General features: G+C 40.8%; 2 protein-coding genes across 7 annotated transcripts; one reads left to right on the top strand and one right to left on the bottom strand.

Annotated features, from left to right (window-relative positions):
- Nucleotides 1-66,164: 66,164 nt before the first annotated feature.
- On the bottom strand, nt 66,165-132,636 carry IFTAP (intraflagellar transport associated protein). 6 transcript variants are annotated; one of them, XM_047824197.1, is made up of 7 exons: nt 132,500-132,636; nt 114,957-115,112; nt 89,366-89,439; nt 87,591-87,662; nt 86,153-86,219; nt 74,857-74,996; nt 66,165-66,409 (listed from the first exon to the last, which is right to left on the bottom strand). In XM_047824197.1, the coding sequence occupies exons 2-7, from the start codon at nt 115,087-115,089 to the stop codon at nt 66,245-66,247; spliced, it is 651 nt and encodes a 216-aa protein (XP_047680153.1). In that variant the 5' UTR covers nt 115,090-115,112; nt 132,500-132,636; the 3' UTR covers nt 66,165-66,244. The 6 variants fall into 6 exon arrangements, with proteins under 6 accessions (XP_047680153.1, XP_047680155.1, XP_047680152.1 ...); XM_047824199.1 differs by lacking the exon at nt 132,500-132,636 and adding an exon at nt 132,232-132,456; XM_047824196.1 differs by lacking the exon at nt 132,500-132,636 and adding an exon at nt 132,259-132,456.
- RAG2 (recombination activating 2) lies at nt 132,062-134,589 on the top strand. Its single transcript, XM_047824195.1, has 2 exons — nt 132,062-132,112; nt 132,978-134,589. Exon 2 carries the CDS (start codon nt 133,006-133,008, stop codon nt 134,587-134,589), a length of 1,584 nt encoding a protein of 527 aa, XP_047680151.1. The 5' UTR covers nt 132,062-132,112; nt 132,978-133,005.
- The last annotated feature ends 9,590 nt before the right edge of the window (nt 134,590-144,179 follow it).

Genomic DNA, 144,179 nt, shown 5'->3' with positions numbered 1-144,179 from the left:
GAGCAAGGGAAGCAGACAAGAGTGTTGGCAATAGAACTTTAAAGACCCAGAGCAGCAAAGAAGTCCACAGAGTAAAGAGAGAACCCGGGGCCAGGAAATAAGCAAGTGAGCAGTGCCAAACTGACAGCATCAACATTCAAAGCACCAGAGTCCCGGGAGGACTAACACTTGAAACACTTTGCAATATCACGTGTACAGCTACCTGTGGCTTGGAAGAACAAGGTAGGGATTGAGAAGCAACTTGCTAAGGACAGGAAGTGGACCAAGTGCCCAACTGAGGCTGTGCTGAGGGCTTCCTAGGGTTTCTCATTCTGCTTCGATCTCTTTACCAGGAATGGCAGGTACTTGACTTTCATGCCATCATTTCCTCTCTTCCAATGACGGTTCCTAAAGGACGAATATTCATGTGCTGTGTGTAGGGACCTAACAGTAAATGCAACAGACATAAACAAATCCCTGCCCTAATAGATGCCATAATCTAGTCTCAAGGCAGAATTCACTAATCAGTAAATGGCATACTGCCCTTGTGAGCCCCAAAGCCCCTTCAAGTCCTCAATGCAATCCAGTTCTCCAAAAAGCCACTGCGAATCAATTAGAGTTGGTACTTAAGACAAAAACTCACTCACTTTCCCATTTCTTAGCTTCTGTGATTGCTGAATAGACACACTGATCCCTTCATAGAAGTACATCATCGCCTCACAGCCTGGTGCTAACAGGGAAATGAGACTCCAGAAACAACAACAACCAGGGTAGACATTTTGAATCTGCTGGATTGAGTGTTTTGACTACTAGCACTAAAATGGTCTTGAATATTTCATTGGTTTTTATGCTGATTTAGGCTGAATTGATGAGGGCTTTATATGTCATAATCCCAATTTCATTCATTATATTGATCACTCATTTTATAGCTCCAAACCCAGCCTGCATCCACTACTTTGCATTCTCCCCAAATACACACACACACACACACACACACACACACACACACACACAGGAGCCTCAGCAATAAGAGAGATAGAATGGTGTACACATGCACAGCATGTGGCCACATGATGTGGTGGGAAATCATCCATGATATGGCGGAGTGAGTGGGGCCAGCTTCTAGGCTCAGCTCTTCCACTGACTCACCATGTGGCTTCTAGATATTTTCTCACCTGAAAAAATGGGAATAACAAAATTCATACCGTAATAACTTTGCCGTTTATCTCACATAGTTCCTTCAAGACTCCAATATGATAATATGTTACAAATCAAGACTTCTAATGGCCCTGATGACACAAGGGCGCAAGGAGGAAGTATGTCCCCTCCAACCCCTCACTAAGCCAGAGAAACCAACTGCATTTCAACAGTCACTGTCCAGGTAGATGCCAGCGCATTCCCCCAAAAAGCCCGTTAAGGATTTGTCTTATGGCATCAGAGAGAAGGGATGGGGCCAAAGTGCATTTTAACATCCCTCTCAATCTAGGAAGAGGGCAGTCCACTATTAAACCATGGAAAAGTAAAAGAGCAACGAGGTCACTGGACAGTGGATCACAAGAAGTAAATTTGCGACCCCATGATTCCACTTCCTAGTGAAACCAGCTCTTAAGCCAAGCCTCTCTGACACCAAAATATGTATGTGCCCCGACCTCCATGAGAGGATGTAATTCCGTTTCAGCGAGAAGGGGTAGGGTGAGGAGTCTGGCCTGGGACCAGGGTTTCCTTACACTCCCTGAGCGTCCTGCTCTGACCTTGCTCCTCTGTCTTATCTATTTCTTCTCAGGCTTAATAAGAAACTGTTTCCCAGTTAAGCCAGAAGGCAAAATAGAATAATATAAAAATACAGTGGCCATTAGCCATGAGTGGCTATTTAAATTGAATAAAATTAGCTATTTTCTCAGTGGTACAGCTCAACAGCCATATGTGGTTAGTCCCTGGGCAGTGCTGATCTAGACCATCGAGTAGAGGTGAATGTGCCACATATATCATTCCACTGCTTTACAATGAGCTACATTATGTTTTTATTAGAAAAATCAGTAGGAGCGCCTGGGTGGCTCAGTCAGTTAAGTGTCCGACTTCAGCTCAGGCCATGATGTCGGGGTTTGTGGGTTCGAGCCTCATGTCAGGCTCAGTGCTGACAGCTCAGAGCCTGAAGCCTGCTTCAGATTCTGTGTCTCCCTCTCTTGCTCTCTCTCTGCCCCTCCCCCACTCATGTTCTGTCTTTCTCTCTCAAAAATAAACATTAAAAATTTTAAAAAATAAAGAAATATCGGTAGAAAATAAGGAAGGCACTCCCAAGACAAAACATGAAATGTTATTAAAAGGGAAGCGAGGGGCGCCTGGGTGGCTCAGTCGGTTAAGCGTCTGACTTTGGCTCAGGTCATGATCTCGCGGTCCGTGAGTTCGAGCCCCGCATCGGGCTCTGTGCTGACTGCTCAGAGCCTGGAGCCTGTTTCAGATTCTGTGTCTCCCTCTCTCTCTGACCCTCCCTCGTTCATTCTCTGTCTCTCTCTGTCTCAAAAATAAATAAACGTTAAAAAAAATTTTTTTTTAAAAAAAGGGAAGCGAAATTTTAGGAGAAAATATCTACAAAGTACATTACCAAAAAATTGTTATTATGCTTCATAAATTAACCTAAGTACTAGACAAAGCATAACAATAGATAATTGAAGTAAAGAAATTAAAATGACAGCAAAATTCATGAGACAATCATCAGCATATCAATGCTTTAAAACATGAAAAGCAATGAGACAAATTAAATGAAACCAACAAGTTACAGAAGGTGTTTTACCAGGTGCTGACATTTTTACAAGTCATATATATTTATATGTGATCATAAACAAAAAATTGGAGATAGATTTAGAAACTGACATTTTTTCCCAAAAACAAAGGTTTCAAGTGTTTTACAAATTTTCTTATCATGCTTTCAAATGATGACCATGCTTTATTTTCCTTTATCATCAATATTATTTCTGTATGAAATCTCTTCTCTAAAGCCAACAAAATCAGAAGGAACCAGTCTGCCATGCTCTTTAAAGAACCTCTTAAAGTTTCTTAAAGAGAATGTGAGACAGTTAACATGTATGAATGTTCAGCTATGTTGGTTTTTTTTCTTTTTCTCTGGACATCCACATCCCATCCAGGCTGCACATACCCACTTGTCTATGAGAACATAGTATTAATCAGTACTTGAACTTGGTTGAGAAAAATAGTACATTTTTGGACTCATGGAGTTGATGAGTCCAAAAATGGGTCTCACTTCAGGTTCATTTGGATCCAGAGGCTCAAACCATGTCCTCAAGGCTTTTCTTACCAATCTTTCGTCTGTTTCCTGCTGCACATATTGGATCACTTTCTCCAACACTGATCTTCCTATACGTAGTCAAGAGGATGATCGCCAGATCCAGCTTCCCTGTTTAGCAATCCCAGTGGAAAGAGAGGTTTTTCTCTCCTAATTTCCATAGATTAATTCTAGGTATAAAGTCTGATTGGTCCTATGATCTCATGCCCCCACACTAGGACCACTTAATTTCCAGGGCATGGCTGTCCTATCACACAACACCAGGGGGCACCATTCACATCCAAGTTCACGGCAGGGGTGGCATTTGGAGTTACTACAGTTGTGCTACATGGTGACCCTGTTCCCAAAGACAGGATATTCAGAACAGACAGGCCTGTAGCATACAGTACCCCTGTATCCAGGAGGGCAGTGTATGTTTCCAAAAGAAAGCAAATGATGGGAAAATATCTGGAGAGCCAAAATAAACCGAAAATCCACCTCAATAAATAACCCCAGAGTAAGAAGAAATAAAAAGAAAATTCCACACCAAGCCTCCCTATGCCTTCTCTGTGTATGTGAGTAGAATGGGGGAACCAGAGGTAAATACAGAACTCTTTCAACCCTCAGAAGAAATCACTGTGTCTGCAAGATATTGCAGTGAGGAGTCTCCTCTCCTTTAAGGAAACAAGAACACCAACACATGTGTGCAGGCGCACGTGCACACACGCACACGCACACACACGGGAAAAAACGCTGATTTATGATACAAACAACAAAGTCCAGCCCACCTCTTAAAATATAGCTAGTGTCTGCTTAAGAAGCCACTTTTGGTCCTGAGAAACCCCCCCCTCTTTTTTTGTAAAGAGCTAAAACTCTAGAAGCAAGGCACAAGGACCAGCTCATGTTTGCAACATCTCATCTCTTCCAACTCTCAACTCTGATGGATTCCTGGATTCATGATGTGCCCCTGAGAACCTATGAATTACCCCATGCCACTAGCTCCAGGGACTCGCTGGCAGGCCACTGGGGAGGCAGCCAAGTGAGTACGGGCCACCTTGGTGCATGTCGCTCCCTCTGACCTGAACAACCAGCCCCTCCTGCACCACCACCCCCTCCCAGTCCACCCACAGAGCTGCCAGGAAGAGGTCAGTAGTCAGGCAGGGGGCAGGCACCCTCATTTGCTTCTCATCTGCAGCCCATCTCTTTGCAGCTAAATGGTGCCTGGTCTTTGCTCCTCTTGGCAAGTTGTGTAGAGAAATACTTAAAGCACTTTTTAAAACATACAGATTCCTGGGGCTCTTCTCAGACCTCATCATACAAACAACTAGGGGCAGAGGACTGGGAATCTGTATTTACGTTTAGTCCTGTAAGTTGATGTTGATGCCAAGGCTGAGAACCACTGTGATCACACCTTTGGCCCTTGTTTGAAACTCAGGCATCATGAACAGAAAATAAAACCTCAGAGCAACTTGACACCAGGTCTCCCTCCAGGAACTCTTTGCTGATTTATATTACTATTTTCTGCTCAGGACCACTTATATCCTTGCAACCTACTGAAAACAACAGTAACTAAGTAACAGTGCTTTTGTTTATGTGGGTTATATCTACTGATGTGTAACATGTTAGCAATTAATATGGAGAAGCTTTAAAATATCTAATAAACTCTTTACATGTTAACATAATATACTTTTATTTAAAAAAAAACTGCACTTAAATAATCCAGTGAAGAAATGGGCAAAAGATATGAATAGACACTTCTCCAAAGAAGACATCCAGATGGCTAACAGACACATGAAAAAATGTTCAACATCACTCATCATTAGGGAAATACAAATTAAAATCACAATGAGATACTACCTCACACCAGTCAGAGTGGCTAAAATTAACAACTCAGGCAACAACAGATATTGGCGAGGATAAGGAGAAAGAGGGTCTCTTTTGCACTGCTGGTGGGAATGCAAACTGGTGCATCCATTCTGGAAAACAGTATGGAGGTTCCTCAAAAAATTAAAAATAGAACTACCCTACAACCCAGCAATTGCACTACTAGGTATTTATCCAAAGGATGCAGGTATGCTGTTTTGAAGGAGCACATGCACCCCCCTGTCTATAGCAGCCCTATCAACAATAACCAAAGTAGGGAAAGTGCCCAAATGTCCATTGATGGATGAATGGATGAAGAAGATGTGGTATATATATACAATGGAGTATTACTCAGCAATCAAAAAGAATGAAATCTTGCCATTTGCAACTACGTGGATGGAAATAGAGGGTATTATACTAAGTGAAATTAGTCAGTCAGAGAAAGACAAATGTCATATGACTTCATTCATATGAGGACTTTAAGATAAAAAACAGATGAACATAAGGGAAGGGAAGCAAAAATAATACAAAAACAGGGAGGGGAATGAAAACATAAGAGACTCTTAAATATGGAGAACAAACAGAGGGTTGCTAGAGGGTTGGGGGATGGAGATGGGCTAAATGGGCAAATGGGGCATTAGGGAGGACACTTGTTGGGATGAGCACTGGGTGTTCTACGTAGGGGATGAATCACTGGAATCTACTCCTGAAATCATTTTTGCACTATACTAAATAACTTGGATGTAAATTTTTAAATAAATAAAAATACAAAATTAAAAAACTGTACTTTTCATAATTTAAAAAAAAACAGTGAGAAGAGTGATGCTGTTTGACATTTTTAGGTATCTCTTTAACATGTGGCTTAATAGAATACAGCCAGCTTCTGAGATTTGCTTTTACATTTAATCTGTGGCTGTATCACACATCATGCTGCCCCTGGAAAACTACACTGGACGCTCATGAGAAAATGAGAGCAAGAAAAGCAAATAATGGTTTAGTATTATTAGGAAAATAAGTTTGACCTTATGGAGACCCTTTGGAAAGGTCTTCAGCATCCCCCGGTAGTCCCCACATCACACCGTGAGGACCCCCTGTTCTAGTCCATCCCTCACACTACATCCTCTCTGCCTTCACACACACGCTCACTTTTCTAATTTCAGCGATTGCACATTCTGATCCCTTTTTAATTTTTACAAATGTTTGACTTGTTTCCCTAATCGTGTGTGTGTGTGTGTATGTGTGTGTGTGTGTATGTGTGTGTGTGTGTGTGTGTGTGCGCGCGCAATCATTAGCTTTAAGGAATAGAAATCCACTCAAGCTAGGTTAAACCAAGGAAGATTTATGGTGAAGAAACAGGGAAATTTTACAAAACTCCACATGGGAGGTGCAGCAAGGTCCCCACTGTGTTTCTTCCCAGACTTCATGGCTCTGGGCTCACTCTCCATAGAGGTCCTCAGCGAGGCTCTCACCCTCTCAGGGAAGGCTTTGGCTTACCACGAAGGTATCTCTGATGAACCTTAGAGTTCCATGTCCAACAACATAATAGCAAGTCTGTGTTTTAAAATCCTAGCTGAGAAAATCTGGTTAGTCCAGCATGAAGAAGTTCCCAGGAGGGGTGGTAGAGCATTTCTGATGTTTTATTTATATCCACAGAGGCAAAGCCCCCATCAGGGACCGCACAAGTCACCAAATATTATGTAACACTGGTTCTCCATCCTGTTGTTCAAAGGTGGTCTAATTACAGAAGATCATAGACCATAGATCATAGACCATAGACTGGGCTGTCCTGTTCAGGTTGTAGGGTCTCACACAGAACAGAGTATGTGTGGTGGAGAGGTAGTGGGTATCCCCAGCACAGACCGCCAGTGCCGTTCAGTAGAAATATCACATGATATCATGTTTAGAAATTTTTAACAGTCACATTTAAAAAGTAAAAATAAACTAGCGAAATTAACTTGAACATATTTTAACCCAACATATCCAAAATATTATCTCAACATGTAATCAGTACAAAAAAAACAATAATGAGAAATTGTTTTACATCCTTTTGTACTACAGTCCTCAAAATCAGTGTGTATAAAATATGTCTTCAGCGGTACACTAAAATTTTCGTCAGAAATACCTGACCTGCATTTAAGAGCTCACAAAATTTATAACTGAAAAAGCAAACCCGTATACCCAAGCTGTTCCCAACACACTCAGAACTTCCCAGGGAGTGGAATCAAATATCAGTTTGAAATGCTTAATTAATTGTAACAAAATTAAATTAAATTAAAATTTCAGTTTTTCAGCTGCATTAGCCACATCTCAAGTGTTCAGTAGCCACACATGAGTGGGAGCTGCATTTCAGACACAGCAGGTGTAGACTGAGAGCCAGACCCAGGTCTCTCACGTTCTTTGCGCCCCCCACAGCCCGCACGGAAGTTCCTGGCAGGTATGCTCAACAAGCTTTGGGGATGGGAACTGTCCAAGTTAGGACTGCTCAAGGCTAATTGCGGAAGGACTCTTGGAAGCTGCATGTCAATGCTTTCTTTAACAGATCCTATCATTTTAAATTCATTAAAGAACCTTGTTAGTTAAAGGTATCCTACTGTGATTTAACTCATTTATCAAATAAATCACCTTTCAGTCATTTGTGTAAAAAAAAAAAATTCTTCTATCAGGTTAAGGCAAAGCACAGACCTCAAAAACCAATTGAAGGCCATCTGGCAAGTGAGTAACCTGGGTCCTCCACCCTCCTGAAGCTGAAGTGAGTTTTACAAAAGTCCTAGACCACCTGAAGCAAAAAGGTGTGATTTCTGGTTCTCTTTGGCTGCTACTGGCGGCAATGAAGTGGGCTGGTCCTCCGGCGTGCTGCGAGTGGTGATGGAAATCACGAACAAAGGTTGGTAAGAGAGCTAACAGCCTTAAGCTCTTTTCCAACAGATGGGACTGTAATCAAAAGGACTGCTCCGTAATGCCACAAATCAGATTTCCACAAGGATTTCTGAAATCTGATGCCTTTACATCTGTCCATTATATTCTAAAGCTGGTCTATAGGTACATCGCCTATTTTGACCGAAGTGAATTATTTAAAGCCTCCCTTTGTTCAATCAAATAAGCATTTGAATGTTTGGTGTTGGCCAAACAAGCTGTCCCTTTGTTCCTTCATTCATTCATTTATTCATCAAACCCTCACTGGGTGCTATCAAATGTCAGGTGCCAAGCTAGGGAGCTAGAAACATGAGGAAAAATAAGAATAGATCTTCCCACAGGAGCTCACAACCAGTTAGGAAAGTCAGATGTACACATAAATTACTGCCAGTGAGATTCAGTGCAAGACAATTCTGTCAGGAAGATGGAGAAGAGAACTGAGAAAGGTTTTTGCATAAAGATACCCTCGAGATGGGTGTAGAAAGCTGGAGAGCTGTGGCCAGAAAAAAGTGAAGAAGGGGGTAGAGAATGGACACCGCTGCTATCATTACAAGAGACAAAGTCTCCTATGTGGTCTCGCCACTTCCACTTTGGCCCCACTGTGGTTTGTTTGCCAGTCACACAGCTGTTGGCATGATCCTTGTAAAATGTCAATCAGAGTCCATCACTCCCTGATCTCAAACTTCCAATAGCTTCTGAACACACCTGGAATAAAATCCAAAGTCCTCAACCTTACATGATGGCACATTGTTATACTAGAGACCTCCTCCCTTCCTTCCACACTCCCCTGGCTCACCATTGCAACCACAGTGGCCTCCTTGATGGTCTTCAACCATTCCACGCAAGCTCCTATCTCAGGGTCTTTGCTACGCCTCCTTTGGCAATCCTACATAAAGCAGAACTCTCCTATCATTCTGTCCCCTGGTCCTGCTTGATTTCTCTGCACAACAATCAGGACTATGATATCACATCACGTATTTAGCTAGTCACTTGTGTACTATCTGATTTCTCCCTTAGAATTTAAGCACCATGAGGGCAGGAGCTTGGTCTGTTTTGTCCACAGTTATGTCACCGGTGCCTAGAAGAGGGCTGTCACAAGGCAGGCTCCCCAAAACGATTTGTAGAATGAATAAACAATTGAATGAGGCTAGGGAAAATGTGTATATTTCAAGAGGTTGCAAGTATCCAGCATGACTAGCATAGGGGCGGGGAAAGCGGCAGATAGGAGCAGCCAGAAATGGATAGGTGCTCAGTGACCAGATCATGAAAAGCCCTGTACTCCTGGCCAAGGGTGAGGGCTGTATTCTGAGAACGACATAATCACATCTGCATGGTTAAAAGAGAAGTCAGGCTGCCGTGTGGTGGGGAGGGATTGCGGGTAAAGAGGCATCTAGTTTGCTCATCTGTAAATGGACATAACAACATCATCCTGGTCAGCAGCTAAGCTACGGTGATGACTAAGGAAGTTAATGTATGCAAAACACGGTGCACAGTACCTAGCAAAAGGAAGTTATCAATACTAGTATCATAATACCACCAATACGAGGGAAGCTCGGACGGTGATGTCCACACTTCTGCTCAAGAGACTGACTGCTTGGAGGCTGGTGCCTTTGATCCTGATAGGATCTACAGAAGGAGAAATTCATTTCTGGAAACTGAGAATAAATCCTATTTTGGGCAACTGCAGTTTGAAATAACTGTGGGATATCCAGGTGCGATCAGGTAAGAAGTCTGATATAAAGGTCTCCAGCTCAAAAGGGAAGTGTTTTTTTTATGTTTTTTAAGTTTACTTATTTATTTTCGAGAGAGGGAGAGTAAGAGAAAGCACAAGCCTGGGAGAGGCAGAGAGAGGAGACAGAATCCGAAGCAGGTTCTAGGCTCCATGCCATCAGCACTGAGCCTGATGCAGGGCTTGAGCCCCAAACCATAAGAACATGACCTGAGTTGAAGTCGGATGTTTAACTGACTGAGCCACCCAGGTGCCCCTCAAAAGGGAAGTTTAAACCAAAGATAAACAGGAATCCCTTACCTTAAAAGCAATTGTCCTGGTCACTTACAAGCAAACCCTGAATCCAAAGTCCTCAAAGTAAACTCACCAGAGTAAAAAGCCCCAACAAGAAATCATCTTATTGAGTCGAAAAGCAAACCACCATTGCAGAATTGACTCCAATGCTGAGCCACTCAGTAACTCCTGCAAATGTTCCCATAGTCCTCCTTTGCATTTCCTCCAGGCACAGGGAAAAGAGTTTCACGCTCTTAGGCTTTTCTACATCTTTCTCGAAGGCTTTCTCCAATTTCCTATTTTCCAATGTGCTCCTGTAAGAAAGCTGAATAAGCTCCAGGAGTCTAAATATTACCGCTGAGAGACCTCTTAGCTTTGAAGGTAGTTTTTTTTTTTTCTGAGCTGAGTGAATTTTAAAACTCACAATGTTCCACTCCTACTCCTGCTTCAAGAATCTGAGAATACATGCATGAAGGAGGCTGGTTATAAGGTGCTGAGGATGTGAGTGCATATCAAGTCCCCCAGGGGCTACAGTTTGAAGAACACCAGGCAGGGCAGAGATGGGGGTGGCTCTGTAACCGGTGCAGAAAAAAGAGGCTTGACTTCATGCCATTTAAAGTACAGTGGAACTAGGCTCATACATGCATGCATGCCTTCACTCATTCATTCAATAAATAGCTATTTAGTACCTAAAATATGTGCCAGGTTCTATGCCTCCTGTAGCAGAAGCAACAGTAAACAAGACAGACATGGTCTCTCCTGGAGCTTCGTGTCTTGTTTCCTATTTCCCAGACCCACAGGGATACCTAAAGTACAGAAAATTCTTGTTCCTTCCTCATTTTCATTCATTCATTCAGCAAAGATTTATTGAGGGTGCTGTGCTGGTCTCTAGGGTTACAATGTTGACTAGAATTGGGTAGTTATAATTAAGCTTAAATGTAATGGTGAAGTAAACACAGTGTGCCAGTAGTGGTTGTAGGAAGGGCCCTGTGATAGAATTAGTTTGTCCACAAACTTTTTGATATTGCAAACCCCCTCAGTGTGTGGGGGGGGGGGGTAGTTATGTCCCTTCTCCTTGAATCTGGCCTGGTTCTGGGATTCTGTTGACCACTAGAATATGGAAGAAGTGATGTTTCACTGAGGCTTTAAAGTAGTGGCAGGATCCTCTCTTGCAACGCTTGCTCTAGGGGAAGCCAGTAACGGGCCAATGTAATGTAATGCCATTGTAATGGCAATGCCAATGTAATGGGCCTGAAGCTAGCTTCCATGTATGAAGCCCAAGCTAGCTGTGTAGAGAGGCTGTGGGGAGAGAGGCTGTGGGGAGAGAGGCCCAGCGAGTCCTGATTCGTCAGCTATTCCAGCCAGGTGGCAACACTTAGGTGAAGAAGCCATCTTGGATATTTCATGTTGGATGGCGCTTTGGTCTGAATGTTTGTCTCTCCCTAAAATTCATGTTTTGAAATCCTCATGCCCAATGTGATGCATTAGGTAGTGGGCCTTTGGGTGGTGCTTAGGTTATAAGGGTGGAGCCCTCATACATGAAATTAGCATTCTTATCAAAAAGAATTCACAAAGCTCCCTAGCTCTTTCCACCAAGTCAGGACACAGCAAGAAGGAACCAGCTATGACCCCGGAGGAAGACCTTTCTCTGGACCATGCTAGCACCCTGATCTTGGACCTCCAGCCTCCAGAACTATGAAAAATGAATCTGTTTATAAGCTAACCAGTCTGTGGCATTTTGTTATACAATCCAAAATCGACTCAAACAGATGTAAAGGGCCTCTCTGAAGACATGGCATTTAGTTTGAGACCCAAGGGATGAGAAGGATTTTGACACACGAGCACCAAGAGGAACAGCATTACAGGCAGTGGAAAGAAATGTCTGAGATCCAGAGATAGAGTTCTTGAGATGTTCAAGGAGCTGAGATTCACCCAGTGGGGCAGAAGCATCAGGAGCAAGGTCAAGAGCTAAAGATTAGACTGGCAAGAGGACAAGGACAGATCAAGAAGGCCTTGTCAGCCAAGGCAACATATCTGAGCTGTGTTCTAAGTAGAAAGGGTACACCTTCAACAATTCTAAAAACAAAAGCAACATGATCTGTATTAAGTCACTGCTGTTGCTCAGCACTGAGAAAAGTACCTGGCATATTGAGAAGGTATTCAAAAAACAATAAGAATGGATTGGAGGGGGGCCTGGCTCAGTCATTTAAGTATCTGACTCTTGATTTTGGCTCAGGTCATGATCTCATGGTTCATGAGATGGAACCCCACATCTGGTTCTATGCTGACAGCATGGAGCCTGCTTGGGATTCTCCCTTTCTTCCCTTCTCCACATTCATGTGCTCTCTCGCTCTCTCTCTCTTGCGCTCTCTCTCTAAAAATAAATAAACTTTAAAAAATAATAATAATGCATTATTTTCCAATAATGGATTGGAGAGGGTTATAAGAGTAAATGAAAGGAGACCAGTTGGGAAGCCATGCAATGGCTTGGCTGGAGGTGGAGAGAAGAGGGAAGTGTTGAGAAATAGCCAGAGGTAGAAGAAGTAAGACTCAAGTTCACACTCCAAGATGTATCAGTTGCATGACCTTGAGCAAATCAAATTCCCTGAGCTTCCAATTCTTCACCTGTGAAAACGTCTCAATATAAATTCTCTAATTCACACTGGTAGTAAAAGAATCTCATGAAAAAATATTTTAAAAAGCACCTTGTCAAACTCTGTGTTGCAAACTCAACGTGAAGAGGCATGACTGTTACGATTGCATTTTTCCCAAATGGCCTGATGGGTTCTCAGAAACACAGTCACTGGTTTTCACCGCGTCTCCTAGGTTTCTAGGGTAGTGAGTATGTGAGCGCAATCCCTCTGGTCTCTGAGACTCGCACCATGATGTCATGAGCCATTCTACCTCTTGAAGCTCCTCGCTAGAATCATGAGAAGCCCCTTTCCATTTAGAGCAACAGTTCTCAAATTTGAACACACATCAGAAGCTCCTGGAAGGCTTGTTAAAATGCAGACTGTTGAGCTCCAAATCTAGAGCTTCTGATTCAGTCAGCCTGGAAAAAGAAGCAAGAATTTGCATTTCTAACAAGGTGCTCAGTGCTACTAATGTGCAGTCAACTTTGAGAACTGCCTTAGGTGAGCATACATTCAACTGCCTTTTCTGATTGGAGGGTCTCCTATACTTCTCAGATACGATCCCCAGGAAAATTCAAGAACCAAAAGAAAAAATGTCATCCAAAGCTTCCTCCATATCTTTTTATATGAGATCTAGTTGTTCGTGTTTAAAACAACTGGTATACTTTAAAAGCATGAAGCCAACATACTTGGTTTCAAAACTGTGTACCAGCTGCATGACCTTGGCCCACTCCTACCTCCTAGGATCAATGCAAGGACTAAGAGTTAATACATGCAAAGCACTTGGAGTCAAAGCTGGCACCGAGTAAGCACTTGATAGATGCTAGCTGTTAGCATTATTATTCCAATGTTATGACTCATGTAATTGGTTGTTTTATGGTTTTCACACAAAAACCAATAGAAAACTCTGTTTCAAATGTGTGATCCACCTCTGAAAAATGCATAGGACTGGACGGCAAGCATTTCAGGGACCAAACCTCACTCCCAGCTCCATCTTGCTTTTAACCTACATTTTCCTTAGGACTCTGTTCCCTCTCTTCAGTCTGTCTTATTGAATTACTATATGATTCTCTCTATGCCACTTTCTTTTTTTTTTTTCAACGTTTATTTATTTTTGGGACAGAGAGAGACAGAGCATGAACGGGGGAGGGGCAGAGAGAGAGGGAGACACAGAATCGGAAACAGGCTCCAGGCTCTGAGCCATCAGCCCAGAGCCTGACGCGGGGCTCGAACTCACGGACCGCGAGATCATGACCTGGCTGAAGTCGGACGCTTAACCGACTGCACCACCCAGGCGCCCCTCTATGCCACTTTCTTAAACAAAGTGAGTCCTATGCAAAAACAAATGGTTCTCCATTCATTTATGCAGCTTCTTCATGAATGGTCAAGGTGTTTCAGGTTCAAGATCCCTATACCCCAACTTCTTCAGGAACCTGGTCATTACTGCTTTACATGTTCCAGCGCCTTAAGCACACAGTAATAAAACATATACAACAAGTGCACATAGGAATACAGTCGTGTTTACACTTATCCTCCCGACCAACTTTCTGTCATTTTGATTCTTAGAATGATGGAGAGTATGCTATCCAGCATTTGCTGCCTTTCTCTTATGAAGACATGATTGACCTACCATTGATAGAACACAGTCTTCCAGTTGTTTTTGTGACACTCATTCAAGAAGCAGTGGAGCATCTAATACGTGTCACACATTGCACAGGGCATGAGGCAGGTAACAGTGCTTAAGACCCTATCTGTCCTCAAGGAATTCAGAATCTAATGAACAGACCCATAAACGGGTAGGCTATTACCATACCGCAAGGTACCTGCTATGAATATAAACGTCAGCAACACTTAATGAACGCTTGCTACATGCCAGGCACTATTCTGTGCATTTTCCATGAATGCTCTCTTTTATCCTCACACTGACCCTTGAAGCAAGCACTGCCATTTCCCTCACTTTGTAGCTGAGGAAATGGAAGCCTGGAGACTACAAGGTTGTAGTGTAACAGGCAGAGGGAGGCAGAGGCAGACTTCGCACTCAGGGAGGCTAACCTCAAGGTCTGCACCCTGAATCTCTCCCTATTATGCTGCTTTTCTGCAGGGTAACATGAACGACAGTTGGAGCGATAAAGGTTTGAGGGATCTTTGGACCCAGTAACGCAAAAAAGTAACACTAGACAGGGAAATATAATTAGTGAGAAGAGAGAGGGCAGGGCTGCTGGGGAGGCAGGTTAGGTGGCAGAACTAGGCAGCATTCCTTCCATGGAAGCATGGGTTGAGGAAAGGCTGAGTAAGCAGCCTGCGATAATGACCCGTAGAGCCTTTGGAGGCTGACAACTGTAGCAAATTACAGTACTGGCCCTCAGGAGACCAGTGGGCCCCACACAGCTAGCAGTTTTATGTAAGGTTCAAAATCAGCACTTTCCATGGAGTTCATCAAGAGAGCAAGGACTGTTAAGACCTAAGGCCTAAAGAGGCACTTGCCTCGAGCCCTCACACATGAAAAAAAAGAATGGATTTGATTTTGCAGAGAGGCATTGTCTGAGACTTTGGTGTCTACTGTGGTCTGTGCTTTAATGTTGGATTTATGATATATATTATCTTCCCAGTCTAGATCAACAAGCCTTCCAGGAGCTTCTGATGTGTGTTCAAATTTGACAACTGTTGCTCTAAACGGAAAGGGGCTTCTCATGACCCTAGCAAGGAGCTTCAAGAGGTAGAATGGCTCATGACATCATGGTGCCAGTCTCAGAGACCAGAGGGATTGCGCTCACATACACACTACCCTAGAAACCTAGGAGACGCGGTGAAAACCAGTGACTGTGTTTCTGAGAACCCATCAGGCCATTGGGGAAAAATGCAATCGTAACAGTCATGCCTCTTCACGTTGAGTTTGCAACACAGAGTTTGACAAGGTGCTTTTAAAAATATTTTTTCATGAGATTCTTTTACTACCAGTGTGAATTAGAGAATTTATATTGAGACATTTTCACAGGTGAAGAATTGGAAGCTCAGGGAGTTTGATTTGCTCAAGGTCATGCAACTGATACACTGATACATCTTGGAGTGTGAACTTGAGTCTTACTTCTTCTACCTCTGGCTATTTCTCAACACTTCCCTCTTCTCTCCACCTCCAGCCAAGCCATTGCATGGCTTCCCAACTGGTCTCCCTTCATTTACTCTTATAACCCTCTCCAATCCATTATTGGATAATAATGCATCATTATCATTTTTTAAAGTTTATTTATTTATGGGGTGCCTGGGTGGCTCAGTCGGTTGAGCATCTGACTTCAGCTCAGGTCACGATCTTGCGGTCCGTGAGTTCGAGCCCCACGTCAGGCTCTGGGCTGATGGCCCACAGCCTGGAGCCTGCTTCCAATTCTGTGTCTCCCTCTCTCTCTGCCCCTCCCCCGTTCATGCTCTGTCTCTCTCTGTCTCAAAAATAAATAAATGTTAAAAAAAAATTTTTTTTAAGTTTATTTATTTTGAGAAAGAGCAAGAGAGAGAGAGAGTGAAAGCACATGAAAGAAGAGAGGAGCAGAAAGAGAGGGGGAGAGAGAATCCCAAGCAGGTTCTGTGCTGTCAGCATGACAGCTTGATCTCATGAACCATGAGATCACAACCTGAGCCGAAATCAAGAATCAGACACTTAACTGACTGAGCCAGGTGCCGGGCACCAGAGCTAAAGATTAGAGGGGCAAGAGGGCAGGGACAGATCAGGAAGGCCTTGCCAACCATGGCAAGATATCTGAGTTGTTTTCTAAGTAGAAAGGGAACATCTTCAACAAGTCGAAACAGGTCCAGAGCAGTAGCCAACACATACAGGTTGTGCGATTTCCTGCAAGCTGTGACCTGCTCATCTGACTCTATGTCTCATGACTGTTTATCTGGCTCTCCAACCCCCATTTCAACACTCACTTCCTTAGCTCCTCCAACACTGTGTGAGCTCCAATTGCTATGGTCAAGCCCTGCTCCCACAACACTTTTAGTGGCCCAACTGATCTACAGGAGATGACTTTTCCCAAGTACAATTCAGTCTGTAAGGTAATGAACCAACTAATATTTTTGAAAATTCAAAATGTCATCAGAAATACCTGAAGAGCTTTTTAAAAATTTGTATTTTGGGGGTGCCTGGGTGGCTCAGTCAGTTGAGTGTCCGGCTTTGGCTCAGGTCATGATCTCACGGACTGTAAGTTCAAGCCCTGCTTCGGGCTCTGTGCTGACAGCTCAGAGCCTGGAGCCTGCTTTGGATTCTGTGTGCCCCCTCTCTCTCTTCCCCTCCCCCACTCATGCTCTGTCTCTCTCTGTCTCAGAAATAAATAAACATTAAAAAAATTTCTTTTAATTTGTATTTTCAAAAATTTCTATTTTCCTGGGCTCTCCTTTAGACCTATGATTCAAAATCGCAGTAATGGGGCCCAGGATTCTGCATTTTAACAAGGATGCCCCGTGGCTCTTGAACACCTACAACTTAAAACAATTATTATTGGGGTTAAGCATCCGACTCTTGATTTTGGCTCAAGTTATGATCTCACAGTCATGGGATCAAGCCCCACATCAGGCTCCATGCTGAGCAAGGAACCTGCTTGGGATTCTCTCTCTCCCTGTCTCTGCCCCTCTCCCCTGCTAGCTCTCTCTCTCTCTCTCTCTCTCTCTCTCTCAAAACAGATAAACATTAAAAAAAGAAACATAAGGGGCGCCTGGGTGGCGCAGTCGGTAAAGCGTCCGACTTCAGCCAGGTCACGATCTCGCAGTCCGTGAGTTCGAGCCCTGCGTCAGGCTCTGGGCTGATGGCTCAGAGCCTGGAGCCTGTTTCCGATTCTGTGTCTCCCTCTCTCTCTGCCCCTCCCCCGTTCATGCTCTGTCTCTCTCTGTCCCAAAAATAAATTAAAAACGTTGAAAAAAAAATTTTTTTTAAAAAAATAAAAAAAAAAGAAACATAAAACAATTATATTATTGCTCAGACTAAAAATGTTTGAGATCACTGAAAACAGCATTTCAGTGCACACAGACTAGTAGTACATGCAAAGAAATATTATGTTGGTACTAAGATTTTAGGTTGCATTTTCACAACTTATAAGATATTTTATAAGGCATATTATTGTCATTGATGAGAGGCCCCCGAATCTCCACCTTTTCACGGAGCTAAGGGACAGGTGTGGCCTGATGTGGTTCAGATAGCTGCAATTATTTATTTCCTTATGCACCGAACTACCACTGGCCACTGGTCATGTGCTACCGACTGTGTGAAGATCTGGAGATAATTAAGAGCATCTCTTACATGGAGTATAAGCTCCAGGAAATGTAAATGTGAGAAGAGCTCCCATTTATTGGATGCTTACTATGTGGCCATCTACATGCAGTGTTTCATTAACAATCTTATAAGAGACAGACTCTTATTAAACTCATTCTCCAGGCAAGAAAGTTAAGGCTTAACAAGCTGATGCCCCAGTGTCAATAACCCAAGACTCCTAACCTCTGTACTGTCCCACATCCTGAAGAATAATGAAAGCTGGTCACAATTTACAGGCACCTTGGGCGTGAGGCCTGAAGAGTAAATCGAATGGCAGAAACCGTAAAGTGAGAAGGAACAATTTAAACCATAAAATGATTTTGGAACAATCTTGAAATCATCCATATCTCTTCCACTGCTTGGGATTTGGTAGTTAGAAGGTAGAATTATTTCCTTTCCCTACAAATCTGCAGATAAATGCTTGATTCCTTTTGTTAGGAAAGACAGCTCTGTTAAGACATCCTGACAATCCTCCGTGTTCCCCTATGTATCTAAAAGTTAGACAATTTGGATATGCAGAAACCTGATACAGGCCTTGACTACAGAAGGCTTGAGGCAGTAGGAATCTGGAGGAACTATTTGCTTTGGTTATAGTACGTTTTCATCTCAAAACTCTTCCCTCCTATCACGGTAGAAAGGTTTCTCCTGGGGAGAAGATACTTCTGTGATTGCTATAAACCTGGGTCCAAAGCTCAAAACATTACACTGCTCTCTCCCCTGAAGGCTCTTGACATTCTGATAATGAAATTGCCAGTTATTATGAAATGGCTTTTTCTTTGTATGTTTGAGGTTACTCTGAAACTCCAGCAGGCCATGACTGTGAGAAGACGGCTCTTGGGACTACGGGAATCATCATGAGACATTAACTAAGGTTTCCAATCTGGGGATCCAGGATCTAGTCATAGCTGCTACACTCCTTCGGAGCCCCTTGAGACTCCCACACTGCCAAATCCCCAGGAGTGCCCTCAGAACCCCGAAATACCCCTGGGCCCCTCCCAGCTGAGCTCCCCTATGCCCCATTACCAAACCAAGTACCTTTGGAACAAAATAATTGGTACACAACACCCAGATTCCCTGTTTCCCCACCAAACCCTTTAGTATAAGGTTGGTTACACAGTCCTGATCCCCACCCGGTTCAAGCCTCTGAGGGTTGGACCTTATGCCTCCTTGCAGATCTCCAGTACTGGTCTTGTTCATCTGTTCATTTTTAATTGATGGCATCCTGGAATATCACTGATCTATACTGGTCTCCCCATTACCAAACACTGCCTGAAACGTGCCAAAGATGGCTACAGCCTTCACACAGTGAGGATAAGGAGCCTTATCCTCACTCAGTGTGGCCTTGGTGGAGAGTCCCATAGGACTCCAGCATTCCAGTGGGCACATATGCCCAGACTCTCCTCTTTCTCCCCTGGGTTCCTGATAATTCAGTTTCATCTTTCTTCCCCATTTCATTCTCACTGTCCTTTGCCAGAAATATTTATATTAATCCCTATCCAATAAATGTTTGACATTTTACTAACAGAATTCAAAGTAGGATCTTTGTTATGAACAGAACGGCGCCCCCCCCCCACCCCAACAAAGTCTGTATGTTGAAGCTCTAACCTCCAATGTGACTGTATTTGGAGATAAGGCTTTTAGGAGGTTAAAGGTTAAACTTCCTAAGGTTTAAGGTTAATATTCCTAAGGTTAAATAAGGTCATAGGGTGACATCCTAATCCAGTAAGATTGGTGGCCTTATAAGAGGAAGATATGTCTCTTCTCTGTCTCTCCAGGCACACGCAGCTAGGAAAGGCCATGTAAGTGCACAGAGGGTAGGCAGCCAACTGCGAGCCAGGAAGACAGCTCTCACCAGAACTCAGCCAGGAGGGCACCCTGATCTCACACTTCCAGCCTGCAGAACTGTGCAAAATAAATTTCTATGGTTTAAACCACCCAGTCTTCTATTATGGTAGCCCAAGCTGCCTAAGACAGTCTTTTCCTAAATTATAATAAATTAGGCTAACAAATTACACCATGATATGTGCTATGATGCAGGTGAATATCATGCAACAGTGGACTAACCCAGCCTTGAGGGTAGGAAATCTTCTCAAAAGAAATGATATCTAAAGCTAAATCCTAAAGGACGAAAGGAACAGAAAGTATCTTCAAAGGAGAAGCGGGCATGTGCAAAACTCAGAGGGTAAGAAAGACCATGGCTTCACTGGGCACTGCACCTGCTTCAATATGGAAGAAGAACAGAGTAGAAAGAATTGAATGGCCAAAGGTGGGACTCAAGATATTAGCAGGGATCACCTTAGAAGGCCTTTCAGGTCATGTAAAGAAATGTGAAATTTATTTTGAAAGCAAAAAGAAACCACCTGAGGAGTTCTAAACAAAGGACTAACAAAATACGAAGTATATTTTACAAAGTTCATGGGAATAAGCAGAGTGTCCACATCAGGGGTGCCTTCAGCAACAGCAAACATATTAATTCAACTAATGTTTATTAAGGGCTTATTATAGGCCAGGAACTGTTCTAGGTACCAGGGATATAGAAGTGAACAAAACAGACAAAGAAAAAACAAAAAACAAACAAATGAACAAAAAACCCCACCCTGTTCTCACAGCACCTGTATTTTAATGGGGAAATGCAGTCCTTAAATCAAGAAATATATAATACGTCAGATGGCAACTAGAGTCCAGGATGAGTGTGGGTGGGTAGGTTATACAGAGAACTTGCTAATAAAATGACATTTGAACAGAGACATAAAGGAAGTGAGGAATGGACTGGCAGAATCTGAGGCCAGACCACCCCAGGAAAGAGAACTGCAAGTGCAAAGGTCCTGAGGTAGGAACAGGCCTGTCCCAGAAACAGTTAGGAGACTAGTACAGTTGGAGCAGTGGGAGAGAGGGAGAAGGTGCAGAGCTTATGCCAGAGAGGCCAGCTCATGTGACTTCTTGGGAAATACTCAAAACTCTCAATTCTTAGGGTGTCAGAGCATTGCTAACGCCCATGAAGAAGTTACCAGAAGATAAACTCTTCCCCATCTCTATGCCACACTTTGGACCCCAAAGCAGCTCTTCCTGGATCCAAAGTTTCTCTTGAACAGTTCTGCCAGCTGCTGACCACAGACCCTCCACCTAACTCCCCACAACAGACAAGTCAGTTTTCATTCATACTCCACTAATCAGAGGAATTTAAACCCAGTCCAAGGAGTTCAAAGGAAACAGGTACTAAACCATCATTTCATTTTCCATTCTCCCTGTTTTTCCCAGCCCCAACCAAAATTCTTCCTTCCTTTCCCACACCCACACAGTAAACGCAGGAGTCTATAAATGTCTGAATACACAAACAAATACTTAGAAGAAAGGGTGGAATTATCTGCACCATTGGTTTTCACACACCTCCCCATGAACAGTGCCAGGAGGTGAATTTTCACTAAATCCTTAGAAAAATAAAGGGGAAAAAAGTGAAGTATAATAGGTTTTCATGAAATTACATGTATTCAATCTAAGTTAAGTTTGGGGATTTGTTTTGACTAGCTATTGTAACAAATACCAAATATCTTGGTGATTTAATACAATAAAAATATATTTCCTACTCTGCTGGCAATTAAACTATTGTTTTTCTTCTTAAAACTCGCCTTTCCATGCTCAGCTTTAGGATGCCGTGGTTGGAATTCAGCAAACCACATTCCCCTTTTTACAGCTGTTTCCTGGAGGTTTTGCCAGTAGGAAGGGCCAAAGGTGATTACAAGACTGGAGGAGGGATAAGGGACATGCTCTCTCCTAGGTTTGTTTTGATTTTTTGTGTTTTTGTGGGTTGTTTTGGTTTTTTGCTATCTATACCTGTCGATGTCATTTGAGCACCAATTGCTTACCTGGAGGCGGCAGTTGATTCTGGAAGCAGCTGGTTCCGGTCTCCAGTTTTTTTTCCTGTTTCCCAGAATGAGCTTCATCAAGCTCCCAGAGATGTGCGCACCGCACCGCCGGGCAATGTCCCCTCCTTAGAGGCTGAGGTTCAGCTCTGCACTTGCTCGCTTGGAGTCCGGGGAAGATGTTCTGCGTTGGCAGTGGCCTCTTGGGCACACGGGCTCCCACCATCCTGAGACTCAGCCACTACTAGGGCGTCGGGGCCTCTGTGGGACGCTCAGCATCTGCCCCACACGTGCAGAGGACGGCGGGGGGGTTTCTGGGCCAGGACAGCAAGTGCTGAACCTCACTTCCGCCTCACGCCGTGGTCTACCTGCAGGGCAGCTGGGAAATGTAGTCCGGCTTTTGTGGACTGCGCGGCAATCCCTGCGGCAATGTCCTTCCTACACTTGGTGTTAAAACCTCCTTTCGTGAATTAGGATGATAGTAGATGATAAGTTTCCATATTAGCAAAATAAAAGGTTGCTTGTCCCGCAAACCCCAGGACTCAGTAGGTCAGTGAAATCGAAAAGGTTGAGAACTACCCTTCTGTGAAAACAGCTGCTCTCAGATGACTTCTCTATGCTCACATAGAGTGAGGTCCTGGATCCGTTAACGTTGGTTTCCAAGTTGTCCTCTTTCTTCCTGAACACAGTGATGCATAAAACTTCTCTCCACTCTTGTATGGAAAGACTACAATCATACATCATCCTTGGTTCCTAACATCAGGGTAATAATTGTTCTTTAGTGAACTAGCATATTAGAGGTTCCAGGTGAGTATTGAACCTGGGGCAGCATTGGCCAAATTCTTTGAGCTCCATAGAAGAAACTTTCTATTTAAAAAAAAAGAAGAATACAGAGTTTAGAACAGTCTCTAAGTTAGTTTTGATATTATACTCATCTCTACCTTTTGTTAAACTTGCTTTCCAGATAGTTGGTTAAGTTAATGTATTTACACTTGACTCTTTATTTAATCTTTACAAGCTATGGAATGTTTTGCATAAATCTCCACCTACCCATCAATTACTATAGAATCCATATTAGGTAAGATCACTGTAAAGATATAGGTCATCTGGCCTTTAGAAGGCAACACTGATTATGAGGCCCTCTTAGGATATCATCCTCTCGCCTGCAACATAAAAGCAAATTTCGCCTTCAGTGCTATTTCTAATTTTTTTAAATAATTGAACCAGAAGTTTTCAGGGTGAATAACAGAACCCTTAATTAATGCAGGAAGAATTTTTTAAACCCGAGCCAGGACTGTGGGAGGTAAAGAGGCAATTAATAGTCTGTCTCTTTCTCTTTTTGTCTCTCTCTCCCTCTCTCTCTCTCCTTATATTCATAACAAAAACATTTAAAAGGAAAAGCGCTTTGCCAGTAAGTTTTTTTTTTTCTTTTTCTGTAACTCTTGCAAATCCAGGATGGGCTAGACTGTGACTATTGCTGGAAAATCTTAAGTTCCAACCACCTCATGAACATCAAAACCAATGCATTAAAGACCTCCAGAAACCTACTCCTCTTCCATTTTTCCTCTCTTATTCAAGGACACATCAACATTCACCAAGTCACTGGAGCTAAAAAACTTACGAATCATTCTTGGCAGCCTCTTGTGTACAATTTCAATGCCCATATCATTGCATACGTGGCACTGTACTGTATATGTTTATTATTATCTTTGCCTCTACTTCCAGCTACTTACAAACCTTCCCTACTTGTGTTTTGGATCTCTAGTGCTTACATTGGTGCTCACACAGACTAAGCACCAGGTAAATGAATTTTAATTCTTCCTCTTCCCTAGCTCTTTGTTTCTTGTCAGCAAGTCCTGCTCATTTGTCTCTCTGAAATGTCTCCTGAATCCATACTCTCCCTCAACATCTGCACCCTTGTCACTTTCACTTGGACTATCCAAAATCTTCCATTGACTATCCTCTCTGACTCAAGGCTCACCCTCTTCTCCACCTTCCCTCCCATACAGGTGCCAAGTTACCATTCTCAAAAGTCTAATCACGTTATCTTTTGTCTAATACCTACCAAATTTCTTAGCATAATTCTCAGCAGCTCTCCTGCCCAAGTTCATTTCCAGAAACTTTCCCTTGTATGTCCTAAGCTCTAGCCATTCCAAACAATCATTTAATCAAGAAATACTCCTTTAGGGCCCTGTGGTTTTTTTTTCTCCTTTCCCATTTAAAATGCCTTTTCTACTCTCCTCAGAAAACTCCTACTCATCCATCAATGCTTAGGGAGCCTCTTCTCTGCTAAATTTTGTGCCTCTCAAAGGTAGAAACCATGTCTAATGTATTATTATACTCCTGGTGCCTAATACCGTTTCTGACACATCAGCATCAACAAATCTTTGTGAAGAATAATTGCCAACCAGTATCCAGGATTCTTTAGTATTCTGAAATCCTAATTGGTATCTTCACTTCTGTAAAGGCTGGATTCCTGCTCTTCAGAATGACTCCCCAAATGTGTTATTTTAGTACAAATTGGAAACCCTCCAGGACCTCTGCTCAAAGTCACAGACATGATAATATCCCTTTTTAAGTAGCTGAAGAAAGTGAATTTACTTATTTAAAAAAAATAGCTGATGTTATAAATCTGAGAAAATGTTAGCACATAATCCTTTTGGTTGAAGATGACTATGATAATCTCATCTTGACTAAATATTTTTTAAACCACTTACATATACATTATCTTACTTGATAACATATTGACATAATAGTCAACATATTGGATAATAGTCATATTCAGTAGCAAGGAGTCATTTGGACTTTGGTATCAAAATGACAAAATCCAGCCCCAGCACCTCCTCCTACTAAATATTTGGCCTTGAGAACACTACTTAACCTCCTTAAGTCTCCTTCAAGCCACATTTTCTCACCAATAAAAATAGAGATAGTGACAGTGAGAATAATGATTGTTATTGTTTCTTCAAGGAAGTTTTGTTTTATGACAAATAAAAGTTGTATATAATTAAGATGTACAACCTGATGTTTTGATGTACATATACATTGTGAAATAATCACCACAGTAAAGCTAATTACCATATCCATCCCCTCACATGGTTACCATTTTTGTGTGTGTGTGTGTGTGTGTGTGTGTGTGTGTGTGTGTGTGGAGAGAGAGAGAGAATACTTAAGGTCTAACCACTTAGCAAATTTCAAGTATACAATACAGTATTGTTGACTCTGGTTACCATGCGGTTCATTAGATCTCCAGAACTTACTCATCTTGTATAACTGAAACTTTGTGCCCTTTGGCTGACATGTCCCCTTTTCTCCCTACTCCCAACCCCAGACAATCATCAGTCTACTCTCTGCTTCTATGAGTTTGGCCATTTTTGTCAAAGAACTGTTTCTTAATTTATAATTTTTTTAACTGAATAATAGTTGACACACAATATTACATGAGTGACTTTTAGATTACACATATAGGTGAGATCAGGCAGTATTTGCCTTTCTGTGTCTGGCTTATTTCACTTTGCATAATGTCCCCCAGGCTCATCCACATTGTCACAAATGGTGGCTTTCCTTCTTTGCTAAAGCTAAATCATATTTCATTGTATATACACCACATCTCCTTTATCCACTCATCCATCAATGGACACCTTGATCGTTCCCACGTCTGTGCTACTGTAAATAATGCTGCAGTGCAAGTATCTCTTCAAGATCCTGATTTTAACTCTTTTGGACGTTTACCCAGAAGTGGGATTTCTGGGTCATACAGTAAGCTCTGTTTCAAATTTTTTGAGGAACTTCCATTCTGTTTTCCATACTAGCTGTACCAATCTACATTCCCACCAGCAGTGTTTAAGGGCTTCCTTACTCCGTCTCCTCACCAACACTTATCTTTTGTCTTTTTGATAACAGGCACTCTAAGAAGTGTGAGATGACTCACTCTAAGAAGAGTGAGATGTCTCATTGTGTTTCTTATATGCAAACACAATTCTAAGTGACTTCCATAAAATTCACTTCATCCTATAATAAATGAAGGAAATACTAGGAACTTCCTTTAATTAGGAAACTGAAGCACAGCTAACAATTGGTAAGGCCAGGATGGGGACCTGTACTCTTACCCACTATGGAAACCACCTCAAAGAATTTCTTAAGTACTAAAAGACATCAACCATATGTAGCCCTCAGTACAAATCCTGGTGAATAGCAAATCCTTAATACACATTGGCTGTTCCTATTCCCATTACTATTAGTTAGGAAGACAATAGCAATCATCCACTTGAACTGTAATGTACTCTAATCACCTGCCCACACCAAGCACCAAAATAGAATTATCCACTTTTTCACAGCTTCATAAAGTAAACGAAGCAAGGAGGGGAAGTAGAAAGAAAGTAAGAGTATAGATATGAAGGCAACTTAGAAGTAAAGGGTACGTCAGAAAATGAATGGAGGTGCCATGACAGAGATAGGAATTTTTGGAAGGGTGTCACATCACCGGCATTTAATCGTCCTGTTCCCAGTATGGGGACTGCTCAGTTTCTTCCCTAACAATTAGCCCAATCCTATGGAAAAGTGGAAAGTACCCTAGATTGGGTTCTCCTGTGGACACAGAGATCATGTGATAATCTTGTCTGTGTCCAATGGGAGCCAGCATGACACAGAGAAACCCTCCCAAACCCAGCCTTCCTCACTTCATCCCCCTAGAACCTCCAAAGTGGGCTCTCTTTCCAAATTCAACAGCCTTCCATGTTTTGCTATTTCACTTATTTCCTCCCCTCCAGACCAGGTGGATTCATTTTCCTTCCTTATGGTTTTACAGAAAGCAAATTAACAACAATTGTCACTTAAAATAACAGATTAATTACTTCTAATCAAAAGAAAAACTTGTTCCTTCAGACATATCATATATGTCAAGTGAAGATCCCTTTCTGGACAGCAGCTCTATGGCATGCTGTCCAATAGAACTTTCTGCGGTATGTTCTTTATCTTCACTGTCCAGTATGACAGCCACTCGTCACATGTGCATATTGCTACTGCAACTAAGAAATGAGATTTTTCTAAAGATATCTTTTTTTAATTTTTTAAAATATTTATTCATTTTTTTTGAGAGAGAGAAACAGAGCACAAGCAGCAGGGTGGGGGGGGGGGGGAGGGAGACATAGAATCTGAAGCAGACTCCAGACTCCAAGTTGTCAATACAGACCCTGCCATGGGGCTTGAACCCATGAACCATGAGGTCATGACCTGAGCTGAAGTCATACACTTAACCAACTGAACCACCCAGGTGCCCAGGAATGAGATTTTTAACTTCATTTATTTTTAATAAATGTAAATAGTCACATATAGGGAGTGACTACCATATTGGGCAGAGCAACTCCATAGACTATTATCCACTTCAACTAATCAGTGTGGTATGGCTACTCAAAATTCAGGATCTGACCTCCTAAGACAAAAAAAAAAAATGTCAACTTAGAGGAGGCTAGTCCTCTGAAGACAAGAGTACATATAGAGCTATGTTCCCAAATCAAATTTGCTTTCAGAAGAACTAGAAGTCTGACTCTCAAACTGGCCCTGTGCCGAGTTATCATTATTCAGTTCAGGCATGTAAAATAGTTATTCTTTATCAGTTTTATGGGAAGATGAACATTTCAGTGGCAGGAAAAGTCCAGAACTAACTGCTGCAGTCACAGCAAGTCCTGAAAGAAGAAATTAAAAATCAAGTATCACCCCAAGAAAAGCAGAATTATTTGTCTCTATTTTTTTTTACTATTTATTTATTTGAGAGAGAGAGAGAGAGAGAGGGAGAGGGGCAGAGGGAGAGGGGAAAGAGAAAGAGAGTCTTAAGCAGGCTCCATGCTCAGGGAAAAGCCCAACCGTGGGGCTCGATCCCATGACCCTGGGATCATGACCTGAGCCAAAACCAACAGTCGGATGCTCAACCGACTAAACCACCCAGGCGCCCCCATTTGTCTCTATTCTTTATCCCTCATATAAATGTATCCCCAGTCATGCTTTGGCCTGAGGACTGGAATGATTTGCTTTCCCATGAAGATCAGTTTGCTAAGGAAGAGAAGAAGCTACACAAGGCACATAAAAAGCAAACGCCAAGCCTTTGTGAGAAAGCGAGTGCATGCAAAGGAGTTATTTCTCGACAGCAGCAGGAAGCCAGTAAAGTATTTGGAGCAGGGAGGAGACATGATCAAATCTGGGATTTGTAAAGATGGCTGTGGGTGGCTGACATGTGAAAAAACGTTTGGAGTGGAGCAAAAGGACGTGTGAGAGACCAGTTAGGAGGTCTTGGTCATTGTTATGGCAAAAAGTAAGTGGAGATGAGGACTCTGGGCAGCAGAGCCAAAGAGAAAGGGGCAGAGTCAACAGATATTTAAGAGCAAAATTACCGGGGCTTCACAATGATCAGTAATGGGTAAAGAGGCAGCAGGTGATGAGCAAGAGGTTTCGATCTTCATAGCTGAATGCAGAGAGGACTTATTCCTTGAGATAGACATCAGAAAGGACTGAAATGAGGTAGGACATAAGCTTCATTTTGGAGACTTATATTTGCAGTGTCTTTGACACAATGAGGATGGCAAGTGGACAGGTGGACACGTGACTTTAGAGCTCAAAGGAGTGGTTTAGTCGATACCATTAATTCCATTTTTTTAAGAAAAAGATAAACTAGTAGTTTGATGAAAGTCTCATTTTTCCTTTTTTGAAATGTTTATTTATTTTGAGAGAGAGAGAGCATGCGCATGAGCAGAGGAGGGACAGAGGGAGGGGAGAGAGAGAAGCCCAAGGAGGGTCCGTATTATTGGCACAGCTATCTCACAAACTGTGAGATCATGAACCAAGCGGAAAGAGTCAGGCCCTTAACCAACTGAGCCATGCAGGTGCTCCCAAATGTCTCCTTTTTCAACTACAAAAGATGATGCCCAGAAATAGCATATGTACATAAGTAGACCAAGGAGGATTTCATTCCTGTAGAACTTCAGGCTGCCAACCCCTCCAGAAAAGACCGCACTCAAAACTTATTTTGGAGGGGTACCTGGTGGCTCAGTCAGTGAAGTGTCTGACTTCGGCTCAGGTCATGATCTCATGGCTCGTGAGTTCAAGCCCCACATCAGGCTCTGTCTTGACAGCTCAGAGCCTGGAGCCTGGCTCTCCCTCTCTCTCTGCCCCTCCTCCTCTTAAGCTCTGTCTCTCTCTCTCAAAAACAAACAAATATTAAAATTAAAAAAATATACTTACTTTGGAAATGCTGTGAACATGGTCAAGTCCTCACACACTCTGCAAAATGACTGTCTGCCTCTACCACACTTGCCTATCCTGGATGACATACTCCAAAGTCCACAGGGGTCAGGCTTGAACTGAACCACTACCCAACTCTATCCTGTTATGTGGAAATAATTAGTATTACTGGAATTTACAATTTTTTAAGAGAAGCTAAAAATGTGAGGTTTTTTTTAATTAAATCTCTATTTTTACATGTTTCACTGCTATTTTTTTTTTTTTAGAAGACCATCTGGGCCAAACGAAATCTCTCACAGCTTCCACTTGTCCCATGGGCCACCAGTTTGTAATTTTTATCTCAGGGGTGGCCATGTACAGCATTTATGTATTAATGCATTAATCATCCCTAACTGATATCCTTTCACTGAGTCTGAATGCATCCTCAGAACCTGTCTCAACACAATCCTCCAAGGGAGATCATGTTCCAAAGTATTCAGAGCTGCAGGAGTTGAAACTTACCTGCCTTGTCCATTCTAGCAGTAACCAACGCTGCTGCGCAGAACCCTGAAGGCATCACAAAATGTCCCCAAAGCCCCTCTCCTCTCCTTTCTTCAAGAGAAATTGCCTTGGGGCACACACACACAAATGCCAGAATTCTTTTGGTGCCTGTTTCTATTAGCGCATATTGTGTTCCCTGAGTCTACAAACCATGTATTCCCATTTCTTTTACAGCCTGTCTCTATCCAGTGACCTTTGAAACACCACTGTAGTCCAGGTAAGTCAACATCTTTTTCTTTTTCTATTCACTCTTGGCCTTCACCTCTCCTTGAAACTTTTTTTTTTTAAATCTCTACAGCACTTCCCTAAACACCTGGTCTTGATGAAAAGCAAGACCTGGACACTTTCCTCTGCATAATTCTCTAATGTGATCATGATTGGTGGAAAAGCCTTTTCATACACTGACCTCAGAACTCAAGTACAATGGCAAGAATCTGCAAGGCCCTTGTACTTCCTGCAAAGCAACTCACTTTGTCTTCACCTGAGTTTAAATAAATTGAAGAAAGAGTTCCCCTTCATTCCAATTAGTAAAAAAAATAATCATTTTCCCATGTAAAATTAAAGCTTAGCAGGCACCTCTCTTCAGGAAGACGTGAAGCTGAACACTTTTAATTTAAGCCAAACAAGAGCATTAAGAAGATGTATTTCTCTAGAGCTGTGCTCCTTCAGGGTCCTTGAGTGCCAGTTATTGGCTTACTTTTTAGCCAAAGCAAAAGAGCTTTTTGCTGCTGTCTTTAAGGATCACCATTAAGAAAAGAAGCAGCAGTTAGCCAAGTATTGAGTTGTCTTTGTGGGAGGAAGAGGGAGCGGGAATTATAGTCTCATATCTTGGATTGTAGTTGTAGTAGTTTGCTAGGGCTGCCATACTACAGTATCACAAATTGAGTGTCTTAAACAACAAAAGTTTTTTTTCTCACAATTCTGGGGGCTAGAAGTTCAAGACCAAAATATCAGAAGATTTAGTTTCTCCTTAGGGTTTTTCTCTTTGGCTCATAGATGGCCGCCTTCTTCCCATGTCTTCACATGGTCTTCCCTCTGTGTACATCTGGGTCCTAATATCTTCTACCTACAAGGACATATTGGAGTAGCACCCACCCAAATGATTTCATTTTAACCTAATTCTCTTTAAAGACCCTATCTCCAAATACTGTCACATGGGGATACTGAGTATTAGGACTTCATTCAACATATGAATTGGGGAATTCAACCCATAATGGTGATCTTGAGGATAACCTATATTAGAACAGATTATAAGTGTTTAGTGACAATAGAAACAAATTCCTGCCAGTAAGTGCAAAGCAGCAGCAGCAGAAGCAAAAGAAAGAAAAAAACTCAAAGGCAAGAAAATAATCATGACTCAAAAAGGGAGAGGAACCAGGAACTGAAAAACACCCAAAATCTTCTCCCTTTCTACTCCTTCTGCCAACAGGCTTCTTCTTTATCCACATGCCTCCTTTTCCTTCTCATTCCACAGGATAGAAAATGGTCCCTAGGCTTCCAAGTGTACACAGGACAGGTTTTACCATTTATGCAGACAGATCGGCTAAGAAAACTTCAGCCCCAATCTCCAGAGGAGAGTATCTGATTGTGCCAGCTTGGGTCAGGTGTTCACCATGGTCCAATACAACCAGGTGATGTGGTCACCTGCTTCAAACATGGCTGTTCTGGGGTGCTTCCTACAGGAAAAGGGGAGGGGGGGGTAGAGATGCATGATCATGGGCCTATGAATAAGGTAGATGCTCTAACACTTGTCCCTGTGTGGGTAAGGATATTTTTCTGCATGTCCAACTCTTTTTTGTCACACCCCAGTGCATATTTGTCTCCTGCTAACTAGCCTAGCTAGATATTTCTCCTCTTGAAGAGTAGACAATAGGTAACTATAGCAACTGGTTATACAGGTAATTGCTACAAAACATTGCCCAGGGGTTAGAAAGCCGTGGAGAGACTGATCCCCACATTCCACCAGGGCATTAGGTCACAGCTAAGGTGAGTTTCTTGTCTCCGGAACAATCAATGTTTTACCTTTTAAAAATAAAGAAAAGCGTGTGTGCCACAATTCTGTCTGAAAGCGCAGGCATCGAAGTGGACCCAGGAGATGCAATTTCAAACAAGACTCACCTTTTCATCTTCCAGGTCTGTGACTTGGTTAGGTCTCAGTTGCCTCTAATCTTCTTTGTTATCTTGGCTTCAGCTGCCCACCATTTCCAGAAGCGGGCTGACGGGGAATGACCCAGGTTCAATAACATCACTCTTAGATCTAAAAAGACAACATTCTTTCAAATGTGGTCAGTTGGTCCCCCAAAGGGCCAGCCAGCCTGTTAGGCATCCCAGAGCGTGGGATTATGTCCTCTTCCTTAATTGGCTATCACCTGGAATTCACAGACGGAAGGATAATATCCTTCCCTGTCTTTCTCCATTCTAACCTAAATATAGAATTGGAATGGCTCCCTTTGGAATCGTTGAGATAAAGAAATAGACATAACCCAGGGTTTAGAGCGGAGGTCCTCTCTTACCAATGGTTTGGGAGACAGCTCAGCCATGAGCACATGGATCGTGGGCAAGGCTGTCTGGGTGCAAAGCCCAGCTCTCCTGCTTATTAGCCCTGCCTTAGGTGTCATTGACCTCTCTGAGCTTCCCTTTCCTTACAGAGTTGTTGTGATCATTAAATGAGCTACTATACCCAAAATGCTTAGAGTTATGTAATTTACTGCTATCATTACCACTACTGTTACAATATGAAATCCTGCTTGAAGGGCTTAATAGGGTTGGTCTCTGACAAAACATAAGGATTCATCTCCACTCTGCTCTTCTCTCCTGCCTCCTTTTTTAAATTTTGCATCCTCCCCAGCACCCAAGCATCTGGGAGCTTCCTGCAAACTTCCCCATCAACACCTACCCAGAACTCACTCCAAGGCAGCAGCACTCTCTGAGAGTGCTTACCTGAGAGGCTGTTCCATTTTCTCTGAGAAAAAAAACAAAACAAAAAAAAACCTTCACTATCTTCTGTTTCTTTTTTTTTTTTAGAGTTTTCTACTTTTACTACAATAGCATTCATACAATGATAGCCAATGGAGTATGTCAATTATACTAAGGAGTAGTGAGATGCCAATCTCCTAAAGCTGTCACTGCCCTCCATACTCACTGCAACTGAATTTAGACCCCTTCATCTCTCACTGGACCATGACATCAGCCTTCCTACTTGGTCACACAATCAATACTTTATGCAACCTACTGCCCACAGTGCTGACATAGGCTCTTTCTAAATATTTAATCACAAATTAAACATTTTTCCAGATAACAAATATTTAGAGAATCCCTGTTACCTAACAGGTGTATTCTAAAATTCTTGGCATGGCCCAGAAACCCACCTCTAGCCCCTACTTACATTTTCAGTCTCATCTGCTACCATTCTGCTTACCCACTACCCTACGCTGTAGCCACAGAAAATCAGGAACCATTCCCATTCTCTGTATTGTATGTTTCTTCCAACAGGAATATTCAAACTTCCCATTCCTCCACCTTGCTAACTCTTACCCATTGTTGTAAGCAGACATGTCCTCTAAAAGCCTTCTATGGGTCCTCCCAGAAATAATCAATTATATCTCTCTATTCACTTAATACAATATATATGACAAAGTGCTCTATATATTAGTTTTCTAGACTTTCTCCCACCTTTAAAAAAAACACTCTATTGAAATGACTGACATATAAAAAGTATAAAGAATTCTTACAACTCAATAGCAAAAAAACAAAACAAAGCAAAAAAAAAAAAAAAAAAAAAGAGCCCATCTAAAAAAAATCAGCAGAGGTCCTGAATAGATCTTTCTTCAAGGAAGACATAAAAATGGCCAACAGGTACATGAAAAGATATTTAACATCACTAACCATCGGGAAGATGTAAATCAAAGTCACAATGAGCTACCACCTCACACCGGTTAGGATGCCGGTTATGCAAAACAACCAAAGATAACAAGTGTTGACGAGGATGTGGGAAGAAAGGGAACCCAGGTACTGCATTAGTGGAAATGTAAATTGGTACATTCAGTATGGGAAACAGTATGGAGTTTCCTCCCCGACTTTACTGTAAGCTATTTGAGGTCAGGAATCATATTTTATCAATCTTTGCACTTCTCTCAGCACCAAGCCCAGAGGAAAATATGAGCTGTAAGGAACCTTTGATGAATGAATGAATGAATGAGGGAGAAGGAAGGTGCTATTCTTTACATACAAAGATTACATCACTACAATCCTACCAACAGATTTCACTTTTGTATGTTTCCCAACATCAAGATGGATTATATGGAGACGACCATATTTCCTCATCCTTGTTACCCTGGGCCCAATGATTACAGAATGGCCGACTGAGAGCCCTCAGCAGTATCAGCCTAGGGACGAAGCCAACTGGCTCTACCCTTGAAGAAAATTCTGATTTTGGCCTCCTCATCAGCATCACTCCCTCCTCAGCTGAACCCAGGCTCTTTAGCTTACACATAGTCTGGCAGTGGGGTTGAGAAACATAAGGACGGATCTTCTCCAGCCTGTGATAAAACGACAAAAAGTATGTGTGCTGCATGTCAGTGGATGCAAGTCTGCCTCCCTTCCTCCCTTCCCTCATATCTTTCTGCCTGCCTTCCTTTAATAGAGAATAGGAAATGTGCTGGTATAAACTTGAACATACCAATTCTGGTGGTTGATTAAACCCTTCATCTTCCTTCCTTGCTAATCAACTACAAAAGCTTTCGATACACACACACCAACCTCAGAAAGGTTTTTATCACTTAATTACTATAAAACAACCCCACAGGTTAATGCATGCTTGATCTTAAAGGAGTGGCAGTAACCATTATGTTATTAATATCAATTGGACAGTTAGTAATGAGCACAGAGAATTCAGGTCTAGAAATATGGCACGAAGTCTGATTTAATGCGATGTGCTGTTTGCCTCACTACAGCTCCCCCAAATGTAACCTACCATTCTGCTATGGTATGAAATTCTAGAACCAGAAATGTATTCCTTTAAGGGTTTTTTTTTCTGTTAAAATGCAAATACCATATAGGTAAAGCACATATCAAGCCGTGGTCAATCATTTACACCTTAGATAGATCTGAATAAATTTGGCCATTTTTCTAGGGCAATGGAAAGAATACGTGGAGGTGGTGACCTGAATAGTTGGGGCAGGTCCATCATCACACATCAAAAGCAAGGCTAAAGAGGAATGAGGGTCCGAGAGAGCAAGCCTCACTCGTTTCATGTATGGTACTTCCTGCTTGGCCTTGATAAAATTGCATGTAGACCAATATATGGAAAAAAGAGGTTGAGGTGTCTAACTGTAGCTCGCATCCTATTCTGCAGGATTGTGTTACTAAAATCTTCTGCCTCTAATATTGCATCAGCATTATGATTCCAGCTCAGTATTTCACTTTCTACAGTATATATGTTTCTGACAAGCTCTGGGTAAATAATTTCTTGTAAGTCAAATCACAGCATAGGTACTCCAGGAGAAAACTTGTGAGATCATCTTGAACAGTGAAAATGTCTTGACTAGTTTGGATAAGGGCATGCTTTTTTTACATGAGGTTTGTGAGACACTTACAATGTGCCCTGTATCTCTCTCTGGAAGGCAGAATATTTAGAACTCTATGACAACTGCTGATTTAATTTACAAAATGCCTGCTCAGGTGGGCAAGGTTCTGCACCGAGTCCCGATGATCTCATATGCCTGTATGGAATGCATAGGATAAATATGATCATCCCCAGATGGTAAGAGATTCGCTCACCTGACAAGTTGTAGAGGACCAAGCAGTCAGGCTCTTTGGAAACACAGAGGATGCCAAGAACAAGATAAGACACTTCTTATGGCTATAGGCTCTTATTGTAAGAATAACTGATAAAAAGGTATTTGAACAAATGCCCCAGTTTCATTGAAATGGTTAATGGAAACTCAAGAATAATGATATTTACCATTGTGTTACATAAGGTTAGACACTCAAGTTTCTTCCAACACAGGTCAATAATCCAAAGGGTGTTGTTAATACAAAAGCATACCTTATATCTCATCAACATAACTGGGTTTGCATATGATGATCCTTGAGAATATTTTCAATAACAAAAATAATCAGCAGGGCACCTGGGCAGCTCAGTTGGTTAAGCGTCCAACTTCATTTCAGGTCATGATTTCACAGTTCATGGGTTTGAGCCCCGTGTCAGGCTCTGTGCTGATAGCTCAGAGCTTGGACCCTGCTTCAGATTCTGTGTCTCCCACTCTCTCTCTCTCTCTGCCCCTCTACCTCTCTCACTCTGCCTCTCTCTGTCTTAAAAATAAATAAACATTAAAAAAAATTTTTTTAAATAATCAGCTTAAGGCAGTACTTGGGAGCAAAGGGAATTTTCCCCCCAAAGAACTTGGAAACAAGGGTGGCCACTGACAGACAAACCAAATAAACTTATCCCTGAATAAAAGGAAGCAAAAAATCTACCAGGGTTTTTCTGAAACATAATCAATGATGTTGGCACATTGGGACCTCAATTTGACTCCAAATAAATGCTCCTTGAAAAGGAATCTTCATCCTTTTGCTTTGAATCTTTATTCAATCATCTACTGATTAATAATATAGCTCGATGCCTAGAACAAGGGCCACCCAGGCACACACAAGGGGTCCTCTCTTGTTGTAAACAGTCACATTGGCCTTCTAGTTTGTCCACTAATCTCATGTGAATTGACTAGTGAGTATTTACTGCTTTGAATCTGATCAATTCTAAGTATACTGATAAAGCCCAGGTTCTATAGTCCATGGACAGTGGTACATTTACAAAGCTGCTGCTGTATTTTACCAAGGAGACTTTCTATGACTCTATCCTTTCCTTTGCCATTGATCTTTTTCCATTCTTGCACTGTTGTTTAAAAGGCTAATTTCCTTTAATGGTAGGACTCATAGGCAGTATCTATACAATACCAAAGAGCTAGTTCATCCCTTTTAATTGTGTGATTAAAAGCCCATTCAAAATGGTTATTTAGCAGCACAGGCAGAGATACAAGACTAGACTTCATGATTTTCAATAACACCAAAGCTCAAACTTTTTCAGCGCCACAGACTCCTTTAAGAATCTGATAAAAGCTATGGGCCCTCTCTCCACTAAACCGCACAACCACAAGATTTGGAGTTTGGGGTGGTCCACTAAACCCATCTACAGACTGCTGCTTAAGAAGCCTGATCTCACACAAACCCCTCAGTTCATTAATGGGGAAACTGAGGCCTGCTGAGGGGAAATGACTAACTCAAGGATTATACTTCTAGTACAGGCAGAAACAGAATGAGGTCTTAACATCTTCAAATCAACGTTCCTATGACCAACTATTTTTTCACTTTATAACAAGTCATGTTGACATCTAGGAGAAACAGCCAGAGGCAGAAACCAGTCAGTACATTCTGCTTGGGCTCCAGCCTATCCTGGAACCCGGAAAAGGGATCTGGAAAGATCTCCTCACCCAGCCAACCCCCATTCTCTAAACCATGCTGCATTTAGTCATCTAATTCTTGAGTCTTCATTCATATTTTTAAAAATGGGAGCTGAAGGACAGAAGCAGAGCTGGCCAACCCAAGCTGGAGAAGAATCCAGGAATTATCAGAGCTTCCTCCTGCAACCCAAACTATGTTATGCAAACTTCTGGTTTGCCCAGTGATTTCAGTCAAACAAATATGAGATTAAGGAAAGAAAATAGCAAATTTTTCTTAACTAACTAGTCTGGGCCATGAAAACTGACCATCTAAGGAACCCAGAAAGGCTTCTCCTAAAGCCATTTCTCTGTAAAATATTAACTAATGTGTCTATGAGGTTTTATAGGTCATAAAGAGCTTTCAGGTACACAAAACTGAGGAAGGAAAAATAGAAGGGAAGGAAGGAGCAGTAAATCCTGAACATTAAATGTTTTATTTCCGAAATAACTCTGAATAAAGACCTCTCTTTTTAATCCATGAGGAAGCAGACTCAGTAGTGAAGTAATTTGTACAAGACCACAGAGTAATTAGCAGAGCCAGGATTCAAATCCTGATATCTGAGTAAAACCCTGTTTTGCAAACGACAGATGGAAGTTCCAGGAAGTTGATTTACTGCCCTCATTCACGCAGCTCCCGAATTATAGATCCTGTATTTGAACTCACATCTTTATATCCTACAGTAAGCTGTTAATTCCATGGAGTCCATGTTTCTCGACATAACATGCAGAGCATCTAAATGAGACTCACCCAGCTGCCCATGTATTAAGAAAAACAGGTCTTGAGTACAGGTTCTCCAAGAGACCAACAGCATTCACTCCACCTGGGAATTTGTTAGAATGGCAATTCCTCAGGCCAACTGAATCAGAAACTCTGGGGGAATAGGATCCAGTACTGTTTTAACAAGTCCACCAGGTTGATTTGAGAACCGCTGATCTAGCAGCATACTTTCCCTTCACCCCCCTCCATAAAAGAAACCTATTTATACTTCATCCTTTACTAGAACAATTCCAACACCTGTAGCCTTACCTTCGGAACCATCAAAAAGTATTCAGCATTCTCTCTAAGTCCCTCAATCTTTGCAGGATTCCAAACCTTGTGGCATTTGATCATGCCGCATAATTTCATTTTAGTCCCTTCCCCCCACCAAACACATTCAGAAATCAGAGGACTCAAGACTTGCTCAAAGAACTCAGCCCCAAACACGTCCTGAGAGATTGCTTCTTAGCGAGGAGGGAAAAGATTCCCAACAGAATCATTTGCTTAGAAACATTTCACAACTCCACACTTTTTTTTTATGGAGAAGTTTATGTTAGAAAATAGAGTTTTCTCCAAGAGAACCACCAGGGTAGGTTGTAAGGCTTTGTTTAAGAGCTGAGCTTGGCAACATGATGTTGGTATGTGGGCCTTTCACAGTCTCCTTATTTCTTGGTGGGTGGTTTGTTTTATGACACTAAATGTTCTTCTCAAACAGGTGTTGACTGGATAGAACAAAACTAATTAGTTTGATCTTGGGGAAAACGGAGCCTATAAGGCTGGAATTCAGACTGTTGTCTGCATTTGTTATTGGCTTGAATTACGCGAATGTTCTAACAAGGGGTGAAAATGCATTACTTTTCCTGGAGTATGCTATATTTTGTCATGGAAAACACAATCATTGCTACCAAATACAAGTATAATGTTCACTGGTTAAACCAACACCGTCCTGCATCTCCCAATTTATTGCTTAGCAATTGAATTTACCTGGAGTCAGGCTGTGGGGTAAGGTTTCCCAAGGAATGATGCAACATTGCCACCATGTGGTCCCCAGCTAAAAATGGCTTAGGCGGAAATAATATCCACCCCCACTAAAACAGACGCACTGCTTTCCCAGCCCTCCCTACGTGCTTAACCTTTGCGCGTTCAGCTCAGAAATCACCTGGGCAAGGAGTGACTAGACTTATTTCCATATGGACACAAGGCATTCGTCAGGGCAACAATACTGGGTAATCAGCTTACCCTTAGGAACTCGTTTTCACCTCTTGTTCAGTATAGTCTGCTCTCTCCCTACCCTGTTGCTTTCTGGTTAGTAGCCATCAGCTTAATGGACCTCCAAGCCATTTCTGAATCTCCACGGCTGGTTATTTAAGGCTCCCCTTTCCCGACCTCAAATCATAAGCCCCACAACCGTTCTGATCACAAAGTCCATGCCCAATCATTAGGAGACAAATCTCACCCTGATCTGTAAGAAGGAAAAGAGGAGGACAAGGGGGGGGGGGAGGGAGGAGGAGAGAAAAGGCAGCAAAACTCATAAAACTTTCACAGCGATCCCTCCAGCAGATGACCTGCCTGTTCTTTGACATTTCTTACCTCTTTATCAATCTTGTGGGACTTTTGAGTTAGTATAAATATCAAAGAATCTCACCAGCCACCTATAACCTTAGGAGAAAAAGAATTATTTTGTTAAATTAATCAAAGGCATAGATCAGGAAACTTATTTATCCACAAAGAACAATCCCCAAAATTTGCATTAGTGTACCTTCAGGGCTCCAATATCATATGATTACTTACAGTCAGCCAATGAAACTTGGGCACGGACTACGTGCCAAGCACGTGTCGTGTGTGTTCTAGTAAGCGAAACAGACATGGCCCCAGGTCTCACATTGCTCACCATCCAGAAGGAAAGACAGACATTTAATTAAAAAAAAAAAAAAAAAAGTATAGATGAGATCTGTTCTACAAAGGAGAAGTACGGAAGACGACGGTTAGATCCCTCTGGGAGATTTTCTCATCTCTCCCAAGAGGAGGCAGTGTGGGATAGCAAAAGGGTCTTTTAATTCAGATTTAGATTTGAATTCAAACCTTCCCACCCATCAGCAGGGGATCTGGGCAGGTCATTTAAACCACTGAAGCCTGTTTTCTTATGAATAGAATCAGTACTTAAATCTCTACTTCATGATATTAAGAGGATTAAATGTGATATTGCATGAAAACATGCACAAGTTCTTGGCCCGGGATAATAAATGGTAGCCCCTTCCGCACTTCAACCAACACCCTTCTGATGACCAGAATCACTTGATAGCACTCTCTCACACAGCCTCACCTTGCAGCTGATGTGAACTTAAAGATTGAAGGCTGACTGAATATCCACCCAAGAAAATTCTGGTCACCCCATATTTTTACAGTTATCTCCATATTATTAATAACCTCATTGCATGCCAGGGTCTGGCTAGGTCCTACAGTCCATGCTGTTTCTAATTCTCAAAACACTTGGCTTTTTTATGCGACTGTCACACACATACACACACATACCCTCCAGTATCTGGAAAAAATGCATTATTTGCAGTGGGAGACAGAGAATCTCTTTCACTCCCTTAGAAGCTGACAGCTTTATTGTTTCCTAGTTTAAAAAGTTAAATTCAAAGTGGTTTTTATCCTTATCCCTGGAGATGAGTTAGCATTGAATGCAAATTGAAACATTTGGGCTGACTGGGAGAAGGCAGGGTAGGGGATCCCTCTAGGAGAATAAGCATATTTCTTTGCTGGAATCTGCTTGCCAGAAGCTTTGGTCCACTCATGCCAGTTGTCCCAGGCTCCCAGACCCTCGGAAGCAGCCAGGAAGCTTTTGTCCCACATAACCTCCACCTTGGGAGGCACTGCCCCCTGCTGACGCCTTTATAAACAGAGATCTAACGTGGGAGCTTACAGAGAAAGCTGGGAAATATTCATTCCTACAGAATTTTAGGAAACATAAAACACACTGTAGCAGGATCAATATTCACTTACACTATACTCAGATGTACAAAAACAAATAGCCTTTTTATTCCTCTGTAATTGATCTGGTTTCCCTCACAGGCCTCTCCACCCGGTTGATGGCAGGAGGGAAAAATGAAATGTTTGTCCAGCCTACTAATTCGGGTTTTGTTGGTATCACATCTCTGCTTGGATGGCTTGGTTAATGCTCAGTGTTTCTGAGTCTGACCTGCTTTGCCTCCTAAGATGGCACCTTGGAGGATGGGAAGACCAATGTGGCTTATGTGACCTGACAGGGACAGAAGGGAGATGGCTGGGCTCCTTTAGGTGGTCATTTGGCCTCTGCTGCAGAGGGTTCAGGCTGGGCTGACCCCTGAACTGCAGACCACAGCAGCATGATGACCCTGTGCCCTGGACATTCTGCTGGTGCCCCTGAAGGCTATGGCTGGCCTCACATGACATCTGTAGACTAGCCTGACCTCAGTTCCTGCGGCACAGTGGACAACCTCTGAGGCGTGGCCAGGGATCCCTGACCGGCCATCCTCAGCAACAGTAGCTCCCCTACTCACTGGAGCAACCCCTTTCTGCCAAGCTCCCCAGTCAGGCTCTGCAATTCAGGGCCAACTCAGTGGCTCTCCCTGAGGGCATGAGGAACTCTTAGGCCCCTTTTTTAGTCACTTGAAAATTCAGGCTGGTTGAGAAAAGCCAGGCCCTCCGCCACCTACCCAGGATGTGCTGAGCAGCGTCCTCTAATGAAGACGCCCACAGGTTACAGCAAAGGCAGCCTGTGAAACACATCCACACCCAGAATCCCCAACTCACTGCAGGCGTTACACACACATTCCCTGGCTCTGCAAATTTGTCCTCCTTCCCGACAAGTCTTTGCCCTACCTGTCCTAGGCACGGGGAGGAGACTCTGCACATGGAAATCTCTGTGTATTAATCCACTGGGGACTTCTCTTCACGTGGCGGGGGTGGGCAGTAACAGGGGCTCTGAAAACCTTGTCCTCTCTTGACAAAGGCCTTACCTTACTGCAGAATCAAAAAACATAACTTTAAATACCAAACCTGGAATATTAACTTTTTCCCTTTGCATGCCTCCAGTAAGCACTCTAAGAGGTAGGAAGAGGCCTTGGTAATCTGGGGGGAAGATTATGCACAGAAAAATGCAAAATTCAGTTAAGACAAAAATATCAAAATATCACCCTGTGATACTACCCCAGGTCTTCAGTTAAATTCTCCAGGTCGTTCCTGAGCCACTTCCCCAACGCTAGAAAAAGTACTACAGGGGGTACAGAAGAAACAGGGGACATGGCCACAACCCCAAGGAAACTACCGTCTGATAGTAAGAAAGCCTCTGGAATAATAATGAAAGGTAAGACCTCACTCCTCTGAATGAGTGAAGTCAATAAAAGCTCTAACTGGCAGTTCAAAAGGCACTCTCCCGACCCCTGATTTCCCCTCCTTTTCTATTGTGAAGTTCTTTATTTTTTTTAATCTCTCAGCTGCTTCAAAGCAAAGCACTGAAGCAAAGAGAAAACCAGCAACTTTCTTCAGACAACCCTATTGTCAGGAACCAGTAATTCCCTGGGGTATAAGCATAGGGAATGAGGACACCCACCGGGGCTCAATTTTGCATATGCAATTTGTGCCCACAATTATTGTGATTGCTTCACGGGTCACATAAGGATTTACCAAGCAAACAGCCACTAATTAAATATTATGCAAAATGTCTCATTCCTGTGCAGTCTTCTATATGTGAAATACAGTCCACTAAAAGTTAAGTTTTATATCAAGTGATTTTTTAACCTGGCTGCTTTAATTCCAGAAAGACCCCCTAGGAGAATGGTAGAGGCCGATTTTTTTAAGTCAACTCCCATGGATAGAAGCCTTAAAAGGACAGAACGAAATATTGCCAGGAGTTACTCTGGATCGTGTGTGTGTTTTCCCCCTTTGTGCCTTTTTTAAGATTAGCATCAACACGTGACAAGCCAAATAGAGCATGAAAAGTAACATTCGAAAGTCAAAATATCTTAGGCTGAATTTTGTATAACTTTTTTGAGGATCACTTAGATTTCCACCAAAAGAAAAAAAATGACCAGAACACTCCTGTCTGCTAACAGGGTCACATGGACAGATGGACAGATAGGAGGAGGAGAAGGTCACTGATCAGGGACTTCCACAGAATGTTCTCTACCTCCAAACTCAGGTCACCACAGAATCTCCTGGTTTTCTTTATCGTTCTTCTTCACGACCTTCTCCAGCAAGCGGATCCTGTAATGATCTGAACATCCGTGTCCCTACCCCACGATGTCCTGGTATTAGGAAGTAGGACATTTGGGAGGTGATGAGGATTAGATGTGGTCGTGAGGGTGAGGTCCACATGAACGGGGCCAAGGTATTAGGGCTGTCTTTCAGGAATGGGTCAGATTTGAAGTATAAAAACTGCTCAGGGCACACTCATTAAATGAGACAGTTCCAAACTACTCCAAATAACCCTCCTCCGTCCTGTGCCTAGAACACCAACAACGTCTCTGAATGTCTTATCTTGAAGGTCCATGGAGGTTCTGGCCCTTGCTGAGAAGTGAGGAGCATGCTTACTTCCTGTCCCTCCCCCCTTCTAGCCTCTGCTGCTGTTTTGGTTTTAAATATATCTTCAGGTGATTCTATTTTGCATCCAACATTGGGAAGACTAGTGAAGAATAGATTTGGTCCCCAGGGGAGAGCCAGGTGAATTTAAGAAGGGGTGTATGTGAGAAAATTACACAGATGTCTCATTCCTCTTGAGTTTGGCTTTTATGGCTTTGCTTAATTTAAGTATTTTGTGATTTGCTGGAAAATCAGGCAACTCTTCAAATCAGAGAATGCACTCTACAGACAAAAGAATGTAAACATTGGTTATTAGTATTTTTTAATAATGTTTTTGCTTTGCTCTCCTCCATTACCCAAGTCATTAAGAGTTAGTGATCTTGGCTGAAGCTTACCTAGTATCTTTAAGTCAGATATCTTAATTTCTTGCCAATTAACTAAGGGTAACATGCTAGCCAAACAGGTGACTGTCTAATGCCAAATGCAGCTAACTCTTAAATCAAGTGAAATACAATCCTTCACCATCCCCACATCATTTTCCTATGACCTGCTGTCAACATTTCTCAGTGAAGATGCTTGGGCTTCAGGGAACATCAGGAACTTATGAAAACAGATTGCTGCGTCCATCCCCAGAGTTCCTGGTTCAATAGGTCTGGGTTGGGATCTGAGAATTTGCATCTCTAACTAAATTTCCTAGGTGACGCTGATGCTTTTGTGATAAGGGTCAATATGAATTAGAAATTTAAAAAAAATAATTCTCCTTGAGGTAAAGAAAATGGAAAAAGACCATCTCCTGCTGCCTTGTTCTTTGAGATTTTACCTTGAAAAAGTAGTCATTATAAGCTCTTTGCCTGTTTGAAATGTATGTAAATCTTTTTTTGTGTGTGCTAAGTTTTTAAATTTATTTTGAGAGAGCAGGGGAGGGACAGAGAGAGAAGAGAGAGGAAGAGAAAGAGAGAGAGAGAGAGAGAGAGAGAGAGAGAGAGAGAGTCACAAGCAGGTTCCACACTCAGCACAGAGCTTGGCTCTGGGCTTGAATTCACAAAGCGTGGGATCATGACCTGAGCTCAAGAGTAGGATGCTTAACTGACTGAGCCACCCAGGTGCCCTTGTAAATCTTTTTAAAAGCTAAGTAAGCCTCTTGCCAATTTTAACATCTAGAAATGTTTCCTCAAGGACCAAGGAGTCATTTCTCTGAAATGTAATCATCAAGAAAGATAGGCTGCCTCTCAGCTTCCTGGAAGGATAGGAGCCTCACTTCCTGGATCCCTATTACAAACCTACCTCCTGTCGTAAAGATATTAGAAACTTACTCTTCCTTTGGATAAAGTCACCTCGCAAACACAGATGGCCATCCCAATTATCAGGTGAACTTGGGATGAACTATGTGTAGTAAATAGTGCTGTCATGTCCCCTAACTTGAGGACTAGTTATCCTTTATCTTGAGAACATGTATAAAATGGGTTGTATCTGCTTGGCTATATTAAAGGGTGAGATTTCTTTCTGTCTTTGTAATCTCTTGGCAGATTACCTGTGATGCCCACGCATTCTAGTTTAACACTTATTAAAAACAAAACAAAACAAAACAAAAAACTGTTTTCTTTCTCCTCTACCTTTGTGGAGAGGTTTTCTGAGTTGCCAGGAGGTTTGTTTTTCCTTTTTCTTTTTTTTATGCTCCAAACTTTCTATATCAAATATTTACCATGCCCATGATTTTAAAAATATTTTAATATTATGTCATGGAACTAATATAAAAACTAAACACATCTGAATGCTATTTGGTTGTCTTGGATTAACAAACAAGTAGGAATTAAATATCAGGAAGGAGGGATAATTCTGAAATACTCTGGATAATTTGAACACAATTAGCTATTATAGACCTTAGTTTCTCCATCAGAAAGATGAAGATTATGCAACCCACATTAATCAATTACAGGTTTTAATAACTTTTTAAATTTTTTTTTTATTATTTACTTATTTTTGAGAGAGAGAGGGAGAGAGAGAGAGAACACAAGCAGGGGAGAGGCAGAGAGAGAGGGAGAAAGAATCCAAAGCAGGCTCCAGGCTCTGAGCTGTGAGCCCAGAGCCTGATGTGGGGCTCAAACCCACCAACCATGGAATCATGACCTGAGCTGAAGTTGGACACTTAACCAACTGAGCCACCCAGGCACCCCTATCAATTACAGGTTTTAGAAGATGTTTAAACATCTTCTCAATATGTCCCAAAGTACAGTAAACATCTGGCTTAATCACACACCAACTATAAAGTTTTTCTCAGATGGAGGACATCTTCTTTTGAAACTATGGCTCTTCTGTTAAGGGGGGAAAAACAAACAAACAAAAAAAAAAAAAACGGTGTAAGAATTATCCAGTGATTTGCAAGTAGTCAGGATACAAAAAGTAAATAAATGGGTCACTTTGACATTGGTATAAGACACCACTTTACCTCATCACATTATCTATTGTATTTTTATCAGCGATACACTCAGATTTGCTCATTGGGAACACTCAGTTTATTTTTTCAATTAAACAATGTATTCTAAAATCCTAGAAATAAATACTTCTTATACTTTACCTACATTTAAGGAATGCCACAGCAATGAATAATGGCCTCATAATAAAGATCAATAATACTTTCTATTCCATTAAACCTTTTATCAACCCTAAATTCAAACACAGTCATGCTATCAGCAAAAGAAACAATAGGCTATCTGGTAAATGAGTCCCTACATTGAAAGTCATGGATACATTATTCGACTAAACATCAGATAGACTTTACAAGGTATATTTTGTTATTTATACCCACTTAAACTGAGATTAATTTTAGCAATTTAGTATCTACCACTAGTCACATAAGAAGCCCCCAGATTCCTAACATTGTAACGCCTGAACAATTAACCATAGCCTTGACCGTAAGGGACAAAAAAAGAGAGGCAAACCAACAGACTCTTAATGATAGAGAACAAACTGATGATTACTGGAGGGGAAATGGGTGGGGAGATGTGTTAAATGCATAATGAGAATTAAGGAGGGCACTCGTGATGAGCACTGGGTGCTGTATGGATGTGTTGAATTACTATATTGTACACCTGAAACTAATAATACACTGTATGTCAATTAACTGGAATTTAAATAAAGACTTGAAAAAAATAAAATAAAATAAAATAAAATAAAATAAAATAAAAGACAGTAGATTTGGAATAAACAGATCTGGTTTTAAAACCAGGGTTAACCATTAGCTAACAGTGGGAACCTGGTCAGGGTATTTGATCTTGCTTCAGAATTTCCTCAAGTGAAAGGGAGTTAAAATCAAATGAGATAATGCCCTCAATAAAGAGTCGCCACTAGATACTGTCATATAATTGCCCCATCCAGCTCTGTCATTCAAAGATATCAGAGTTCTTAACTTTGTGGTTGCCAGTGTCTCAGTTTATGACCCCAGTAATTTGTTGTTTTATTTATTTTTTAAAAATTTTTTTTTTAACGTTTATTTATTTTCGAGACAGGGAGAGACAGAGCATGAACAGGGGAGGGTCAGAGAGAGGGAGACACAGAATATGAAGCAGGCTCCAGGCTCTGAGCTGTCAGCACAGAGCCCGACGCGGGGCTCAAACTCACGGACCGCGAGATCATGACCTGAGCCGAAGTCGGCCGCCTAACCGACTGAGCCACCCAGGTGCCCCTGTAATTTGTTGTTTTAAAGAAAGAAAGCAGACGTTGCCAAAACGCTCTCACAAATGATCCTGCAACCAAAAGCCAATAGAACTCAGCCTGGCTTCCAAATAAGAAAACAGACCCTTTGCTTTTTCCCTTTAAGAAAGCAGAACTCTGGATCACCACTCAGCCAAAAATAAAATAAAAACTGCAGCTCACCCCTTATCAGACAGACTTATTGCTCCCAACCCAATGTATCATTCCAGGGTGCAAATCAGCATCACGATCGCATGTTCCAAATTAATTAAAAGACATTCCTTTCCATTCCAAGGTATAATCAAGGCAATTTCCTTCCAAACATAATCAAGAAATTATGTAAAGGAAGATTAACCCTATGAGGAATTTTTTCATGTGTGAAGTTAATTGATTTTCATCTTTTTTTAATGTTTCAAATAAGGACTCTGAAAGACTGGGTTTTCTAAAATAGCTCAGCAAAGTTGAAATACTTCAAAGGAGATCACCCTTTCCACCAAAAAGGAGCTCCCAGGCTATGGGGGACATGGGGGCACTTGGTGCATCTGTCACAGGCCTGCAGCAGCTGAATCCAAGGGTCCTGGAACTCTGGGTCAGAATGCCTTCTGAATCCTTTGAAAGAAGCAGAAAGAATGATGAAAACACGTCCTTTCAGGAAAGCTTGGAGCTATGTGTTTTAACAGTTCAGGTGGGGGAGAGACCATTAGCAGCTTTAGAGAGAGGAGCAAGGGGTGGGGGAAACTGCTAGCCGTGTTTGCTCATCTCTGATTCTCTCAGGCGAAAACCCCCAAACAAAAAACTGTTCACCCGAAATACTTAGGTCCATCAGGAGTACTGATACCCTCTGTTGAGAGCCTTAGACAGTAGACACGGCCATCTCCACTGCAAATGGCGATTCTAAAACGTCTCCCTGATCCCAAATCTCTATGCTAGCATTTCCACAGCCCCTTAAATGTACTCCTGAGTCACTGCAGCTAAGCTCCCTCTGACACAGAAATATTGCAGAAGGGGCAACATTATGGTCCCATGAGCAGTCGTCATGCACGTTTGCCCAATATCTTCACAATTAAGGATCGTTTTTATCATAGCCTTCTACCTTCCTCCACGGAATCTGTGTCTTGATATATATTGCCAATCAAACGAATAGTATTGACTAATGTTCCTTTGTTCCCCATTTTTTTAATTAATGAAGGACAAAGAGAATGACAATGTAAGCTGTCGTCAGCACAGAGCTACCAACGTCACGACAGTGAGTTGACATAATCCTAACCAAAATCTAGTAAAAGTAGTTCAGAGCCCAGACTCTGGAGCCAGAGCAACCCAGTTAGAATCCCAGCTCTGCCACTTGTCAGCTGTGTGACTTTGGGCAAGTTACACAACCCCTCTGTGCCTCAATCGTCTCATCTGTAAGCCGCTAGTAATTATAGCACCAACCAATCGGGTTGTCGGAGAGACTAAATGTGTTAAAGAACTTATAATACTGAAATATGCTAAATGCTAATTTATGCAAGCTCTAACTTTTTTTTTTTAACAACTTTAGTTCTAGAAATAACTCCAGGACATAGTCCTAGAAACTTGTGTTCCTGGATGTTGGGACTTGGGTGAAGGACTTGACATTAAGGCCTTTTAAAAATTAATCTTGTTTTCATGTGACTCTCACCACTGTGATTAATCACAGCTTCAGTACCATCATTCTGCCCCAGGTGAGGTGAAAATAAATAAAGGTTATCCATAACAGACTGTGTCAGTCACACCGTTAATCATTTAAACTCTAGATCTTTTTAAATAACTATTTCTTCTTTCATAGTTACTAGGATATACCCATTGTTTGTATTTCCCCTGCTTTATTTGGAAACTCAAGATATAAGCTTTTGTCTAATAGAACAAAAGCAGTGGGGAAAGGGGGCAGTAAAAGAAAGTCAGGAAAAGTCTGTTGCTTCTGTCAGATTTCTGGGGGAAATCGATCAAAATGCCCTCAATGGTAAACTGTGTTACTATGCCCAGATGAAGTGAAGATACCAGTAACCTTGGCGTAAAGAACAACTTTGAAAATGATAGTGGTCCCATCTTTCCAAGTGCTGAAATGGGTAACTACCAAGAGGGTAAGACAGCTGGGCTATGCAGTCCCCATACCAGCCATCTCCAGGGTCCCCAGCACGTGGGAACAGATTCGGTGGACAGACACCTCCCTGCCCCCATCAGTTTCCAATACTGGCTCTGAAATCTTAAGAAGCCACTCTGTGGCTTAATTTCCTTTTTTGTAAATAGAGGCAATACCTGTACCTACCTTATAGGGGCCAGGATTGAATGAGTTAATGGATGTGAAACTTCTACAACAGCACCTGACACAGATTAAGTGTTACATAAATCTAAACTGTTACATTTATTTTTTTAAACATACAGATTCCTAAGCTCCTCCCCAGTTCTAGTGAATCTGAATCTGCAAGCCTCCTCAGGTGATTCTGACGTTAGGCAGCTTTGGGAACTACAGATGGGCAACTCTATTATTTAAAAATATATATATATTAATGTTTATTTTTTGAGAAAGAGAGAGACACAGAGTGTGAGTAGGGGAGGGGCAGAGAGAGAGGGAGACACAGAATCCAAAGTAGGCTTCAGGCTCCAAGCTGTCAGCACAGAGCCTGACACGGGACTCAAACTCATACTACGAGATCATGACCCGAGCCAAAGTTGGGCACTTAACCGACTGAGCCACCCAGGCAACCCAGCTTTAAGGGAGATCATCATTTGGTTATCTCATCTCCAAATGGGTCAAAAGTTACAAACTTCCGGGGCGCCTGGGTGGCGCAGTCGGTTAAGCGTCCGACTTCAGCCAGGTCACGATCTCGCGGTCCGTGAGTTCGAGCCCCGCGTCAGGCTCTGGGCTGATGGCTCAGAGCCTGGAGCCTGCTTCCGATTCTGTGTCTCCCTCTCTCTCTGCCCCTCCCCCGTTCATGCTCTGTCTCTCTCTGTCCCAAAAATAAATAAACATTGAAAAAAAATTAAAAAAAAAAAAAAAAAAAAAAAAAAGTTACAAACTTCCTAAGATAAATAAGTCCTGGGGCTGCCACGTACAGCATGGCGACTGTAGTTAAATAATACTGTGTTGCGTATTTGAAAGTTGCCGAGATCTTAGTTGTAAGAAAAAAAAACTGTAACTCTCTCTGTATCGGTGATGTATGTTGCCTAGACTTATTGTGTCATTTCACAATATATACAGATATCAAATCATTATGTTGTACACCTGAAACTAATGATATATGTCAATTATACCTCAATTAAAAAAAAATTTTTTTTAAGAAACAAGGCACTTCACAGGAAGAAGAAACAAATTATCTCCAGATGCCCCAGAAATAGAAATATGAGACAGTTTGATGGATCTAGACTACCAGTTCTCAAATGGGATTAATTTTGCCACATAAGCCCTTCCAAAAAACAATAACAACAACAACAACAACAAAAACAGAGCACTCTTGTCAATTTCTGGAGGAATTTCGCTTGTCATCATTGGAAGGGGAGTGAGACTGGCATCTGGTGGGTATAAGCCAGTGATGCCACTAGATATCCTACAATGTGCAGGACAGCCCCAAAATGTCACTAGAGCTAAGATTTGAGAAGCCCTGATCTGGACCAATGCTTCTCAAACTTTTCTGTGCATATGAATCACCTGGAGATCTCATGAAAGTGGCTATTTTGACTCCAGAGACCGAGGGTGAGGCCTGGGAGTCTGTTTTTGTGACAACCATCACCAGAGAGCTTGCAGAATAATCTCCGGCCCCACCACAGATCCTTTGGGTCAGCACCTGTATTGTGACAATTTCTCTGGGGAGCTTGCATGAACGAGAGAGTTTGAGAAACATTGCTCTAAAAAGCCCAATCAGATTCGTGCTCATCCACAAAGCCCAATCAGATTCATGCTCATCCACAAAGTCCAATCAGATTCGTGCTCATCCGCAAAAGAGAAAGCTGACATATGGACAAAGATTAAGATTGAACACTATTCTCTGGCAATTTTTTTTTTCATTTAAATATGATGGAGAACTGCAGGAATTTCATTAGATAAGTCACTGTGTTGGGTTGTTCAGACATTCAGAGTAGGTCTTAGTCAAAGCTCCCCCAGATTGTAGAGGTGTCCTGGGAAGTTGGGAGGGGAGAGAAGTAGAGAGGGAGGCAGGGAAGGGAAGAGGGAAAATAAGAAAGGAGGGAGGAAGGAGAAAATAAAGGAAAGAAGGAGGGAGGGAGGAAGAGGAGAAAAAGAAAGATGAAGAGAAAAGGTAGGAACAGAGAGAAGAAAGAAAGGAGGAAGGAAAAAGAAAAAAGAGACCTCACGGTTTGGGAAATGCCCCACACAAGATTCAACAAAAAGAGTTTTCTTTACTGCAGGACTTCACAGTGTCTTTAATGTTCTGATGCGCAATTTGAAATTCAGTTTGAATGTCAACGTTTGACCGTAGAAGTTTTTATAGAGTATCTCAAGGCCTTGAGGAACCCACCTTTGGAAGTGCTGGTCTAAGCCAACCATCCCATTTACTGGATCTTGGAAAGAACTGCCATGCTACCTTCCTGGACCACTCAGCTCCTAGGGACTTTGAACCCCTTAGGAACCAGAAGACGCACTAGTAGCAGCTACCATTTTTAGCAAGGACACTCCAGATGCTGTGCTAGACACCCAATGTGCATTTTCTCCGGTCCCCACAACAACTCAGCCAAGCAGGAAGTAACTCAATTTACACCGTAGGAAAAGTGAGACATGGAGATGCTGAGAAAATTGCTCAGATCCACACACCCTAGTGAAGCCTGATGTGCTCACCTAGGTCCATTTGCCGGAACGTTGTGTTCTGTGGCAAGGGGGTAAAAAACCAAGAGCCTCCCACTGGATTCAAATCCTGGTTGTAGACGTCTGTCCTCCTTGAAGACCTGATTTCCTCTTTGCTAGCAAAGGGCCTGGCCTCTGTCTAGATGTCTAACCCGCATCTCCCTTATCCTTTCACAGGCTCGCCCATCTCCCTCTTTCCCCCAGATGAGCCCCTGGGGTGGAGATCCACAACCTGGAGCTCAGGCTCACCCTCAGATCTCCCAGGTGGATTATGTCACCATCTCTAAATGTTCTGCTTAGGAGGACAGCCACCTAGCAGATGAAGGCATTGCCAGATGGACAGCTCTGTCTGGGGTGTGTCCCCTCCCCCCATTCAGCACCTAGTAAACTCTGGAGATTTGGCCTCTGTTGTCACATTAGAGTGACAGGCGGTCCCCACACTGGACTTGAGTGGGCAGCTTACCTTGTCACTTGATCCTCTCTGCATTCAGTACCCCTCCCCTTATCAGATACATCTGCCTACAACATCCCACTATTGAGTGATTATTCTGTGCTAGGCACCGTGCAAAGTGCTTACACGTTCCCTCCCTTTTGACCCTAACAGCCCTGTGAAGTAAATAATATTACCCCCACTTGAAGACGAGTAAATTAAGCCCATCGTGGGTACCTCATTCACACAATCACCCAGCTAACATGTGCCGAACTCAAACTCTGCTCTTCCTGACCCCAAAACTCATCCTCTTGACCCACTGAGCCCTGAAGACCCTCAAGAAAGCAGTGAAATGCTTGGCGAGTCCTACTGGAAGTGGATGCAAGAGCAGGCACAGACAGATCGACGGTGCTGCTCCCTTCATGAAAGGCACCTCGTGAAGTTTTCTCTGCGAACACTTCCGACTGCAGATGTGCAAACCGAGGAAGGCTGCTGTGGCACACGATTGTGTTTTTCCGGCCCGAATTTACGACTGAACCGAACTTTGGCTTATGTCAAAACAAGAGGCAAAAATGGGTGCCCACGCCCCAATTTCACAGAGATGAGGACTTGTAAAGAAAGCTCATCGAATCACAACACTGAGAAATGAGGACGGTGAAAAAGCACGCACAGCCTCCGCCCAGTTTGTGGTGACAGAGACCAGCAAGGGTCCTTGATCCTGGGCTTCTGGACCCTACGGACCTTTCTCCTCTCAAAAGATATTCTGAGGATATCTGTTACTTCATCTGTAAAAGGAGAGAATGGAAGTGAACAGTCTCTGGGTGCCTTCAAACTCCAAATTTTATGTCTCTCTGAAATGGCAAAACCAATTTCATATCACCCACTGGGAGCGGCTGATAGAACCTTTCTTGGAAGGAGATGTAGGTAAAATAGGTCCAGTCCACACATGGGCTTTCAATCACCTATTCAAGCTCAGTTTCATGCTTCCCTGTAATCTGGACTTCTGGGATTCCCAGTCATTTCTTGTTTCCGCTTTTCGGGTACCCACAGGGGTAACACGTGCTGCAAGAGTCCTCGACTCCCCACAACCCACGTGGAATTGGAACACGCAAGAACCAGCTCTGTTTCCCACAATGCCTTCCACCTGTCAAGTCAGGCCGCCACCTGCACTTTACTTTTCGTGCCTGGAGACACAATGACGCTGTCTATTGGCCTCAGCCACTGCTTCTTCAACCATCTGGGGTAAAAACACAGTTTTGTTTGTTTGTTTAACATCCAATCCATCTCAGACAGACATTTTATAAAATAGAATAAAAGTAAATTACTGGGGGAAAAAAAAGTGTTGCCTAGATGTCACAGCAATAAAAGTGCTATGCCGTTCAAATGGCAATAAAAGTTTCTAAATGTTCACTCTTCATTTCCAAGTTGGTCTTGCCGCGGACCCGTGGCAAACCGCTCAGAACAAACAGTTCACAGAACCACGCAGGATGGCAGACCACACCGAGCGGGATTGCCCTACATCCCTTTCCATTTCAATTCCAGGCACCTATTAGGCAACTTCTATGTGTGTGCTAGGAGCTGTGGGCACCAATGATATTTAGACGGCTGGCTTGAAGCCTCTTTCAGATGCCGCGATGAATCCAGAATGAGGCTGGGCCAATTCAAAGTGAGACTATCATTAAATAATCCATAGGTTTTAACTTGAAAACAGGGCAGATTGCGTGTGGCTTGAGAAATAGCACATCCAAGTCGGAGAAGATGATGTGTAATGGAGAATGAAACCTCCTGTATCATCATGCAGTGCTACGTTTGCAAGTTCTAGACAAATCCCAACCCCCTGGCCACACGTTTTTCTTGATCTTGGCTTTAACCCTCCCTCAGAGGGTGAGAAAGAAACCTGTGAGGCAAGAACTCAGGAGTCGGCTCACCCTGTCCATACCTAACCCCTCAAGAAGCCCTCATCAGCTCTACCTCCAAAACACGTCCTGAATCCACCTGGCTCCACCTCCGCCATTAACACCCCTGCCTCCACCTTCTCATACCCAAATTCCTGCAACACCAGCTGGCCTCCCTGCCTCTTCTCCCCACTTCATACAACCTCATCAAGCAGAACCGACGTCTTGAACTACAAAGCCCATCAAAGACTGAGCAAGCAACCCAATGGCTTCCCATGGCACTGAGATTAAAATCCAACTCTCCAGCATGATCTACTGTCTCTGGATCTCCCCTACCTGTCTGACTTCGTCTCCCACAACCTCTGCTTTCCCTCGTTACGCTCCAGCCACACAGGCTTTCCTCATTCTCCTCCGGCCGCCAAGTTCGTTCCCACTTTAGGGTTTTGGCCTGACTATTGGCTCAGCCGGGAAGCTGGCTTTCGTCAGGTCCCTGCGAGCCTGGCTCCGTCTCGCCATTCCACGCCCTGCTTACCTGAAACCTCCTTCATGAGGTGTGCCCTTCCCACCTCAATGCTCTCCATCACTTCACCCAAACGGATGTCCATCCCAGCATCTGTCGGTAATATGCGTTCTGTCTTATTCCCTGCTTTAAGTCCGGAGTGCCGGTGCCTTGCATATAATGAGCACTCAAGAAATATTTATTGTCTGAGTTGCTATTTAGCATGAAAAATAACTAATCACTTATTTAAAAAAAAGTGTAGTAATGGAAGCTGAGGGATTTGTTTGCTGACTTACTTGAGATTTAATTACGTGGAGGATTTTGATGAAAAGAAGGAAAAATATTGTAGTACATTATGGTGCTAATGTGTGGGAGTTTTCATTGTTTACCCCTGACTTCTTCCTAGGGTTTTATTAATGAGCCACTATCTTGTATGTGATAATGTATTACAATGAGCTCCACTGGGTTGTGGGTCAAGATAAAATAGCACAGTGTAATTTAAACGAAATGATGTTTGCTTGGTGAACGGCACATTCATTTAACATTTGCTTCCTTCCTAATGCACTTTAGCCGTGTACTCCCCAAGTCGAACAGACCCGGCCTCTCTCCCATCTACTCAGGGGAGGCAGTAGATGAGCCAGCTGCTGAGCAATCGAATTTGACCTCGGAAAAATGCAAGAATCAAGGTGGCCCCTCCAACAGCCACTTGTCAAAGACTCACCACTTTGCCTGACGGCCTTTGAACGGATATTGGGTCTTTTGACAGCCACCTGTGGCTTTTCTGAAAAGCCAGGCAGGTATTCACCACCTGGTCACTTCTCAGAAGCAGCTCCACGTGCCAAAGCAGGGCACCGATCCCAAAGAGGTGGCATTCCCTTCAACAGACAACCTTCAAAAGACGGGCAGCACCTTACGCCCACCTGTGTCAACTGTCAGCTGCCCACAAGAGAGGGCGCAGCGGTGGGAATGCCCCTGCTATCGTGGGCTTTCATCGCTGTGGTAGAGAGAAGCTGCTCTTGTGGGCTGAGAGGGACGGATTTCAAGGGTTTCTTTGCCTTTGATGTCAACCCTTCGCTACCACAGGATAAGCATGTGCCAGCTGTGGTGCAGCAGAGCGTCTCACAGGGGAGCAGGACAGGCTAAGAAAATACAATCTCACAATACCTGCCCAATACATCACACACATGGTATTTGCCTTTGATGCTACATAATCTAGAGGAGCCATCTCTGCCCAAAAGAACACTGAGCTCAACTTCTAGAAAGTTATAAAGAAAGTCGATTTACTTCTCTTAGCTACAAAAAGTCAGTATTTGCAGCAATGAGTCCAGCCAGCGTGGCACTGGTTCACCACTGGCTTGCCTGGGGTGTTGTGTCGACTTCTCTTTCCTGGGTCAAAATTTGCCACTGTGTCGTGTTCCAAAGTGTACGTTCATTCTTTTCTCCTTCTCCCACATCTCGCCTAAGATGATGCTGGACGTTCGGTAGACACCCAAGTGATACTGTGTTCTTAACACTTTCTCTTTTGATTAATTATTGTCTAAATGGGGTAACATGTGATAACTGTCCAATTTTGGGGAAATGAACATGTGAGCACACTTTTTGCAAAATGTATTTCATTTCTCATTCTGAACTATTGTGATGGCGTGGGACTGGTTATTTATTTGATACACAGCATATTAGAGTTTAATTTCAGCATGATGAGTGATCGCTTTGGGTGCCATCTGTGCAAAACTCTCTGTGATCCTTGTAAATTCAAGACGATGACTAAATAAGATATAATAGACCTGTTCAGGCTGACAACTATGGAAACCATGATGTAAGGGAACAAATGTTCCAGAGATACAATGACCAGTATTTTACATGGTCACCGACATATAAGAAAGTCACATATCCTTAGTGTTTTTGAACACAGAAGCATCTCAAGTCCAACACCCCAGACCCCATCCGCAAGTTGCATATATTCCTCTGTTTGTTTGTCTTAAATTAAAAACCCTTCTCCCGAGTTCTGTGCACCTGCACATGAGCAGACAGGTGTTCAGCTGTTTAAATACAAAACAACAAGCAACACACATCTCTCTATGTTATGCTTACACTGATGGATTGGGGGAAGCAGACACAGATGCTATAGGCAAAGACACAGGTCAAAACAATACAAAGGAACAGAGTTGAATAAAGACCGATGCTGCTCGTTTTTCCCTGAAAAAGGTTAACAAACTCAATTTCAGCAAAACAAAAAGGCACGGCAAATGAACTAATCTGCAGAACTTATTGACATGTGGAAGTAAGTTGGATTCACTGAAAAATAATCATTTTCATGCATGTACATATAAAATATATATCATATACATATGAATACGCATCAATTATGGGATGACCCTATAGCCAAATCATTTAAGAAAGGCATAAACTATTCTGTAAGAACTAAAGCCTCTTCAGGGATCAGTTGACTTTATCTTCCAAAGCTAAGTCCTCTGCAGGTCCGTGACACCAACCTTCTTAAACCCAAGGACTTTGGAAATCATTTTTGCAAAGGCATCTGATATCCTGGTTTAAAATAAAAATGCCCCAATCTGTGTATGATTGAAATCCTTTCCAGGTTTCCCCATCCTTGTGGGGGTGGGGCTGGAGGGGAAGAAGAAGAGAATAATTAGTGGGGGTTTTTTTCTGCCTGGTTGTTAAACACCCTAATTACTTCAAGCGTCATTACCGCCACTTGCACATAAGCCGTCCTCTGAAAATACTTTTCAGTCTAAACTAAAATTGATGCTAATTTCTTCTGAGAATATTGCCAATATTAACACAATTTGGAGAGTTATTGGATTTACTTTTTTAATCTTAACAGGGATGTCAATATTCTAAGTGCACGAAATGAAGATAATCTACTGCCATCTGAAGTGGAACCAGCAACAACAAAACTCTTTGGAAAGAATGCACATTTTTATAGACATGAAAAATTATAATTATATATCATGATTACTGACTTGCCATTATTTTGATACTAAAATGTCCTCCTATATCTGTTCATGCAAAACTTCCTTACATTGGAATTACATTGTTGCTTTTTCTTCCCCTCCAACTTTTTTACTGGATGGAATTATTTTTTCTAATTGTTACCTCAGGACATCAACATTCTGGCATAGCTTGTACAGATATTTTGCATTAGTTTCTTTACCGTAAGTTCAATGAGTTAATAAACCATAACATTAATTGTTTCTATAGCAAACTCTAACAAACAAAGCAGACACTAGATAAGCATTAGTTGAATGAATAAATCTTAACTGATCCATTTTTATAGCACTCGACCTGGATTTTCTAAGTAAGTAATGCCAGTGACCAGAGCCATGATGTTCACGAGACAGTGCTTACTCAAGATGCAAGAATGGATGAGATTTGGTGCCTGCCCTTGGGCCCGGGAGGAAAACGTGTACACAGACAATACAAGGCAGAATGTGACAAGTACTAACCAAGTGACAAATATCAAGGTTCTGGGGAAGATGAAATTATACCTGGGTGGGGGAGAATGAGGAAGTCTTCATGAAGGAGGTGACCACTGGGGGACATCTGAAAGGCAGAGTAGAAACTCACTGGGCAGAAAAGAAGGGTGACCATCCAGAAAGAAAGAACCATAAGAAGGAAAGTGTGAAGATGGAAGGAAACATCTGGCAGCCCCATGTAGTCCGCTTCATCTGTATCGTGGGGGTACGTGGGTATACGGCATTGAGTGCTAGGTTGAGGAGTTCTGCAATAAGTAGACAATGAGCAGCTGTGGTAGTTTCGAAACAAGATAAGCGACAATGAAGATTAGTATGCCAGCAACGTGGAAAACAACCCAGAATTGAGAGAACAGAGGCATTTAGAGTCTAATTGGGAAGTAAGGAGGCTTCTGGGAGAAGATAAGTAAAAAATGAAGGCTTGAATAACAGCAAGGGGGATACAGGGGAGGGAATGGGATCAAAAGGCAGCACAGAGGCAAAAACACCAAACTCTGGCGACCAATGTGGTGCCACAAACAGGAGCATCAGGAAGAGAAAAAGGAGCTGCTTTAGAGGATGGGGCGCCTACCGCACGAATGCCTGGGACATACTAACGGCAAGCACCCGGAGATCCACCACCCTAAAGCACCTGTCCCCTCCGTCAGCATCAAGGATCCCAGAACAGGGATCCAAGCTTCCACACGTGCACACCTGAGGCTTTCTACCCCATGCAGGGATATCTACTACCCTCTCGACCTCTCACTCCATTTCCTATTGCCCAGTCATTTCAACAGAGCAAACACAAGAGCTTTCTCATCAACAGGCACCTTTCTCAACACGACCGAGGACAAGACATGCTGTCTTCACCTTCACAGTTCTGACAGTCTTGTCCTGCGGCAGCACTTGGCCGAGGAGGATGTGTTTTCTTGCTGTTTGTCCTTTGTTGTTCACGGAAATGGTTTTGCTGTTTTATGGATTTAAAAGGAATATAAAATTCAAAAATAAAACAATACACACATTGCAACAAAAAACATGGATGATAGGGGAGCCGGGGTGGCTCAGTTGGTTAAGCGTCCAACTTCGGTGCAGGTCATGATGTCACGGCTCATGGGTTCGAGCCCCGTGTTGGCTCTGCACCGACAGTGTGGGGCCTGTTTGGGATTCTCTCTCTCTCTTCCCCTCTCTCTCAAATAAATAAATAAACTTTTAAAAAAGTTTTTATTTGGGGCACCTGGGGGATTCCAGTCGGTTGAGTGTCTGACTTTGGTTCAGGTCATGATCTCACAGATCCTGAGTTCGAGCCCCTCATCGGGCTTTGTTCTGACAGCTCAGAGCCTGGAGCCTCTTTCAGATTCTGTGTCTCCCTCTCTCTCTCTGCCCCTCCTCTGCTCACACTCTGTCTCAAAAATGAATAAACGTTAAAAAAAATTTTAAAGCCTTTATTTTTAAAAAATGTGGATGATAAAGTTGAACACAATCTCAGAAAAATAGAGCAAAAAGAGAGGAAAATAGGAGAGAAGGGAATATAAAATAGGAGAAGGGATCAGAGATCAAAGAAATTCAACATCTGAAAAGTGGACATTCTAGGAAGAAAGGAAAGAGGAAGAGAATTGAAGGAAGAGAATAATCAAAAAATAATTCAAGACAATTTCTCAGAACTCTGGACATAGTTTTCCAAACTAAAAGGCTACTGAAATGCCCAGTATCAAAAGACAAAAACAGTCTTATGTCAACACACATCATCATACATTTTCAGAATGCTGAGGATAACGAACTTGCATACATTTCCTTCACAATCCGGCCATGCATACCACCCCCTCCAGGGTCACCTCTCCCCAGCACAATCCAGCCCAGCCCCCTTCCCACCCATCTCCCCCCAAATAGAAGTCAGACCAGGTCCCTCCTCTGTTTCAAACCTTCCGTGCTCTCAGAAAAAATAAAAATATAAAGAAAACAGGGGAATTGGACTTTAAGACCACTTCTAAAGTCGGATGACTCTCATGAGCATTAACATTTTTGAATGAATGGATAAAGGATTCTGCTCTATAGACGGCTACCAAAATAGAGCTTTTCTTCTTCCTACCTCTCTCCTCGAGGCTTGTGTTCTTTTCCCTTTCAGTTCGACTTCAGTCATCAATGCACTCTTTTAATGCGGATTGTTGGTCATACCAGGATTGTATGAATGGCTCCTGAATGAGATCTTTAATGGAAGAAGTCATAACAAAATTTCAAAAGAGCAGTTGGGAAGTAGGTGAAGCTTCCAAGATTCTCTCAACTCTCCATGGGGCTATGGTGAGGAAAAGAAGGCAACGTGGAACATGGAACCATTCTATTCGATTAGGTTAGGTGTTCCACATTTGCATTGGGCATCAGACTATCATGAGTCTAGGAAGTAAGAACTTACATATTCCTATACAGAAGTTGATAAGGTGAATACAAAAAGTGCCCAATATATGTCTAACCAAACTGACTAGATGAAATGGATCTCCGGATTATTCAAACTGATACACTTACACTTTCAGGTTCGGTTCATTCAGTAAATACTTATTGAACACCTACTTTTCTCCGGGCCCTTTTTGTCAATAAAAAGGCAGAGTAAGCCCATGCCCTCTTGTAGCTTATGTTCTCATGGGAGCGTCTGATAATAAACGAGGCAAGGTAGGGTAGGGATGCGTAGTGACAGGGTGAAGGTTGTGAGAAAGAAATTGCTTTGTATAGGGTGGTCAGAGACACATTTTGGGGAGATACATTTCACCGGAGACCTGAATTGTGACAGAATCCAGCCATACGAAGACCAGGGAAGACCAGGCAGAAAAAATAACAAAAGTAAAGTTAAGTGGAAGTGGTGTGTTTAAAAAATAAAGAATGAGGGTCACCTGGGTGACCCAGTCCATTAAGCATGTGACTTCGGCTCAGGTCATGATCTCGCAGTTCACGAGTTTGAGTCCCACATCATGGTCTGTGCTGACAGCTCAGAGCCTGGAGCCCGTTTCCGATTCTGTGTCTCCCTCTCCTTTTACCCCTCCCCCATTCACACTCTGTTTCTCTCTCTCTCTCAAAAATAAATAAACATTTAAAAAAAGAGAAAAATAAAAAAGAATAGGGACTGATGGGAACGTAACAAAAAATGAGGAAGACAATTCAAGATAAGATTGGAGAGGTAAGCAAGGGCCATAATATGTAAGGGCTGGGTAGGCCATGGTCAAGAGTATGGATTTCTCTTCACATATGGAGAAATATTTTTCTAGAAAATTCATAATAAGACTGACTATACTATTGTATTCACTCACCATCAACTGCCAAGAAACAAGCAAATGGAGTTTTTTTCAACTGTTGTTTTCACATTTTATTTCAACCATATGGTTGCTGAGCACTAAGGAAATTTTTTTAAAAAAATTTTTGAAATTTTTAAAATTTTGTTTATTTACACATTTATTTTTTAATTTAGATCCAAGTTAGTTAGCAGATAGTGCAAAAATGATTTTAGGAGTAGAACCCAGTGATCCATCCCCTACGTATAACACCCCGTGCTCATCTCAACAAGTGCCCTCCTTAATGCCCCTGACCCGTTTAGCCCATCCCCCCTTCCACAACCCCTCCAGAAACCCTCAGTTTGTTCTCTGTATTTAAGAGTCTCTTATGCTTTGTCCCCCTGCCTGTTTTTATATTATTTTTGCTTCCCTTCCCTTATGTTTTGTCTCTTAAACTCCTCATATGAGTGAAGTCATGATATTTGTCTTTCTCTGACTAAAGAAATTTTCTTTTTCTTCTTTCTTTTTGAAATGAGGCTACAGTTCCATCACATTCATGGCAAAAGAAAAGAGAATCCTTGATGAAGGAATCAAGGGAATTCAGTATCAGATCCAAAGATCTTATCCTCTTTCTTGTGCTGATCCACTTGAGGTGGAACCTGAAAGTGTACGATCGCTCAACGCACGGGCCACCACACGGAGCAGGCAGGACGGGCGCTGCAGGCTTGAGGCGAAATGGTCTCTATTCAAGCCAGGTTGTGTTGTAACTCCTGCATTATTTCAAGACGCTTTTAAACTGTTCGTGTTCTTCCCTCCCATTTTGGTATATACACATACACACACACAGACATATATATATATATACACACACACACACACACACACACACACATATATATGCAGGTGTTCCCTTCTATCTTTTGCTCTTTATTAATCTTACCTCTGATGCCACTCCCTAATCAAGGTGTGCATTATCCATCGATACAAGTGCAGGCTTCTTCTAAAGGTGCTTGGTTAGGGGTTTGCCAGCCGACGTAAAACGAACCATTTACATCAATTCAAGGGATACCTAAAGCCGAAAGTCATGGAGGAGCATTTGCTAGTTAGGGCAAGAGTCACGGTGCAACTATTTCACGCAAAGGCTTTAAGGAACCCATTTTCCAGTGTCGCTTTTGCTGTAACGCACAATTGCCCCAAGTAATACAGGAATCAAAAATTGCCAAAAGGAATAAAGCCGAAACCTAGTGCACCGGCTACCCAGACAGATGCTCTGTGGTACTGCCCGCCTGCATTTAGCCTGGCTGCTTACTGAAATACTCCACTAAAATACAGTTCTTAAACACATAGAAAGATAGTGTTTTTTTCTATTACAAAACATTTAAGTCCATAACATTGAGGTGTCTTAAAAATGGTGAAGTCTTGGGGCGCCTGGGTGGCGCAGTCGGTTAAGCGTCCGACTTCAGCCAGGTCACGATCTCGCGGTCCGTGAGTTCGAGCCCCACGTCAGGCTCTGGGCTGATGGCTCGGAGCCTGGAGCCTGTTTCCGATTCTGTGTCTCCCTCTCTCTCTGCCCCTCCCCCGTTCATGCTCTGTCTCTCTCTGTCCCAAAAATAAATAAACGTTGAAAAAAAAAAATTAAAAAAAAAAAATGGTGAAGTCTTTTTTTTTTTATTCAAAATACCAAAATACTGCATATATATTCTGGGTCAAGTGAGTTTCTGGTCTTGTGAACAATTATATCACAATGTGTTGTCTCCTCAAGTCAGTGTGTAGACAGATTGTGTGCTAAAATCTTGTCTTCATCTCACAGTTGCTCTTCCTTTCCCACACTGCATCAATCAATAATCCTTGCTTGTTATTGCTTGTCCTACCTCAAAATCTCTAATCAAATCCCTCCACCTCCACCGCCTTGATTCGAGCTCTTATCTCCCATACAAACTATTCCAAGAGCCTCCAGCCAAAAACTCCTACTGATGGTCCTGAGCAGGCTCAAATGTCACCTCCCCTGTGAAGATTCCCCAGCTCTCCATCCATGATTAAACAACTCCACTTGCTTTGCCCTGGTAACCTTGGGTACACACCGCTCCTACAACACAGATTTCTCCCTCCTGCAGTGCTGTCAAAAATATGCAAGCCATGTGTGCAAATTTAAATGTGCTAGTAGCCTATTAAAAAGGTACAAAGAAATTGATGCATTTTAATAATCCATTTTATTTAACCTGGTATATCCAAAATATTATCACTTCCACATGTAATCAATATAAAGCATACAATAGTCTATAATTTTTCATTTTAATTCTTCAAAATCCAATGTGTGTCTTGCATTTATAGCATTTAAAAAAATTGTTTTTAACGTTTATTTATTTTTGAGACACAGAGAGACAGAGCATGAACGGGGGGAGGGTCAGAGAGAGAGGGAGACACAGACTCTGAAACAGGCTCCAGGCTCTGAGCTGTCAGCACAGAGCCCGACGCGGGGCTCGAACTCACAGACCGCAAGATCATGACCTGAGCTGAAGTTGGATGCTTAACCAACTGAGCCACCCAGGCGCCCCTACAGCATTTTTAAATTAGGTACTAAGTTGTCATAAAAAATAATTGATCTGTATTTACCTGTCATAAAACTTACAGATGAAAACGTACAGTCATGCACCCACGTTGTTCCAAGCCTACTCAAAAGTATTACAGTAACTGCATCAAGTAGCAACTTTTTCAAAAAAAAAAAGACTTGTGGGGCTCCTGGGTGGCTCAGAGGGTTAAGGGTCCAATTCTTGATTTCAGCTCAGGTCAAAGTCTTGCAGTCATGAGATCGAGACCCCATCAGGCTCCTTGCTGAGCATGGAGTCTGCTTAAGATTCTTTCTCTCTCTCTCTCTCAACCCCCCCCCCCCCCGCTTACATACTCTCTCTCTCAAATTAAAAACAAAACAAAAAAAGTCTTGTGCCCTTTCTTCCTTTGTCATTGGCCTACAGTATATCGCTTTCAAGTGTACAAAATAAGGATTGGATATTTGTGTACACCGTGAAATGGTTACCACCGTAAGTCTAATTACCTACCATTTGTCCCCTTACAAAGTTAATACAATGTTATTGACTACATGCCCCATGGTGTACATTACATCTACTTTTTAATTTAAAGTAAAATTAACATTTAAAAATCAGTCCCTCAGTCATACTAGCTATGTTTCAAATGCCCCATAGCCCAACGTGCAGCTCTTGGCTATTATACTGGACAGTGTAACTCTGCTATAATTAGTGTGTGGGTCTGTCTTCCCCACTAAATCAGACCGTATCCAATTTACTATATCGTCCCCAGCGCCTAGCTTAAGGTTTGGCATGTAAATGGTGTTTTATGAAAGCTTGTTGACTAAAGAAAAAGAGAAGTGGGAGTCACTTGACTCTATCCCAACATTAAATCAAGAACATTCTCTATAAGGAATGTAAGAGGCACCCACAAGCACAAGCCTGCGTGAAAACTCATTAAGCCTTCGTACATTTGATTTGGCACTGATCCCTTTAATAGTAAAAATTACTTTGACATGCTATGCCCCCTTTTTGTGCCCTCACTGTTCTTTTCTCCTTCCTACGGATTTATGCGTATTCCTCACAATTAGCAGTTCATAATATGTTTCCACATTCTCCAGTTACCTTCTCTGTCTAGGTCTTGCCTTCTGAAATTATATGTTAAGCTTCTGGAGATAGATAGACATCATTCCTTGTACTTTGTAACCATCATCACACACACGGCTGAACGGCAATAATAAAGTACAAGAAATAAACATATGACACATAATCAATTCTCAGATGCCTTCTTTCTTGGCAAAGCCTTTCCCGATCGATCCTAGAAGCCCAGCCTCTCGGCACTCACATTCACACGACTGTCTCTGCATGGCCGGGACCAGGGACCTCCCGACCCCACCGGTTCCTCTCTATGTGCTACAGTGTGTTTTGATGCTTCACCCCCAAGGAGGTGGGATGTGGTATCCAATCTTGGAATAGCCGGTATATTACTTAGTTGCTGTGCTCTCATCAAAATGGACCCTTCTGTTCTGTGCACCGTGGGCACCCTGGCAGGACAGCTGAACCTGAAATGGGACGGCCAGGGTGTCCCGGGGCACTCTGCACAGGTGGTCCCCTGGCAGGGCAGCTGGAGCTGAGGCAGGTGTGGGCCAGGAGGTCCCTGAGCTCTCTGAGCAGAGGGTACCCTGGCGGGTCAGGCTGGAACTAAAGCGGGTTGCCCGAGGGGAGGGGGCTGAGGGGATGGGCAAAACAGGCAAAGGAGACCGGGAGATATGGGCTTCCAGTGACAACAACAAAAGGTGCAGCATAGGGAATACAGTCAAGGCAGACGGTGTAGCAGCATCGCATGGCGACATATGGTAGCTACACTTGTGGTGAGCGTAGCATCATGTACAAACTTGTCCAATCACTATGTTGTACACCTGAAACTAATGTAATGTTGTGCGTCAACTATACTCAAATAAAAAAATTTTTAGTTAAAAAAAAAAAAGCCACCCTCTGTAGGCATCACTTCCTGTCCCCATCTGCCACCTCCATCTCCCCCTACCTGCCATGGGATTCAGCAACACCATGACAGAAGAGAACCCTGTAAGTGCAGAGATCTCTTTGGTCTTCTTAGTTACATCTCCCTACAGACAAAAACCCTGATTGATCAACGCACAAGTAAATTTCCACAAAGGGAGTTCTGGTAGGTCTACCTTTTATTCCGATGCTGTTTGCATAACAACACAGTAAACACTAACACAAAGGTGTCTTGGTGAAATCAGGCGTGGGGTTCCTCTAAACCTGTGTTGGTGATCTGCCTCTGTTGCTTGGATAGCTCCATGATCGCCTCTCTCTCGGCAGGCGTGAACTTGGGGGTTAGCGTCACAGCATCATAATCAAATTCTTCATCAAGTGAGAAGGGCTGAACTTCATCTCCAAGTACCTGTAAAAGGTAACAAAGGAGAAAAATCCTACAATCACTGTAAACAAAGAAAAAGTTGAAAACATAAACTCCCTATTAATATTTAATTCAACTTTTTTTCAGACTTCAGCACTCTCTGCTGATTAAGATGTTTTTAAGTAAAGGAATACATTCAATTATTCAATTTGACCTAATTTAAGTCTCTTGATATGCCCCATTTGTACCATCCTGAATCTGAATGAATATCATTAACTAATTCCACCCACGGCAAGAATCAGAAAGTCTCTCTTGCACACATTCATTACATTTTTACCACTTGTAGTGTTAGGGCTAGAGGCATATGGAAAAACGAAGAGTTACATTAGAGAAGATACACCTTAAGATTTTGATCAACCTTAAATACACCTTCACCATTTACTAAAAAAAAAAAAAAAGCAAAACAAAACAAAAACACCTTATATCAGTAAAGTAATTTTCAAGTTTATTTATTTTGGAGAAAGAGACAGGATGAGCAGGGGAGGGGCAGAGAGAGAGTGACAGAGGAAGAATCCCAAACAGCCTCCGCACTGTCAGTGCAGAGCCTGACACGGGGCTCCAACTCACGAAACTATGAGATCATGACCCAAGCCAAAATGGCTAGCCAGATGCTTAATCAACTGAGCCATCCAGGCAACCCTCAGAAAAACTATTTTCAAAGATAAAAATACTCTACACTCAATAAACTTACTTCTTCAGAAACTACCTATAATTCTTGGGCCAATAACAGTGGGATCAGTATCACCTTTAAAAGTCCAGGATCCCTTTTTCCCACCAAGAATTTTTAAAAATTGTTTTAATGTTTATTTATTTTTGAGAGAGAGAAAGAGAGAGAGAGAGGGAGAGAGAGGGAGGGAGGCACAGAATCCAAAGCAGACTCCAGGCTCTGAGCTGTCAGTACAGAGCCCGATGTGGGGCTCGAATTCACAAATCGGGAGATCATGACTTGAGCCAAAGTCAGACCCTTAACCGACTGAGCCACCCAGGCGCCCCAATTTCCTACTAAGAATTTTTAAACTTTTGCAGAATTTATCTACAAGTCAGAGTAGCTGCAAAGCGATGTAATAATTTTGCACCTATTTATTCATAATCTGTGAGTTTTAAAGACTTCCTAGAGGAAGGTAGATAAAGAAGCATATTTTCCAATAAACAAAAAGAGAATACCTTAAATCACATTGTATCACCCCTTAAAGAGACTCTCCAAAAGCAAATGGTGTGTGATACAATGAAATTATCTAGCACCTCTGTGGTGTAATATGTATGGTGATACTAAAATAATCGAAAACCATGGTTTATGGAAGAATGAAAAAAAATGCCCTGAAGCTATAATCAGCTTTAAATATTCTTGCATTCAAAATTATCTCATTGAGTGGATTTTGCAATGTTCTTGAAAATAGAGCACGTAGCTGAGAAGCTATGTGCTGTTATTAAAGGTGAAATAAAAAGCATGAAAAGTGGCCATCCCCCATCTATTTGGCTAGCTGCGCCTCGGGGTTAGGGGTGCGGTGCTCACAGCAATCACATAGCCATCTACCATCCTTTCTCAGTAAAACCAGCAAGAGAACAAATTTCAGAGGCTTGTTCACTTCCTCCTCATTTCAAAGTGTCTGCGTGCTCTCCTGACAAAAGTAATGATGGGAGCTGCTGCTGAGTGAGTTCCCACCACGTGCCAGCCCCAGTACCAGGAACGGTGTGGGCATTAGCAGTAATCTTCAAATAAGCCATCTTCTGAAGCTCTCAAAGATTAAGCCACTTGCCCAAGGCTACACAATTAGTAAGGGAGAGAAGCAAGATTTGAATCCAGGGCAATCTGCTTTAGCTAAATCTTTACCTTTTCGACAAAAATACCAGCAAGAATTAACCTTGAGCTTTTCACTAAGCCAAGTCATACATAGCTCTTTGGAAGAAAAGAATTTTTCTAAATAAGCTAAGCAATTCTCAGAGCTTATCATCAAAAACACATTCAAGGCTCCATGTAACACCGTGACTGCCTTTAAGAGAGTGGCTGTACACAGGAAACCCGTGAGTCTGCGGCGTAAGTGGGTCTGTCCATTTTGGTCAGTTTCTAAGGTTAAGTTAAAGCGACAGAGTGATAATATTGTTAAGAACATCTCAAATAAGGAAACGTATAAACAAACAATGCTACAATATGTTCATTTCCTGAACATCAGCATCCCTGTCATTTCTACTTCTACTCAGCAGTGAGCACTGGGGCTGGCAGGCCTGGCCACATTGCGTCCTGAGCTGATTCCAAAAGATCCTGGGAGAGGACGAGGAGGAACCCCATCTCTACCATGTATCCAGTCTGACGGGATTCTTGCTGCCCTTTCATGCCCGGTTAAAGTCCTGGTACCTACTTGTCCACCAAGTGGCCACCTTACTGGCCACTCTCACTAGATTAGAGGTTGCTTTGTCTTCACCCATCTCCCCTCGAGGCTGGAATGCGGTTTCAAAGAAGACAAATCCCTTTGCTGTGCTAAAATCCCAGTGATGCCGGACCACACTCCTCACATTCCCCCTACATAACACATAAACAACCCTCATGTTCCCACCCCACTCCCCTTGAGCTGCTCACTCCATAAACATTTATTGAATGTGTAATATGTATTAGATATGGGGAACACAGGATGAAAACAGCAAAACCTGTGTCCACAAAGTTTCCCAACTTCAGGGAGAAGACAGAAGTAAATGAATGATTTCAACATCATGTGCCATGCTCTCCAACAGAGCAATGCAAAAAAGGTTAGAGAAGCACAGAGGGGACGTGCTGAAGCTGACCTTACCCTCAGCTGAGTATTGCCACTCTCTGAAAAATCCTACTTGCCTCCCTACTCATCACCCCACTCATGACCCACCTTGTATTAGCAACCCAGACAGAGTAAGGTTCACATGGTGGACATCTAGACTCTCTGATAAGGGCTCACTCCCATAGCCAACTTAGCTCTACATATGGTCTAACCCATCACCTCCCAACATATCTTACAGCCGTAATATCCAACATTACGGTACTGGAGATGCAGAAGTTTATCCTTAAGTGGGAAAAATCTTATTTTCCTTTAAGGTTTTTTTTTTTTTTTAATACACAAATTTTTCTCTGTCATGGAGCATGGCTCTTTTCATCAATCATTTGGTACTAGCCAAAACAAGAACAAAGAATAAAGTTTTTAGCTAGTCAATAAATTTGATGCCAAGGCAAGAATTATTCATTCATAATACGCTTAAAGCTATAAAAGCATACTTAAAAATATAAATTTCTTCACCTGGAAGCTGAATTATTAATGGTAGCTATTGTTAGATTAATTCCCTAGGCAATCAGTTAAATGCTGAAATACAAAAGCAAGAAACCAAGAATATCAATAATTGTTTTAAAAAAGAATGGAATAATTTCATATTTGCAATGCCAAAATGTGATGATACTCCAGACATTTTAAACCATTTGGGGATATCACTGTAATGTGGCCAGTATATCCCTGATTCAAAAACGTCAGAGGATGAGCCTCCCGTAGTCATTCAGATATTTTCCATTCTTTCCACAAACACTATGTTCCTATTAAATTCTAGGCTTTGTGCTCGGTGCTGAGGATACAAAGATGAAGACTTGTACGAAATCACAGAGAAAGGAGATAGACATATGAACAAGTTAGTACAGTAAAATACAGTAAGTACAAATCACATAGTTAGGGAGTATTGGGAACAGAGAAGGGATACCTAACCCAGTGCAGACTGGAAGGCAACAGGAAAGAATCAGAGACGGCTTCCTGGCAGAGGTGATACCTAAACAGAATCTTAAAGCGTCATATCAGTTAACAAGGTTGAGGGAAGAAGAACTTTGCAGATAAGGAGAGTTCTAGGGAACAGGCCAAGGAAATAAGATACAAAGTCTCACATGTGAGGCTCTGCAAGTAGTTAAGTGTTAATGTTAAGGTAGAGAGAAGCGAGAGACAAAGGTGGTGCCAGATCATGATGGTCAAATATGCTGTTTATCCTAGAGATGATGAAGTCACTGAAGGATTTTTTGGAAGCAAAGTAGATCCTTGGTCATCTATGCATTTCAGATAAATTCCTTCATGCATTCAAATTTTAACTGAGCACCTATAATGAGACAGTGCTGGACAGACAGGTCTGCACAAAACAGAAAGATGCCCGGCCCTCTTGGGAGGTTATATCTAGATAGGTTACTTTGAAGATTACAAAGGGTAGATCTGGAGTCAAGGAGGCCAGTTAGGAGCCTGCTGAAGCAGTCCAGGCAAGAGATAAAGAGAACAGGAAGCTGAGAGCGAGATGTGAAAATATCAGAAAGTAAAACTGGCAGCACTTGATGACTGGTCTGGATGCGGAAAGGGAAGGAGGGGATGAACGCAAGGAGGGAAGCAGGTAAAGAAAGGTAAGCTGTTTCTAACGTGCTGGTTTGAAGGCACCTAAAGGAATCCAGATAGAGATAACAACAGGCAACTGAAAACAGAAACCTGAAGCTCAGAAAAAGGTCTGAGGATACACATTTGGAGACACAAGCATAGAAGGTAGTAACCTAGAGATAAATGGATTCAAGTATGTAAGTGGGAAGAGGTTTGGCACAGAACCCTGAGCAACACCAACCCATCGGGGATGGATGCAGGGAAACCCCCAATGGCGGTGGGGAAAGAACAAACAGAAATGCACAGAGCATCTGCGGAGAGCAGTGAGGGGAGAACCAGAAGGACCACAAGGGCCCAGCACAGTGGAGTGAGAAGCCCAGTAGAGAGGTCGATTAAAATAAAGCTGGGAAGTGTCCATTGGGATCTGGCAGTTAGAGAGTAATTGGGACCTTTATTCTGCATACACTCCAGCAGGTGCTGGAGCAAGGACACTCTGTGGTAGACCGAATGAGGCATGACGGGAAAGGAAGCAGCTAGGCTAATAGTTTCTCAAGTCTAGATGAGAACGGGAGAACAGACCGCAGCCAAAGAGGGCCTGAGGTAAAGAGAAGGCTGTTTTTCTTTTCCTTTGTTTCATTTCATTCCATTAAGGATGCGAGAGACTTGAACACGTTTACATGTTGAGGAGAATGAACCAATAGAGAAGAAAAGAGAGAAGGGCCCTGCCATGTTACCACACCAGAAAAAAACACTCTCGGTAGGTAGTGAGGTTTTTTGTTTATTTATTTGTTCATTCAACACTTATTGCGCGTCTACCGTATGCATAGCCCTGAACTCGGCACTAGTTTCTACCTTTTTGCTTTTTAATGAAAAGTAAGCTTACGAAGACACACATCAGTGAATTCAAAGTTCTCCAGGACGAGGGTCACATACGTAATTCAAAGCAGATGTATACTGCAATTCAGAAGACATCACTGTGATCTTCTAAATGGCAGCTTTTAAAATACAGTAGGGGGGCGCCTGGGTGGCTCAGTCGGTTAAGCGTCCGACTTCGGCTCAGGTCACCATCTCACCGTCTGTGAGTTCGAGCCCCCGTCGGGCTCTGTGCTGACAGCTCGGAGCCTGGAGCCTGCTTTGGGGTTCTGTGTCTCCCTCTCTCTCTGCCCCTCCCCTGTTCATGCTGTCTCTCTCTGTCTCAAAAATAAATAAACATTAAAAAAAATTTTTTTTCTAATACAGTAAAAGTTGCAATTCTATTTATGTATTTCAGCTCTTGGCTACTGTGGCACACACTGGGAATTCTCTTCCTTCAGGTTAGGTTCATTTCAGGGTTCTAAGCTGTAAGGCTCCACGGTTTTTGGATTACAAACTGAAATTCTGATTTATTTCAAAGAGAATAATTTGTGCAATGGAAAACCAATCCCCCGCTACTAAAAAGAAAACAACTGTGAATTAAGTTATTAACTTGTTATTTTTGCCTAAGGAGCTGAGAGAAATATGTGGATTTGAGGGGTCTCATTTCAAATCTAATTGAAATCTTTTTTGTAGCCTCTCAGGGAATAGAATTTGCACACTGTTAGAAAACAGCTAGTTTCCTTACAATTGCTCATGTGACTTATTCTAAGAGAGACCCTGTTACAGGAGGAATCATTTTCATTCAGATTACCACACAGGCAAATTAAAGAAAACAGGACTAATGCTCAAATCAATAAGAGCAGCATTTAGCTGTAGGCTATCTTACAAAGTAATATAGTAAATAAACCGTCTTTATAGGTGAAAAAATTTAGAGTCTCATTATGCACTAGAAAAACAGGAGATCTCCCGTTGAAATACTACGAAAGTTTCTTCTATGAGGAACAACACACAATTTTTCATCTTCCTAATGTGGATTTTTTTTTCATCTATAAAGCTGTCCAAAATTCATCAAAACAGAATAACTAAGGCAAGAAGGTATTCACAAATAGAATATAGACGGTTCTTGGAAAATGTTTGACTCGAAGGGGGAGATGTGTATGTGTAAAACCTGGTAATTTGTGGCCCCTTCTTAGGCAATTAAGAGGAAGTCAAGACATCCAGGCTACACTTTTGTCTTTTGAGACTGAAGTTACAGAAAGCAGCTATCATCTCGGGCCCACAGTAGTCCCTTGGTAGGTCCTTACAAGACATATTTGCTAGAAAATGATTCTTATGATCTTTTCTGGAAGTAGGTGCCTTAAAATAAGATTAAGACTGTTAAACCAAGGTACAGTTGATACAGCATTATGATTCTAGACAGTTCTGAAAAGTTTCTCTAACAAATAGTGGTTAGAAATAAAAATCCCAACCAAGATATTCCAGATATTTGAAAAACAGCAAAAGTTCTTCATCTACGTTTCAGAAGTTTGCCAACACAGAAATTGTTCAGAGCATTTTGATTCCAACATTTAAAAAATGTTCACATTTTCTGGGAAGAAATCTATATTCCTTTTAAAGATACAATCATGTACAAGGTTTTAACTTGCATTTTTACTGGCTATTTGATAGATTCTAGGAATCATTCCGTTTCTGTAACCTATCAACTGAAACAATTTTATAACAATTCCTCTATGGCACTAGGTGCCATGACCACTGGCTGGTCCAGTCATTTGTATGGCCACAGCTGAAGTCAAGAGTATGAACAAGTCTTTAAAAGAAACTGATTCCTGCCAGAAATAACATTGCAATTTTATTTCTTATTACTCAGTGAAAGCAATCTGTAATCCAAAAAGCACATTGAAAAGTGGCTGTCCCTACCAGTTTATCTGGTACCAATTTGGGGGTTTAATATAAGCCTGCAAGCATCCTAGACATACTTTTGTGCTGTCAGTAAACTAAAGTTCCATGAGAAAGAGGCAATTTAAAATTGAAATGTGTGGACTACCTTTGACTGAACGACTGCTTCCATAACAGAATATCTTCAGGTGACAAGACTAGTAGTAACTGAATGATCAAATAATCAATCCCTAGGGGTTTTATTAGGAAGCAATAACAAAGAGCCCTTCACAGCTTCTTGTACCTGATATTCTTTGATGCTGGAGTAAACAGGGTGATAAAGGTCCTTACCCAACATCACCGGCAGCCTTGGTTAGTGCATGTTTGTAAAGTATATACAGAAGAGTTGCAAAGGATGACAAAAGACGACTTTCTAGATGTACAAGTGGGAGAGACATGTGGCAGGGATGTCATTCTCCCTGATTGTGAAGGACATGACTGGATGACCCTTCCCAACACCCCCTGTGCTCGATAGGAACATGTAACTAACGATGGCCAGGGGAATATGACAATGTCCTAAGGCATAGTGGGGATCCAGAGAGAAGGAAACTGGGCCCCTGATGGCCCCAGGGAACAGTGCCAAATGCTCACTTTAAAGGTCTTCCATAGGCTGTTGTATGAGAGACAAAGTTCTATCTCTTTTCAGCCACTGCATTATTGTTGGGATTCTCTGCGACAACAGCTTGGCCTTACCTTAATGACCACCAGATGTTTACAGGACGTTGGAAACAAGAATAAAAAGAAAATGGCCAGTCCAGAGCAAAAAAGAGAGAATCTATTGCATAAGCGCCTCCCCCAGGCAACACTGTCCTATAGCACGACACACATCATGAAATAAAAATAGTTTCCACATAAAAACATAATAGCACTCAGTAATTTTTAAATTTTTTCTAATGTTTATTTATTTTTAAGAGAGAGACAGACAGAATGCAAACAGGGGAAGGGCAGAGAGGGAGACATAGAATCCAAAGCAGGATCCAGGCTCTGAGCTGTCAGCACAGAGCCCAGTGCAGGACTCAAACCCACGAGCCTCTAGATCACGACCTGAGCTGAAGTCGGAGGATCAACCTACTGAGCCACCCAGGCACTCTGCTCCCCATGTTTAAAAAGAAATACACCCATTAGAAACAGATGGCACTCAGAGTGATGCAATTAAGCAACTTGAATTTAAAATTTTTCCAAATCTAAGAAAAATTAAAAAGCACACAGATATAGCAGCATTTCTCTGAAAGGACGAGTTACAAACTCAAGGCAATTTCAAAACCGATTGAACTCCCCGTGGGGTACCTCTTCCATTTCTTTGTGTGCCCCTCTCCCAGTGGGCACCAGCTCGACCTCAGGGGTGAAGGGCTGGGCCACGGAAGGAATGTAAGGTGGAACAGGTGTGTGGACGTCCTCCTCCACTTCTCCTGGAAGCAGCAGCAAATCTGTGAGATACAAAATATTTCACTACGTTCACAACTGACCTAAATTACCTAGAAGCCTACAATAGCCAAAAGAATGAAGCAGAAATGCTCAAGTAAAGTCGTTCATTTCACAATGCTTGTGCTCATTTGGGGACTGACCCAAGGGATTCTGTTTTCCATTAAATAGGAGTCATTGGTGCATTTATTTTTATCTTATTGTCCCAAAGTTACATTCCATCCGAAAGTTCTGGGAGAAGTATCGTTTATAGGGTGACTTATTCATGCCTCTCACCCCCAACCCAGACTCTATCTCTGCAGAAAAGTAAGGCAAGAAGATGCCTACCTTTGCCTCATTTCCCTGTATTTTCCTAAGGGATGGAGAGACAGGAAATGGGAGGGCTGATTTCATCCCATAACACTCTGGCAATATTTCAGACTCTGTGTGTATTAAAAAAAGCAATGATGCCAGAAGGAAAGAGTTTTGACTTTCAGCAGAAAAATGAAACACTCTGTCATAGACAGGATTCATGGTCTGATTTTCGACATTGCAAACAACAACAACTTGTTTCCAGCTTGTTCAGCACCATGACAAGAATTCAATAACCAATCTGGGTTTTTTGATCTATCCGTTGTAAGTGGGTATGTTGCCTTATTTTTGCATGTGTGACAGAACATGGAGGCATCATGGTCAGATCTTCCACAACTTTCTCTAAAGAGGACACACACACACAAAAAAGGGAAGCACACCAGGCCTCCTGGTCAACCTAAGCTTTCATAGGACCAGAAGGGCTGCTGGAGGTAGCCAATAACTTGCAGCTGGCTCAGGATGACACTGCCTGCTACTCCATGATGATCCTAATGAGGACACTAATTAAGTTCTCAGTGGAAGTGATTAATTAACAACAGGCATGCCGTGGCTGTTGCCAATGGCAGCACGTATAGGGAGACAATCAAGCAGGTATTAATATTCAAAAACCGAAACTTATTTGAAATACATCTCTCACCACTGCAGATATCACCTTCACAAAACGTGTAACTACAAAGTTCTTAGGACTCCAGCAACAGAACACAGCCTAGAAACTGAACGCATGTGGGCAGGGGTATGGTGAAGAAGGTAGCTTTGCCATGATGAATTACGGGAACCTTAAAATAGGACCTAATTAATTAGCAGAAATAAAAACAACAGTAATAGCCAACACTTATATGAAGTGACATTTCATATGCATTAATTCAGCTAATCTTCCCAACAGTGCTATTACTTCCTGTTTTCCAGGCAATGGGCTTCAAGCACTGAGAGTAACCTCATTCAGGGTGCCACAGCTAGAAAGTGTCAGAGCTGGACAGTCTGGCAGCACAGCCCAGACTCTTAGCCCGCTATGTCACATGGTGAACTTCTTCTAAGCAAGCATTTTCATTACATAAATTATTTAAGTCTATCAGATGATACGTCCAAACTCAGAGCCAAGAAATGTCACTACTATAGCACATTAGCATGGTTACATTGAAACATTTTATACCCGGAGAAGCAGCATTTTTAAACTCAATCAGGTTGATGGAAAGATTGGCTTTCTAATATATCCATTTATGAGCTCAAAGCCAGCTCCCCGCATTGATCTCCCTGATGGAACTGCCTACGATGGATACAAGGTTGGTCAGGGCCTGCCAACAACAAAGGCAAGCAGAGAAGGGTTCAGGCCTCCTAATGTGAAAACCAGTAACTACCAGACCCACTGGCTGCCAGCGCAAACATCAGTTCAAATGTGAATCAAAATCAATTCTGTTTTCGGAGCTACTTAAAATCTGATTGACAATATTATGCGCCAAGGAAGACAACTCTCTAATTCCTATGCTGAAACTCTTTGCCTTCCTAACATGTTCGCAGAGAAAGTAGGGATTTCAATAAAAATGGTTTCTTTCATAAAGATTCTACTGCCATGGAAACAATTCTCTCAAAACAATAAGGTTCGGTTTCCTCCGAAAATGCACAAATGCATATTCACTGATGCCTAACACAGCACCTTACACATAGCAAATTCTCAACAAATACTTGAGATAGGAAATGAATTCCCTGCATCTCGACTTTTAAACTGAACAGAAAATATCAAGAGTCTGTCTACCAATAGGACACTGTGGATGATGTAAACTGTATATAATCCTTCCCCACAAAAAATAAATTTTATTAGAGGGGTAAGATTTTCATACATAAAATCAATCCGAGAATAATTAAGGACAAAATTGAACAGCTTTAACCCTAAAGAGGACAGATTTATAGAAGAATGAAACTAATACATACAGAAATAGTCTGGTAAGGCATATTTTAAGAAGGCTATCTTATCTTTCAGCCATTTTAAAATCATAGGTAAGTTACATTCTCTTGGGGAGAAAATGATTGCATCCACTGATGGGAGGAAATGGAATTTCTGAAGTTCTCACTCTCTAAAACTGAAATGCTTCGTGAAACTTAATCTGATCTTATTAATGGTTGTTTCTGAAACAACCAAAGGCCTTGTTTTCATCTTCACTAAATACCACCATCTTGGCTCATGTGCATTGTAGAATCAAGGCATCTCTCAAAAGCAAATCTCGATGTCATAGGGGCAAGACGGGTTGAAAACATTCCAATATCTTCTTTCTCAACTAAATGATAAGAATTTCAACATGTACAAACTGTGTGCTGATGCCATGTGTCCTTCCGTATTAAGCCAATAATCACAATTCAAAAACTATAATCACATAGTCTAGTACAACATTAAAAAGTAAGCAATCTAGGGACACCTAAGTGGCTCAGTTAAGCATCTGACTCTTGATTTCAGCTCAGGTCATGATCTCACAGTTCATGGGTTCAAGCCCCACGTTAGGCTCTACACTGACAAAATTCTCTCCCTCTCTCTCTGCCCCTGCCCCACTCATGCTCTCTCTCTCTCTATCTCTCTCTCAAAATAAATAAATAAACTTAAAATTTTTTTAAAAAATTAAGCAATTTACCTGACATCTGATCATTTAGATAATTTTCAATCTGCCTGGCATATATATATTTTTTAAGTTTATTTATTTGTTTTTGGAGAGAGAGTTGGACGCTTAACTGACTGAGCCACCCAGGCGCCCCTGCCTGGCATATTCATAAGAATTAACCAATTTGTTCCTTTGTTGCCATGTAGAAATGGCCAAAATTTTCTGAAAATTTGGGCAACCCCCAGATCAAAGAGAATATAGATAAGAACTGCTTTCAGCACAGTTTTCGGCTATGATAGTCCATCTCACTGGTTCTTGTTCTTAAACATTTTTGAAGACCCCAAAGAGCTGTTTTGTTTATGTGGGTTAGATCTTATCAACATTCACCATATTAGAAATTAAAACTGACAAATTTATACATACTTATTGAATTAGTAACAATAATACTATTACATAGTAAAATAAATATTTTTATGAAAAATCTCTTTTCCAAAAATAAGGAAAATAGTGGGAAAGAAAGCATTGTTTTACAATTTCAAAATTTGTAAATGTCTGTCTTAAGAGAAAAACAAAACTACGTTTTATATTCGCTTCTGCATTCGATTTTGGAATACACTCTTTCTGTTGAAGTAAATGAAGAAAATCTAGTCTCATGTAGATATGTAGTTGGAAAAGAGAGGAGTACTTTAATAGCCTTTTTATATAATTGTGGATATTCTTCTTTGATGCTATACCAGATCTTGACAAATGATAACGTTTTTAAAAATAGTTTCAGTGTGCAATCTGAAACTATTTCAGTGAATTTTTCATACTGTTACATTAAAATTCATTGGTCTATCTTACACACTGAATGGATCTTTCTCCTATGCATAATTTTATAACATCATAAATTGGTCATTTGGAAAATATTGGTTCACTGTTTATGTAGATCTTCCAAATGTTGACACATTTCATTATACAGTATAAAAATCACATTAGTTAGCATTACGAACTTTATCAGAAAAGCCTTTAGATATTGGGAAGCTGTCAAGCTCACAGTACTAGCTACAAGTTTTCCAAAAATGAATTTTCACTGGATCCATTGCCAATTTTATCATTGGCCATGAACACTAACAGTTGTTTTTCTTGAAGGCTCACTTCATTCATTTTTGAGAACTATAGTTTGTCTGTCATTCTTTGAAGTAAAAATGTTGTTCCATGAAAGAAAGAGAAAAACTAGTTCAGCATACACTCAATCACACAAGCATTTTTCCATGAGACGACGACTGTATTTCAGAATGCAGAAGTGCTTTTTGCATACTTGCTATTTCAGCACACAAAATACTAAAAAAGGTGTAGTCAAGGATCAAGATTTAGCAAAACTAATCATTTTTACCACTTCATCAAAAACCTTGTCAATGGAAACTAGCATTTATTTGAACTACAAATCCATGGCAGTGAAGATTACAATGACTACTAGTATAGTTTTGTGCCACTACCTTGACTTTCAATAAGCTACCAGAATCTTTACCCACACTGCTTTTGCTACATCCATGCAAACATCAACACATTTGCCCTTCAGACCTTGGGATTTCCCTAGGAGTTCCCAGACCACATCCCTAGGGGTCTGCTAGTCTAACGAATGTCTGTCCAACTCTCCCACCAATAACACTGGAAAAGCTGGATATGTTACCAAAAAATCAACTACTTAAAGGCATTGGCAAGCTACCAGGGCAGCCTGGGACTTGAGGTGCCAAGATCCTAGAGAGATGGAACATACTGAGAAATGAGTCCAAGAGTCCAAAATGCTTTTCAACTGATGGCATTTACTGATTTGCAAGCAGAAGCTGAGAAGCCAAAAAGCAAAGGAGAGAAAGGCTAAGATGCTGAGAATCTTGGCAGAATTTACCAACAGAGTTACAGTACAATGAAGATAAAATTAGAGTTTAGGGCCTCCAAGCAGGAGGGGCTGTGATTTATTTGTAGGGCTACACCCTAGGAATAAGCAAGCACTGGAAGTAAAGCAGCCCCCACAAGGCCTTAAACTCAATCCTATATCATCCTATCCCTAGATTGGATTAAGGTAATCTATTACTACTCTAATTGCTAGCAAGATGTTGAAGAAAAGCTATGCTAGAAAAAGATAACATCATCCAGACCCTACATAATATTTTATATACAATATTCAGCATTCAAACAAAAATTACCAGGTATACAAAGATACCAGATCAAAAGGGAAAATGAATAAAATAAACAGACCCACAGGAGATTCCAGGTATTGGCATTTATAAGACACGAACTTTAAAACAATTGATTATGTTCCCCCCAAATACATTACAAAAATGGAGAATTTCAGTACAAAACTGAAATCTATAAGAACAGATATTCCAGATCTCTTTTAAAAGCTAAAATAACTGAGGGGCACCTGGGTGGCTCTGTTGGTTAAGCCTCTGACTCTTGGTTTTGGCTCAGGTCATGATCTCATGGTTCATGAGTTTGAGCCCTGCATCAGGCTCTGCGCTGATGGTGTGGAGACTGCTTGGGATTCTCTCTCTCTCCCCCTCTCTCTGTCCCTCCCCCAAAACAAATAAACTTAAAAAAAATTTTTTTTAACCTAAAATAACTGAAATATTGATGGCTTTAACAGAAGATAGACACAATTTGAAAAAGAATTAGTGACCTAGAATATAGATAGTTGAAAATATTCTAACTGAAGCAAGAAAGGAAATTAAAAAGGATGGAAAATGCAGGAAAAAAACCCATAAAAGACAGATATATGGGACACGGTGGAAAGTTCAAGGCATAAGCAATATCTGAAGAGACAAGAGCTGAGAATTTCCCAGTACTTAACAAAAATCTCTACAAACCCCAAGCAAAATACATTCAAATAAAACAATGCCAAGTCGTAGTGAAATTACTGAAAAACAAAAGAAAGAAATATAAAAGCAGCTAGATGAGGGGAAAAACATAATTTTCAAAGGAACAACAGTAAGATTGACATCTGGATTTCAACAGTTTCAACAATTAACACCAGAAAAGAATAGAATATCATCTGTAAAATAATGAAAGAAAATAATTACAAACCTAGAATTTTCAACCCAGCAAAAATAGTGGGCAATGAAATAATACAATAATAGTTGATTAATCCAAAATAGGCCAGAAATGAGAGCGGAAAAATGGATAAAACTGGCAGGACAAGTAGAAAGTAAAATAGTAAGATACTAGATTTAAAGCCAAATATATCAGTTACTACATTAAGTATAAATGAACTAAACACTCCAATTAAAATTCAAAATTATAGTATGTATGTAGATGCATACATATAAACCATACGCTGCTTTCAAGAGACACATTAACACTTGCTTCGAGAAAAAAAATGCAGAATAAAATTGAAGTGCAAAAGGAGGAAGATTACTGCCCATCCAAGGACAAGGTGGGGACAATGAAGGAAGACTCATTTTACTGTGTGGGGTTGGGATTTGACAGTTATAATAGGTCATATCCCTCTATCTTTAAGTATAGAAACAAAAGAGAAATACATACAGAAGTCAAAAGATGGGGATTAAAATAGGAGCTTTACAACCAATAGAGCTGAATTTGAAAATAGCGTTTGTCCTGTAGTCACAAAGTGGGCTTCTTATGTATCAAGCTTCCCTACAAGTCTAGACATTAGGCTATTCCACCTGACAGAAAGTCTACACAGCGGACACATATCTATCCAAGTATAAGAACGGCTTCACACCTCTAGAGCCCTTCAAGTAGGACCTCAGAGAGCAGTGCCTCCAGAGGTCTAGAGATGCACAGGAGGATCTCAATTGTCAGCCTCAACTGCACAGGAGAATCACTGAGAAGCTTTAAAATGGACATGCGCCAAACCACTGAAAAGGAATCTGCAAAAGTAGGATCCAGGTATCTTTTTTTTTTTTTTTTTAAAGTGATTCCATTGTGTCTCTAAGGCTGAAAACCACTGGATAAGATAAGCATGGGCCCCATCAAATTAGTGTGTCTATTATAAGAAAGACGGCAAAGACCCAGACAAGAAGACACACATCTTCCAAAGAGCATGAACCCAAAAGAAGAAACAAAGGGACTGAACCATATATACACAGTTTGTTTTCCCAATCTCTCTAAGTAGATACAGCCTTACATTTCCCTTGGAGAGAAAAAGGTAGAGGATGTTGAAAGGGCAGAAATGTCTTCCCAATTCTGTTCTCTTCTCAGGAATGGAGTGGAAGTTTCTTCATACAATCATGAGGATCGGGTGGCAGATTTGCCCCTGTGGCTGATGTGGCTTTCAAGCTGGGCCTTCATAGGTAGGTAAGTTTGCACATATAAAAACTGGAAGAACAGGAAAAATCAAAAACAAAACTGGAGGAACAGGGATAGAGAGACATTTTGAAGCAAGGATTTTTCTCTCTCAGTGTTTTTAGTAGTCTTCTAAGCAATAAAAGAATGATTATTAACAGTCCTAAGTATAAAAGAAACAAAATGCCTAAGCTATAAGTTGGCTGAAATATGTCTTTCTGAGCTCAGGACCTTTACACATGCTGTTCCTTATGCTGTTCCTATACTCTTCCACCCTCCCCTCATCCTGACCCCCACCCCTCTCATCTAGTTACAGGTACAAATCCTTTAGATCTCAGGCTCTGGGAGAGCTTTCTCTGATCCCACAGACAAATTTAAGTTACCCCACCATATGTTCCCATGAGATCTAAAACAACTTATAATCCTACATTTGTGATTATCTGGTTAACATCTGGTTAATGAATTACATGAGGACAGACCTGGATCTGCTTATTCTTCATTATATTCCAGGCTCCAGTCATAGTTGTTATATGTCTGTGGAATGAGTCCCAGGCCATTCACAGACTGCACAAGCTGCTTGAAGTTGCAGCGAAGGAAAGAATTTTTTTTTTATGTTTATTTACTTTTAAAGAGAGAGAGAGAGACAGCATGAGCAGGGAGGGGCAGAGAGGAGAGAGAATCCCAACCAGGCTCCGCACTGACAGCACAGAGCCCAAGGCAGGGCTGGATCCCATGAACCGTGAGATCATGACCTGAGCCGAAATCAAGAGTTGTACAAAATCAAGAGTTATACGAAATCAAGAGTTAACTGACTGAGACACACACGCGCCTCAAGGAAAGAATTTTTGAAACAAGAGGTGACTAGTGCCTTCCTTAGAATTGGGAGTACCAGAGAGCTTGAAAATGAAAATCAGGTAAGGCTGCCAATGCTTGAGCAAGAATCACTTGCCCTTTTTCACCCAACATAACCACGGCATAAGCACACCCACCGGTCAAGAGACCTGTGTAAGACGGCATCATGCTGAGAATAAAACCTCGAAAGACTCTCTTCAGTCGACTTGCACTCAGCCAGAACACAGGCTGGACCAAATGAGGGGAAAAAATAAAGAAAGAAGACCAAAAGATTCTTCCTGCTTTAAGGCTTCAGCACAATAACTAATACCTGTGCCAAATAACGATTTTTCTGGATAAGAGTCGGGTATGACAGTAACCATCAGGCTAACCACCTATCTCAAATTCAAAGGAGGCAAAAGGGGTTAATTTGATGTCAAAGACACACTGGGCACCAAACTTGGTGGCCAATGTGTCCCTCAGACGACAGCTCGAGACTGCTGCGCCGAGTTGGCTCCTCGGAAACACCGTCTCCTCCCAAGCTGCCAAAATGATAGGCCAAATCCCGGGAAAGAATCATGCTCCTGAATCTTGGAGAATATTTATGAAAGCAAATAAGGTGAGCAAATAAAATCAATGGTAGAAAAACAATACGCAACTCTTCCTTGTTGCCCTGGGCAAATCTGTTGCTTAAACAATAACTACAGAATCTAATCAGTAAACCTCTCAGCTGCCAAGATTATACAAGCAACTTGCCTATTTCAAATGTCACATTTCCCATCTGATATAAATATCTGCCTTCTGCTCACATTCCTGAAGTGTAATACAAATTAGGCCCAAACGAAAATTCACCTTGGCACAAACTAACTTTTTTTTTTCCCTTTCAAATGACCCAGATTGTGCATTATGAAAATTGTGAGTCCTGGTGGTCTTTTCAGAAATTGGAATCGATCACCGAAGCCTGGGTTGCTGTTCTGTCTGGCCTTTGCACATTGCTTTCCACATGGGACGGGGGGACTAGTTCCTTCAAGTCCACTGAGACCTGGTTTAGCCTCAGCAACCTTTTATACGCAAATGCAATACTGCCTGTTATCTGATTTCTGGAAAAATCTGCTATAGCAGGGAGATGTTTATATGCTATTTTCTTTAAAGAAATAGCTCTGGTAATAAACACACACACACACACACACACACACTTGAAAAAATGTTTAAAGAAAACAATGTAAAAATAATGGGAAAGGTAAAAAGGCTAATCTGAAAGACTGCTATCACCAAAATCAGATGTGTGGACTAAGTGGGTTTATGCCAGTATACATACATTCTTGTTAATGGCAGGAAGCAAGACATCTGAGGCATGGAAAAAATGCACAACCTGTCTACTTTTGTGCCTTCCTAGAATATTAAGTTTATATTGCAAATGTAGTACATGCGAACTAGAACCATTTGTCCCCAAGTGTCATCCACAGACAACTGAATCAGAATCTCCTGGGATAGTGATTAAAAATGTAGAGCACTAGCTATCACCAAAGACCTTCTGAATTAGACTCTGTCTTGGGAATAGGACCCAGGAATCTGTGTTTTTAACATCTCTTCTTCCCCCAAACAGTGTGTTTTCTCTACAAACTTGGCTTCCTGATAAGTCCTTAGTTACCCCTTCTGATCCAATCGGACCCGTTAAGCTGCTTATATAGAGACATTCAGAGCTGCCTGGGGTATTAAAGTTAAAAGAACCTCTCTCTGGAGCATGATTCCTTTAGATCTCTGATCTCACTTGAACCAAGTAAGTAAGGAAAAAAATCTGTAAAGTCTACTGGTTAACAGAGTGCATGAGAAACACTCCCTTCCGTGGAGTAGTGTGATGTTTCAGAGCAGAATAAAAATGTTCATTATTCCCAATTACCAAAGCCTCTCAATTTTGGGCAACCAGAGAAGCCAGAGCAGGGACTTTCATACAACCAGTTTACACAGAGTCACCATCCCCGGAACTAACAACACCCACACTGTAATGTGTAGGTGATTATAAATTAATCACCCTCCCCAACAATAATCACTGTCATCCATGTTTATAATTACCTAAAGACTGTAAACAACAATTCAACACCAGCAACCAAACCCCCAGAGAAACTGCCCCTTCCCTAACATTCAACATTAACTTTAAGATATTCTTGCATATTAAATTAGGAACAGGAATTTCCAAACCAAACGACTCCAATTTTGAATGTATTTCGAAGGTTTTTTGAGCAACAAAGGACACCTATGTTTACACAGTAATGTTAAGCAGGAAAGGAAAAAGTCCTCATCTACATAAACATCAATGGACTAGCATTAAGCCTCTCCCAGCCCAGCCCAAATGGGAAAACGCCCTGAAAGAAACATTTACAATATATCTTTAGTCGTAAATGTTTGGCTTATATATTTAATAAATACTTATAAAAGTGAAGATTTTGATTTTATGTTTTTATTTTACGATGAATTCCGCTATTTTTAGGATTTCTATGATCAATTGATACTTTAGGTATCACTCAAAAATAATTCAATTTACACGGTACTTCTTTTTTTTTTTAAATTTTTTTTTTCAACGTTTATTTATTTTTGGGACAGAGAGAGACAGAGCATGAACCGGGGAGGAGCAGAGAGAGAGGGAGACACAGAATCGGAAAAAGGCTCCAGGCTCTGAGCCATCAGCCCAGAGCCTGATGCGGGGCTCGAACTCACGGACCGCGAGATCGTGACCCGGCTGAAGTTGGACGCTTAACTGACTGCGCCACCCAGGCGCCCCTACACGGTACTTCTAAGAAATAAGGGTTTGACTCAAATGGCATAAAATTATCTGAAACTCAACCATATGGGGTGGGGGCAGGGAGGGGCGTCTTTATTTCATTTTACCAAAGAGTTTACAACCTTCAACAGGCTTTGACCTTTCAGCTGAAATCTTTGTTATTGAAAAAGAAATTGCAGGACTGTAGTTTTCCCTACGTCAGGGTAAGTGCAGGTAGGGATTGCCAAAAAAAAAAAAAAAAAAAAAAGAAAGAAAGAAAAACCTGTCTAAAGTCTTATTTGTAGTTTCTGGAAAGAGGTCAAGCAGTAGAGAGAGGAAACAGAAAGCATACCCTTGCTCATTTGGGGCTGAGTCTCTTCATCTATGTCCAAATCTTCTAAATCTAGGAAATTGTCCACCTAAAAAAGGATTAACATCATTGTTATGTATATGAGACCTACTGAAAAAATACAATTAAGAATCAATGAACCCCCTTCCACAGCATTCAAAGTAAGCAACTGAATCCACTTTTCTCTTTAACTTCTGAGTCTCAACTGTCTTTGTGTTCACTGTGCTTTCCCAAAGACATCTGAAAGAAGCAGTGAATTTGGAAGTTAGCCTGGGTTTTATAGGCACGATAGTAAGATCTCTATACTGAAAGGGAAAGGATGGTCTGAGGAGTTTTTGAAAGGGGACTTTGTTCCCAGATTCCCTCCCAGGATATATACTACTACCAAGACAGTCCAAAACAGTGACTCTGGTTTTTTGTTTTTCTTTTATTGCTTTTGCTTCTCAACCAAATGATGGCGTTGGGTCTGGCTATTACCATAATGGGCTTTTCACTCTAGAGTCAGAGAGAAGAAACTAAAGAAAGCAGAAGAGAAAGGTTCATTGGAAATAAAATCATCCTGCCCCAGGTAAATCACAAGAGAGGTGAGCAGGGCCAAAAATCAAGTGTTCTCTCTTTCGAACAAATAAAACTGAAAATTACTTCAAAGGTAAAAAGCAGAGCAAATGACCTTTACAGACACAATAGCAGCATTTCAATGAAAGACTAGTCCTCGTGGAATCCTGCTCTCCACAGCAAGCTGACAATGAGACATTTTAGATTAACAAAACGGTAACATTTCAGACACGAACTAATTCATCTCAGGTGAATACCAGAGTGTAAATAAGAAAATGATTTCACCACCGGCATAAAGGAGACCTAGTAGAGTAAAGGCATAATGTCGAAATGTTCGTGACCTAAAACATGCTCATAACGAAATATCATAAAGTTAGAAATTCAGATCTCGTAAATGGAATTCAAAACACAGCCTGGGTTTTTCTTCCCCCAGCTCTACTTCCCAGACCGTGGCTCTGGCATATGAATTAAAAATGGAAGCTTCCATTGCTTGTAAGTACATAACTGTAGTTATTTCCTGGCACCCAAGTGACAGCAAGAATTTATCTTCCCCATGATGGTTTCAGTACTAAAACTGTTAGACTGCCATTTCTTTTAATAATGGTGTATGTTCAGGGTGACTAGAGTCATGTTTCTCTACTGAAGCACCCCTTCCATTTGCTAAGCTTCCAGGGGAAAAGATCTGGAACCCCACCAACCAAGCATACTTCAAAGATATTTAAACACCAGTAAAATGTGCTGAATTATCCAATTTTGTATGAAAGATAGCAAATGAGTCCTGTGGGGTTTTTTTGTTTTGTTTTGTTTTGACTTTTTCTTTTTCTTTGTAGTTTGTTGTTGTTGTTGTTTTTTTTTAACCACGGAAGAAAATTGAATCAAGCCTTACCTTCACCTTTCCTGCCCGATTCAGATCACCTTGAAAGGTACCGCCAACTTTTTGGCCTTCATCTATCACTATCTGAAAAACACAGTGAGGACACATTGATGGGAAAATGAAACAACCAAAAATAAAGGAGCTGACATTGTAGCCCCTCGGGCAATAAAACTCCCCTTCCAGTTTTTGTTAATTAGCTATGCATGATGGACCAGATCCACTAAGTCATAGTAGTGGTCAGGGAATAGTTTTCAGGAGGTCTGACTTCTACTTCTGCTTCTACACTCATCCACAGTATAACCTAGAGTAAATTACTTAACCTCAGTTTTCTCATGTGTAAAGTAGAACACTCCCCACCTCATTACCCCACCTCCCATTCCATCCCATTAAACCTCTGAAGGACAAACCAGAGAATGCTAGTACAACATTTTCAAGTTATTAGGAAACAATATCATTGGACAATTCTTTGCCTCTCACGTGCTGGTTAAAGACTCGATAGAAAATATACCAATTGCCAGTGATTGCCAGTAGAAAGTGAATCCTTTACAGGGGAAAAAAATGGTTAGGTCCCATAATCATCTCATTGGGAGCAAGTTCTGGAATTAAAGAATTGTAGGACTCTGCTATGTATAAACACTTTAATAACACAGAGACCTTTGTTCCCTTGTATGAAACCACAATCTCATGTACACTTTTGTCCACAATACCACAAGGAAGACATGATGAACTAGAAAGTAGAAACTCAAATGGTGTAAAAAGTACACTAGCTTCCACTAGGATTCCTTGATAGTTAAGAACCATAGCCAAGGAGAATATGAATATAGTCTATTAAGTCTTTAAAATTGGGAAGAGAGCATCCAATATTTATTGACCAAATCTTGGAAAAACCAGGATAATAGATTTCACTTTAAGAGATGAACCCGGGGTGCCTGGGGGGCTCAGTCGGTTAAGTGCCCGACTTCGGCTCAGGTCATGGTCTCGCGGTCCGTGAGTTCGAGCCCCGCGTCGGGCTCTGGGCTGATGGCTCAGAGCCTGGAGCCTGCTTCCGATTCTGTGTCTCCCTCTCTCTCTGCCCCTCCCCCGTTCATTCTCTGTCTCTCTCTGTCTAAAAATAAATAAAACGTTTAAAAAAAAAATTTTTTTTAATAAAATTAAAAAAAAAAAAAAAAAAAGAGAGATGAACCCAAGGGCACCTGGGTGGCTCAGTTGGTTAAGCGTCCAACTTCAGCTCAAGTCATGATCTCGTGGTTTGTGAGTTCAAGCCCCGCTTCAGGATCATGCTGACAGCTCAGAGCCTGGAGCCTGCTTTGGATTCTGTGTCTCCCTCTCTCTCTCTGCCCGCCCCTGCTTGCCATCTGTCTGTCTGTCTCTCTCTCTCAAAACTAGACATTAAAAAAAAAAATCAATAAAAAAAAGATGAATCCAGAGCAGGTAAAAGAAATTCCTATTTTACACAGATAATTATAAAAAGGAACTCTTTTTTTTTTTCCAAGTAGAGGACAAGCTAAAATATGTAAACAATGATAAGAATTTTTAGATGGCAGTTCCTTAAGGGAACTTAAAAATTGGGGGATAACTATGTTACTGTCATAAACTTTGGCTGCTGAAATCATGAAATGTAATGATGATTTTCAATGAAGCATCCCAATGCCATGCCTAGAATTAAGAGTCTGAGTTACTGATCCAGTACTGTCCAATGTTTCTTATGTTCTTACACTCTCTTTCTCTCTTCTTCTAATTCATAAAAAATGGTTTTTTTTCCTGTTTCTATAAATGTGGGGTATTACCTGTTCCTCTTCTGAAGGAAATACGTTTTCTGAAGAATCAGTTCCAAATGCTCCTCTTTTGGTCACGTTATCCTCTGAAATGATATTATAAAACATCCACCACACGGAGTCTAGTTAATTTTACATTTATTGGGAATCTTTCTTGCAAACAACAACCAAAAAAAAATGTTTTTCAAAGAAATCTACAAGCTGAATGCTTGAGGGATTGAGTACTCTTAACTTTACAAAATTATTTCTGGGGTGCCTGGGTGGCTCAGTTGGTTGAGCACCTGACTCTTGATTTCAGCTCCAGTCATGATCTCACAGTCATGGGATCGAGCCCCACATTGAGCTCCATGCTGAACATGGAGCCTGCTTGGGATTCTGTCTCTCTCCCTCTCTCTCTGCCTCTCCCCCACTCAAAAAGAAATAAGTAAACTTTTATTTAAAAAAAAAAACTTATAAAATTATTTCTAAAAATGCATAGAAAGATAACACTATTTCATTCACTTTTCAATAAATACTTATTAAGTGCTTACTATATATCCAACACTGTTCTCAGCCACCATTACAAGGTCAGTAAAGTACAGTATTTGCAAAACTCTTAGATATTATATTTCTCTTTTTTTTTTTTTTTCTAAAATTGAGGGTAGGTTTTCCTTATGTGGAAGCAATGTATGGATGATTTTGGAAAATGTGCAAGAGAAAAAAATTAAAATTAGAAAATCACTCCTAATCTTACAAAACAGAAAAGCTGTAACAAAATTTTTTCCCAATGGCTATTTTTCTCATATTTTATCTGTGCGTCCACGTATGTAATTCTAAAGAGCAATGTTTGACCATTCTTGACTATTTATAATTATAGTATCTTTGTGCTAAATCTGTTCCCATTTGTGATTATCTTCTTAGGATAAGGAAAGGGTCTAAGAGTAATCCTAAATTAAGAGACTGAAAAGATTATGATAACATGATGCCATTAACAGAAATGTGGGGGATAAATTTGGATGAGAGGTAATGAGTTAAGCTTTGATCATGCTCATTTGAGGTGCCAGTAGAAATAGTGAGGGAAACATCCCAGAGGCAGCATAGGCATAGGCTGTATCATAGCTAGAGGTAAATATCTGGTCAAAATTACACTGGGATAGGGGTTTAAACCATAAAATTATTTTCAATATTAGAACTAATAATGAGGGTTAACATGGACTGAGTGTCAAGTCCTCTTGTACGAGGGCCTCATACATCTCATGTAAGGCACACAGAAACCCTAGAGGTAGGTACTATCTGTTATCCCCATTTTACAGACAAGGAAACCAAGACCTACTAGAGAGATCAAGTAACCCGTTCAAAGTCACACAGCTGGCAAATCACAGAGTGGGGATTTGAACCCAGCCCTTTGGACTCAGAATCCACACTCCCAATCACAGTGCTATGCCACTTAGAGTGATATAGCAAACGAAGGGAAAGGGTGTTTAGAGTACAGAAGAATGAAACAGAAAAAAAAAAAAAAAAATCCCAGAAAGGAGACAAAGAAAAGTTTACAACAGCACAAGAAGAACCAATGGTAGTCGTAGAGCCAGGAGAACTTTGATCTGTGTGCTTCCTAGCCGTGTATCTAAGCAAAGCGGTAGGAGACAGCCTAACCCAGCAGAGTGGCCATGTTTGTTTCTCTGGAGCTGTGACTTGCATGGCATCAAAAGCAGTGAGATTCTTGTTGTTTACAGCCTAGTGCAAGTTCAGTCAGAGTCCTTTGTTGGCTTCCGTCTACCCCATCATTGGCAGAATTAAGACTTGCAGGGGTATCTACAGGACATTAACGCTGGAATACTGTTGGGGCACAGAGGTAAGGTAACCTAGTCTGTAATACGTTATTAACACTCAATAAACAAGAGAGGGAAAATGCAAATACTGAATGCATCATTTTTTCCTTAAAAAGTCTGTGTTAATAAATAACACAAACTGAGGTCAGTTCTCTCTCCTTACTCCTACACCAGCATCCATGACTCCTAAGTAGCTTCCACTGGGAAGGCAGAAATTCTGATGGGAAGCACTAACCTTGGCAGCTGGCATGGAGGGGTGGGGGTCAGGGGGTGGAGTGCTGAGTAAGGTAATGGGAATGTTGCCAATAATACTGCTGGAGTAAGCAACCAGCACTAGAAAAGATCAGATAGGTGAGGAAGTGATGGTCTTAGGACTTACCTCCCCGATTTCTTCCCCTTTTACAACCAGAGCTGTCCTAAATCGGTCCTGGGGGAAAGATAAGCAAAGGTAGCAGGGTAGAGCAAGACCTGAACAGAAATGCCTGGAGACAGGAGGATTCACCTGAGGAACGGAAGGGCTCCTCAAACTTCATCAAAGTTAGAGACAAGAAGACTTCCTGTGGCTACCGGTCATTCCTAAGTGCACTGTTTTTGTTTTTATTTTTTTAATGTTTACTTATTTTTGAGAGAGAGAGAGAGAGACAGAAAGACAGAGTGCAAGCGGGGAAGGGGCAGAGAGAGAGGGAGACACAGACTCTGAAGCAGGATCCAGGCTCTGAGCTGTCAGCACAGAGCCCGACATGGGGCTCAAACCCACGAACTATGAGATCATGAGCTGAGCCGAAGTCGGACGCCTAACCAGCTAAGCTACCCAGGCACCCCCTTCAGTGCCCTGTCCTAATGGGAGGTGGAATAGTTTCTCTTCTCCCTGCTTTTCCTTTAAATCCAGCACAACCTAAAGCTAGTATTTACTAAGAACATACTACGTCCCAGCACACTGTTGTAATAGTCTATTGACTTAAATACCTGAGAAGCAGTGATGTCTGAGAAGAACAGATGCTCTGTAAGGACAAGTTCTGATTGTTCCCATAATCACTCAATGCACTCCTCTGCCATTTCCAATGAAACACTCAGGTTATTTGACAGATAACCAAATGAGACTCCTTCAAAATAATGAGCAATACATAACAAAGTCCCATCGTCTGATGCTGATGTTGAGCTATTGCAGGGATCTCAGATCTAACAAAACATCTTCTTCGTTCTTTTAAAACTTCCTTTTGTAAACATAAAGCTTTCACTAAAAACAATACCAGAAGAGGAATGCCTGGTGGCTCAGTCATTTAAACATCATCTCTTAATCTCATGGTTTGTCGGTTCGAGCCCTGCGTTGGGCTCTGTGCTGACAGCACCAAGCCTGCTTGGGATTCTCTATCTTCCTCTCTCTCTGCGCCCCCCTCCTTTTAAAATAAATAAATAAACTTAAGAATAGAAAAGAAAAGAAAAGAAAAGAAAAAAGAAAAGAAAAGAAAAAGAAAAGAAAAATGAAAAAGAAAAAGAAAAAGAAAGGAAAAGGAGAAAGAAAGAAAAAATACCAGAAGATTCAGAAAAGAACTTGTTCTCTCTCTGACGGAACCTACAGTTTTAAGCCTCCTTCCTGAACCTTGAAAGTAGTTTCATAAGAATGTATATTCTATCACTCCAAAGACCCAGAATGCTTCTTATGAAAGCTTTTATCATTTTTTGAAAAAAACAGCAAATAATATATCTCTTGGCAGAATAAGATAGGAAAAAAAGTTCTTTTTCGATATGATAATGTCAAAATGGCAGATGTTGGCACAGCCCAGAATCCAAAGTGGCCTAAAGCCTGATCAGAGAGCCAGCTGCTGCTTCCTAGAGTTATCCTGGTGGCAATCCAAACGTGCCACCCAAGCGCCCGTCTCATCTGCTTCTGTGCTCCATCGGGGTCCTTTTACCCCTTTCATCTCATCCGTAATGTTTCTTGATTTGAAATAAGTATCAGACATAATACACTTTAGAAATCTAGCAGCAATATTTCAGAATCCAAGTAGGTTATTGAGACCTGAAAGACAGTTTCTTGGGGTGTTTCTGAGTCAAAACTTCAATACGGATGAAACAAAGGGTGTTTTCGTTTGTTTGTCTGTTTGTTTGTTTTTTCCTAAAGGTTTTTTAAGGTTTCATTATTCTGAAGCAATGGAATTTCAATTTTCTTTTGGTACCAAACAGATAAGCTTCTAACAGATGTCCCTTACAAGACCACCAACTATACCTACCATGTCTAATTTCAGGCCAAGGAAAAAGATTTCACTCTTTGAAAAGGTCGAAACCACAGATGCCTTGATAAGTTAAACATTAACCACATATTGGTTGTGTATCTTCCAGATGAAAGTGATCGCTTTCAGAGAACTCAATTGTGTAAAAAAGCTTTTTAAAAATTCAAATTCTGCCCATACAAAAGCCAGACTAGACTAGACCCCATGTGCTGAGAACAGCATCACCACGCTCGTGGGAGAGTTTTCACAGATCAACACAACCGACATCAGAATTCATGACCCATTGATTCCTGACGGCAACCTCGAGAGTCTGTCCTTCTGCCCCACGATCAACGGCAATATAAATCAAGAGCATGTGCTCAGTCACGAAGAGATATTGGCTATGTTGCTGGAAGGAAAGAAAAATACATGGGGGGAAATTCTGTGCAACACTGGGCAGTTGCAAAAAGCCTTCTGCAAAAAGAATAGGGGATAAGCAATCATGCTTATAACAAGGTTGGGTACTTTGAAAGTCAGGGGGTGATTTTCACTTTATATTCCTAGCCTAGAGCAATGTTTCTCTGGACAATAATATTTGCTCTTGATTTGTCCAGCCAAACTACTTCACTCCACTGCTTCTTGATCACATGCTCCTTCGTATCCGGCCTCCCCTGGAGCGATAGTCGTTAGGATTAAATAAGCAATTTAAAAACCAATCAATCATAAATCAGAATAAATCCAAAGAAGCTAAATTCAGCAGACAAAGGTTTTGTCTAAATTCCCTTTGCAGTGCTCTGAATTCCAACTGCTTTATGTTCTTCATTTGAAAGGGCACAGGGAGGAGAGGATTACCTCAGCCAGGCCAGTCAGGAATAATTGTGCTTTCCCTGAGGCTGGATGATAATTGACTCATTATTCACAGTCAGCTCTCAAGCTGCCAAGACACAAATGTACAACCCTGGCCTGGAAAAACATGTGTCAAAAGACCAAGATGCGGGACACAACAGGAATAAGTTGAAATTTTTGAAATGTCCAGCATTAGGTACTTACAGAGAGAAAACTGTGAAGGGAGTGTAAAGTAGCCGAAAGGTGATTTACAGGAAGAAAATCCGAGTGGCCGCTGAGCCGTGCAATCCATTCAATCTGAAAGTTATATTGTGGGCATCGGCTATATGCAAGGTGACAAAAATGGGCAAGACCCCGTCCCCACGCTTACAGAGTCTCCAGAGAAGTTAAGCTGGATATGTCAACGACCAAAACAGAACACAACTACGGCGGATGATGTAAGGGAGTACAAAGTAAGAGAATGGTGAAATCACAACAGGTTTGGAAGAATCACAAAAGGCTTCACATAGGCGTGGAGCATCTGAGCTGGGCTTTGGAAGACTACAGCTACAATTTCAACAGCAGAGCACTGCTGAGGTTATCCCACAAAAAGGGAAAACTGCATGAGCAGAGCTCCCAAGGTGGGAAAACAGGGGGCCTGCGGAAGAATCACAGAGTATTCCAGGAAGGTGGGAGCACACCTTCAGTGACAGGTGGAAGGGGTGATACTCAGAGGGCCAAACAAAAACTCTGTAGTTTAACCTAGGCCCTTGGGAGTCACAATCAGAGCTGTGCTCTAAGGAGATGATGGAGAGAATGGAGCAGAGGAGATCAGACACTGGAGCGAAAAGTAGAAAGTACAGGAAGTAACCCAGGTAAGAGCTAAAGGGACCCTCAGCAAAGGATTTAAGAAAGGAAAAAAAGAGCTCACAAAGGGAGTTCTTTTGTTTTATTTATTTATTTTTTATTTTTTGTCTTCAAAACAGAAATGAAGACACTATCTCCAGGTGGTTATATTTCCTCCCTCTAGATATCTCCAAATATTCACCTTATCTCTCCACTGCAACCTGTACTATTCTTTTAATTTAATTTGGTACACCCTAAGTAACTTCTTTTTTCTTAACAAGCTCTGTGATGATGGAAGTAGATAATACGGCATGCTTGCAACCTGTGAAATGGATTACACTTTGGTGCAAAGAGGCTACACAAATCATCCCATAAGATAAGCTCACCTTCCCAACTGATTTAGCCAAGGCCACAGAAGGGAGGTGGCCTGCCTTAGTAGCAGATACCTCATGCGTGAGCACAGCCTCCCTTAGCTCCCAGAGTCCATAACAGGGTGACAGTTGCTGCTGACATTGTCTACACAAGGCAGGATCTTGCTGCATCCAAAAGTTCCTTTCTTTTTGTATCACAAGTTTACCGACTTAGAACTTTCAAGTCTGTGCACAAACAACTCATTTTCTTAATCGGAAATATTTACAGACAAATGGGATGCTCCTCTTCTCGAGCCAAATCCAGAGTCACAAGGTCATATAGTCATCCAGTGAAGAACTCACAGTAAGGACCTAAGTACCCATGAATAGTAGCTCCACCTCTCCATAGCTTTATTGAGGTATAATTTACAAAATTCCTTATTTTAAATGTATAATTCAATGATTTTTAGTAAACACAGCGTTGTGCAACCATCACCACAATTAAATTTTACGTCTTTTCCATCACCCCAAAAAGGTCTCTGGTGCTCATCTGGAGTCCCTCTCTGTTCCTACTTCCAACGGCAGGCAACCACTAATCTACTTTTTTATAGCTATGGATTTGCCTTTTCTAGACAACATAAATGTAATCAAACAATATGTGGTCTTTGTGCCTGACTTCTTTACTCAGCATAACATCTTTGAGGTTCAGCATGTATTAGCACTTTGCTACTTTTTATCTATTTGAGGTTCAGCATGTATTAGCACTTTGCTACTTTTTATCTATTGTATGGATAGATCACATTTTGTTTTTTCCATTCACCAGTGAATGGACATTTGGGTAGTTTCCACATTTTGCTCCCCCTTGATTCTGATGTTGAGTTTGATCCCAGGAATGCCATTGCTAACCCAGTTCCATGCAGTGCCACAACATGATGAAACCAAAACAGAAGACAACTATAGTTTCAACTTCCCTCCACACCCAGACAATGGAAGGAATGTAGTAGTCATTGGAGCTAAAACTCTCTGATCATCTTATCTCCTCACATGGTCTAGACTTAGCATGAGGCCACTCTAGTATATGTTCCCATTTTCTTCAAATGTATCTGAAATCATCTCAAATTACCTTTCTTAACTCTTCATGGCCTATCTCTTCCCACTAAAATGTAAGCCTAAAGAAAGCAGGAACCTCTCTGTCAGGAAAGTACTTACAGTTCTTAAAAGGGAAAACATTCATTCTCCAGTCCAAAGGACATGTAACATTTAAGACTGAATGTAGATTGATACTCAACCCTTCAACCAGTGAGTTCACTGAGTGCTAAGCTGAAAGACTGGAGGAGGAGATAAGAAAGTTATTAAGACTTGGCCTCTGCCTGTGAGACACATATAATTATTCTCTTAAAACTTCTACTCACTCAGGGAGCCTGGGTGGCTCAGTCCGTTAAGCATCAGACTTCGACTCAGGTCATGATCTCATGGTTTGTGAGTTGTGAGTTCAAGCTCCGTGTCGGGCTCTGTGCTGACAGCTCGGAACCTGGAGCCTGCTTCATTCAGATTCTGTGTCCTTTTCTCTCTGCCCCTCCCCTGCTCACACTCTGTCTCTGTCTCTCAATAATAAATAAACATTAAAAAAAAAAACAAAAAACTTCTACTCAAAGACATAACATTTTGCATATCTTTCAGCCAGCATTTCCATGTCTAAGAATTTATCCACAAGAAAATATCTAATCTATTCCCTTGAAAATTTTTACTTAATCAAGGCCTTAAATTTTTGCATGTCTTTGAACCAGCATTTCCATGTGTAAAAATTTATCCAAAGGCCATGAATAAGAAGGGTGCAAAGCTGGGGTGCCTGGGTGGCTCAGTCGGTTGAGCGTCCGACTTCAGCTCAGGTCACTATCTCCCGGTCCGTGGGTTCGAGCCCCGCGTCGGGCTCTGGGCTGATGGCTCAGAGCCTGGAGCCTGCTTTCGATTCTGTGTCTCCCTCTCTCTCTGCCCCTCCCCCATTCATGCTCTGTCTCTCTCTGTCTCAACAATAAACAAACGTAAAAAATTTTTAAAAATAAAATAAAATAAAATGAAAAGAAGGGTGCAAAGCTGGAGCTACCAAAAAGATAAATAAGGAGCGAGGCATTATTAGGACCAGCAAGGCTGTCCGTGCCCCACCACCCCCATACCCTGTGGTCTCAGCTCCCTTGCTCAACTTTGCTCATGCCATTCTGGCCACAGTGACCTCTTCATTGCTCTTCAACCAGGCAGGGGCGCTGTTGTCCCCAGGCCTCCACACTGGTTGTTCCCTTGGGCTCAAATGCCTTTTCTTCAAGAATGCATAGGCTTTACTCCATGGCTTCCTACCAAACTTCATTCACATTTTACTTTCCCAAGGAGGCCTGACCAGATCACTCTACATAAAAATGCAACCCTCTACCCCCCACCGGCACTCATGATCCCACATCTTGCTCTGTATATTTTTTTCTTTACCAGAGCAGTTACTATCTTCTAACACAAATATTTTTCTTACTCATTATGTTTACCATTCATTGCTCTCTCTCCCTTCTAGGATGCAAATTCCCTGAAAGTAATGACCTCTGTCTCTTTTGGTCAGTTATGTGAGCAGTACTTGGCATACAGATGTTCAACAAACATTTACTGAATGAATGAGGATGTGCAATGTAGCATCGTTTTTAATAGCCAAAAATTGGAAATAACTACGTGTCCAACAAAAAAGAGAATGGTTAAGTAAATTAGGGCACACAATTGAATACTATGCAGTCTTTAAAAATTCTGTTAAATAATGTTTATTAATTGGGAAGTTTATTATGTGAAAAAGCAAGTTACAAAAAGTATGTATAGTATAGTATCACTTTTATAAAATAATCATAATAAATTTGAATATATAAATGAATGAAAAAATATAACACACACACACACACACACACACACATATATATATATATATATATATATATATATATATATATATATAGTAAGTTGAGCCCTTACTATAATTTAGGTATTCATAGGGGAGCCTGGGTGGCTCAGTCAGTTAAGTGTCTGACTTTAGCTCAGGTCATGATCTCACAGTTTGTGAGTTCGAGCCCCATAATTTTATTTCTTTGTTATGTAACAGTTTAGACAAGTGGGCAGGCCCTGTTCCATGAGATGGTCCAGGGAGCTGGGCTGGCAGGGTGCCCTGCCATCCTCAGCACATGGCTTCCACCTCTGTGTCTAAGGACTGCTCCACGATTGCCTATTTCCAGACAGGGGGAAAGGATTAGAAGAGACTTGGGCACGTGTCTTAAGGGTATCACCCAGAAGTTACACGTATCAGTTCCCCTCACTTTTTAATGGCACAAACTTAGTCAAACAGCTATACCCAGCTGCAGGGAGAATGAGACATGTCATTTTTATTCTGAGTGACTGTGGAGCAGCTAAAAATGTTATTGCTATAGAAAGGATATGTTTTCTATTTTCTTGTATGTGTGTGTGTGTGTGTGTGTGTGTGTGAGAGAGAGAGAGAGAGAGAGAGAATGTGTGTGTTCATACCTCCGTATTTTCTAGCTTTCCTACCATGAACAAAAAAATAAACCTATTTATAGGCGAAAAGCATTTTACCTAACCAAGTTTCTTCTTCTAGGGAGGATACCTATATAGATTTCCTTCCTTCTTAAAAAGTCCTTCCTGAAGGAGCATCTGACTGACTCAATCGGTTGGGCATCTGACTTCAGCTCAGGTCATGATCTCATGGTTCATGAGTTTGAGCACCATGCTGGGCTCTGTGCTGACAGCTCAGAGCCTGGAGCCTACTTCGGATTCTGTGTCTCCCTCTCTCTCTGCCCCTCCCCTGCTCACACTCTGTCTCTCTCTCTCTCTCTCTCAAAAATAAATAAACATTAAAAAATATTTTTAATCCCTTCCTGAAAATACTGAAGAAAAAAAATACATATACATACATAATATTTCACAATTACATTTTTTATATTATAGGTCCAAGATTCTTTTAATATTCAATTTTGATGTCCCTCTTTTAAATCATAGTTACCTAATCATAAAATTTTACACTTGAGTGAGTCTTTAAAAGTACCTTCATGTGTAAAATACACAGCAAAAAATGTACCAAAAGCACCAAAATTATTGGAGGAGCATCTCCTTAAAGTACACACAAGATGCCTCTATATCCCTGTGGTCTCCCAAGACTCTTGCCTGCACACTTCGAATGGAAAAATGCTCATAGGGAACACAGTTCTTCTGGCAACACAAGTATCCAGGAGATTTCCCTGTGCTAGAGTAACCCTGTGTGCACATGCTCTATAATCCCTCAGACCTGGGACAGAACGTATGCCAAACCAAAGCCCACCCTAAAATTCTGTGAGTGAGTATGTCCTAACAATTAGTAAGATCACAGTAAAATTGCTCCTGTAACCCATCACACTTTTTACTGTCCAAGTTCCTTTTAAAGAATATAAATAGGGTAACATTAAGCACAAAAAAAAAATGGTTAAAGTGAAATAACTGTACAGATTCATGAAAGCTGTGGACCTTATCCCCAAGAAAACACAATATACAAAAGCAGAGAATTTTGTGGAATGAATACATCTTCCTATATCTCTCTCTGATCTCATATAGGGCATATTTCTGAAAGCTGATCCAAAAGTCTGTGCACTAGCACTGCTGAACCAAAATCTGGGGAGTGATTCCCCAAGAATCTGCATTTTAATAAGCATCTCCCAGGTGATACTTAAGACTCCCAAGTAAAGATTCCTTGGGAGTAGGATGTAAAAATTGAGAATTAAAAACAGAGGGTGGTACAGGCTTCTAGTTATAGAACGAATAAGTCACATGGATGGAAGGTACAGCACAAGGAACATAGTCAAAGGAATTTTAATCGTGTTGTATGGTGACAGATGGTAGCTACACTTGTGGTGAGCACACGATAATGCACACTTGTTGAATCACTATGTTGTCTACCTGAAGCTCATGTAACATTGTGTGTCAATTATACTTCAATTAAAGGGGCACCTGGATGGCTCAGTCAGTTGAGCATCCGACTTCAGCTCAGGTCATGATCTCGTGGCCCCTGAGTCCGAGCCCAGTGTCGGGCTTTGTGCCAACTGCTCAGAGCCTGGAGCCTGCTTTGGATTCTGTGTCTCCCTCTCTCTCTGCCCCTCCCCTGTTCACACTCAGTCTCTGTCTCTCAAAATAAAAATTTAAAAAAAAATCACATAAAGATGTAGTATCTGATATCTTTGTCAAAGGAGATAAATACCTTTGCCTGAAGGTTATGTGTAAACATACTATTTATTCTATCCACCAGAGGCCAGTGTAGGATTATTCCCTGAATTGTATAGTCTTACACTACACAACAGACACTGTACATAGACTCTACACAATATATACTATACAGAATTGGTTGTGACTCCATCAAGGAATGGGTTGTGGACCACTAACACTGTAAACAATATTTTCTTTTTTCTGTATTGTAGATTCAAGATTTGTTTAATATTTAACCTTGATGTTTCTCTTTGAAATCCTAAATAGGCCCCATAAATAAAATTACACTGGTATACATCTTTAAAACCTACCAAGTACCTTCATGTATATTTCAGCTGATTCACATCACAACCATATGAGACACACTGAGAAGGCAGAATTATCCCTGATTTACCAATTCAGAGAGATTAAGTGGTAGGCCTGTAGTGTCAAAGAAGTAATAAATGCCTAGACCAGGTCTTCTGAATCCTAAGCTGGAATAGAATCCTTTCCATCCACTGGCCCTGCCTGCAACAAAATGAGAAATACAAGGGCAGTATACCCAACTCTTCATAAAACAAAATCCCATCGACCGAAAAAACTTTCCTTCACCCTGAGATCATGCCCTTCTGCCTACCTGCACAACGATGTATCAACTTAAGAACAACCTCTTTTATTCACACAGGTTGGAGAAAGTTAGAGAAAGTAATTTTTTTCCATCTCCTTTACAAATAAATGCTTTTTAGGAGTTTTCAAACTTTATGAGGTGGAATAACATCTTCTGCACAAATCTGTAATAATCCAAGACCCATTCATTGGCATACAGCATTAGGGCAATGCAAGAATACACTTAAATTATACATGTCTCTCACCTTCCCTCATTTTTCAGGGTAATTCAGGGCATCTTTCATAAAAAATAAAATTAAATTTAAAAAGCTTGAAAGAAAAAAAAGGAGAAAAATTCTGAAGAATCCACTGTTCTAATCATTCTAATTGCTCTTTTTAAAACTCAAATAGAGTGTTTATTCAATCTAAAACTGAGTCCCCCAGACCAAGCGCAATATTCTGGGTAGTGTTTTGTCAGCACTATGTAAAGAATAGTTAGTATTACCTTACCAATCAGCCCCTAACCATGCAGCCTGTGACTGCTAATGTGCCTTCACACATCTAGAGCGTGTGGAGCACAGGGCACACAGAAATAAGGAAGAACGATATATCAGAGTAGGGACTGTGTCTCATTCATCTTCTATTCCCAGATTTTAGCTCAATGCCTAAACATAGCAGGAATACAGTCAATACTGAAATGATCTCAACATTTCCAAGAACTGCATTGACACTTTAATTGGGGACTAAGCCTTACACCTGAAATTAGATGACGGGCTGCAAGTCACACAAAGTATAATTTATAGAGAAGAGGCAGGAAATAGGGTACTTGATTCACAATCCCTTTTTTCTGATCAGCAACCCGTACGCTGTAATAGCTAATGCAAAGGTAGGTTAAGTCCAGAAAACTCACAAAAATGGTACAATGATTCTTCTCTGTGCTAAAAGAACAATGGGCTCCAAGAACACTGAGCTAAGTGGTGTCACGTAAATCCATCTCATCTGGAGGCAATCCAAGTAGAGGAGAAAAAAGACACTAACAATCTCAAACTAGACAGACTGTGGTTTGATTTTCATACAAAGAAGATATGAGTTTGGTTACCATAAAGTTTCCTGTTTGTATCCCGTTGGGTTTAGCTGACCATTTCAAAGAAAATATTATTGTTCTACAGCTGAAAGATTCCAGATTTGAAAACCACTCACATTTGAATACGGGCCCGTTCAACTGAATCAAAGGACACAGTCTTAAAACCAACTCGGTTTCAAGTTAAGTAATTTACTCTTTCTCTTCAAGTATAATAATACATTTAACGACGATAAGTAAAAATAACGTCTCAAGTTAAAGACAAACGCATACAAAACTGCGCACTCACTTAATACTGTTTTAATCAGCCACTTAAAGGCTGACCGTGACCATCTTAAAAGTTTATTTGGCCACTAGCAATTTTCTGCTTTAGTTTGTAAAAGTTCAAGATTCCGTTTGCCCAAGAAAATTCACCTCTCTCATTTATATGCACACACAAAATATATATAATATATATACACTAAAAACATATAAGGAGAATCAAAGAAAATGATCCTTTATTTACACACAAACCCAATTTAAAAGCTCATAATATCTTACTTCACTGAGAAAACACACTAGAAATTTATTGCAACAAAATACTATGTGTTAACAACATTGCCAAAAAATAAGTTTAATGATTATAATTCAAAACATTGTAAATACTCCAATACATTTTCTTTCCTTACCCAATTGCACCTGAGTTATAGCAGACACAGAAAACAAATGATTATCTATGGACCAAATATTCATGGGTAGAAAATGAATTGTAACAACCACAGCTGAAGATTTACGCTAATGTATCTAAAACAAAATGGCTTAATCAGTTCAAAATGCATCATAATTTGAGGGAGGGGAGATTTCCTTCCACCACTGAACCAGCCATTTTGTGTTATCTAATTTGTCAATTTGCTCCCTAAATGTAGTGATTAGTGATGACAAAAGAAATAGAGAAACAAATGAAAATTGCTTAATTACAGTTTGCAGATGTTCCCTCAAAGAGAAAGAATAGGTTAATGCTGCTGGTGCTGTTTCTTCCATGGGGCTCTGCTACAAATGAGTTCCCTTTATTCAACATTTTCTTCCTCCTTGAGGGTTCTATGTGATGCTTGGTACTATGTTTTTCTGTTTTGTTTTGTTCATGCCCAGCATGGACCCCAATGCGGGGCTAGGACTCATGACCCTGAGATCCAAGACCTGAGCTGAGATCAAGAGTCCCACGTTTAACCGATTGAGCTACCCGGGTGCCCCCCTTCCCCCCGCTCGGTACTGTGTTTTGATAAAGAGGTCACATACATATAACTACTGATATAAAACTAATAGAAGTCAATATAAAATCATGAACTTTTTAAAAAAATTCTTTCAGCAATACCAAAAAGCAAATAAACAAAAAATCAATAAAAATCTTCAAAAATAACACCGCTTCCTTATTCTCTCCCTGGGGATGCCAGACTAATTAGCAGGGATTTTTAATTGCCTAGTGGCTTTTATTAGCAAGTCCTCATACTGTGCTTCCTACAACTTCCTCTTGAGGTTAACATCCCAGTGGCCTATGTCTTAGGTCAAGGCAAGTTTACTGCTATTTGCTGTGCTGTTTTCCATCGTGAACTTCACTGTTAAACTCCCATTTGCAAAAGCGCCTCCCAAGCTGCCTTTTTTCTCACGTGGCTAACAGAAAAAAAGGAGAAACAGAAAGACTGCAAATGGCCTGTGAACTAAAAACACCACTCAATATTCAGTAGGGAATTAAGTGACTGATAACAACAGCGCAGAAAATGTGGCGAACGTGCCACCTGGAAGCATGAAGCTGGGCGGTTCGTTTCCAACTTCCTCCGCTGTCTGCGGGTTGCAGGGGTATCAAAACAATGTTAAGCCCCCCGGTCTCTAATACTCGACAGGAAACAACTGCAAAAGGCTACACGGCAGGGATTATTTTTTGTTGTGTTTTCTTTCATGAGAGAAAGCTGTTTTCATGCTCCGCTGAAATTCCTTTCCTGCTCTGAAGTGGGTAAGAGTGCCAGCTGCTTTCTCTATTTTTCTCTGTAGTATTTTTCTATCGCAGATTTTAAATTCATTCTTCAGACTGGGAAGAGACTCTTTGGAACCCTATGGAAGTTGAAAGATGCGTTTCTAGCGTTCAAATTCAAAACAGCTTTGGGGACCAAAATGATGTGTCAACTTTGGAAACGTGTTGTTTTACGCGCTGTCACCACTTTCCTCTTTAATTACAGTTTTTAGAAGTTGTCAAGTATGAGTAGTGATATTCCTTTGGCTGAACTGACAGCTCAAAACTTATCAGTCCGGAAGCGTAAAGCAAATCCCAGCCCAAGATTCTAAGCTCTTGACAGAGCAGACGCCCAATAAGGAAAGAAACAAAAGCCTCCTGAAATGAGACTTGTGTGCCTTCAAACCAGTCACTCGGCCTCCGTGGGCCTCCGCCTCTCCAGGCAAGACACTTGTGACTCATCTTTGACGCTTCTCCCTATTCCTCTGGCACTCACCTTGTGCCAGGTGCTGTCAGGGTCTCATTATAGGCTTCCCCGCTTCCCGTATCCCCCTCCACTGCCCTCCTCCGTACCTCCACGGACGTATTTCTGCTCAGGGTCCTTGCTGGTCTCCCTGACTCCAACTGTTTCTCTCCTTCTTTGCTTCTGCCTTTCAAAATCGCTTGCAATGTCTGTCTCTCTGTCTCTGTTTCTGTCTCTCTCCCTGTGTATGTGTGTGTGTCTACGTGTGTGTGAATTCTACTATGGCTCCCATTAGCTAGTATACTAAATCCAAACAGGGGGCATCTGACATGGTCTTCTTCATGGGCTTCTTCTTCTTCTTGTACCCGTCCATTAAATGTGGATGTTCTTTGGATCTCAGAGGCCCTCCTGTTTGGCATTCTACATTCTTTTTTTTTTTTTCATCTATTCAACAAATATTTGTTTTCAAGTAGGCTTCACACCCAGTGCAGAGCCCAAGGCAAGGCTTGAACTCATGACCCTAAGACCAAGACCTGAGCTGAGATCAAGAGTCAGACACTTAACTGACTAAGCCACCACCCAGGTGACCCTCAACAAATATTATTAAGCATCTATTTATTCTATATTGCCAGGCATTGCTTCAGGCACTAGAATAACATCGGTGAACAAAATCCAGCCTTCATGAAGCTTATACTCTAAAGAACATTGAAATAATTATCTTTTGAGGAAGTGCAACTATTCCCGTGGTCCACAGTATCTGCATGCCAGTGACTCCCAGATCTTGAGAAGAACTGCCTGATGCTACGAGGAAGACAGAAAAAGCAAAGTGGTTGATTATGGGCTTTGGAGCTACACTGACTCGGTCCATAATCTAATTCCACCAATAACTAGCTACATAACCTTGGAAAGTCTGTTAGGGATGCCATAACAAAATATCACAGACTGGGTGGCTTAAACAACACAAATATATTTTGTCACAATTCAGGAGACTAGAAGTCCAAGATCAAGGTGTTAGCAAGGTTCGGTTTCTCCTGAGCCTCTCTCCTTGGCTTGCAGATGGCCACCTTCTTGCTGAGTCCTCCTGGGGCCTTTCTCTGTGTGTGCACATCCCTGAGCACATCCCTGAGGTGTCTCTCTCATAAGGACACACATCATATTGGGTTAGGACTCCACCCTTAGCCTCAATCTCCTCGTTATAGACCCTATCTCTAAATACACTCATGTTGGTGGTTCAGTTTTCATTGTATAAATTTTGGCGGGACACAGTTCAGTCCACAATAGTAAGGTGTTTATTAACCTTAAGCCTTCATGTCCTCACCTGTTTAAAAGTTGGCAATCGTAAAGATCAAAACATAAGAAAAAATTCACTAGGCTATTGTAAGAAATGAGATGACCCAGGTAAAGTGCTTAGCACAATATCTAGTGCCTACTAAATGCTAGCTGCTTAACAATAATAATATTAGACTAGTTTTCCTACAATCTCACCTTCCCAGATGTTTCTGTGGGAGTATAGTGATACAGAGGAGGGTCAGATGTCTGGAGTCTGAACCCCTGACCGGTCCTCAGGCAAGGTGTTAATTTACAATGGCTTTCAGTTCTCTGAGCTATAAAAAGGGTAAGTAATGGCTCTTCTTTGCATCATTGGCACAATTAAAGTTACTCAAGACAAATGCTTAGTGAATACATCAGTGAATTAAGCTAAAATTAAGAGCACTGGAATGTCTCTTCTAACATTATAGTTTAAACAGAAACAAGGGGATGCCTGGCTGGCTCAGTCATAAGAGCATGTGACTCTAGATCTTGGGATCGTGAGTTTGAGTCCCACGTTGGCTACAAAGATTACTTAAATAAATATTGTTTAAAAAATCTAAATACCTTAAAAAAGGTATTTAGATAGCAGTGCCTTTTAAGGGACTGCATTATCAGAATTGTAGTCTAAACCAGAGGTTCTCAAAACTAGTGGTACAGCTGAATTAGTGAAAAGCGTTATGAATGTAAAAATTCCTGGACCCTTCACTATAGAGCCTCTAATTTAATAAGCCCAGAAAGTATCTGGAAATCTTTATTCTTTTTTTTTTTTAAGCTTGCTTGCTTATTTATTTATTTATTTATTTATTTATTTATTTAATTTTGTGAGAGAGAGAGTGTGTGAGTGGAGTAGGGGCAGAGAGAGATGGAGAGAATCCCAAGCAGGCTCTGGGCTGTCAGCACAGAGCCCGACGTGGGGCTTGATTTGTGAGATCATGACCTGAGCCAAAATGAAGAGTTGGATACTTAACTGACTGAGTGACCCTGGTGGTCCTGGAAATCTTTATGCTTATACAAGTTTGACATTATAAAAGTTTTTCTGATATTTAGCCAAGTTTGAGAACTACGGATCTAGAGCAGTGATGCTCAGTAGAAATATAATGTAAGCCACATACGTGGTTTTAAATTTTCAAGCAACCACATTTTTTAAAGTTTTAGAAAGTGAATTTAATTTTAATAACATATCTTATTTAAGTCAATTTTCTAAAATATTGTCATTTTAAATGCAGTTAAAATGAAAATATTACTGAGATATTTTATATTCTATTTTTATACAAATTCTTCAAAAACCTTGCATATTTTGCATTTATAGCTTATCTCAATTCAGATGAAGAAAAATTTTTTTAATTTTTAAAAAAATTTTTTAATGTTTATTTAGTTTTGAGAGACAGAGACAGACAGAGCATGAGCAGGGGAGGGGCAGAGAGGAAGGGAGACAAAGAATCTGAAGCAGGCTCCAGGCTCTAACCTGTCAGCACAGAGCCCGATGTGGGCCTCGAACTCACAAACCAAGAGATCATGACCTGAGCCAAAGTCGAACACTCAACCGACTGAGTCACCCAGGTGCCCCCAGGTAAAAATTTTTCATCAGAAATACTTGATCTGGGGCACCTGGGTGGCGCAGGCGGTTAAGCGTCCGACTTCAGCCAGGTCACGATCTCGCGGTCCGTGAGTTCGAGCCCCGCGTCGGGCTCTGGGCTGATGGCTCGGAGCCTGGAGCCTGTTTCCGATTCTGTGTCTCCCTCTCTCTCTGCCCCTCCCCCGTTCATGCTCTGTCTCTCTCTGTCCCAAAAATAAATAAAAACGTTGAAAAAAAAAATTAAAAAAAAAAAAAGAAATACTTGATCTGTGTTTATAGTAGTTTCCCGCTTTTCCATGAAGAATTTGTTCCAGGACCCCCAATGGATGCCTGAAACCCCAATCAGTACCAAACCCTATATAAACTGTTTTTTCCAGCACATACATACCTATGGTAAACTTTGATTTATAAATTAGGTACAGTAAGAGATTAACAACAACAATAATAAAGTAGAATAATTACAACAATAACTATAATAAAAGTTAGTGTGAATGGTCGGTCACTCTCTCTTTAAAATATCTCACTGTACCATATTCACTTCTTCTTGTGATGATGAGACAATAAAATGCCTATCTGATGAGATGAAATGATGTGAATGAGGCAGGCACTATGATGGAGTATTAGGCTACTATGACCTTCTGACGATAATTCAGAAGGAGGACCATCTTCTTGCAGATCCTGGTTGACCACAGGTAATTGAAACCACAGAAGGGGACTCCTCAGTATTTCATAAAATTTACATTTGAAAAAATTAATTCACATACCCAAGTTGTCCTAAACATATTTAAAAGTTTTCCAATAACTGAGCTGAATATGAGCATTTTTATTTAAACTTAAACTAATTAAAATTAAGTGAAATTTAAAACTCAAGTGGGCAGCACTAGCCACGTTTCAAGTGCTCAACCACCATGTGTGTCTCTCGTGCTGGACACTGCAGGCCGAATGATCACAAATCTTATGGTAACTGTACATTCCTGAAATTTGTAATGGTGATAGAGCACTGGCACAGCCCCTTAAAGAACTAAATGTGAATAAAGTGAAAAATATAGAATAAGCTCTCTTATGATTATATAAGATTACTAAAATCTAAGAAAACTTGAAACCTATTCAGAGGTTTTGAAACTCTTAAGAGTTTGGAACAAAGGCCAGAACACCACCAGCTTATAAAGCCACGTGGATGGCCATTTGTACTGAATGTTCTACCTCAGAGGGAATTTAATTCAAATATTAACAAGTATGAAGGGAGAAGGGCGGTTGAGTTGATGGGCGTTTTTTCAAAGATATATTGAAAGAATAATAAAATGCTGAAAGCACAAAGTACTATTAGTAAAATGAGAGTAGCATAAGGAAAACCAGAAACGAAATTACACATCAAAATCAGAAATAAAATCTTTGATCTAGACATAAGAAAACAAGCTAAAGTAGATAAATATAGCAGTGAATAGAAAGCTGTTATGTGGTAATCATAAAAACTGGTAAAATCACTTGGGAACTGGATCCTATGTGTTTTAAGATTGAAAGGAGAGAATGAAAACCAAAGGCTTATTTAAGAGTTAATCATAAAATCACACTATAGGGGTGCTTGGGTGGCTAGTCAGTTAAGTGTCCAACTTCGACTAAGGTCATGATCTTGCGGTTCATGAGTTCGAGCCCCACATCAGGGTCTGTGCTGACAGCTCAGAGTCTGGAGCCTGCTTCAGATTCTTTGACTCCCTCTCTCTCTGCCCCTCCCCCACTCACACTCTGTCTCTGTCTCTCAAAAAATAAATAATGTTAAAAAAATTGTTTTAATAAAATCACAGTGTATTCATTTCAACTTCCAAACTATTTTAAGTTAAACAGTTGGCAAAGTACATAACTTTAATGAAAACTAATCATGCAGCCTGAAGAACAAAACCAGAACAATGACGGGGTATCTGTATGATAGAGAGAGATTGAGAACTAGATGTAACCACTATAACCCTCCCCCCACCAAAGTTACTACCATATGTAACAAAATGGGGTTGAAAAGACTGAATGTCAATTTCTAAGTCGCTGGCTTCCTACATATATAATTTCTGTGTGACCGCAATATGAGTAGTAACTAACACTTTAAAAAATGGGAGTGCACAAAAACAATTGCTCAGATCAACGGAACAGAAGAGAGAACCCAGAAATGGACCCACAAACATATGGCCAACCAATCTTTGACAAAGCAGGAAAGAATATCCAATGGAATAAAGACAGTCTCTTCAGCACGTGGTGCTGGGAAAACTGGACAGCGACATGCAGAACAATGAACCTGGACCACTTTCTTACACCATACACAGAAATAAACTCAAAATGGATGAAAGACCTAAAAGTAAAACAGGAAGCCATCAAAATCCTCGAGGAGAAAGCAGGCAAAAACCTCTCTGATCTTGGCCGCAGCAACTTCTTACTCAACACGTCTCCAGAGGCAAGGGAAACAAAAGCAAAACTGAACTACTGGGACCTCATCAAAATAAAAAGCTTCTGCACAGCAAAGGAAACAAGCAGCAAAACTAAAAGGCAACCGACAGAATGGGAGAAGATATTTGCAAATGACATATCAGATAAAGAGTTAGTATCCAAAATCTATAAAGAACTTATCAAACTCAACACCCAAAAAACAAATAATCCAGTGAAGAAATGAGCAAAAGATATGAATAGACACTTCTGCAAAGAAGACATCCAGATGGCTAACAGACACATGAAAAAATGCTCAACATCACTCATCATCAGGGAAATACAAATCAACACCACAATGAGATACCACCTCACACCTGTCAGAATGGCTAACATTAACAACTCGGATAACAACAGATGTTGGCGAGGATGCAGAGAAAGAGGATCTCTTTTGCATTGTTGGTGGGAACACAAGCTGGTGCAGCCACTCTGGAAAACAGTATGGAGGTCCTCAAAAAACTAAAAATAGAACCACCCTACAACCCAGCAATTGCACTACTAAGTATTTATCCAAGGGATACAGGTGTGCTGTTTCGAAGGGACACATGCACCCCCATGTTTATAGCAGCACTATCAACAATAGCCAAAGTATGGAAGGAGCCCAAATGTCCATCGATGCATGAATGGATAAAGAAGATGTGGTATATATATACAATGGAGTATTACTCGGCAATCAAAAAGAATGAAATCTTGCCATTTGCAACTATGTGGATGGAACTGGAAGGTATTATGCTAAGTGAAATTAGTCAGTCAGAGAAAGACAAATATCATATGACTTCACTCAAACAAGGACTTTAAGAGACAAAAACAGATGAACATAAGGGAAGGGAAACAAAAATAATATAAAAACGGCGAAGGGGACAAAACAGAAGAGACTCATAAATATGGAGAACAAACAGAGGGTTACTGGAAGGGGTGTGGGAGGGGGGATGGGCTAAATGGGTAAGGGGCATTAAGGAATCTACTGCTGAAATCATTGTTGCACTATATGCTAACTAATTTGGATGTAAATTTAAAAAAATAATAAAATTTAAAAAAAATGGGAGCAAATGCCTCCCCTATCAGCTCGTGTGGTGATTGATCTTGGTGTGGAAGGAAATTAGAAACAACTCTCACCCTCACTAAGATAAGGCTACATCTCTACCTTAAAAACCTATTATTTAAAATATATATATATTAGTACCAACACAAAGGGAAATATGATCCAAAGGACAACCAACAATGGAGGCATTTTTAATATCGTTCAATTTGGCTCTTATCTGTCAAAACCTCCTGCACTGAACCACTGGTTCAGTGGTTACTGCAGGCTCACCATGGACATTGTCTCCAATGAGTAGATTTTACTGCCCTCCCCACCCAGGCAGGGGCTGGATGGCCTTCCTGTGAGCTCTCACGGAACGCCCTGCTTTTCTCTATTATGGTATTTATCATACAATAGTGTAATTTTTTTGTTTACTTATGTATCTCTCATCCTGGACTATGTATGCTTGAAAACACAAAGTATATCTTAATTTATTTTGGGATCCTTAGCACCTAAAACAATACCTAGACCATTAGGAGGTACAGAATTAATGAATGAATAAATGCATTAGCAGAAAATCAAATATAAGTTTTCACATCTATGTTTTCCTAACCTAAGCAAATGATAGAAATATGACAGACAAGAAGGAAAAGGCGCTTTTTTCCTTTATATGGATAAAAGAATTACATTCACAAAGAAATTGAGATGCCAAGGATTGAAACTTAGCCTCTTATCTTTACCCTCAATAATATCAACAATATAATAAACATCTCACCAATAATGAATAAAACCAAAGTCTGCACACTGATTTTCTAATACAAATCTCACAACTTTGTCTTACTCTCTTGAACTGATGATACTATTGAGAATTCAATTACAACTGTCTGTTTGAAATACATAATTAATGTGTCTCTATAAACATTTTGATAGAACATTGTATTATTATCAAGTATGTACCATAGTTAAAAAAAAAAACAGAGTTGCTTTAAAAAACAAAACAAAACCCTTGCAAAATAGGATCAACATCAATGTATTGGGGTGAGACTTTTGCTACAATATTCACAGTTTCCAATGATTTTCCAACAGTCTGAAACAGTGATGTGAATTTCTTTCAATCAGGCTATAGTTTAATCTTTTTCCAGGGAAATATTTTTAATAGGATTACTGACCCTTTTAACAGTCTTGGAAAGAAAATGAATCTTATAAGCATTCTGGCATATAACTATTATAAAAATAAATAGAACAGTCAATCAGAGGAAATTGTAATAGACTTGAGAAACCAAACTTACTCAAGAAATGTACATGAGCCTGTGTGGTGATTACCACTTTCACAGAGAGAAGATTCTACACACCAGCAAAACAAGCGAGCACACCAAGACAAATGAAGGGCTGGAAAGAACGGGAAAACTTTGAACAAACAGCTTTCATCTCTTCCTTAAAACAAAACTAACCGAATTCAGTTCGATCAATTCTGCGGACTCCTAGGCCTGTCCCTGAGTACTATTTGGTTTTTCAGAAGGTACTTAAATGTTTCAGGGGTGGGGAGGGGAAGGATGCTTACTGATTTAAGACACATTTTTGCACTCACAATTCTTTGTGCTTTAAGAGGAATTTTTTCAGGTCATTAGTTTATAATGTGAACTGGTGCCTAGGGATATTTTGAAAGGGAAAAAAAAAAGAGTGTGCTTGGAGATGCAGTTAATGTAACTTGCATCATCATTTATTTCAGCTCAATTTGGGGCACAAAACTGAACTCAGAATGAAGTCACCACAACTGCACAATTTCTTTCTCAGCATGCAATGATCTTACAGAAATCTGAAAACACAATTATGCCCCTTACCCCCAAAACAAAAAATATCATAACCCCTTTAAAACATTCAAGTCCTTGCAAGAAGTTCTTTCTTTTCCAGAGTATGAAAATAAAGTCAGCTTTGCAACTTCCAAAATAATTTGGATTATCAAAATGCCATTGGTGGGGTGCCTGGGTGGCTCAGTCAGTTAAGTATTCGACTCTTGATTTTGGCTCAGGTCATGATCTCACCATTGTGGGATCGAGCCCCTCATTGGGCTCTACACTGAGCATGGAGCCTGTTTAAGATTCTCTCTCCCTCCAGCCTTCTCCCCCCACCTCACTCCACCCCCACTTGCATACACACTCTTTCAAAAAAAAAACAAAAAACACACACACAAAATGCAATTGTCATACAAAATATATTAATTCTGCTAGTTTTGCCCTTGTTTGCACACCCCACCCCAACCATTCCTACTGCTTTGTTAGGTACAGAAAGGATGGAACTAAATCATTAGGCTCTGAGAAAGCAAACATCTTCCCAAACCCAAGTTTATAGACCAAAAGATGATTTGGCCTTAAGCAAGATTAATTTGATCGACATATCATGTCAAAACAGATCGTTCACAGCCTCAAAGTAAACAAGATATTTCCTAATTTCTCCATTAAGTGTAAATAAACACATCGCCCACAGTTTTCAAGTGTAAACAAAACAAATATCAATATTCCAAATACCCCTCTTTTACATTTGTTAAGGGCACATGAATCATGACTTAAAATCATGAAGTATCTTGAAAGTGTGATCACCCCGGAGATTATGAAACTCCCTATTCTCAATCAGGTACACATTGGAATCACCAGGGGAATTTTTACAAAATACCAATTCCTGGGCCCCAGCTAAGATTTAGAGTGGGCCCTGGTATCACCATGCTCTAAAAAACCCCTCAGGTGAGTCCGATGTGCAGCAAGGGGGAGAACCAATTGTCTCACAAATGTGGATCAGGGACCCAGAAAGGACCAAAGTTGAGACTGAGCCTGTGGCAGGCCATCTGAGGCAGAACCCAGAACAAAGACTACAAACTCAAATGCCTACAGGAGCGACTTCGGTGAATGAAGCAGGCAACGCATACACACTTCTTCACAACATGCGAATGCCAGAGAGTATGACAAACAGGGCGCTCACAGGGCAAGGGCTCCCCAGCTCTAGCTGATCTTGCCATCAGGGAAATCAGAGGTAACAGGTCTTCCCTCTTGATCAGAGAAGAAGACCATAAATAAAGATTTTCTATGTAACGTTTCCCAACTTTTAAAGGTTGACTCAATCGAAAAAACACAACACCACTGTATGAGGCGAGCAAGACACGTAATGAAACACACAACATGGGCTTGGACTTTAGGCTTCGGTTTATCACTTCCAGTCTGGAGGGGTGTTTCCATTCTCCAGTGACCATAGCGTCATTATCATCCCAGTGACAACAACCAACAATGCCTAGCATTGAGTATTTCTTGTGTTAGCCACTCTGCTCAGGGTTTTACTTGGAGTCTCTCAATTAACCTTCATAAACCTTTAAGGCACCATTATTACCCACCCCCCTTACTCAACCGCCTCTCCCAAGGTCACATACTAGAAAGTGGCAATGCCAGGACCCACAGGGATACAGTGTAACTCCATAGCCTATATTATGCTATATTTCTTAAACATTTTAAACACGCTTTTAAAAACCTCTACTCTTTGCGCTTATATCTCTTCAAAAGCAAATGAATTATACGAAATGATTTCTCGGGTCCCTTTTAGTTCTCAAATTCGATGGCTCTGACTCCATAATACAACTCTTGGTTGTAGAAAAATGTTGGAATTTGCATGCATCAGTCTCAGATCCCTGATATGCATTAGCTGATCAAAGGAAAGGAATGAATGAATGCTTATTAAATAGTCTTTTTGAAAAAACAGCAAAGACATAAAATTATAATAAAATTCTTTATCTCTACTGCTCTAGAGAGTTGACTTCCCCATTTTACCTTTTGGAAGATGAGTAAAAGTGCTCAGAAATTCTTCATATGTTTGTTCATGACAATTAACAAACTTATCCAAGACTTCTTCAGTTAATCGATCTTCATCCATGATCTCCAATTCTGATATTCGGGCAGGCATTCCTATTCACGAGGCCACTTTATCTATGGGACAAAGAAAAGCATGAGCTAGAGAGAGTTGGGGTACCAGCCTCTCTTGAAAATGTAGAAATTTGCAGAAATTCAGTCTTTCAACGTGAGAGGTACTTCAAAGGGTATGTCGACCACCCATCCAACGACAACAATAACAGCTAATATTCATTAGCTACTTATTTAGCACTTACTGTGTACCGGGTGCAGTTCTGAGCCCTTCGATGTTAACTTCCGAAAAATCCTAGCTCAGGTCACAGAGCCAGTAGTTAGAAGGACCAGTTCCAGGAGTCAGATCTAGAACCCATGCCCTTAAGCACTTCACTGTGCTTCACCTCTAGCCATTGTGTGATACCCCTGCCCCCACCACGTGCTACTGTACTGTTGCCACCAAACAACTGACTCGTCTGTGCTTTAACACATCCAAGGACTGGGAACTCCGAACATTCCAAAGAAGCCTTTGGACCGCTCTATCAAAGACTCCTTCAAAATCTCTCTCCCTGCACATTTCCCCAACGGGGCCCTGAGCCCCTGGGGATCATATTGAACAATTTCAATCCTTCCTATACATAACATCCTTCCAAATATTTGAACAAGCCTATGCTGTCCTTTCTCAATTTTATCTCACTCACTTAATTTTTTTTTTTCAAAACCAAGCTCAGAATTCGGTTTCTCAGGGTGCCTGGGTGGCTCAGTCAGTTGAGTATCCAACTCTTGATTTCAGCTCAGGTCAGGATCCCGGGGTCGTGGGATTGAGCCCTGCGTCAAGCCCCATGCTGAGCGTGGAGCTTGCTGAAGATTCTCTCTCTGTCTGTCTGTCTGTCTCTCTCTTTCAGGACACCTGAGTGGTTCAGTCAGACACTTGTCTGACTCTTGATTTCAGCTCAGGTCATCATGATCTCACGGTTAGTGAGTTCAAGTCCCATGTCAGGCTCTATGCTGACAGCTCAGAGTCTGCTTGGGATTCTCTCCCTCCCTCTCTCTCTCTGCCCCTCCCCCGCTTGCACGTGTACACTCTCCCTCTCTCTGTCTCAAAATAAACATTTAAAATTACAAAAAAGTTTCTCTCCCTCTCCCCCTCCCCCACTCTCTCTCAATGAAAAAAAAAAAAAAAAAAAAAAAAAGAATTCAGTTTCTCTCCGGAGGCTTTAGCCTTCCAACCCCATCACCACAGAGAGCTAATCACAATTTCTCTGTGCTGCCTCATACTGTGTCTATGGTTACACTTAACATACTGTATTGGAAATAGTTGTATAGACTTCTGTGTCCCATTAGACATGAAGCCTGTGACAGGCAGGGCCCATGTCTTTCCTTCTTTGTATCCCAAGTGTTAAATAGCTCAGGACATGGCATACAGCTGGCACCCATCAATATGAAGCTAACATTACTCATTTGAGCAGGTAGGGTAGTCAAATACTGCTAGAAACTGGCAAAACTCAACTAAACTTGCCCAATTATTTCACCTGTGCCTTAACACGACACTGCTTCAAGCGGTTCCGCTCTCCTGAGCAGTCTACCCGGAAGAGATTTCACACTGCCTGCATCCCTTTAAAGTATGCCAGCCAGAAATGAAGACAAGACTCCAGATATGCTCTGGATCCAGTGAGGTTTGACTAACTCCCACATTCTGAATACTGCGCTCCTACTATATGCTGAAGTGTGTTCACATTGCTGGTGGCCTCTTCACATTGTCAGTTACTTAACATACTGCTAAACGCCTGTCGGCTAGGACACAACGCCTCAATCCTTGCAGTCTAACTTTGTTTTTCCTTGTGATATTTCACCTTGTTAAATTCCATTCATTCGGTATGAAATATCATAGCTTTGAGAAATTTACTATCTACGGAAAGCAGAAGAGTAATTACTGCCTAAGAAGTATAATTCGTGGGGGATAATAAAAAGGAGGGTGTTCTCTGATAGTGTACAGGAGGGAGAGAAAGCACCAAGCTTCTTCTAGTTTTCCAAAACAAGCACAAAATTTTGTTATGTTATTAAATTTATTTGGTATCTACCAGAAGTTCAGAAAGACACAGAAATGTTTTCATAAGATGATGGCCAACCTCATTTGGTGGCAAGACCTGATCTGAATTAACATGAAAGTATCTATGGTTTTTATTAATACTCAGTGTGACCACTCAGACGTTTCCCTGAAGAAATTCTAAGGGGGATGCTTTTGAGGTGTTTTCCCGGACCCCACTGAAGATTTTGTGTAACACATGGTACTCCTGATTACCTTTCTAAACTCCAAAAAACTCTAAATTCTGAAACACATCTGACCCTAAGGGTTTTAAATAAGGAATTGTTAAGTTTCACATACTTCACAGGATTGCGGTGAGAATTAAACGGATATAAATGAACCCTCAAACAATGTTAGCCATGATGATCATGATGATAATGGATCAGCCTTGGTATTCTGTCCATTGCCTCCACAAAGACCTGCCTTGACTGTGTGTGGCCCCCTCTGACTTTGAAGGCATTGATGTCACCTCAAGATAAATCAAGATAAGCCCGCATGCTTTACAACCCTAGACAAAATATGGTGCTATCGAAGTCTGAAAACCACAAAAAATAAAATTAAAATAAAAGGAAAAATTTTAATGTAACTATATATGAACTCAAAATGAAAGAAACTGTTTCAAACTATTTGTAACCTGAAAATTAAATACAGGAAAAAGTATCAGTTAGAGTTTATGCAAATTCACCCGTAACACTGCCAGGCTTCAGCAATTCGAAGTTTAATAAACTATGCTTGCAGTTGCCAGATAAAAAATAATAAATTCAAAGGTGGCTATTATTTCACTGTCAGTAGGACATGGACTTAGTTACAAGAATGTTAACGTCAATCTGCTTTTCCAGGATGGAACCCCAGTGAAATTCCAGCTCCGTATGACATCAATCTCTTCCTCAAATCTACTTCAGCCGATAAATACCGAACAGAGGCGGCCAGGCTGTTTTACATTGCTGTAAATGTCTCCTTGTGGATGCTTTAAGAGTGACAATAGAAAATCTTTTAAACTTCCTTTCCAATTCTCAAAGTGGTAATATTCTGAGATTTTAGCCTTAACACATCTCAGTTTTACCAAAAGGACATAATTAACAGGCTATGCACAGGACACATTCAAACTCCTTCAAGGCCTTTAATTTAATTCATGTGGTTATCCCAATACAGAAGAGGTAATGTTTTTACTGACTTTATAAAGAGTTTTGTAAACTGTCATCATCTGAAGAGTGTAACAAATACCCACCTTCAAATTTAGAACTTTCCTTATCTCTAAAAATGCAAATAGCCTAATGTTAAAAGTCCCGAGGGACTGACAGAGCAGGTAATCATTTACCAGACAGTCAAGTGGTTTATGCAAATCCTAGTGGTTTTCTAGAAAGAAGCAATGCTTTTTCAGTTGCCATTCACGTTTATTTGTTTTTATCGTGAAGTATTATTTCTAAAAAGGAAAAAGGGGGAGAGAGAGAGAGCGAGAGCGAGAGCGACTTGCCCATAATAGGATCCTTTATTTTGGCATGGATTTTATATTTTAAGGCTTAGAGCTCCACATGAAAGACCCAGAACTTTTGTGACGATAAGTAAATGTGTAGAAATATTGACTGGAAAATCACACACAACACTTTCACAATCACAGCCTCCAGAGGGAAACACAGGGAGGATATTTTGCTCTGCTTGGACTACTAAATTTCACAGGAAGACCACAGTCTTGGTTCTCTTCCTATCCAGTCACTGAGAGATGGAGAGAAAATCACAGAACCTTCCCGGGGTCCTGTTTTCTACTACCAAATAATGAAACTAACAACCACCCAAGCCAATTAGTGCTCTGTGGTCTCTGAAAAGCATAATTATGAAGCATGGCATGTGGAATTATCACCATTGACTTAACACATCTTTGATGTTTATCTGCAGACCTCTGCCTAATGCAACCTACCTAAACAAATTGCAACCTTCAGAGGCAAGAGTGTAAGTCTTTGGAAACAATTTGCCATGAGCTGGTCTCCCCTCAAAGTGTATAACCTGCTTTTAACAGCATAAAGAATTGTACGTTGACAAAAATGGGGTTGTCTTTTTTAAACTGTGAGGTTTACTGCTGATATTTTAAAATAATAAATAACAACACATTTTTAAAGAGTTGTGCAGAGGCTGTCAAAATCCACTTTCTCAAATGTTCATAGTTCTGCTCAACAAGAGTCTCCTGCTGTGCCGAATGGTAAGATGGAATATTATCAAAAGAATTCACCTTGCCTACAGAGATAAAACTATCAACCTTGGTACTTCACAGGATAGGTCTTCTTTTATTTTTTGGAAAATGGGCAAATTTCAGAAAGACCAAAATTACATTGCTAGTGTACTGATTTATTTAGATGATAGAAGAGACCCGGTATGAACTGATTTCTTCTGCCTTGACTGAACTACACCTATTTTGCATCCTCTAATATTTTTTATGTCTTTTAGATCATATTACAGAGAGAAAGAAATCCAGTCATTGAAATTGTCACAGATTCTCAGGGTTGAGAGAAACCTGGAGGTCATCTAGTCCAATGACAGAGAATAAATGAATAAATCTGGCAAAGAAACCTTAGGTAGGGTTTTTGTCAAGTAAGGACTACTGATGAGGAGCAGTACTATGGTTTGCATATCAAAACAGTAATGACAACATGCTTATGACTATGAATTTCAAGGCAAACATGAAGGCAGCAGGAAATTAAGGAAAAGGCAGCAATCTCATCAGGATTGTTGTAACCATGTCCCCAACTACATCCTGTACCTCAACAACATACAAAAACCTTGAGGCAAAGCAAGGCAAAGCATATGTGTATACGTGTGTGCACAGTAATTCCTCTGCTGCATTTTATCAGAATGAGATAAAAATATACAATTCTAGCATCAAAGAATACACTGCACATCAAGTTATAAGCTTCTCCCAACGAGACTTTCCTAATACTTAAAGGCACGGAATTCTTCATTATCACCAAAATGTTGATGGCATAAGCATCTACATGTCTATATAAAGACTTCCCTAGGCACACTTCTGCATTGAGCTTTAAGGGCAGCACTTAGAGGGAGGTGAAAAAAGCTTGGGGATTACTGCCGACTACAGAGCTTCAGAAGAGAAGTTGTATTGTCATCCATGCAAAGGTCTTAGTAATAGGAATTTCGCAGCTTATTTTTTCCTTGACAAAATCTCACCGTGAGGAAAAGAGAAAAAAGAGACACCCATACTAAAAGCTGCATCTAATAAAACATGCGAGCTAAGTACATGCTCACCATGAACACAGATACAAGAGGTGCCTTAAGAGAAACAGATCTAGTTCCTTTCCTAAAGAGGATTATAATCTATGCACTCTATACAGGACTCCATTTTTGTAACAAGAATGACTCTGATGATCCATATGTATGGTGATTATTTTTATTTTTTGTATTTTTTGGTGATTATTTTTAAATTAGAGCAATATGGAATGGAGTGAAAGTATTTTTTAATGAAGGCTGTAATAGTAAGAACAATAAAAACATATCAAGACAAAACAGTGGGTTTTATAAAAGAAGCAGGAAAAAAATATATAGACAATCTTTAGGACATAGGACTAGGCAAAGAGTTCTTAGAACTGACACCAAAAGCATGTCTCTAAGAAGAAAAAGTGATATACCCTATAACCCAGCAACTGCACTACTAGGTATTTACCCAAAGGATACAAAAATACAGATCCAAAGGGGCACATGCACCCCAACGTTTATAGCAGCAGTATCAACAATAGTCAAATTATGGAAAGGGCCCAAATGTCCATTGACTAAGGAACAAATAAAGATGTGGTGTCGGGGCGCCTGGGTGGCGCAGTCGGTTAAGCGTCCGACTTCAGCCAGGTCACGATCTCGCGGTCCGTGAGTTCGAGCCCCGCGTCGGGCTCTGGGCTGATGGCTCGGAGCCTGGAGCCTGTTTCCGATTCTGTGTCTCCCGCTCTCTCTGCCCCTCCCCCGTTCATGCTCTGTCTCTCTCTGTCCCAAAAAATAAATAAACGTTGAAAAAAAAAAAAAATTAAAAAAAAAAAAAAAAAAAAGATGTGGTGTATGTGTGTGTGTGTGTGTGTGTGTGTGTGTGTGTGTGTACAGGTGATGTATACAGGTGAACATAGGGGAAGGAGGGAAAAAAAAGAGAGAAGCAAACCATAAGAGACTTTTAACTGTAGAGAACAAACTGAAGGTTGATGGAGGAAGGTGGGTGGGGGATGGGCTAAATGGGTAATGGGTATCAAGGAGGTCACTTGTGCTGAGCACTGAGTGTTATATATAAGTGATGAATCACTAAATTCTACACCTGAAACCAATTTTACAATATATGTTAAGTAGAATTTAACAGGGTGTGTGGGTGGCTCAGTCGGTTGAGTGTCCGACCTCGGCTCAGGTCATGATCTCATGGTTTGTGAGTTGGAGCCCTGAATCGGGCTCTGTGCTGACAGCTCAGAGCCTGGAGCCTGCTCCTGATTCTGTGTCTCCCTATCTCTCTGCCCCTCCCCGGCTAATGCTGTCTCTCTCTGTCTCAAAAAAAAAAAATAATAATAATTAATTAATTAAAAATTTAAAAAAATAGAATTTAAATAAAAACTTGAAATAAAAAAAGAAGAAAACGTGATAAGTTAAACCTCATCAAAATTCAAAACTTTGCTCTGGGAAAGATCCTGTTAAGAAGATAAAAAAGAGGGGCGCCTGGGTGGCGCAGTCGGTTAAGGGTCTGACTTCAGCCAGGTCACGATCTCACGGTCCGTGAGTTCGAGCCCCGCGTCGGGCTCTGGGCTGATGGCTCAGAGCCTGGAGCCTGTTTCCGATTCTGTGTCTCCCTCTCTCTCTGCCCCTCACCCGTTCATGCTCTGTCTCTCTCTGTCCCAAAAATAAATAAACATTGAAAAAAAAATTAAAAAAAAAAAAAGAAGATAAAAAAGAATCACAGGCTGGGAGAAAATATTTATAAATTACACATCCAACACAGGACTAGTACACGGAACATATAAAGAACTCTCAAAACCCAACATTAAAGAAAAGTCCAATTAAAAAAAAAAAAACCTAAAGACATGCACAGACATTTCACCAAAGAGGATATATAAATTGTAAATAATCTAATGAAAAGATGTTAATATCATTAGCCATTAAAGGAATGTAAATAAAAGCCACAATGAGATACCCCTACACACTCATCAGAATGGGTGAGACAAATCATCAGAAAAATTGTGAGAACACCAATTTTGTGTTGTGGCTATAAGTGGGTAACATTAGTCTGGCAGTGGTGATAGAGCTGGGTATCTTGACTGTCGTATCTTGACATGTGGCTACACATGTCAGACAGCTGAACTACACACACAAATTGTGCATATGTAACTGGTAAAACCGGGATATGTTCTATGGATTGTACCAATATCAATTTCCTGACTTTTATAATGTACACAGATACACAAGATGTTAACATTGCAAAAGGCTGCAATAAAAGTGCGCAAAACCTCCCTCCCTATACATTTTTTTGCAACCTCACATGAATCCGTTCTGTGATCTGTAATTATTTCAAAGTTAAAAGTTGAAAAGGGGAAAAGGGGAGCAAGAGAAGAAGGCTAAGGCAAGTAAGGTAAAAGAAAAGATTTAAGAAAATAGAATTATGCACGTTGATTGTTTTTCCCCTGCAGAAAGCTCTGGGGGAATGGGAATAACACTAATCTATAAAATTACATGTTTAAGCAGAAACTTTCCTGTTGAAAAATTTGCTTCCCTTTCCTGCTCATCCATCCAAGCTACTGTAATGAGGTTTCTTGAGGCTATCATTCATTAAGCCTTACTGTTCATCAGCAGATTGTATAAAATCAATTTTATGTCCCCAAAATATACCCTTCCTTCAAGCTGTTTAAGTCAATCCAGAAATGTCTGCATTGACTCACTGAGGCAGGTCAACTGAGTATTAGACTGTTTTCAATTACACAGTTATTAATTCCATTAAGCAAAGAAAAATGCACACAGTTAAGCATTCAAACTTCCTCCCCCCACTCGTTTCCTATAATTTTTTTAAAAAGCAGATTACCAGTGGATATGGAATCTGAAGGATATACCCATAAGACAAATTTCAGAAAATCCACTGTTTGGGAAATCAGAAAGACTACTTTTTCACTACCACTTTTGATTATTTGCTTTGTTGAAAAATTTCATTATGGGTAATCACAAGTAAATACCCTATCTTCACCCCCTAGTAAAACTCCAACAAGTATATTAACTCTAGGCTAGTCCATTTATCAAGAAAACTGTGCCACACATGTCCTTCAACCACTTTCAAAACTGATCTCCTATCTTCAGAAACGTGATCAACGACATCAGTGCCTTATGAATGGTGACGAGTCTTTCATCGAACATTTTTTCAAGGTGCCTGATAAAGCTGTGAATCCAGTAGAGGCAGTAGAGTTTCTGAGTCAACTTTATAGCCCTATAACCATGCAATAATATTTCAATCATAAGAGAATTTTTTTTAGCTCAGTTGTAATCCCACCTTCACAGGGGATGCAATGCCCCATTAATGCTTATGTTACCTGTATTGCATAATAATTGTAGCACAAAGGTATCCATTCTTAATTAAAGCTATCCCCTTCTCTCCAGCGTTCTGAGCCTGTAAGCCACCTGCACAGTTCACAGTACTGTTACAATACCAGAAACCCTGCTTTAAAGCAAAATCCACACAGCCAGTTAGAAGCAGGTGTAGACAAACCCAACTAAACCAACTCTGCTTGCAGAAATTCATTTCTAAGTGCTTCAAAATGCCAGATCTTGCAAATAAAATCGACCTTTTCATTTGACATTTCTTGAAAGAAATAAGATTTTAAAGATGCATTTCCCAACTATTTTTTATTCTAAATTCCTATGACTATGACTGTGGAATAATAAATGAGCTTTAACAGGGAGTACAGTACTTCCCAGCTTCCAATTAATCTCCGCATTTTAATTGCAATTTTGCCTCAATGTACACAACGTAACACACATACACAAATGTGGTTTGTATATCCAAAGACAGTAACTAAGGAACACAAAATCCCTCCTTCTCTAAAAATAAAATTTTGAAGTGAATTTTTTTTTTTAGTACAACATTGTAAATCACCTCTGCAATTTTTCTCCATTTTATTTTACAGCAGAGTCCACCTTAAATCACAGAACAATGAAGAGGAAAATACCAGTCATTCCAGTCAGGTGGCCATATTTAATTAATTGTCCTAAATAAAAAGTGACAGGTCACTTGTCATGTCCTTCTTTTGACAATCCATCATACTAACTGTAGTTTGCTTCCTTCCATAGACTTCCTTTTCCTGCCTCTTTTCTCCTCTCTGCCAGTTTCCATTGTGGCTCCCATTACGGGATTCACTCAACAAGTCAAATATCTCCTTTTCCTAGGCTGTTTATATTATTTCCTTAAACATCAGCCACTTAATTAAAAAGTAAAAATTGTCTATTCCTATCCGAATGCTAGGAAAAGTTGTCCTTGACTCAAACTTATTAATTCGTTGAGCAGCAATGTAATTTTTTCTCCATTTGCAAAATGGGGATGGAAATGCTTGAGAGGCACTCTGTACTTCTTGAAAGCCAATCATGAGTTCACAGAAGAATGCCCCTCCCCTGCCTCCCCTCAACCCACCATGGATACACACCCCTGCAGCTCTGCTACCCTTGTTCTGTTATTTAACTTCTCTGACCTTAAAGTAGTTTGAATGTGAAAATAAAGGCACTGGACTTGAAGCTGTCCCCCATCTCTGGCATTCTATTTTTCTCCAATTATGCTTCCTAATTGTTCAATTACTATGTCAGTATATCCTCTTTTATCTCCCCACTGTGAAAGAAAAATTATTTTATTCTGTAATTGTACTGACTCTCATTCTTTAATTATCCACTGTGTTTTGGATTAAGGTAGGAGAAATTAATATATTTCAGTAGTTTTGTTTTAAATTTTTAAAAAATGTTTATTTTTGAGACAGAGAGTGAGTGGGGGAGGGGCAGAAAGAGAGGGAGACACAGAATCCGAAGCAGGCTTTATAGGCTCTGAGCTGTCAGCACAGAACCCGATGCAGGGCTCAAACCCACAAACCGGGAGATCATGACCTGAACCCAAATCAGATGCTTAACCGACTGAGCCATGCAGGTGCCCCTCAGCAGAAGTTTGAATTTGATTGTGCCAAAGGGGTTTAAGAATGGGCTGAGTAACGTATAATTACAATTTCCTGGTGAACTTTTAAGACCTTCTAAGGGTAAGTGTAAGGAAGGATGTAAAGTTGCTTCGTCCTATTACTATGTATGTCTCTTAAAGACAAGATTTGTGTCTGTGATAATTTTTCTAATTCTCCACATGCCCCTATACATAGTGGATGCACAATAAATACAGTTTACTATTTCACATTTAGTTTCTATGCTGAGCACTTCAGTAGATTGGGATCTTGACTGAGATCACTGCAAATCTAATGCTCTCCTAATGGTGTGGCAAAGGCTAAAGGTTTTAAAATCCATTTCCAAATGTGTTGCTAATTCCAGCTGCTTCAGAAAACAACTAACCCATTCAGCAACAAACTGCCTGTTTTCTGGTGTTAGTAACACAGAAAGGCTAAAATATTTGCCTAAACCTACCCATGGTTTCTATGTTGCATTTCTTATTTTGTATTTACTGTGGAGATACCCAATACATCAACTTTATGAGAGCTGTCATTGATGCTGGAATTTCAAGTACTATAATCATCATATAACACCATAAACAGATTAGGGAAATAATCCAATACTCTTTTGCAGACAAAGAAAAAAATCATCATGGAAGTAACTAGAAGAGATGATGATGCCTTTTTAAAGGATGGACCAACACTTCAAATGATGAAAATAAGCCAAACAACTGAGCTACTCATTAGTTTTTTTAAAAATCAACCCTGAACATATATATACTAAAATTTTGCAAAAACTCAGTCACTTGTACAAATATATTTATAGCATCGTCAACATCATCAGACAAGATTTACTAGTACACTCTTTTATATCAGACACTTTGTATGCATTAATTCTTACAACAAGGCAGGGATCATTCCTGTTTTAGAGATAAGGAAACTGAAGCTCAAAAGGAGAATTTAGCTAGTAAGTGACAAAACTGAGACTCAAATCCAGATCTGTCTACTTCTGATCATGCATTCTATCATCTAAGCCACACGGAAACTGATTAAATAACCAACAAGGGTGGTTAGTCAGAAAAATTATCTTACATTTACTGAATGGAATTTTAGAAAGTTATTAAAAATCATAAAGGTGGAAATAAAATATACATTTCATAGTGTATATGAAATATTGTATTAAAAAGAGAAAATAAAATTTAAATGCATTCTTATTATAATCAGGTAAAATGTATATACATTTGGATAAACATTGTAATAGAGCACAAATAAAAAATTTTATGATTAGGCAATAAGCTAATGAGTGGTATATATTTCTCCTGATGGAACTGTTTTTAATGAGTTGCTTTAAAATTAAGTCAGCTATAGTAATCAAGACAGTGTGGTATTGGTGAAATAGACAAACAGATCAATCAAACAGAGCCGAGAGCACTGAAATAGACCCACATAAACACAATCAACTGATCTTTAACAAAGAAACAAAGGCAATAGAGTAGACATACACAGTCTTTTCAACAAAGATTCTAGAACTGCATCTCCACATGTGAAAAATTAATCTAGCCACAGACCTTACACCCTTCACAAGAATTAACTCAAATGGATCACAGACCTAAACAAAAAAAATGCAAAACCATAAAGTTCATAGCTCATGGGTCTGGCAACCACTTTTTAGATATAATACCAAAGGTACAATCTATGAAAGAAATAATTGATAATAACTTATTAAAGTTAAAAACTTCTGCTATGCTAAAGACACTGACAAGAGAATAGAAAGAAAAGCCACAGACTGGGAGAAGATATTTGCCAGAAACACATCTGACAAAGGACTGTTATCCAAAATATACAAAGAACTCTTAAAGTCAACAATAAGAAAACAAACAACCTGGCTAAAAAAAAAAAAAAAAGCTCAGAGATACCTGACAAAGACATACAGATGACAAAAACAAACAAACAAACAAAAAACCTGAAGATATGCTCCACATCATATGTGATCTGGGAAATACAAACTAAAACAATGAAATCCTACTACACAGCTATTAGAATGACCAGAATCCAGAACACTGACAACACCAAATGCTGGTGAGGATGTGCAGCTATAGGAACGCTCATTTGTTACTACTGGGCACTGAGCACTTTAAAGATACTAACTGAGGGGCACCTGGGTGGCTCAGTCGGCTAAGTATCCGACTTTGGCTCAGGTCACGATCTCGCAGTCTGCGAGTTTGAGCTCCCCATCAGGCTCTGTGCTGACAGCTCAGAGCCTGGGACCTGCTTCGAGTTCTGTATCTCTCTACCCCTCCCCTGCTGGCGCTCTGTCTATCTGTCTGTCTGTCTCTCTCTCAAAATAATAAACATTTTTTTTAAATTGTAATTAAAAAAAAATAAAGACATTATCTTATTTAATCTTTTTGCAACAATCTTTTGGGGTGACTATTTCTATTATTCCCACTATAGACACAGACAATCAGAGGCTTAGAGATTAGGATGACTCCAGTGGAAAATGGCAGAGCTGGTAAAGAAGACCAGGTCAGTTTGACTCCAAACCCCATTTACTTAATCATTCTGCTGGGTAATATTACACAGCAGCTCCTGATATATGATATGAAGTTGGCAGTAGGCCTCCAATAATTAGAATGACTTCTGAGCTTTGCATTAAAGAAAACGAGACTGTTGAAGAGCAATTCAGATCAAAATAACTGACATTGGTATCAGTGGTCTCTGCTTTAGGAAATAATTTATCATTTGATTCTTAATAGTGTTATTTAAATCATAGCAATTATATTCATTTTCTTCTATATTTTTCTAAAATGTTTTTAATAAAAACATAAGTCAGGTTTCCGCCAGGTTTTGTTTTGTTTTGGTCTTTACAAATAGCTGACTGTGTTTCCATTGTTTGCCAGTAAGGAAATAGTTAAATCTTGAGCATGTACCCCGGTGGATATCTCCCTCGACCATCTAAAGAAAAGAAAAAAAAAAAAAAAGGTCACAGTCAGTTACTCCCGTTAGATCAGCGTTCACTGGAACATCTGCAGGCACATATACACATTCTCTTTACTGTGAGCCTTCCTCTTGCCACGGTCAGAGTGGGCAGTCAGTGAATCTTCCCCAAGTGCTGACATTTAATACCTGGTTTAGCGGCAAAGATTCAGAGAGGGGTGAGCAGCCTCTCTGGCCTTCAGGTAGGTCCGATACCTTCATTTCTATCAAAGCTAAAAGATGGGCACCTACGTTTGTCAACTTGAAGGGAAAGACGATGCCCCGCTTTAGCAGCGGGTGAGTTACAGATGCATTGGGTGTCCAGATGGGGAAGGGATGCTGTAAAATTTGGAAACTATGGGGCTTTCTGCTGTCAGGCTGCTGCAAGGATTCAATTCCCGTGGCATCAGAGCCCATGCGTTCATCTTAGTACATAAATGCTTCTCTGGCATAAGTGTCAGGAAAAAAAAAACAAAAAGACCTAATCCTGGCTTCAGTGCCAGCAAAAAAAGCAAATAACGTATATCTCAGACCCAATTAGCTGTGCAAGATAGTGTTAATTCATGCCCGAAATGACTGTGGTTACATGAGGTTACCTACTCTTTCGGAGCAATCAAGAAAGCACGGGCAACACTGATCAGTAAGATTTAATGCCTCCGAGTACAGTACCTTTCTTTGGAAGGAAAAAAAGAGTCAGTTCAGACACAGGAAACTACAAACCCAGACCTCACACCATTAGTCCTCTTTTGATTTTCAACTGTGCCCTAGCTTCACAGTGAATAAATGAAAACCTCCCTGCTGAGGAATGTTAGCATGGGGTTGGGAAAATTGTATAAATTTATTGGTCCTCTATTTCTGTCTTTTAAAAAGAATCTTTAATGCGTGGACTTTGAAACTTCCTTCAGTTGAAGAACAGTATCTTTTTTTTTTTTTCCAAATCTTCCTTTTTTATCTAGACTATTTAAAGAAAGTAGATTATTTTAGTTCTAGTATTACCTTTTAAAAACTCTTAAAAACCAAGATGTGACTAATATAGTCATGTTAAAACTATGGAAAATATACAATAGTCCACTCCAGTGAGGGCATATTTAAGTGAATAAAGCAAATTTCAAAAACTAAAAAAATATGGCAAATTAATGTGAAAACACTTTCAGTGTTCCTGTTTATTCTTTAAATAAGTGTGCCATCTGGTCATGGTTTTAAATGGGTAATCTAAACATTAAATACACAGATAGTTGAACTGCATTACAAGAGGAGGAAATTCACCTTAACAGTAATAAACCTCACCTGTTTTTTAGGGCCCTGAAATTATGAGGTGCATCAAGAGCAGGGCATCAAAAGGAGAACAGGTCAGAAATCTTTAGGGAACCAAACTAAGGTGTAAAAAAATGGGTAGTATTCCTTATGTCTTGCCTAAGAAAATGTATCTGTTTCATCTGTAGTAGTCATGTTTTCACTTATGAGAAGCCAAATTCCCTAAGACAACCTTAAAATGAAGCCAAAAGGCCACAATGAGACCTTATTTTTAAAAAAGCCTGCTGTTGGGGCACCTGGGTGGCTCAGTTGGTTGAGCGGTTGAGCATCCGACTTCAGCTCAGGTCATGATCTCAGGGTTCGTGGGTCCAAGCCCCGCATTGGGCTCTGTGCTGACAGCTCGGAGCCTGGAGCCTGCTTCCGATTCTGTGTCTCCCTCTGTCTCTGCCCCTAACCCACTCACATTCTGTCTCTGTCTCTCTCAAAAATAAATAAACATTAATTTTTTTTTTAAAGCCTGCTGTTTAAAAGCTAGTGTTCTTGGTATATGTTCACCCCTTGGGATATGGACTCCATGACCCCCGTGGAGCTTGCTTTTTATCCCAATAACAGTCTTCAGAGATACTTAAAACAAACAGAGATACTTAAAACAAACTTTGGCTTCAGTGCTCCCCCTACCCAGAAGCGGACAACTGTCTGACAAGCACGTATCACGCTGAGTCACTTACAGTTTTCATTTACTGAATTGAGGGAACGATACTTCCTTTAATCCCTATGGAGAGCACGTTCTTAGTTGCACCAGGCCTTCTCTCATGCATACTTGGATGGGCCATGAATAAAAAAGACACCCACGTGATTTCATAAGCAGGGCAAGTTGCTGAACCTACAAACCATCATGAAGAAGAGGCGGGCTTGCTTTCATGACTTTAACAATAACCCTTCTCATTCACCATGTCCTCACTTGGTTTCATAACTCACAAGATGTGATTCTTAAAATATCACACCTTGAGGAATCTCCCAAGTAAACTAAAACTAAATAGAAGAGCACATTTAGTGGTTAATTACATCTGATCTACAGAAGTGCTTCAAGACAAAAAGCCTTACCAAAATCTCACTACACTGAACACATAGATTCTAAATGGGCCAAGGAATCTTTGCAGGCAAAATAAAAACTATAGTATCGGCCAACATTTATCAAATGCTTATTATGTGCCAGCCACTGTGCTATGTGATTTACACGTGTTATCCCATTTACCCTTCAAAACAACCCAATGAATACATACTAATACTATTCCCATTTTACAGAAAAGGAAGAACAGAGAAAAAATAACTTGACCAAGATTTGGACTCAGGCTGCAAAGTCTGCATTTTTTTTAAATGTTTTAACATTTATTTATGTTTGAGAGATAGAGAGAGACAGGGCATGAGCAAGCGAGGGGCAGAGAGAGGGAGCCACAGAATCCAAAGCAGGTTCCAGGCTCCAAGCTGTCAGCACAGAGCCCAATGCAGGGCTCGAACCCACAAACCGTGAGATCATGAGCTGAGCAGAAGTCGGACACTTAGCCAACTGAGTCACCCAGGCACCCCCAAAGCCTGCATTTTTAAGGAGAGGTTAGAGAAAGGGTAACAGAAGAATGACTGAATGATTTCCTGTTATTTAAATTGAACTCACCACCCGCGCCTCCATTGTGTATGCTTATCCAATTCTTATTAGTCTAAAAAATTCATCAATCTATACCCACTGACCAGATCCCAGATCCTAAATTCCTTTTAACCATCTCCAACATTAAGTATCATCTGCCATGACTTGTAGGTAATTGTGTACTAACAACCCTACTTTTGATAAGTTCAAGCATAATTATAACTAACACAGTGTGCAAAGCCCTATTGTAAATAATTTACATGCAGTAATTTACTAATGATAATTTACATCAACCAAGGAGGTAGGTAAATTATCTCATTTTACAGATGAGGAAACTGAGACAGAGCGATGTTAAATTACTTGCCCAAGTTCATATAGTTAATAGGTGACAGACAAAGGATTTGATTATAGCCAACGGCCTTCAGAGTCCATACTCTACTGACAGTCACATTCAGAGACACTGTTTCGTCCTGTTTTTGAAGCATAGTAATAATTTACTCTGAACAGTCGGGAATCTGTACCCTTTTGATTCCTTTAACCTTTGGTGCCTAGGACCTCACTCTGCAAACAGAGTGTATTTCTCATTAAGGCTCCTGGCATCTCCCTAAGGTAAGTGATAATAATAAAATAAAAATGTATCCAGCTGAGTTCATCTAATAAATAGATTTTTAAAAAATATCATGACTAATATTAAATCCTGAATAATTCTGGCACCTCTTTGCTTAGTACCTGCTTACGACAGCGTTTCTAAAGACTTATGTCAAATGTTTTGTGCAGGAAAGAGCGATCTGAAATAACGGCCACTAACTGTATTTTCCTAGAGGTAAGAGGAAGAGAGAATGGAAGCAGGGGGGTATTTAGGAACCTTCTTTGCTTCCCTGAAAGAACCCTAAATGCAGGAGCAAGAGCGATTGAGGAAAAACCAGGGGCTTTTGACAAGACACTCGCTGAAATCTAATTAGTGTTTCCACTACGAAATCATTATCAGGTAATTTCTCCCCCGCGCTCCAGGTATTCAAAGCCTGGTCTTTGGCTTCCGTAAAACAGTCACAGCTTCTGTAACCTCAGGTCCCCCACACTACCGCCCTCACCCCCCGACCCAGCAACCTAAGGACGTTCAGGGGTGTAACTGACTGGAGTCCTCGAAAGCATCCAGGCAGGAGTCCGCTAGGACGCCTCATCCGGGGCTTCCTTCTAGGCTGCGGTTTCCAGGCAACCCCACAGGGCCAAAAACAACTGTGCTTCCTACGGGGTCACTTGTTTAAGAGTCCCCGGAGAGGCACCGGGAACACTCGGCAGCAGTCGGCCTGACGCCCCTCCTGGTGCTGCAGCCTTCCCGTAACCCGGATGTTGGGTCTGCGTCAGCTGCGCTCACCTCCGTTCCCTAGTTTTCCGCCTTGGCTCCCTTCTAGTCACTCCGCACTTTGAGCGTCTTTATTCAGAGGGGCATCCCAGGAGTCGCTTCTCCTGGAGCAACAGAAACTGTCTCCAACCACGCATCCCATAGAGAACGGATTCCTGGGAAATGTAGTTCTTTCGGCCGACAAGCGGTGAATCTGTGAAGGGGGGGAGGGGGGTGAATCTGTGAGGGGGGGGGGGATAGGACTACAATTCCCAGAAATCTAAGGGAGGATGGTCCATGTCGAAAACATGTCCCAACTGCTTGGATCCTATTAGGAAGGAAGGTTCTGTGGCTCTTTATTACTTACCTAGCTGCCTGGACTTTGCTAATTCAGTCCCTCTACAAGCTTGTGGAAGAACTTTTTTTAAATAAGCGTTTTACATGTAAGGTGATGCAAACATAATGACTTATATGAAGAGATACAGTAATTTTGTGTGTGTAATTCTTTCAGATAAAAGATCCATCCACTATCAGAAAATATGTCACTACAGATGATAACAGTCAGTAATAATACAGCCTTAATACAACCAGGCTTCTCACTGATGAATTTTGATGGGCAAGTTTTCTTCTTTGGCCAAAAAGGCTGGCCCAAGAGATCCTGCCCCACTGGAGTTTTCCACTTTGATGTAAAGCATAACCATCTCAAACTGAAGCCTGCAGTTTTCTCTAAGGATTCCTGCTACCTTCCTCCTCTTCGTTACCCAGCCACTTGCATCTTCAGAGGCAGCTTAGAGTCTGAAAAGCATCAATATATCATCCATGGAGGGAAAACACCAAATAATGAGCTTTCAGATAAGATTTATGTCATGTCTGTTGTTGGCAAGAACAACAAAAAAGTTACTTTTTGCTGCACAGAGAAAGACTTGGTAGGAGATGTTCCTGAAGCCAGATATGGTCATTCCATTGATGTGGTGTATAGTCGAGGGAGAAGTATGGGTGTTCTCTTTGGAGGACGGTCATACATGCCTTCTGCCCAAAGAATCACAGAAAAATGGAATAGTGTAGCTGACTGTCTGCCCCATGTTTTCCTGGTAGATTTTGAATTTGGGTGCTCTACATCATACATTCTGCCAGAACTTCAGGATGGGTTATCTTTTCATGTCTCCATTGCCAGAAATGATACCATTTATATTTTAGGAGGACACTCACTTGCCAATAACATCCGCCCTGCCAACCTATACAGCATAAAGGTTGATCTCCCACTGGGTAGCCCAGCTGTGAATTGCACAGTATTGCCAGGAGGAATCTCTGTCTCCAGTGCGATCCTGACTCAAACAAACAGTGATGAATTTGTTATTGTTGGTGGCTATCAGCTTGAAAATCAAAAGAGAATGGTCTGCAACATTGTCTCTTTTGTGGACAACAAGATAGAAATTCGTGAGATGGAGACCCCAGATTGGACCCCAGATATTAAGCACAGCAAGATCTGGTTTGGGAGCAACATGGGAAATGGAAATGTTTTCCTTGGCATACCAGGAGACAATAAACAGGCTTCTTCAGAGGCATTCTATTTTTATATGTTGAAATGTGCTGAAGATGATGTGAATGAAGATCAGAAAACACTCACAAATAGTCAGACATCAACAGAAGACCCAGGGGACTCCACTCCCTTTGAAGACTCAGAAGAATTTTGTTTCAGTGCAGAAGCAAATAGTTTTGATGGTGATGATGAATTTGACACCTATAACGAAGACGATGAAGAAGATGAGTCTGAGACAGGCTACTGGATCACATGCTGCGCTACTTGTGATGTGGATATCAATACTTGGGTACCATTTTATTCAACTGAGCTCAACAAACCTGCCATGATCTACTGCTCTCATGGAGATGGGCACTGGGTCCATGCCCAATGCATGGATCTGGCAGAACGCACACTCATCCATCTATCGGAAGGAAGCAACAAGTATTACTGCAATGAGCATGTGAAGATAGCAAGAGCACTACAAACCCCCAAAAGAGTCCTACCCTTAAAAAAGCCTCCACTGAAATCCCTCCACAAAAAAGGTTCTGGGAAAATTTTTACTCCTGCCAAGAAATCTTTTCTTAGAAGGCTGTTTGATTAGTTTCACAAATGTCTTCCAAATTCAAGTACATCAAATTTTTTAACTTGTTTTAAAGAATCATAACAATGATGAAAATTATATTTCTATTTTTGTTTATTGAAAATGTCCGTGTTTTCTTTTAGTCTTATGAATCAAGTGCCAGGGGAAAGTGCTCATAATACAATGCTAAATGCTTGAAAAAACTTTAGTCAAAGGTTATCTTAAATGAGAATTTCTGACCTGAATTTTTTCATTCAAGCAATCTTCAATACAGAGACGGTAGTAATAATCAAGATATGTTTATATCCTTCATATAATTTTTCATAACAAATAAGCTATAGAGTAGTTAAGACAAAATTAAGCCAGTAAAGAAACTAACACCCAAAGGGATTAAATGAATTATTTTGCACAATATAATAATTTGGTGGTTGGCCAAAAATTAAAACCAAGATCACCTGTATCCCATGCTAGTACTCTTTATATGTCTCTAACTCTAAACTGGTCTCTTGATTATGTCTATGAACAGAAAAAGTTCCATAAAGCTTATTTAAGCTGTAACATAGTCTCCATTGACATGAAGGAGGAGAAAAGGACTCTACATCAAGTTTGTTATATTTTATCAAGTTACCTGCATGACTTTCTTCAGAGGATTCCCCCTCTCTGCCCTGTCTGGTGCACAGATGATGGACCAACGCCAATTTCTCGAACCAATTCTTTGAGAGATTTAATGAAAACTGAAGTCCACTGCTACTTAGCAGTCTGGGAAAAGGGAATAAGTCAGAGCACGCTAAGAAAAGACCACCAGTTAAAATCTCATAAAGAACAATAGTATTATTTCCCCCAAATAAAAGAAGTTGAAGAATGTTCTAAAGTTAATAGGTATAAGATCTTAAGTGGGGAAAAATAAATTTGTGTGTGTATGTGTCTGGTTGACATGTGGGGTTGGATGCCAATGAAAATTGCAAAATCAATGAACTTGCTATGGTTCAATTAGATACTTTCTAGAAAGAGAGTTAAAAAAGACTGTTCACTTTGAGGCTTTAAGACATCAACTGATAATTAGATGACCTTAGAAATAAATGTCTTTCCTTTTGGAGTATTTTTCTAGAAAAGCATCTTACTTTATCCTAAGAGCTTAAGCCACAGCTTCCTATTCATCAGTATTCATTGAAAGTCCACAGTGTGTGAAGTTCTATTGCCAGATTTAGGGGGCACATGACCGTACAGGAGATAAATCCCTGGAATACAAGTTCATCTGCTACCAGTTCCATGTCTTAGCTACTAAAACTGACTTGGATGAATTAAATCCTGTTGTTTGTTTCAGTAATGTTGCTTAATGAATACTCCTTTTGAACCATTTGCTATACCTTTGCTTTGATTTTTTGTTGTTTTTGTCATTTATGTAAAACCAATAAAGCATTAAAATGTCTTTTGTTTATATCGATTTCTCATCATTAATATGCATAGTTACCCAATTAAGGACAAAATTATACTATTTAATTTTCTCAGGATCACTCTACTTTGATTTCTTTTTTCTGTTGTTCATAGGTAGTGTCGTAAGTTAGAACTGAAATATCCTTTACAGAGTTCAAAAGGGTTATTTCTTCAAGAGGTAGATACATTCCCTTAACTCATCTATAGTGACTGAGTAGCTGAAGAATTATTACCATATTTATTTTGTAGTCAATGATAATCTAAGTGATTTAATTCTTAACTCACTGGGTTCTATAGTTAAACTCAGATGCCAACAGCATAGCTACTTTTAGAGTGTGTGTGTGTGTGTGTGTGTGTGTGTGTGTGTGTGTGTTATATGAGTATGTGTCACGAAAGCAAATACTTTGGTTTTACTACCATATTTTTTAGTAGAATTAGGTCTTTTTAAGTCCTAAGTGAATTCAGCAGCTGACATTAAAGATGATGAAGTTTCTGTTCTGATAAGCACATGCAAACATTCAAATGGACCACATTAGAAAAGGATTCACTTATTCTAATGATATACTGCCTTTGCTTAAAACATTTATAGAACTCACACTTCAGTCACCTTCGGGTCCTATGGTTCATTCCTTTGAAGACACTTAACAACTGTCCCTCTTCCACCATTAGAGATAGAGTAGGAAACATCTCTGGAAACAGACAAATGTCATCCAAAGCCCTAGTAGGGTATAACTCTCAGTATTACCACTTTAGGTTAAAAAGAAAAAGAAAACAGAAAGTCTGAGTACAAATGGTCTTTCTGATATGGCTCATAAATATGTCCTAAAGATAAGTCTGGAAACTGCTTACATGGAATAATATCAATAAATAAGCATTTGGCTTTCCAACGTGACCATTTTAAGGGACTGAATGTCTTAGAAAGAGAGGAAGCATAAGGAAAAGGTCTGAAGTCCTTGGGGTGAGATGAAGCTTATCACATTTGAGGAACTGAAAGGCCAGTCTGGTTAAAACATAGTAAACAAAGGGAGTATGGAATGGCATGACCCTAAAGCAAGGGGCCAGCTCCCTGAGGTTTTCATCGGTAAAATAAAGTCACATACAACTGCATTCATACCGTTTGCCCTGTCCCCTCCCCCTCCTGTTTCACTACTCTTTGCATTTTGTATTCAATCTCCAAAAATGCTAAACTGAGCTTTTGAGCAACCCATCCCTTCTGCTGGGCATGCCTTTCCTCTGGTGCTTTATAACTCCTGCTAATATCCTAGGCTATCTGGGCCATTCCTATCCACTCTACATCTCAGTTCAGATACCTTCTCTCTCAGGAAGGCTGTTCTGAACCCCATTACCTCCTTGATGGCCATAGCACTTACAAATCTCTGCTTATATACTCAGCAGTACAAGAGACAAAACCATCTGTATTTTTCTATAACTCACATTGTATTATGCATCCCCTTTACTGTGTGTTGGAAATTTAATTTCAATAAATTTAGGGTCTACCCTCTTTACCCAGCTTTTTATCCAGGTTCCAGGGAGAAACATAATACTGGGTTTCCAGAAGTGGGAATGAGTAGGGTTGAAGCATTTGGTCCTTAAGGGTCACCATCCCTTGTCACTGGCTTCTGCTACAATACCCACACCCCCACAGGGCCAAGGTTATCAGCTTCATGATGACTCCTGAGTTGTATCTCAGCCTTAACCACCAGACATCATTATATCTAGCTTTCTCTCAGCTGCTTCCTGGGTCCCTACTGGACTCATATGATGGAGGAGATCATTCTGCCCTTCCTCTCTCAGCATGGACACAGTTCTCTCTGTGAGACCACCTAGGACTTGTCTATTTCTGTACCACTCTTGGGCATTTCTTGGTAAACTTAGCTTGAATAGGCAGCCATTCTAACCCACAGTCACAGGAATTCCAAATGATTTATACACCACCAAATTCTACTCTACCATAGAACATTGCCTTTTGACTTGGAATTTGCCATAAGTGATATTACATTTTCCCAAACCTAGTTCTGTCAAGAAACATCTAATACAGCACATTTATTACTAAGAGAACCAATACCTCATTCTGTCTCTAGATATCAATCCAGTAAATGTATATTCATTTAAATTATTATTTTTAGAATAGGAAAGAAAAGTTATCAATAACACCCCTTTAAAAAGGCTGGCAGATATGGGGCTCCTCGGTGGCTCAGTTGCTTGAGTGTCTGACTTGGGCTCAAGTCATGATCTCACAGTTCATGAGTTTGAGCCCTAGATGAAACTTGCTGCTGTGAGTGCAGAGGTGGCTTTGGATCCTCTGTCCCTCTCTCTCTGTCCCTCCCCCACGCATGCTCTCTTACTCAAAAATAAATAAACATGGAGAAAAAAAAGGCTTGTGAGTATGTACAGCTTAAGGATAAAGATCCCTTGAATCTCTGGCTTAATTCCTCTATTAATAGGCTATTTCAGGGGACCCATCAGTAAGTGTTAATTGAAAATCCAACATCCTTGGCAGTCCCTGGGTGACTCGGTTGGTTGAATGTCTGACTTTTGATTTTGGCTCAGGTCATGGTCCCAGGGTTGTGGGATCAAGCCATGCATCAGGCTCCATGCTCGGTGTGGAACCAGCTTGGGATTTTCCCTCTCTCTCTCTCTCTCTTCCCCTCTCCCCAATCAAATGCACTTTCTCTCTCAAATTAAAAAACAAAAAAGAAAATAAAATCCAAGATCCACAATAAATATTATGGGACCTGAAAAAGAACAAAAGAAGAGCCCCGTCTTTAGGGAACTTATTGTCCTACTGTAGAACGGGGCAAGGGGCAGGACAGGAGAGTTACAGAAAGTGAAATTGTATACTGGAAGCAGTTGGTGACAAATTTGAAATTGTATAGTGCAAGGTATCCTTGCAATAACAGTTTTCTTTTTGTTAACCTGGAATATAGTGGTAAAATTTAAAAATTGGACTAAAATATCTCTAAGTCTCCTTTGTTATATTGACCTTAGCTGAAGAGATGTTGTGTCCAAGACAACTCTAAAATGTGGAAAAGACTGCTCGAAGTGCCATCCAAAATGTATGGTGATAACCAAAAGAGGAGGGGTGTGGATGTACATATTAAAGATGACCAAATCATCAATTTTTAACCATTAAAAAATATGAATGTGGTGTCAGAGGAAGATATTTGGTCTTTGTCCCCGGTTCTGGCATAGAGGTCCTAAAACTCCTGGCATTTCTTGAGTGATAAGGGTGCTAGGAGAGTCTTTTGTTCTATTGAGAAGCCCTGGATGACTTCAGCATGGGGGCTGGTCACCCGAGAGAGCAAGCCTTGATTAGAAGCTTCAAACTTTGGGGGCATCGGAGTGGCTCAGTCGGTTAAGTGTCTGACTTCGACTCAGGTCATGATCTCACGGTTCATGGGTTCAAGCCCCACATAGTGCTCTGCATTGACAGTGTGGAGCCTACTTAGGATTCTCTCTCTCCCTCTCGCTCTGCCCTTCCCCTGCTCGTGCTCTCTCTCTCTCTCTCTCTGTCTCAAATAAATAAATAAACTTGGCCTACAAGTAACTCAGTGTGTATTTTGTGAAGGCAGAGATACATTGTCACCATGAAGAGAGGAAAAACAATCATAGAGAAGCCAAGGAGAAAAGGAACTTTCCACAAGAAAGAAGGAAAACTGTCATGGAGAGAAATGCTAAATTCATGAGAAGATGTTGCTGCTGCAGAACCTCCTTCACATCCTCCTGCCTAGGGTTAGACACGGTTGTGTAAGGTAGTGAGACATATGAATCAGCAGGTCATGTATAATTGACATAAAAAAATGTTTTAAATCACTACTCCGTCATTGAAATATTTATGCGTGACCCTTCTTAATCTTGGACGAATCCCCTCCCACGTATACCTTCTGAAAACATTTCAGTCATGCCCCACTCCTGGCGTGGCTTGGATGGCATCCATCGCCCGCCTAAAACTCTTCAAAGGTTTCCATTTGCACCGGGGTAATAGTCAAGTCTTTACCCCACCCGCCATGTCCTGCGTAATAAGGCTTCTGCCTGATTCTCCAAATACACACAACCCCTTCCTCGCATTCACTCCATCTGCTCCTGTCAGAGGGACTTTTCTTCTGTTCCTAGATTCCACCAACTGCTCTCCACCTCAGAATCTTCCCACGGGCGAAGTCTGCTCTTGGTCTAACCCCCCACACTTGCCCCCACATCACCCATTCTACCCATCTCTCCTTAAAGTTTCCTTCTTCCTAGATGCTTTTTCTGACCCCCCCAATTTATTTATTTATTTTTTTTTTCAACGTTTATTTATTTTTGGGACAGAGAGAGACAGAGCATGAACAGGGGAGAGGCAGAGAGAGGGAGACACAGAATCGGAAACAGGCTCCAGGCTCTGAGCCATCAGCCCAGAGCCAGACGCGGGGCTCGAACTCCCGGACCGCGAGATCGTGACCTGGCTGAAGTCGGACGCTTAACCGACTGCGCCACCCAGGCGCCCCTGACCCCCCAATTTAAATTCCATTGTCTTACTATACTCAAACTGAACTTAGTGCTTTTTCTTCATAACATCTACTAGAGTGTGTGGTGATGCATTTATTAGGCTTACTCTTGTCTTCATGTGTGCTTCCACCTAGCTTTTTGTGAGCAAAAACTGCTCTGTTCATCACTGTATCTCCAGTGCCAGGCACACACTGCCTGTGCATAGAAGGTATCCTATACGTATTTCTTTAAAATATAGGCTGAACTAGTTAGAAAGGGTATCAGGAACAATACAGAACTTAGCCGGGCCTTAAGGGGTAAGGAGATGCTTCATTCTCAAAGGCAGGAGTAATATTCAAATCCTTGGTCAGAAGGTACAAACTTTTAGTTTTGTGATGAGTAAGTCCTGAAGATCTAGTGAACAGCATGGTGACAACAGTTAATGATACCATATTGTACACTTGAAATTTCCGAGAGTAGATCTTAAGCACCCTCACCACGCCAAAATGAAAGGTAACAATGTGAAATGATAGATGCATTAATTAGTTTGATTATGGTAAATATTTTGCAATGTGTATTAAACTATTATGTTGTACACTTGATATACAATTTTGTTTGTCAATTATATTTCAACAAAACTGGAAAAACAAAGCAAAGCAAGGATAGCAGAGTTTTAAAAAATCAATGGAAGAAAATGGCGCTGAGGCAGTTGTTAAGGCCCCCTGATGTGCTAGTATTAACCCGTTACTTGCTGGATCTGGGTTCCTTGAGGACGAGACAGGGCTGCCAGTGTTGGAAGGGTACTGGAGACTTGGGGACACAGGCTGTTTGCCTACAAGTACAAACAGATTTCAATATTTTAAAAACTGGTACAGGGCACCTGGGTGAATCAGTTGGCTAATGGTCCAAATCTTGATTTCAGCTCAGGTCATGATCTCATGGTTCGTGGGGCTGAGCCCTGCACTGGGCTCTATGCTGACAGTGCAGAACCTGCTTGGGATTCTTTCTCTCTCTCTGTGCCCCTCCCCCACTCATTCTCCCTTTCTTTCTAAAATAAATAAATACCCTTAAAAATATTTTTTTAAAAAGCTGGTACGGTTGCACAGAAGCAGACAGGCTGAATCTCTGTTCTAAGCAGAAGGGAGCTCAGAGGTCTCTAGCAAAGATGTGCTGAGATGCTTGAAAATCCATGGATGCTGAAGAGAAGACTGAGTAGTGTACAGGTAAGCTGGACAGAGGTGGAGGGGAAATTGTGGAGCTGCAGGCCTGCCCTTTTCTGGCTGAGCTGAGCTTCAGTGACCTCATGTGCAACATGGAGGTAACAGTACCCTCTTTGAAAGAATCCAATGAGAAAACCATGTGCCATTGCTTACCACACCCTGTTTGCTAAGTGGCAGACGTTGTTGATGTTTGTATCATCATCATCATCATCATCATCACCATCAATATCACCATTAGAAAAAACACTGGACAAAAGAACGCAGGATCTAGCTCATTCCTGCCATTACCTGTTGGCTCTGGACAAGTCGACCACTCTGACCAAAGTTTTCAGGGTATGCAAATGTGAATTTTCTGAGAAACAGGCCCATATTTTATTTGATTCTCAAAAAGAGTCAAAAACCACTGATTTTCAAATTCTATATTTTCAAAAGGCTTACTATTCACTTCAAATATCTAGAAACAAATGGTCTCAGCCTATATTAGGATAAATCATACTCGTTATCACTACTCTGTTGCCCTTTATTCTGAAGTTCACCAAATTTATTTTGTATTTTCCTCAAGAAAAACTGTGTTACTTCATTGTTTCAAATGTCACCCTCAATATTATTATTTGAATATAAATCACAATACACTGTTTTTAAATTTTAAACTTTATTTCAAATACTTAAAAATAAAATTGTTCACAAAAACAATATTCATTATTAATAAGGAGTAAAAATATTAAAATTCAAAAGTAAGTATTACAATACATAGTTTGTTTAATTTGAAAACATTTGATAGGGAAACACAGGTAAGCTGCATCAGATAAAATTCCATTGCATCCTGGCACCTGAACTTTCCCTAAAACACAAAAAGGAAAGCTCTTGGAAGCCATTAAGCAGACTTTATGATTATTGGTCAAGAAGATAAAGTGAAGTGCCATTCATACAAAAATCTTACCAAAAATGATTTCTGAGGTATATTTATGTAGATTACTATAGTTAAGGAGAAAAAATGAAATAGAACAAAATATCCACCCTTACTTAAAACAATGAACGTAAACTTACTTAAAACACCCTTACTTCTTAACAATGAAAGAACATACCATCTCCCAGTCAACGACTGAAGACACATACACATCTGCAGTGAAAAATCATTTGCATCCAAATGGTGATTTGTTCCTCTCAAACACCACTGGCTTACAAACCCTACTAGTCCCCGGAATTTGAATTCTGTTTGATGTAATGCGAGACCTACATACTCAACCAACAAAATCTTTATCTTCGTCTCTATATTGTGAAAACAAATTGAGGCAAAACTAAACTCCAGCTCACCTGGAAGGAAAACACATCTTTTCTCCTGCTCTTGCTTCTCAGTGCGTGTTTATTAATCCCAGAGCACTTTTTGACCTCACCCCAACCACTCATCAGTTTTCATCAGCAATTACCACTGGTCCCTGCAGTGCGCCTCCGTGGGTTGGCAGGAAAACTTGTAGAATCAGGTTTCACTGGAGAAAAATGCATTGCACTTCTGAAGTCCCAGTCTACACTCCAAAAAAAAAAAAAAATACAAAATGCTCTGTTCAGTGTGGTGAATTTCCCTGGAGAATGCGCGTGCATTTACAATGGGCATTGTCAAAAATAAAACTCCAGTATAAAACCAGGTCTTCGATACTGCAGTCTCAACACTGAGGGCTCAAACAACCAGAGGCAGCATTTCTACATATTGAAACTCCTGCGGCCAGATGTTCCTGGGGTTTATCAAAATGTGATCTGATTAAGAGATTATTGGGAAGGTTGTGCTATAAATCATGCTGTTAGTCACATGCATTCAAAATAGATCCCGCAATGCTAGAAAGGAGAATTTAATATCAGAAAGTATTTACAGTGCCACCAATCAAGTAACAGAGTGGAAATGGGGGGAAAAATCTGCAAATAACCAGCACCAGCATGCCTCAGGAAATGAATGATTACATAAATTTAGCTGTTTATTAGCGCAGAGACATGCTGTAAGGATTAAATGGGATGAAGGGTAGGGGTGGCTCAGAAGCCCATTAGTTTACAAAATACAAAACTCAACATTCTCCAGAAAAACAAAAACAATTAAAATCTGTATATATTTTTGACAACTAAATTACGAATATCTTTGCAATTTATATATATGCTATATATAAAAAGCAAGGAAGACTGCTGTGTTTTTTAGTGGAAAATTCAGGGCTCAAACCCTGCAAAAGCACTAAATGCACGTCATTTAGGATAATGTCACTGACACACGTTTGACAACTAAATTACACAGCTCTTTGATATACTGTGTATGAAGAGTGGCAATTATGGCCAATAAAATCAAAGAAAGGGAAAAAACCTAATTAACACTAACATATCATTATGACTCACTAGCATATAAAATCCCATGCCTGCTCTAAATTGCCAGCAATTGGCAATTCTCAAATTCCTAAGGATGAAGACAATAGTTTCCAAATAACCGGAGCCACCAGAGATTTGGGGGCCTCTTGG

Source organism: Prionailurus viverrinus, chromosome D1, assembly GCF_022837055.1.
Source record: "Prionailurus viverrinus isolate Anna chromosome D1, UM_Priviv_1.0, whole genome shotgun sequence".
NCBI lineage: Eukaryota > Metazoa > Chordata > Mammalia > Carnivora > Felidae > Prionailurus > Prionailurus viverrinus.
The sequence above is the reverse complement of the archived record's forward strand: the minus strand, read 5'-3'. Positions and strand labels throughout refer to the sequence as shown.

Coding starts and splice junctions, on each gene's coding strand:
- IFTAP (XM_047824197.1), bottom strand. CDS start 115,089: ATGCCTGCCCGAATATCAGAATTGGAGATCATGGATGAAGATCGATTA. Junction 89,440..114,956: donor TTTTACTCATCTTCCAAAAG/GTAAAATGGGGA, acceptor ATATCATTTCAG/AGGATAACGTGACCAAAAGA. Junction 86,220..87,590: donor ATCGGGCAGGAAAGGTGAAG/GTAAGGCTTGAT, acceptor ATCCTTTTTTAG/GTGGACAATTTCCTAGATTT.
- RAG2 (XM_047824195.1), top strand. CDS start 133,006: ATGTCACTACAGATGATAACAGTCAGTAATAATACAGCCTTAATACAA.